The sequence below is a fragment of the Phyllobates terribilis genome, unplaced genomic scaffold, assembly GCF_046119375.1.
Source record: "Phyllobates terribilis strain yellow unplaced genomic scaffold, ASM4611937v1 Scaffold_5__5_contigs__length_657084704, whole genome shotgun sequence".
NCBI lineage: Eukaryota > Metazoa > Chordata > Amphibia > Anura > Dendrobatidae > Phyllobates > Phyllobates terribilis.
Genome location: NW_027362765.1, coordinates 320,413,877 through 320,558,055, shown reverse-complemented (window position 1 = coordinate 320,558,055; position 144,179 = coordinate 320,413,877). Strand labels below are relative to the sequence as shown.

Below are 144,179 nucleotides of genomic sequence, written 5' to 3'. Positions count from 1 at the left end.
GTGGCCTCCAGCCTTTGTGTGTTGGAATATGGGCTCCAGCCTTTGTGTGTTGATGTATGGCCTCCAGCCCCTATGTGTTGGTGTGTGGCCCACCAGTACCAGCGTGTTGGTGTGTGGCCTCCAGCCCAGCCTCTGTGTGTTCCTGTGTGGCCTCCAGACCAGCACCTATTTGTTGGCATATGCCTTCACCCAAGCAGCTGTGTGATGGTGTGTTCTATAGTATAACCCCTGTTTGTTGGTGTTTGGCCTCAAATCCCTCTATGTTGCCTCCAGCATTTGTGTGTTGCTGTGTGGCCTCCAGCCACTGTGTGTTGGTGTGTGGCTTCCAGCCCCTATGTGTTGGTGTATGGCCTCCTGTCCAGCCCCTTGTATGTTTATGTGTGGCATCCACCCCTGTGTGTTGGTGTGAGGTCTACAGTACATTTGTGGCCTCCAGCATCTGTGTGTTGGTGTGCGTCCGCCAGCCCAGCCCCAGCCCCAGTGTATTAGTGTGGGGCCTCCAGCCCCTGTGTATTGGTGTGTGGCCTCTTGCCCCTGTGTAATGGTGTGTGACCAAGAGCCTTGTATATTGGTTTGTGGTCTACACCTCAGCCTCTGTGAGTTTGTGTGTGGCCGCCTCCAGCCCTTGTGTTTTAGGCCACACACCAACACACAGGGGCTGGAGGACACACAGCAACACGGAAGGGGATGGAGGCCACACACCAACACACATGAATTGGAGGACAAACACCAACACACAGGGACTGGAGGCCATACATCAACATACAGAGGCTGGAGGCCACACACAAACACAAAGGGGCTGGAGGCCACACACAAACACAAAGGGGCTGGAGGCCACACACAAACACAAAGGGGCTGGAGGCCACACACAAACACTAAGGGGCTGCAGGCCACACACAAACACAAAGGGGCTGGAGGCCACACACAAACAAAAGGGGCTGGAGGCCGCACACAAACACAAAGGGGCTGGAGGCCACACACACACAAAGGGGCTGGGCTGGAGGCCACACACAAACATACAGGGGCTGGCCTGGAGGGGTGGATGTCACACACCAACATACAAACTGGATGACACACACCAAAGCACAGGTGCTTGGCTCGAGGCCACACAGCAACACACAGAGGTTGGGCTGGATGGCATACATCAATGCACAGAGGCTGGTGGCCACACACCAACGCACAGGGGCTGGTGGCCACACACCAACGCACAGGGGCTGGTGGCCACACACCAACGCACAGGGGCTGGTGGCCACACACCAACGCACAGGTGCTGGTGGCCACACACCAACGCACAGGGGCTGGTGGCCACACACCAAAGCACAGGGGCTGGTGGCCACACACCATAGCACAGGGGCTGGTGGCCACACACCAACGCACAAGGGCTGGAGGCCACATACCATTACACTGGGGCTGGAGGCCACACAACAAAACACAGGAGCTGAACAGGAGGGCACACAACAAAACATAGGAGCTGGGCAGGAGGCCACTAACAAATATACAGGGGCTGGACTTAAAGCCAAACATTGACATACAGAGGCTGCAGGCCACACACTAACACACAGAGGCTGGACAGGAGGCTACACACCAAAACACGTCGGCTGGAGACCACACAGCAACATACAAGCACTGGATGCCACACACCAACATAAAGACTGGAAGACACCACAGGGGCTGGGCTGGAGGCCACACACCAACACACAGGGGCTGGAGGCCACACCAACACACAGGGGCTGGAGGCCACACACAAACACACAGGGGCTCAGATGGCCACATACCAACACTCAGAGGCTTGGAGGCCACACACCAACACACAAGTACTGGGGGGTCACACAACAACACACAGGGGTGGAGACAACACAAGTTTACAGAGAAAAAACCTTAAACTTAACTTTTAATAAATTCCGATAAAATCAGGATCTATACAACAACACTTTTAATGCTGGACACAAATAAACAAGCTAAAGTGCTGTAGTGATAATAGACCATAAGAGGTTGCTATTGTGTAGTATTGCACATTTATCAAGCGGCCCAGACAAAATATAATTTTATCTATAATCAAAGAGTATAGTTATGGCCGTATAACCCCGCCCACAGCCCATCACTCACCGTGGAGTGCAGCACTGAGTCACACCGGCTGCAGATGGGGGTCACGTGATGACTGTGAGCGGCCAGTGATAGCGCCGCTCACAGGCAAGAAGGACAGCACAAGGTATTGACAAAAAATACATAGGCATCAATAGTAGCGGACAACTTCTTTAAGGTTTTTTTCCTGTAAACTTGTTTGTTACCCCCAAAATAAGACATAGTTGTCCATGTGATCTGTGGAGGCAACACACCAACACCCAGGGGCTGGAAACCACGCACCAACACACAGTGGTTGGATTGGAGGCCACACACCAACAGGGGATGAACTGGAGGCCACATACAAACAGGGGATGAACTGGAGGCCACATACCAACATGGGATGAACTGGAGGCCACATACCAACAGGGGATGGACTGGAGGCCACACACCAAGATGGGATGGACTTGAGGCCACACACCAACAGGGGATGGACTGGAGGCCACACACCAACAGGGGAAGGACTGGAGGCCACACACCAACAGGGGATGGGCTGGAGGCCCCACATGAACATACAGGAGTTGGACTAGAGGCCACACACCAAAGGGGCTGGGCTAGAGGAAACACACCACCACACAGGGGCTGGAGGCCAAACACCAACACACGGGTTGGGCTAGAGGCCACACACCAACACACAGAGGCTAGGGTCCACACATCAACACACAGGGGCAGGTGGCAACACACCAACACAAAAGGTCTGGAGGCCACATGTCAGCACACAGGGGCTGGAGGTTATAAACCAACATACTGGAGGCCACACAGCAACACACAAGGGATGGGCTGGAGGCCACACACCAACACACAGAGGCTAGCGTCCACACACCAACACACAGGGGCTAGAGGCCACACACAAACACAAAAGGTCTGGAGTCCACATGGGGCTGGAGGTTATAAACCAACATACTGGAGGCCACACAGCAACACACAAGGGATGGGCTGGAGGCCACACAAAACAGACAGGGGCTGGAGGCCACATACCAAGAGTCAGTGCCTGGAGGCCACACACCAACACACAGGAACTGGGGGGCCACACACATTGCAACATACAGGTATGTCACACACCAACATTTAGTGGCTGAAGGCCACACACAAACACACTGGGACCGGAGGCCACACACCAACACAGAAGGGTTGGGCTAGATGCCACACACCAACATATTGCTGGAATGGAGGCCACATACTAACAACCCAGGGGCTGGAAAACACACAAACACACACAGGCTGGAGGCCACACACCAACATACGGGGGCTGGCTGGAGGCCACACAAGAACACACAGGGGAAGGGAAAGAGGCCACACACCAACCCACAGTGGATAGAGGTCACACAGCAACAGATAGAAGCTGGGAAAAAGGCCATACACCAAATATAGGGTGCCTGGAGGTCACACACAAACACTCAGGGGCTGGAGGCCACACACCAACACACAGGGTTTGGAGTACATAAACAAACAGATACAGGCTGCAGGCCACACACCTGCATACAGGGACTAGACGCCACACACCAACACACAGGGGCTGGGCTGGACACCACACACCAACACACAAGTGGTGGGCTGGACACCATACATTAACAATCAGGGGATGGGCTGGAGGCCACAAACCAACAGGGGAAGGGCTGGAGGCCACAAACCAATACACAGATGCTGAAGGCCACACACCAACCAACACATAAGGACGGGAGGCCAAACACCAACACACAGGGACTGGACTGGAAGACATACACCAACACACAGGGGCTGGACTTGAGGCCACACACGTCAACATACACGGGTTGGACTAGGGGTCACACACCACCACACAGGCCTGGTTTGGGCTGGAGGCAACACACCAACACACAGGGGCTAGAGACCACACACCAACACACAGGGGTTGGGATGGAGGCCACATACTAACAACACAGGGGCTGGAAAACACAGAAACACACAGAGGCTGGAGACCACATGCCAGCACACAGGGGCTAGGCTGGAGGCCAAACAAGAACACACAGTGGCTTGGCTGGAGGCCACACACCAACACACAGGGGATAGGCTGGAGGCCAAACACCAACCCATAGTGGATGGTGGCCACCCAGCAACAGACATGGGTGGGAGAATAGGCCATAGACCAAGCATAGGACCTGGGCTGGAGGACACACACCAACACACAGGGGTTAAGCAGGAAGCCACACACCAACACACAGGGACTGGACTGGAGAACAGATATCAACACACAGGGACTGGACTGGAGGACATATATCAACACACAGGGGCTAGACTGGAGGCAACACAAAAACACAGAGGTGCTGAGCTGGAGGCCACACACAAACTTACAGGAGTTGAGCTGGAGGTCACACACCACCACACGGGTTTGGCTGGAGGTCACACACCACCACACAGGTTTGGCCGGAGGCCACATCCAACACACAAGGGCTGGGCAAGAGGCCCCACACCAACACACAGGGGCTGGAATACACATAAACACACAGAGGCTGGAGGCCACATACCAGCACACAGGGACTGGGGGCCACACACCAACACCCAGGGGGGCTAGAGGCCACACACAGCCAATCAAACACTTAGAGGCTGGAGACCACACACCAAAACTCGAGCTGGGCTAGAGGCCACATAACAAGAAACGGGCTCAGATGGAGACCACATACTAATAACACAGAGGCTGGGTCCACACACCAAAACACAAGGGCAGGAGGCACACACCTACTCACAGGGTCTGGGGTCCACACACCAGGGCAGGAGGCAACACACCAACACGCAGGGGCAGGAGGCAACACACCAGCACACAGGGGCAGGAGGCAACACACCAGCACACAGGGGCAGGAGGCAACACACAAACACACAGGGGCAGGAGGCAACACACCAACACACAGGGGCAGGAGGAAACACACCAACACACAGGGGCTGGGGTCCACACACAAAGACTCAGTGGCTGGAGGCCACACACCAGGATACTGGGTTTGGAGGCCATAAACCAACATACAGTCAGGAGGTCACACACCAACACACAGGCACACCAACACACAAGGACTTTGGGGCCACACACCAACACTTAGTGGCTGGAGGCCACACACAAACACAGTGGCAGGAGGCCACACACCAACACACAGGGGCTGCAGCGGATGGAGGCCGCATACTAACAACCCAGGGGCTGGAAAACACACAAACACACACAGAGGCTGGAGGCCACATAACTGCACACAGGATCTGGAGGCCACACACCAACATACGGGGGCTCGCTGAAGACCACACAAGAACACACAGGGGATGGAGGAGGCCACACAGCAACACACAGGGGCTTCAGTTGAAGGTGATACACCAACCCACGGAGGCCACACAGCAACAGACAGAAGATGGAAAAAGGCCCTACACCAAATACAAGGTCTGGGTTGGAGGCCACACACAACACACAGGGACAGGACGGGAGACCACACACCAACACACAGGGGGATGAGGCAACACACCAACTTACAGGGGTTGGCCTGGAAGTGACATACAAACACACAGGGGCCGGGCTAGAGGCCACACACCAACACACAAGGGCTGGAGTCCACACACCAATACACAGGAGCTGGGATGGAGGCCAGATATACTAATAACACAGGCTGGAGGTCACGGAAACACACAGAGGCTGGAGACCACATTCCAGCACACAGGGTCTAGGCTGGACGCCACAAAAGAACACACAGGGGCTGGGAAGGAGGCCACACACCAACACAGAAGGGATAGGCAGGAGGCCAAACACAAACCCAAGTGAATGGTGGCCACCCAGCAACAGACATAGGCTGAAAAAGAAGCCATAGACCAAAAATAGGGCTGGAGGACACACACCAACACACAGGGGCTGGGCAGGAAGCCACACCAACACACAGGGACTAGACTGGAGGCAACACAGCAACACACAGGTGCTGTGCTGGAGGCTACACACCAACTTACCAATTGGAGGCCACACACAAACACACAGGGACTGGGCTAGAGGCAACACACATGGGTAACCAACACTTGGGTTTAACGGCTGGAGGCTACACACCAACATATAGGGGCTAGAGGCCACACCCCAACACAGGAGCTGAGGTCCAGGCACACACAAACACGCTGGGGTCCACACACATGAACACACAGGGACAGGAGGCAACACGCCAACACACAGGGTAGAGGCCACACACACATCAACACACAGGAGCTGGCCAGGCTGGAGGTCACACACCCAACAGAAAGGAGCTGCAGCGGCTGGAGTCCACAAATCACACAGGGGCTGGAGGTCACACACCCAACAGAAAGGGGCTGCAGCGGCTGGAGGCCACACATCACACAGGGGCTGGAGGTCACACACCCAACAGAAAGGGGCTGCAGCGGCTGGAGGCCACACATCACACAGGGGCTAGAGGCCACACACCAAGACTCAGTGGCCGAAGGCCACACTCCAAAGGGTTTGGATGTCATAAACCAACATACAGTCTGGAGGCCACATACCAACACACAGGGACTGAGGGGGAAACACACACAGGGACTGGGTGGAAAACACACACAGGGGCATATGCCACACACCAGTAGTGGCTGGAGGCCACACACAAACACAGTGAGTGGCAGGAGGCCACAGACACAAACACATAGGGACACCAACACAGAGGACTGGGCGCCACATACGAACACACAGGAGCGATGGAGGCCACATACATTACAACCCACGGGCTCTAAAACACACAAACACACCTAGAGACTGGAGGCCACATAAGCACATAAGGGCTGGAGGCCTCACACAACTTAAAGGGGTTGTGCTGGAAGCGACACACAAACACACAGGGGCTGGGCAAGAGGCAACTACCAAGCAACACACTCGGGATCAGCTAGGAGGCTGCACCAAGTAACACACAGGATCAGGTAGGAGGCTGCACCAAGTAACACATGGGATCAGGTAGGAAGCTGCACCAAGTAACACACAGGATCAGCTAGGAGGCTGCACCAAATAACACAGGGGATCAGCTTCCTAGGAGGCTGCACCAAGTAACACAGGGGATCAGCTAGCCATAGACTAAACATAGGGCTGGAAGACACACACCAACACACAGGGGCTGGGCAGGAAGCCACACACCAACACACAGGGACTGGACTGGAGGGCACATATTAATACACCAATACACAAGTGCTGTGCTGGAGGCCACACACCAACTTACAGGGGATGAGCTGGACGCCACACACAAACACACAGGGACTGGGCTAGAGGCCACACACCAACAGCAGGGGTTGGGCTTGGAGGCCACAGATCACACAGGGGCTGGAGGCCACACACCACCAAATGGGTTTGGCTGGAGACCACACATCAACACACAAGGGCTGGAGGTCACACACCAAAACTCGGGCTGGGCTAGACTAGGACACACACCAACAAACAGGGCTTGGATGGAGGCCATATACTAAATAACACAGAGGCTGGAGGCCACACACTAACATACAGGGGCTGGACACACACCAACACACGGGCAGGAGGCATCACGCAGGGTCTTGAATGCTAGAAACCAACGTGGAGGCCACACACCAACACACAAGGGCTGGGCTGGAGGCCACACACCAACGGCAGGGGTTGGGCTGGAGGCCACACATCACACAGGGGCTGGAGGCCACACACCAATACTCAGTGAATGGAGGCCACACACCAACATATAGGGTTTGGAGGCTATAAACCAACATACAGGGGTGTATGGCACCCACAGGGGTTGGGCTGGAGGCAACACGCGCAGGCCATAGGGGCTGGGATGGAGGGATATATTAATAACACATGGGCTGGAGCTGGAAACCAAACAACAACACACAGGGCTAGGATCCACGCACCAACACAGGGGCTGGAGCTTGCACCAACACAGGGGCTGGAGCTTACACCAACGTTGACACAGAGGCTGGGCTAGAGGCCACACCACAGGGGCTTGGCAACTCAAAGGGGCACAGATGGAGGATGACACCAACACACAAGGGCTGGCCACACACCAACACAAAAAGGCTGGAGGCCACACACAGGGCCTGGACTGGAGGCCACACACCAATGCACAGCGCAGGCAAAACTGGTACCACTACACTGTGGTTGGGCTGGAGGCCACACACCAACATACTGGGAATGGGCTGGAGGCCACATACCAACACACAGGTCCTGAAGGCAACACACCACATTGGGCTGGAGGCCACACACCAACACCCATGGGCTGGGCTTTAGACCATACACCAACACCTGGGCTGGGTTAGAGGCCACATGCCAACACCGATGAGATGGAGGCCATATACTAACCAACACAGGGGCTGGAGGCCACACAGAAACACACATGGGCTGGAGGCCACACACCAACATCCAGGGGTTGGACCGGAGGCTGAGCTGGAGGCATTATAAAAACACACAGGAGTTGGGAAGGAGGTCAAACGCTAACACCCAGGGTTAGAGGCCACACAGAAACTACACATGGGCTGGATGCCACACACACCAACACACAGGGTCTGGACTAGAGGCCACACACCAACACACAGGGTCTGGACTAGAGGCCACACACCAACACACAGAGACTGGGCTGAAGGAAACACACAGGCTGTAGGCCACACACAAACACCAGGGGCTGGGCTAGAGGCCACACAGCAAAACACAGGGGCCTCCAGTCTATCCTCTTTTTGTTGGTGTGTGTCCTCCAGTCCATCATCTGTGTGTTGGTGTGTGGTTTCTCGCCCAGGCCCTGTGTATTGGTGTGTGAATTCTCACCCAGGCCCCCCGTGTGTTGACGTTGGTGTGTGGCCTCCCACCGAGGCCCTGTGTGTTGGTGTTTGGCTTCCCGCCCAGGCCCTATGTGTTGGTGTGTGGCCTCCAGCCTTGTGTGGGACCTCCAACCCTTGTGTGTTGGTGTGTGTGCTGGTGGTCTCTAACCCAGCCCCTGTGTATGGCCTCCATCTGTGCCTCTTTGAGTTGCCCTGCCCAGCCCCTATGTGTTGGTGTGTGGCCTCCAGCCCCTGTGTTATTAGTATATGTGGGATTTAGGTCATATGTTACGGATCCGGGTGGTGGAACCTCTGTGCTGCGGTGCAAGGAGGGACCAGAGGGGCGTAAATAGGTATCAACTCCGACTGACCAAGGTCGTACGGCGGCTCAATCGACTCCGTGATCAGGGAAGGACCGAGCAGAGGGACCAGGTGCTACTCTGGGACCGACCTTGTGTGAGAGCAGGTGACTCCCACGGGTCAGAAGGCAGGGACTGACTGGTACAGCAGATGAGCACGGCAGGCAGGCTGATGGGTGATCCGGGAAGACGGACTGGCAGACACGGCAGGTAACAAGCAGGAGCCTCCAGGTAGGCTGGCTGGTAGGAACGGCAGGTAACAAGCAGGAGCCTCCGGGTAGGCTGACAGGTAGGCACGGCAGGTAACAAGCAGGAGCCTCCAGGTAGGCTGGCTGGTAGGCATGGCAGGTAACAGGCAGGTGCTTCCGGGTAAGCAGGCGGACTGGACTGTAGACAGACTGTGGAGCTGGAGAGTAGACCAGCTGGCGGACAGGACTGGTAGTCAGGCTGGCAGACTGAACTGGTAGTCAGGCTGGCAGACTGAACTGGTAGTCAGGCTGGCGGACTGAACTGATAGTCAGGCTGGCGGACTGGACTGGTAGTCAGGCTGGCGGACTGGACCTGAGGGCTGAAGCAGAGTTTTACACACAAAGCTACAACCTTGCATGGGCACCTCCATTTTGGAGGAGGTGCCTTTTATATGAGAGGTCCTCCGGCCATTGGCCGGGGACTGCTTAGGACGGCGCGCGCGGCCCCTTTAAGAGGGAGGGAGTGCGCGCGCGCGCCCTAAGCACAGTGCCCGGGAAGCTGCGCGCGCCAGCAGAAGCAGGAGCACCGGAGGACGCCGAGCGGGGAGCGCGCCGGTAAGAGGGACGGCGTCTCTGCCTGTCACTACACCATATACCAACCAACACACAGGGGCTGGGCTAGAGGCAACACACCACTACACAGGGGTTGAGCTGAAGGCAACACACCAACACCCAGGGGCTGGGCTGGAGGCCATACATCAACGCAGGGGATGGACTGGAGGCCACACACCAACATACTGGGATTGGGCTGGAGGCCACATACCAACACACAGGGACTGGGCTAGAGACAACACACCACTACACAGCGGTTGGGCTGAGTTAGAAGCCACACATTGACACAGGGGATGGGATGGATGCCACATACTACCAACACAGGGGCTGGATGCCACACACCAACACCCAGGGGATGGGCTGGAGGCATTACAAAAACACACAGGAGTTGGGAAGAAGGCCACACACCAATACAAAGGCCAAACACCATAGCAACAGACAGAGGCTGGACTAGAGATCACACGTTGACATAGGGGCTGTAGGCCACACAAAAACACACATGGTCTGGGCTAGAGGCAACACACCACCACACAGGGGTTGGGCTGGAGGCCACACACCAACACACAGGGGCTAGGGTCTACACACCAAAACACAGGGCCAGTGGCTGGGCCTCCAGCCCTTTTGGTGTGTGGCCTCCAGCCCCTGTGTTGTGTGGCCTCCAGTTCCTGTGTGATGGTGTTTGGCCTCCAGTTCCTGTGTGTTGGTGTTTGGCCTCCAGTTCCAGCGTGTTGGTGTTTTGACTCCAGTTCCTGTGTGTCTGGTTTGGCATCCAGCCCCTCAGTGTTGGTGTGTGGATTCCGGCCCAGCCCCAGTGTGTTGGTGTGTGGCCTCCATCCCCTGTGTGTTGGTTTGTGGCCTCCAGCTCTTGTATGTTGGTGTGTGGCCTCTAGCCAACATGCGTTTTGTTGTGTGGCCTCAAGCCCAGCTCCTGTGTGTTTGTGTATAGCCTCCAGCCCAGCCCATGTGTGCTGCTGTGTGGCCTCCAGACCCTGGGTGTTGGTACTGTGGCCTTTAGCAGGGCCCTATGTGTAGGTCTGTGGCCTGCAGCCCAGACCCTGTTTATTGGTGTGTGGCCTCCAGCAAAGTCCCTGTGTGTTTTTGTGTGGACTCCAGTCCACTGGTCCCTGTGTTTTGGTGTGTGGCCTCCAGCCCCTGTGAGTTGGTGCGTGTACTCCAGCCCCTGTGTCAAGTGTGTGGCCTCCAGCCCCTATGAGTTTGTGTGTGGGCTCCAGCCCCTGTGTGTTGTGGAGATGTCAGCGTGGGACCCTCGGGTCTCCTGGCCTTGTACCTCGATGGACAACATGTCAACTTCCTATGCTTGTGCTGCCTTCTCTCTGTGGGTGTCCACCCAAAGCGGGGTGCCACTGGTTGAGTCCCCCCCAACACACAGGGACTGAGCTGGAGGCCACTTGCCAACACACAGGTGCTGAAGGCCACACACCAACACACACAGGGGGCTTTGCTGGAGGCCACACTCAAAGTTGACACAGGAGCAGGAGGCCACTGAATAACACAGATGGAGGCCACAAAGCTGTAACAACACACAGGGATGCCACACACCAACATACAGACTGGATGCCACACACCAAAACACAGTGGCTGGGCTCTGGAGACCACACGTGTATCAACAAACAGTGGCTGGAGGACACAAAAGTACTCGGCCACACACAAATACACAGGGATTGGAGGCCACACACCAACACACAGGCTGGAGACAACATACCAACAAACAGGGGCTGGAGTCCACACACCAACACACAGGAGCTTGGCTGGAGGCCAGAAATCAACACACAAAGGCTGGAGGGTAATCACACACATGGGCTGGAGTCCACTCTATAACACACAGATGATGATGGAGGCCACACAAAAAAAAACAGGGGATGGAGGTCAAACACCAACACACAGGGGCTGAGCTGGAGGCCACACACCAACACACAGGGGTTGGGCTAGAGGACACACACCAACACTCAGGACTGGGCTGGTGGCCACACACCAAAACACAGTGGCTGGAGGACACAAAAGTACTGGAGGCCACACTCAAACACACAGGGGTTGGAGGCCACACACCAACGTACACAGGCTAGAGACCACACACCAACAAACAGCTGGAGGACACAGGATCTTGGCTGGAGGTCAGAAATCAACAAACAGGGGCTTGGCTGGAGGCCGGCCATACACCAACACACACACACAGAGGCAGGAGGCCACACATCAACACTATGCCACATTCCAACATACAGACTGGATGCCACACACCAAAACATAGTGACTGGGCTGGAAACCACACACAAACAGTGCATAAAAGTATTGGAGGCCACACAAACACACAGGGGTTGGAGGCCACACACCAACGCACAGGAGCTTGGCTGGAGGCCAGAAATCAACACACACTTGGCTGGATGGAAGTCACACACCAATTTGACACATGGGCTGGAGGCCACTCTATAACACACAGATGATGGAGTCCACACAAAAAACAGGGGCTGGAGGTCAAACGCCATCACACAGGGGCCGGAGGCCACACAACACACAGGGACTGCACTGGAGGCCACACACCAACACACAGGGGCTGCACTGGAGGCCACACGCAAACACACAAGGGCTGGTCTAGAAGACACACACCAACACACCAACCAACTTACAGTGGCTGGAGGACACAAAAGTAATGGAGGCTACACACAAACACACAGGGGTTGGAGGCCACACAACTGTGTCGTTGACACAGGATCTTGGCTGGAGGTCAGATATCAACTTGACACAGGGGCTTGGCTGGAGGTCACACACCAATACACATGGGCTGGAGGCCTCACACAAGAAAACATGGGCTGGAGGAACACCATTACACAGGGGCCGGAGGCCACACACCAACATGCAGGGGCTAGACTGAAGGTCACAGGGCTGGGCTGAAGGCCACACACGTGACACAGGAGTTTCGTTGGAGGCCACACACCAACACACAGGGGCTGGGCTGGAGGCCACACACCAACACATAGGGGCTGGAGGAAACACACCAACACACACACACCAACACACAGGCTGATGGACCCACACACCAACACACGGGTTGGAGGCCACACACCAACACGGGGACTTGGCTGTAGGCCAGAAATCAACACACAGAGGCTTGGCTGGAGGTCATTATATAACACACAGATGATGGAGGCCACACACAAAAAAACCCAGGGGCTGGAGGTCAAACACAATACCACAGTTGGAGATACTAGGCCATTGCCTATGGTACTGACAATTGACACAAGTATTTTGCAGAATGATTTTTATAGTATTAGGTTATTAAAGACTGACATATTGTAACTGTCATGGGTTTACCACGACAGAGAGGGGCCTGAAGACCGCAGCATCTGCTTTCACGACTCCTGCACTGATCAGAAGCACTTCTCCATCATATCGTGTAGGTTTCTGTTAGCATTACAGGGAGGGGTTCCAATCTGTTCAGCGAAGAGTCTTTGGAACCTTGGATGATCTCAGCTGTTCAGTATCGAGTCCTCTCCTATATATCATCGCCTCTGGCAATCTGGATTGCCAGTGTTAAGTCTTGTCAGTACTGCCTGGTGAGGAGTGAACGGTAGATGCGTTTTGGAGTGTTTATCTTTGACTGCTGCTAGGTGTTTTGGCTGTGTGCAATTCCTTGTCCTCTCCTATTTCGTTTCCCTTCCTTTCCTCCCCAGTATTTATGTTGTATTTATACTGTTATAGATCTTCTGTGGGGTAATCATGTGTTTTGTCATTACTGATATATAATATTGATTGAGGATTGACCGAGATGTTGGGGTCTTGTATAGTGCATTATTTTCGTGCTTTTAATTGTTTTTAAATGTTTGTTTTTGGCTTGTTTATTAATAAACTATTTTGATATTGCATTGTAGATTCCTGTTTATACATACTGCTTCTTTCTTATGTATTATCAACAGTCCCACTGATAAGACTGCTCTCATCCACGACAGCCGCCTCACTGACACAGGAGCGATTATGTGTAGTGCTGAGCTGCCGTGAGAAAGGTCACCGGAGTTCATCAGCTGATGAACCCCAGTGACCTCACTTGCGGCAAAGCTCGCTGCAGCAGGTATTTTGGCCCACTCCTCCAGATCTTTCAGGTTTTGGGGCTGTCGTTGGGCAACATTGAGTTTCAGCTCCCTCCAAAGATTTTCTATTGGGTTCAGGTCTGGAGACTGGCTAGGCCACTCTAGGAATTTGAAATTATATTTTGGTCTAAGTTCTATTTTGGTCTCATCTGAGCACATGACCTTCTCCCATGCTTCCTCTGGATCATCCAGATAGTCATTGGCGAACTTAAAACGGGCCTGGACATGTGCTGGCGTGAGCAGGGGGACCTTGATTGCACTGCAGGATTTTAATCCATGACGGCATAGTGTGTGGTCCCAGCTCTCTTCAGGTCATTGACCAGGTCCTCCCTTGTAATTCTGGGCTGATTCCTGACCTTTCTCAGAATCATCCTTACCCCACGAGGAAAGATCTTGTATGGTGCCCCAGGCTGAGGAAGATTGACAATCATCTCCTGCTTCTTCCATTTAAAACACTTTTATATAGTGCAGTGCACATTACAGTTATTTAGCAAAGTTTGCTAAAAGGCGCACTAAGTTAGTGTGGGCCCCTAGAGTCAATTCCCCAGCCCCCTAGACACCCCAGTCCGACCCTGGCTGTAAGCATGTCCTGGCACTTGAAACAGATTTTTAATCTACTAACAGGTCCTTTCTAGCTCCTTGAAGTACAGATGATTTTTTTGGGCTGGCTTTTGATTTTTCCTCCCCTTCTTCCAAAAGCTATAACTTTTTTTTTCTATCAATATAGCCGTATGAGGGCTTGTTTTTTGCGGAATAAATTTTAGTTTTGAATGACACCATTCATTTTAACATTCAATCTCCTGGAAAGTGGAAAAAATCCAAGTGTGGTGAAACTGTAAAAAAGAAATCCAACTCCACCATGGTTTTAGTGTTTTGTTTTTAAGGCATTCATGCTGTGAATCTTTTTCTGATTTATGTGGAGAATAAAAATTCAGAGATTTGTGAAAAACAAATAAATTGGGACTTATGTTGCCATTTTCTGAGACGCTTAAATTTTTTATTTTTCTGTCAAATTAGCTGCTTCGCCTTTTTTTTGGGGGGGGGGGGCGATTTAAATTTTTATTTTTCAGTAACCTTTGCAGACTTGAACTTATGATAGTCAAATTGCTTATATTATATATTACAATGCCACAGTATATACAGGGAAGGAAATAATTATTTGATCTCTTGCTGTTTTTGTAAGTTTGCCCACTGACAAAGACATGAACAGTCTACAGTTTTAAGGGTAGGTTAATTTTAACATTGATAGAATATCCCCCCAAAAAATAAAAAAAATCACATTGTATAAATTAGATAAATGTATTTGCATTTTGCAGTGAGAAATAAGTATTTGATCCACTGTTGTGATTATTTATGTATATTCCATCGATTCCATGGTGCTGTACATAAGGGGTTACATACAAAATACAGATATCACTTACAGTAAATTAACTAACAATGATAGACTGGTACAGGGTAAAGAGAACCCTGCCGTTGCAGGCTTACATGCTATAGGATGGGGAAGGAGACAGTAGGTAGGGGGTTGCAGCAGCTCTGGTGGTGGTGGTGTGCCAGTGTGGTCATTGCAGGTTGTAAGCTTCTTGAAGAGATGGGTTTTCAGGTTCTGTCTGAAGGATCCGAATGTGGCAGATAGTCTGACGTGTTGACGCACAGAATTCCAGAGGATGGGGGATATTCGGGAGAAGTCTTGGAGGCGGTTTGGTGAGGAACGAATAAGTGTGGAGGAGAGAAGGAGGTCTTGGGAGGATCGGAGATTAAGTGAGGGAATATATGGGGAGATTAGTTCAGAGATGTACAGAGGATAAAGGTTATGGGTGGCTTTGTACAAACCATTATGAGTTCTGGCTCCTACACACCAGTTAGATGCTCCTAATCTGAACTGAAATAAATTAACTTTTTGATGATATTCTAATTTTGTGAGAAGAACCTCTATAATACAGCCAGCATCTACCGGGTGAAGGAAGAGTGCTCCTGAGCCCTCTCCCATCACTGTTCAAAATAATAGCAGTGTGTTCAAATACATGAGTTAAGCACAAAATCTTTATACTATTTTTTATTCCCAAGTATTGGGAACATTGCACACTGTTTTCTAATTCAAAACATGAAGAGAAATGTACAGTTGTGCTCAAAAGTTTACATAACCCGGCAGAATATTTGCTTTCTTGGCCTTGTTTCAGAGAATATGAATGATAACAAAAAAACTTTTTCTCCACTCATGGTTATTGGTTGGGTGAAGCCATTTATTGTCAAAATACTGTGTTTTCTCTTTTTAAATCTTAATGACAACCAAAAAAATCCAAATGACCATGATCAAAAGTTCACATACCCCAGGTCTAATACAGTGTATTGCCCCCTCTAACATCAATAACAGCTTTAAGTCTTATGTGGTAGTTGTGGATGAGGTTCTTTATTTTCTCAGATGGTAAAGCTGCCCATTCTTCTTGGCAAAAAGCCTCCAGTTCCTTTAAATTCCTGGGCTGTCTAGCATGAACTGCGCGCTTGAGATCTCCCCAGAGTGGCTCAATGATATTGAGGTCAGGAGACTGAGATGGCCACTCCAAAACCTTCACTTTGTTCTGCTGTAGCCAATAACAGGTCAACTTGGCCTTGTGTTTTGGATCGTTGTCATGTTGGAACGTCCAAGTACATCCCATATGCAGCTTCCGGGCTGATGAGTGCAAATTTGCCTCCAGTATTTGCTGATAATGTGCTGCATTCATCTTTCCTCCAACTTTTACCAAGTTTCCTGTGCCTTTGTAGCTCACACATCCCCAAAACATCAGCGATCCACCTCCAAGTTTTTCTGTAGGAATGGTGTTCCTTTCATCATAGGCCTTGTTGTCCTCTCTCCAAATGTAATGTTAATGGTTGCGGCCAAAAAGTTAAATTTTGGTCTTATCACTCCAAATTACCTTGTTCCAGAAGTTTTGAGGCTTGTCTCTGTGCTGTTTGGCGTATTGTAGACGAGATAATTTGTGGCATTTGAAAAGTAATGGCTTTCTTCTGGCGACTCGAACATGCAGCCCATTTTTCTTCAAGTGCCTCCTTATTGTACATCTTGAAACAGCCACACTGCTAGTTTTCAGAGAGTCCTGAATTTCAGCTAATGTTATTTGTGGGTTTTTCTTTGCATCCAGAACAATTTTCCTGGCAGTTGTGGCCGAAATTTCTGTTGGTCTACCTGACTGTGGTTTGGTTTTTACACAGCCCCAAATTTTCCATTTATTAATCACAGTTTGAACACTGCTGACTAGCATTATCAATTCCTTGGATATCTTTTTGCATCCCTTTCCTGTGTTATAAAGTTCAACTACCTTTTCCCGTAGATCCGTTGACAATTATTTTGCTTTCCCCATGACTCACAATCCAGAAACATCAGTGAATGGATGAAAGATGCAAGAGTCTGTCTGGATCCCAGAAACTCACTCAGCTTTTATGCACACACACTGATTACAAGCAAACAGGTCACAGGGTAGGATTTTGCCTTTAGTAGCCATTCAAACCCATTTTTGTCAAATTCTGTGCACGTTAGCAGGCCAAAATGACCAGGGAATGTGAACTTTTGATAAGGGTCATTTAGATGTTTTTGGTTGTCATTAAAATTTAAAAAGAGAAAACACAGTAGTTTGACAATAAATGGCTTCACCCAACCAATAACCATGAGTGGAGAAAAAGTTTTTTTGTTATCATTCATATTCTCTGAAACAAGGCCAATAAAGCAAAAATTCTGCCGGGGTATGTAAACTTTTGAGCACAACTGTATATAATTTTTAACTACTTTACTGAAAATAACAAAAAATGAACATTGGGCTGTTCTAAAAAATAGTGTCTGCATTTGACTTTACAAACTCACAATATACTGTACTCTTTTTGAGGATGTAGCATTCCTGTGAATCACTAACCTAATATTTATGTATACTCACAGTTTATTTAGAACTGCTTCACATCTATGTTGTATAGAGCCAACTAACTTCTGGTAACTGTCAACTGTTATTTCAGCCCAGGATGCTTTGACTAAATCCCATAATTTTTTGACATTTGATGGCTTTGCCTCAGAAATGGCATATTTCATGTCACCCCACAAGTGTTCTATCGGATTAAGGTCTATGGATTGGGCTGGCCACTCCATAACCTAAATTTTGTTGGACTGGAACCAAGATTTTGCTCGTTTACTCGTGTGTTTAGGGTTGTTGTCTTGTTGAAACACCCATTTCAAGGGCATATCCTCTTCAGCGTAAGGCAACATACATGACCTCTTCAAGTATTTTAATATATGCAAACTGGTTCATGATCCCTGGTGTTCGGTAAATAGGTCCGGCACCATAGTAAGAGAAACATGCCCATGTCACTGTCTTCACAGTGTACTATGGCTTGAGTTTGCGGGTCGCCTGACGAACTGTCTGAAGCCGTTAGTTTCAAAAAGAACAATTTTACTTTCATCAGTCCACAAAATGTTTCTCCATTTTTCTTTAGGCCAGGTGATGTGGGAAATTGTATCAGTACGTCTTTTTTTTTGGGGGACTTAGCAAGAAGTGGGACTTCTTGCTAAGAGATTAGCTTCATACAGGAGTCTAACTGTCACAGTACTCACAGGTAACTTGAGACTGTCTTTGATCATCCTGGAGCTGATCATTGGCTGTGCCTTTGCCATTCTGGCTATTCTTCGATCCATTTGAATGGTAGTCTTCCGTTTTCTTCCACGTCTCTCTGGTTTTGCTTTCCATTTTAAAGCATTGAAGATCATTTTAGCTGAACAGCCTATTATTACCTGCACTTCTTTATAGGTTTTACCCTCGCCAATCAACTTTTTATCAAAGTACGCTTTTCTTTTGAACAATGTCTCGAAATTCCCATATTTTGTCAGGCTTTCAAGGAGAAATGCATGTACAACATGTGCTGGCTTCACCCTTAAATAAGAGCCATCTGATTCACACTTATTTCTTCACAGAATGTTTGACCTCACTAATTGACCTCCACACTGCTATTATTTTGAACACACCTCCTTTCAATTACCTATTCAAATTCACAGACTCAAAACATGCAGATCGTGAATGCTGAGTCTGTTGGTTTTCTTAGAATCTACTGCACCAACTGGCAAATTGTTTGACATGTGGTAATATAATTCATACCAAAAACATTGATTAATCTGGTTAGTCATATTGGATTGCTATTATTTTGAACACTACTGTACATGTTGGAAATTTTGCATTACAGGCATAAAAATTAAAAGTTTTAATTGTTAATTTTGTAAATTTTAAAATCATATAAACCTAAATTTAACACAAAATACCATTCGTTACAAAAAAAGTTTGAGAATCATTGGGAAATGGGATTCTTTCCAAAGTTCTTACCATACAAAGTGAAATCTGGCTGGTCAGTAATACCATAACTGTCTGCGGAGGGCTAAAGGGGTTTTCGGAGATGCTACAGCCAGAGGAAAGGAATTATATGAAATAGCAAAAGAATCCATACTCACCAGTAGTTCATATGCACCTCCCTATCTATATGTCTTTGTTTGCTTAACTGCATAACAATGACTTCTTGTATTATACCCACATAACGGCTGCTTGATGTTCCGTCACGGACAGCTTTAGGTGTGTTGTGGTATTACACACCTGGAATCTTCCTCTAACAGCAGCAATCAGAGCTAGTTGTCATAGCTGATGTTAATTCCTTAAAGGGAATTTGTCACTAAGATCAACCTCCCCAAACTCCATATATGAGTAGGCAGGTCTTTGAATTGTAAATCCAGCGACACCTTTATGCAAGTGATGTGTTAAGTGCTCTGAGTCTGGGCTTTCCGTCCCAGTGCAATCCAAGAAAACATCGGATCACACTCGAACCAACGTTATTCTGTGCACATGTCTGATTTTTACCTCGGAAGGAGTCTGTTCGAGGAAAAAAATCTAGCATGCATGATTTGCATCCGTGAATTGGATCGCATTCGGTCATGAAAGTCAATGGGTCCGTCAAAAAAAAAAGAAAAAAAACGGACAGAACTCAGATAACTTCCAATTTTTATTACAGACTGACAGAATGGAGATTGGAGACATTATTTTCTTCATCTTTCAAACATTGAGAAATTTGGAACACACTATGATCAAACTCTGATCAGAGGGTGATTAGCACAATCGGCCTGATTCTCTCGGGTGAGAGAAAATACGGCCATGTGACACTAGCCTGTAACAGAGCACTTAAGGAGCCACTGCCCCCAGTAGTAGTTTCCCTGCCCAGCGCCAGCCTTTTTAGCTTGATTGACAGCTCACTGTCTAAAGTCAGGCACTAGGCAAGAAAATAAGATACTTAACTTTTTCATTCATATGGAAATAAAGGCGTTAATTACTCAAAAATGCAGCAACATATAGAACATAATGTGTTAATGGAGTTATATCAATATATCAAAGACCTGCATGCCCCCATATATGCAGTTTGGAGAGGGGGGGATGATGATCTTACTGACAGATTCCTTGTCAGAAGCACAGTCCTGTATTGGTGTTCAACACCTTCCCTTACCGCAACACAATCGCATGGTATAGATCAGGGGTCTCAAACACGCGGGCCGCATGCGGCCCCTCTAGCTGCTTCTTGCGGCCCGCAGGCACAGACCCCGTAACTATCGCGGCTCTCTCCAGCAGCTGCCGACATCAGCGATGTAAGGCTGTGTGCCCATGATGCGTTTTTTAACGCTGCAGAAACACTTAAAAAACGCATGGTGGAAGGTCTGCCATGTTCCCCAATGATGATCCGCGTGTGCTGTGCACATGCTGTGGAAATTTCCGCTGCGGATTATCATTGCGGAAAAAAACGCAGCACTACCAATTATTTTGCGCTGCGTTTTCGCCGCCATTGACTTGCATGAGAACGCATGTATTCCGCTTCACTAGATAAGCACATGCGGAATACATGCGTTCAATGTGCGGATGGTACCCAGGTCTAGAGGAGAGGAGACTTTCCTCCGGACCCGGGTACCTTAGAAAACTGTAAAAAAAAAAAGAATAAAATAAAAAATAAATATATACTTACCTTCTGGCAGCCCCCGGTGTCCTTGTCTCTGCTTGCCGGCAGATCGCGATGGACTGGTGTACCTGCGCTGACGTCATAGTCATGTGACGGGTAACGCGATGCTGACGTCGGCAGGTCCTTCAGTGTACCGCGATCTGCTGGCAGCCAGGACAGTGAAGCAAGACTGCGGGGGCCATCAGAAGGCAAGTATAGATTTATTTTTTTTATTTTATACCATTCTTTACAGTCACAGTATATAAATCCATGCCTTTTGCATGGATTTATATAGTGTGACCAAGTTGACAAGCACTTTCCAAGTGATGCTAAAATCGCTTGGAAAGCGCTTGTCAACCCGCATGCGGAAATGCATGTGAAGAACGCTTCACATCCGCATGTCCCTGGCAGGAAAAACGCATGTACAATCCGCATGGTTTTTTTCTGCCAGGGAGATGCAGAAACGCTCAGGAAAAAATCCGGAGCATTTCTGCATCGTGGGCACATAGCCTTAGACAGTGCATTGCCGCGCAGAGACCGGCTCTCTGCACAGCAATACCAGTGTCAGCCGCCGGCCTATCAGAGGCCAGCAGCTGACATCTGCGTCCCAGCGCAGCGGCGTATGATGTCACTGCCATGCGCAGATGTCAGCTGCTGGCCTCTGATAGGCCGGCGGCTGGCACTGGTATTGCTGTGCAGAGACCCGGTCTCTGCGTGGCAATACACTGCGCTACAGAGCTGATGTCGGCGGCTGCTGGAGAGAGCCGCGATCGTTTCGGGGTCTGTGCCTGCGGGCCACAGGTGCAGAAAGGACGCAGAGGGAACGGAGGACAGGTGAGAATTTATTTTTTTTTTCTCTGTCATGTGAAATACAGCACAGGGGACCGGTGCTCAGTATGGGGGGGGGGGGCACTGTGCGCAGTATGGGGGGGACAGGGACCCTGAGCGCTGTATGGGGGGACGGGGACCCTGTGCGCAGTATGGGGGGATGGGGTCCTTGTGCGCAGTATGGGGGGACGGGGACCCTGTGCGAAGTATGGGGGGACGGGGACCCTGCGCGCAGTATGGCGGGGGCGGCCCTGTGAGCAGTATGGGGGGGGCGGCCCTGTGCGCACTATGGGGGTGGACCTGGATGGGGGACATGCCTGCAACATGGGGACCTGGATGGGGGACATGTCGGCAACATGGGGACCTCGATGGGGGACATGTCTGCAACATGGGGACCTGGATGGGGGACATGTCTGCAGTATGGGGGACCTGGATGGGAGACCATGTCGGCAACATGGGGACCTCGATGGGGGACATGTCTGCAACATGGGGACCTGGATGGGGGACATGTCTGCAGTATGGGGGACCTGGATGGGAGACCATGTCTGCAATATGGGGGACCTGGATGGGAGACCATGTCTGCAATATGGGAGACCTGGATGGGAGACCATGTCTGCAATATGGGGGACCTGGATGGGAGACCATGTCTGCAATATGGGGGACCTGGACGGGAGACCATGTCTGCAATATGGGGGACCTGGATGGGAGACCATGTCTGCAATATGGGGGACCTGGATGGGAGACCATGTCTGCAATATGGGGGACCTGGATGGGAGACCATGTCTGCAATATGGGGGACCTGGATGGGAGACCATGTCTGCAATATGGGGGACCTGGATGGGAGACCATGTCTGCAATATGGGGGACCTGGAGGGGAGACCATGTCTGCAATATGGCAGAACTGGATGGGAGACCATGTCTGAAATATGGGGGACCTGGATGGGAGACCATGTCTGCAATATGGGAGACCTGGATGGGAGACCATGTCTGCAATATGGGAGACCTGGATGGTGGACCATGTCTGCAATATGGGGGACCTGGATGGGAGACCATGTCTGCAATATGGGGGACCTGGATGGGAGACCATGTCTGCAATATGGGGGACCTGGATGGGAGACCATGTCTGCAATATGGGGGACCTGGAGGGGAGACCATGTCTGCAATATGGGGGACCTGGAGGGGAGACCATGTCTGCAATATGGGGGACCTGGATGGGAGACCATGTCTGCAATATGGGGGACCTGGATGGGAGACCATGTCTGCAATATGGGGGACCTGGATGGGAGACCATGTCTGCAATATGGGGGACCTGGAGGGGAGACCATGTCTGCAATATGGGGGACCTGGAGGGGAGACCATGTCTGCAATATGGGGGACCTGGATGGGAGACCATGTCTGCAATATGGGGGACCTGGATGGGAGACCATGTCTGCAATATGGGGGACCTGGATGGGAGACCATGTCTGCAATATGTGGGACCTGGATGGGAGACCATGTCTGCAATATGGGGGACCTGGAGGGGAGACCATGTCTGCAATATGGGGGAACTGGATGGGAGACCATGTCTGAAATATGGGGGACCTGGAGGGGAGACCATGTCTGCAAGATGAGGACCAGTTCAAAAGGTGTATAGAAAATAAAATGGTATCACTAAAAATGTCACTTTGTCATGCAAATAATGCGGCCCCCCAAATTAAATGTTTTTCCGTGTGCGGCCCATATGCCCAGCTGAGTTTGAGACCCCTGGTATAGATGGTCTGCCATGGCAGATTTGGGCATGCTGAAGGGCATTGATGATGCCATGTTTGTATTTCTCTTAAGCCTGTGGCTGGACTTAAAAAAAAAAAAACTATAATTAGGAAGCATTGAAGTATTACATATCACTACTTCAAAATAAACGACTGCAGGTTCAAGTTTTCTGTGACTTAAAAAATAAAAAAACAGTGAAAAGTAACAAAAAAAGTTTTTAAAATAACCCAATATCCCAGTTTCTAAAAGTCTGATCAATCAAAATATCAAGGTGATTAACCCCTTGAGGACCGGGCGATTTTTAGGTTTTGCACTTTTATATTTTCCTCCTTATTTAATTTCAAGAGCTATACCTTTTTCTGTTGATAAAGCCGTGTGAAGGATTGTTTTTTTTTGCAGGACAAGTGTACTTTTGAATGGAACCATTCCAAGTGTGGTGAAAAAGCAAAAATAGGTGCAATTCCGTAATTGTTTTTTTTATTTTTTATTTACAGCATTCATTTTACTGTAAAAATGAACTGGCAATATAATTCTCCAATCAGTATGATAGCAAACATTTATAGTTTTTGATTCATTTAGGTGGTGAAAAAAGATTATGAAATTTGCAAAAAGAAAAAAAAATTTTTGCTAGTGTCGCCACTTTCTCAGATAGAGATAATAGCCGCACTCAACTTCTTGGTTGCAAAGAGTGATCATTTTATTATATTACAACACCACACCGTAGAAAAAAGGTGCTTAGCAGCGATACATGACGTTTCGACCTGGATAGGCCTTTTTTCAAAAACATTGCTATATATTGCATCCAAAGGGGATAAAGCTTAGTGGATAAATGGAAATACTGGCTGGGCAAAGGCCTTGTTAGTGGTGTGGTAGGAATGCAAGTTGAATTTTTTTTAAATTATGGCATTTTGATTGTTTATTTTCTCGTTAGGCTGTTTACTGATTGGATTAATTTACTTTATATTTTGATAGATCGGACTTTTACAAATGCAGCGATACCAAATATGCGTATTCTTAAAAACATTTTTTATTTCTTCATTTTTAATGTGGTAAAAGAGGGGTGATTTGAACTTTTACATTTTTTTTCAAACTTTTTTTTTTAACTTTTCAATGTATTTGTTAGTCCCCTTGAGGGATCTGAAGCTGCAATCATATGATTGCTTGTGTTATACATAGTACTATGTATAGCTAAAATGACGGTCTCCTATGAACACCAGAAATAGGCTGGTTTTCACAGGAGTACCGTAATGACAGACACAAGGGTCTACAGGAGACCCATGACTGTCATGGCAACCCATCAGTGTCCTGCGATCGTGTCGCAGGCACGCCAATGAGCAGTTAAAAAGCGCGCTCCCCTGCCAGTGTGTGTTAAGTGCCGCTGTCACAGATTCATAGAGACATCTAACAAGTTAACAGCCGCAGGCGAAGCTCTGCTCCACTCGCGGCTGTTAGAAGCACATGATGGCTGATTAAGATGCGGGCTTGGCTTGTGAGCCTGCATCAAAGGCAGGGAGACGACTTATGATGGACATAGGACTTCACAAGTCGTTAAGGGTTTAATCCGTATGGTAAACATTGTACAGGAATAATAAAAATTACATATGCAAATTTGCCATTTTTTATTCACCGCATCTACACGAAGAAAAACAAAAAGTGATCAAAACATCATATGTGCCACAAAATAGTATCAAAAACTACAGCTCAGCACACAAAAAACAAGCTCTTACTCGATCAACAGCTAACAGGTCTCAGAAAATAGAGACAAACTTCAGATTTTTTTTATGCTAAAATAGTTTACAAGTTTGATATCGTCGTAAGCATACTGTAATCATGCTCTCGTTTAGAATCATGCGGCATAGTCATTTTTACTGCACAATGAATGACGTAAAACCGACAGCCAAAAAAAACCATGGTGGAATTGCGTGTTTTTTTCATCATCTTTTGTACACTATATAGTAAGGTGAATGATTTCTTTTAGAACTACAACTTATTCCAAAAAAACAAGGATAGGAAACGTACCCACTATAATACATGGAGCTGTTCACATGTCAGTGTGTCTGAATAAAAAACAAAGCAGAAATATGTCCATTTTTGATCCAATTCACGGATCACAATTAGCTATACAAATCGATAGGTCCAAGAAAAATCACTGTAATTTATGTGCAATTCGAGTGCTATCATTGATTGCTCTCAGTGGGAGAAAGAAAATAACATTTTCAACCAGCTAACATGGTGCCAAAACCTATTTTTAACATTGCAATGGGTAGAAGAAGTTTTGCAATTGTTTTTTTCTCATGTGAGAATATCACTGATGAAACACTGATGGTAAAAACTGAAAATCAAACCATTTTTTGCATACAAGAAAAATCACTGACATCTGAAAGAGGCCTCAGTTTATTTAGTAAGGTACAGTATCATAAGGGGGGGAAAGAGGACCGTAAAATCTTTTTCTCAGAGCCTTCATTTGGGTGTGGGACACAGGAAGCCATGGGTGTATGCTACAGTCACTAGGCAAAAAAGTTCACTCCTCAGCAGAATACATTCGTCAACTGGAACCAAGCAAATCATTTAGTGAGATAGCAGTAGGAAAAGCAACAAAAATAACTATAGATTGGCCCAGTAGAGGCAGAAACCAGGGCAGGTGCTGCGTCCTCTCAATGAAAGCTCCGAGAGATTTTACGGCAAGTACCCAAAATCCTCTTTTCTCTATTGCTTCATTGGGGGACACAGGTTACCCTGGGACATCCTACAGAAGTCCCAAGGGAAGGGTGGGGAGAAGAAAGGGAAAAAACAGACGCCCATATCTCAGGTTGGAACCTGGGTCACTGCCAAGGACGGCTCAACAGAAGATCCTGCCAATGGAGGAGAGAGTGATGGATAGCTCTGAGTTCCAGAAAGTTGATGGGAAATGATGCTTCCTAAGCTTTCCAGCAGCCCTGAACCATGAGATTCTGGAATACTGCTCACCACCCGAGGAGACTGTCGTCTGTTGTCACCATTTCCCAACAAATCAGTAGGAAGGATTTCCCATAGTGATTGAGGGAACATAGTAACATAGTCTTCCTTCAACCTTAAAAACTAAGTCCATCTAGTTCAACCCATAGCCTAACATGTTGATCCAGAGGAAGGCAAAAAAAACCCATGCAGCAAACACTAAGCTCCACATTGGGGAAAAAAAAAATCCTTCCTGACTCCACATACGGCAATCAGACTAGTTCCCTGGATCAACGCCCTATGAACGAATCTAGTATATATAACCTGTAATATTATACTTTTCAAGAAAGGCATCCATGCCCTTCTTAAATTTTAGTAGTGAATCACTCATTACATCATCATGAGGCAGAGAGTTCCATAGTCTCACTGCTCTTACAGTAAAGAATCCGCGTCTGTGATTATGATTAAACCTTCTTTCCTCCAGACGTAGAAGATGCCCCCTTGTTCCCGTCTCAGAGTAAAAGAGATCAGTAGAAAGGTCTTTGTACTGTCCCCTCATATACTTGTACATAGTAATAAGATCACCCCTAAGCCTTTGTTTTTCCACAGTAAATAACCCCAAGTGTAATAACCGTCTTGGTATTGCAGACCCCCCAGTCCTCTAATAACCTTGGTCGCTCTTCTCTGCACCCCCTCTAGTTAAGCTATGTCTTTCTTATACACCGTAGACCACAACTGTACACAGTATTCTAAGTGTGGTCGCACTAGTGACTTGTATAGAGGTAAAATTATGTTCTCCTCATTAGCATCTATGCCTCTTTTAATGCATCCCATTATTTTATTTGCCTTTGCAGCAGCTGCCTGACACTGGCCACCAAACGTGAGCTTGTCGGCCACAAATACACCCAGGTCTTTTTCAGTGACAGTTTTACCCAGTGTTTTACAATTAAGCATATAAATTACACATTTTATTTCCTCTGCCCAAGTGCATTACCTTACATTTATCCCCATTAAAGCTCATTTGCGATTTATCAGCCCAAGCTTCTAGTTTACATAAATCCTCCTGTAATATAAAATTGTCCTCCTCTGTATTGATTACCCTGCACAGTTTAGTGTCATCTGCAAATATTGAAATACTACTCTTTATCCCCCCTACAAGGTCATTAATAAATATGTTAAAAAGAAGCGGGCCCAATACTGACCCCTGTGGTACCCCACTGTTAACTGAGACCCAGTCTGAGTGTGTTCCATTAATAACCACCCTTTGTTTCCTATCACTGAGCTAGTTTTTAACCCACTTACATATATTTTCCCCTATATATTTTCCCCTATCACCATCCGCCCCCCCTTTGGAGGAACGCCTGCACCAGGCAAGGTACAGCTTGACTTGGGGAGAGAGGAGTATCGGTCCAGGGAAGAGACAGTCTTGGAACTGCACAAAGTGTGGAACTGCTCAAAGGGCATTGCTTCCATTGCAGCTACCGTCTTGCCCATTACGCTCATGCAGAGACAAAGTGAACATGAAGAAAAATGTCCATGAGAACGCATCCCGAGATGAAGAGCAGAGAGCTTTTCTTCGGGGAGAAAAAAATCTTGCACGTGCAGTACAGAATAGCATTCCCATGGGGTAAGACTAGACGTTGGGCCGGGATCAGAGATGACTTCGATCTGCTGATGATCTATCCAAAATGAGAAAGTGTGACCAGTGTGAATTGGAGATTTTCGCAGCATGCTGGGTAGGATGGGGCTTTGATCAGAATGTTGTCCAGGTAAGGGATAACCAGGATCCACGTGGCTCGAAGGATGGCCATGACTGTTGCCATGATCATCGCAAAGACTCTTGGCCAATGGCTAAACCGAAGGGAAGAACCGTGAACTGGAAATGGGACTCGTAGACTGAAGCGAAAAAATATCTGGTGTGACAAATGTATGTGGCTAGGCATCATTAATGTCCACAGAACAGAGGATTTTCTGGGGTTCCATGGGAGCTATCACTGAACACTGAAGTTCCATCCTGAAGTGGCGTAGATGGGCACGCTTGATCAAGACTTTGAGATCCAGGATGTGACGGACGGTACCGTCCTTCAGGACCACAAAGAGGTTGGAATAAAAACCTGTGTAGCACTTGTGGGGGAACTAGAATGATAATGCGTAATTGCTGAAGAGAATTGATGGCCTAGAAAAAAATGGAAGCTGAGGAGGGGTCCTTGAGGGTCTTGAACTAAGAACCGATACTGAGGGAGGGAGGAAAAAACAATCTCTCTGACCCAGGCATAGTTGACCACAGAGAGCCACTCATCTCAAAAAAGGAGAAGACAGCCGCCCATACTGAGAGGATTCCCAGGAGGGAGAGCCACGTCATGCAGAAAAGAATGTTAGATCTAGTTCTGGATGATGTTTTGCTGCCTGCATGGTTGCTAAGATGGAGCCAGCCTAAAGGAAGGTCTCTTCTTGTCTTGCCTGTGTCAGGGAGGCACCTTGTCGATTGGAAGACCCGTTAGATGAAAATTGTCGAAGGGAACAAAACTGAAAAGTTCGTCTTCTGGGAGGTGGGGAGCAAGGTGCATCTGAAATTATCTGATCCAATTTAGTTCTGAAGAGATGTGAATCTTGAAAGGGAAGACTGGTGAGAGATTTCTTAGATGCAGAATCCGCATTCCATGCTTTCAGCCATAGAACCCTATGAATGACCAAGATATTGCTCGAAGCCAGGGCCGAGCCTCTAGCAGCAGTCAGGGAGGGATGCAGACAGAAGGTATTTTCCTGCGTGGGCAATCTGGTCTGCTAGGTGCACAAACTCAGTGGGAGAAGCGCCAGAGAGAATACCCTGATGTAGGAGTTTTACACACGTAGAAGCAAAAGATGGATAGAGAGCCATGCTTAGAAGGCAGACTTGGCCAGGGATTCAGTGCCCCTGTCGGTAGGATCCTTGAGATATACTCCAATAGGGAGTGGAAGGATAGTGTTAGTGGACAGCCGGGACACTGGGCTCAGCACGAGGGAAAGGGGTACAAGATGTCCATTCTTTATCTCTGGAAACATTTGTCCGGGTGCTCACAACTCCTTAGCAAATACCTTGTCAGATTCCTTGTGATTTGAAAAAAAACTGTGGAGATCTCTTCACCTTTTTAAAGAATACTGATTAACAGCTGTCAATCATGTCACGAAGTTTGAATGATGGTTCAAATGTCCAACTCGGAACGGAGGTCTGATTCCTGAACTGCCTGAGTCTGCTTCGCTATGGGAGATAAACGGAGTACCAGGGGTGGCTGAGTGATTAGGCAGAAGCTCTATGACCAAAACCAGGATCTGGGATACCCTGTTGAGGTCAGCGACAAATTGAGACACACTTGCGACCCACTCGGGCGTGCTCTCATTACGGGCAGCTCTTGTGAGGCCTGCATAGTGGTAGGGTTGCAATTGGAACCGTGGATCGTAGACTGACCCGAGGGTAATTTTTTCTTGCAGAAATGAGCAAAATGCAAAACTAGGGGAGGGAAGGGACAAGAGTGATTCTCCCTGAGATTAAGCATAGAGAAAAGGTTGAGAAGAGAGAAGCTTCCAATGATGGGAGCCACTGAGGAGGGCCACTGTTTGAAGCGAGAGAGATAGAGCCTACCCGATTCTAAAGACTGCACGGTCCCTGGAGCGGAGCCAGAGAACTATGGGTCTGGTAGTGCAGCAGCTGAACGAGGTTACAGGATGTGCCGAGCAATAGGATCTGAAGGAGATACTACCAAGATGGTGAGGGGTGGAGCTAAGAAAGCGTGCAAAGGTTCCCACGTGGCTATGATTGGCCGGTGAAGAAGGGGAGAGCTTGATAGGTCAAGGGCTGGTGAGCGGGCTGAAAAAATTGAGAAATCCCAGGTGCGTTTGATTGGCTGGAAGAAAGGCAAGGGGCGTGGCCCAATAGAGGGACTAGGCCTTGGAAAAGCCGGGGCCTAGATTTTTAACTGAATTCGCCAGGAGTGTAAGGGTGCCACCGATCGCACCGGACAGGACAATCAGAGAAAATACCTTTAGGGCACTTGGACCGGAAAGCACCCCATTGTATGGGTACCTGGATAAATGAAGAGTCTAGAGTACCTGTTCCTGAAGAAGGATCCTGACTGCTTCTTGGCAGAATAGAAGATGGTTATCAAGAGCCCCGGGAAGGGGAGACACTGGAATAAAGTCCGTCTTCCCTCCCTGCACACGTCTCACTACGGTGGACAAGCTGACCGGAGATAGGTGGCATCGCAAGGACTGTCCACCTGGATGCCCCAAACACTCAGAACAGACCCGTGTCTGCCTCTTACCTAAACTAATCTAAAACTGAATAGCTTTGTTCCAGTTGTGGGTGAACTCTGCTAAGGAGGAGTGTTAGAATAATGTTTATTATTGTATATATTGCAACAACTACTATTCACTACTGTAAAATAGTGCATAAGTTTCTGTCTCCAGCAATAGTGTTGTAACGCCAGTACAGCACTCAAAAAAAAAATCAGGAAGTTCCTGCTCACTGTGTGTGTGTAACAAACCTGGCGGCGTCCTTGCATGGTGGTCCATCTCCCACTGTGCAAGAGCGCGCACTTGATCTCCAGTCCAGAATGTCTCTCTGGCTTCCCTCCATGCTGTCTGTTTGTGTCTGTTTCTGCTGCTTAAGGGCGGCGCCCGATCACTTCCTGCTTTTTGTACCTGCTGTGGGCACACCCCTTGTGCGTCCTCAGCCTATTGCTGTCTGTCACCTGGTATATAGCTCAGCTGCTCCAATCAATCCCTGCCTGAGCATAGTGTTTCATTCAGTGTGTGCTTGCACTCTGAAGGTGCCAGGTCCCGTTCTGTGTTCTCTTGTCTGCCTATCCTGGAGGCTGTATTTCCAGGCCTGTCTGAACACGCTCCTAGCCTGTTCCTCCCGCCTTCTAGGGGCCGATTACCTAGACCCGCTCCTGTATCTTGTCTGTCTTGTCTGAACACGCTCCTAGCCTGTTCCTCCCGCCTTCTAGGGGCCGATTACCTAGACCCGCTCCTGTATCTTGTCTGTCCTGTCTGAACACGCTCCTTGCCTGTTCGTCCCGCCTCTCTGGGGGCAGTATTCCCAGACCCGCTCCTGTATCCCGCTGCAGTGTCGGTCTCCTCCGTACACTCAGTTCCAGTCTGAACTCTCTCCTATCCTTTACCTGTTTTGCCTCTATGTCCGTTCCCTTCCTTTTTCTGCAGAGTCTGAACTCGTACCTAACTCCTGCTTGTTGTCTCTGTACTCCCATTTGTGAGTTTGTGGTCCACTCGCTACTTCACTGCAAGTACCCTGTGGGTATCTGGCTCTGCCTTTCTCTTCCTGTCTGTTCCGTGTGAACTGAGCCCTGTCCCCCCTGCTCCGACTCCTTTGCTCACCGCTCCGGCGGTTCTAGCCTGCTCCGACTCCTTTGCTCACCGCTCCGGCGGTTCTAGCCTGCTCCGGCTCCTTTGCTCACCGCTCCGGCGGTTCTAGCCTGCTCTGACTCCTTTGCTCACCGCTCCGGCGGTTCTAGCCTGCTCTGACTCCTATGCTCACCGCTCCGGCGGTTCTAGCCTGCTCTGACTCCTTTGCTCACCGCTCCGGCGGTTCTAGCCTGCTCTGGCTCCTTTGCTCGCTGCTCTGGCAGCCTTGCTCCACTCTGACCCTTTTGCTCGCTGCTCCGTCAGCCTTGCTCCGCTCTGACCCTTTTGCTCGCTGCTCCGGCAGCCTTGCTCCGCTCTGACCCTTTTGCTCGCTGCTCCGGCAGCCTTGCTCCGCTCTGACCCTTTTGCTCACTGCTCCGGCAGTCTCGCTCCGCTCTTATCCTTTTGCTCACTGCTCCGGCAGTCTTGCTCCACTCTTGCTCACCGCTCCAGGCGGCCTCATCCTGCTTTACTCTTGCTCACTGCTCCGGCAGTCTCGCTCAGCTCTGACCCTTTGCTCACTGCTCCTGGCGGCCTTGTCCTGCTCTACTCTTGCTCACCGCTCCAGGCGGCCTCGTCCTGCCCTGCTCTCGCTCACCTCTCTGGGCGGCCTCACTCTGCTGTGTTTGTCCGCCACATCTGTGGTTCTGTTCCTGAGTCCCAATGTGTACTGGGTCCTATCCCGCCAGTGTCCCTACCTGCTAGTGCCTCCCTGTCTGCACTCTAGCTGTGCTTGCCTGTACCCCTCTGCCTGTATTGTTCCTGAGTCCCAGTGTGTACTGGGTCCTATCCCGCCTGTGTTCCTACCTGCTAGTGCCTCCCTGTCTGCACTCTAGCTGTGCTTGCCTGTACCCCCCTGCCTGCATACCCGCCTGCCTGCATCCCAGTCGAGCCAGCCCATACCCACCAGTCTGTGTGCCAGCCTACCAGTCTGTTCCTGTATTCCCCTGTGTGGGTCAACAGCCGTGTCCGGGGTCTGTCCTGGAGTAGCACCTGGTCCCTCTGCTCGGTTCCTATTTGGTGCACTGGCGTCGTATGCCGTCGTGCGACCCTGGTCTGATCGGGTGAATACCTAGTTACGCCCCTCCAGGCATTCACTCTCCAGCACGGTCCAGTGGAATCACTACAATCACACGCACACGCCGCTCACCCCGGGCGTGTGCATTACAGCATGCTCAGGCCATGGTTCCCGTTGAGCCCCACGGCCTTTGCTCTCTGAGAAGTTTTCCAGCGAATACATGCATTAAAATAAATAATTTTTTTTTTCTCTAGCTGAGTTCCAGGCGAATTACGCACCCGTCCAGATGGATCTATCTGCTCTCGTTCCTGCGGATCCGCTACGTTACTATGGGGATCCAAGACAAAGTCGTGCATTTGTGGAGCAATGCATGCTACACTTCAAGTTCTACCCTCTATGTTTTCCCACCGATCGGGTTAAGGTGGCATTCATTATGTCTTACCTAGCGGGTGATGCCTTGGAATGGATCAACCCCCTATTTGAAACACAGGATCCGATCCTCCTGGACCTAATGGCCTTCCTGGTGGCCTTTCTAATGGTCTTCGATGATCCTAACCCGGAGGCTCCTGCTGAAGCTTCACTTCCCAATATCCCGGAGCAGCCCCGATGGGTAATGTGTGTGGGTAGCGCAATAGTCCTCCAGCCCAATGAGACTACTGCCCACCCAGAATCCTCACAGGGTGACTACGCTTTCCGGAATACTTCTCCCAACCTCAAGAGGCAGTCCAGACGTGCTAGACGTAGAGGCAAGCCGTCACGCCAGGGTCTGTCCTCCCTGAGACCTCCTGACCCCAACCTTGAAGTCCCTACTGAAGCTTCATCTCCCTGTATCCTGGAGAAGCCCCAACGGGTAATGTGCGTTGGTAGTGCACCAGTTCTCCTGCCCGAAGAGACTTCTGCCCATCCAGACTCCACACAGGAGAACTTCCTGCACCCGGCATCAGATGCTTCACCCACTTTAACCGGTGTGCATGTCCAAGGATGCTCCAAAGCTGTGGTTACCTCAGAGTCTGTGCACCTCTACTACCTGGCGGAGGACCCCCTGTTGCCTCCTGAATCCTCCGGGATACCACTCGCTGACAAATGGAGAGAGACTTCTCTACACCCTGTACTCGATACTTTGTCCGCTTCGTCCTGTGAGCCTGACAATGGGTACCCCAAAGTGGTAGTTACCACCGAGTCTCTACACCCCTCCAACCAGGCGGAGGACCTCCAGTTGTCTCCAGAACCCTTCGGGGTGCTGCCTGGTAGCGAAAGGACAGAGACTCTCCTATACTCTGTACCTGATACCTCGCTCGCTTCGTCCAGTGAGTCCAACCTAGTGTACTCCGAAGCAGAGGTTACTCCCGAGTCTCTACACCCCTCCGACCAGGCGGAGGACCTCCAGTTGTCTCCAGAACCCTTCGGGGTGCTACCTGGTAGCGAAAGGACAGAGACTCTCCTATACTCTGTACCTGATACCTCGCTCGCTTCGTCCACTGAGTCCAACCTAGTGTACTCCGAAGCAGAGGTTACTCCCGAGTCTCTACACCCCTCCGACCAGGCGGAGGACCTCCAGTTGTCTCCAGAACCCTTTGGGGTGCCACCTGGTGGTGAATGGACAGAGACTTTCCTATATCCTGGATCTGATACCTCGCTTGCTTCGTCCAGTGAGTCCGACCTAGTGTACTCTGAAGCAGAGGTTACCCATGAGTCTCTACACCCCTCTGACCAGGCGGAGGACCTCCAGTTGTCTCCAGAACCCTTCGGGGTGCCACCTGGTGGTGAATGGACAGAGACTTTCCTATACTCGGTACCCGATACCTCGCCTGCTTCGTCCAGTGAGTCCGACCTAGTGTACTCTGAAGCAGATGTTTTCTCTGAGCCTCTGCACTCTTCTGACCCGGCGGAGGACCTCCAGTTATTTCCTGAATCCTCCGGGGTACCACCAGATAACAAAGAGACAGTGACTTTTCCTCATTATGTACCTGATAACCCGTCTATTTCTTCCTGTGAGCTTGACAAGATGTACCTCGAAGCAGAGATTACCCCCAAGTCTCTGTCCCCCTCCAACCCGGTGAAGGACTTCCAGTTGTCTCCTGTACCCTCTGGGGTGCCACCTGAAAATATGTGGAGACTTCCCTGTGTGCTGTTCCTGGCACTCCACCCGTTTCGTCTGTTGCTGAGGATGGCTGGATAGGAGGTAGCATCCTAGCTAACCAGATGGGATCAGTTTTTCCTGTGGACAGTGGAGGTGATCTCCTTGAAGTGAACGACTGGTCCTCAAATTCCCTGCGGAAGATTCTGGCAGGCCTGAAGAAGAGGGGGCGTAAGGGGGGGGGTACTGTAACATACCTGGCGGCGTCCTTGCATGGTGGTCCATCTCCCACTGTGCAAGAGCGCGCACTTGATCTCCAGTCCAGAATGTCTCTCTGGCTTCCCTCCATGCTGTCTGTTTGTGTCTGTTTCTGCTGCTTAAGGGCGGCGCCCGATCACTTCCTGCTTTTTGTACCTGCTGTGGGCACACCCCTTGTGCGTCCTCAGCCTATTGCTGTCTGTCACCTGGTATATAGCTCAGCTGCTCCAATCAATCCCTGCCTGAGCATAGTGTTTCATTCAGTGTGTGCTTGCACTCTGAAGGTGCCAGGTCCCGTTCTGTGTTCTCTTGTCTGCCTATCCTGGAGGCTGTATTTCCAGGCCTGTCTGAACACGCTCCTAGCCTGTTCCTCCCGCCTTCTAGGGGCCGATTACCTAGACCCGCTCCTGTATCTTGTCTGTCCTGTCTGAACACGCTCCTAGCCTGTTCCTCCCGCCTTCTAGGGGCCGATTACCTAGACCCGCTCCTGTATCTTGTCTGTCCTGTCTGAACACGCTCCTTGCCTGTTCGTCCCGCCTCTCTGGGGGCAGTATTCCCAGACCCGCTCCTGTATCCCGCTGCAGTGTCGGTCTCCTCCGTACACTCAGTTCTAGTCTGAACTCTCTCCTATCCTTTACCTGTTTTGCCTCTATGTCCGTTCCCTTCCTTTTTCTGCAGAGTCTGAACTCGTACCTAACTCCTGCTTGTTGTCTCTGTACTCCCGTTTGTGAGTTTGTGGTCCACTCGCTACTTCACTGCAAGTACCCTGTGGGTATCTGGCTCTGCCTTTCTCTTCCTGTCTGTTCCGTGTGAACTGAGCCCTGTCCCCCCTGCTCCGACTCCTTTGCTCACCGCTCCGGCGGTTCTAGCCTGCTCCGACTCCTTTGCTCACCGCTCCGGCGGTTCTAGCCTGCTCCGGCTCCTTTGCTCACCGCTCCGGCGGTTCTAGCCTGCTCTGACTCCTTTGCTCACCGCTCCGGCGGTTCTAGCCTGCTCTGACTCCTATGCTCACCGCTCCGGCGGTTCTAGCCTGCTCTGACTCCTTTGCTCACCGCTCCGGCGGTTCTAGCCTGCTCTGGCTCCTTTGCTCGCTGCTCCGGCAGCCTTGCTCCGCTCTGACCCTTTTGCTCACTGCTCCGGCAGCCTTGCTCCGCTCTGACCCTTTTGCTCGCTGCTCCGGCAGCCTTGCTCCGCTCTGACCCTTTTGCTCACTGCTCCGGCAGTCTCGCTCCGCTCTTATCCTTTTGCTCACTGCTCCAGCAGTCTTGCTCCACTCTTGCTCACCGCTCCAGGCGGCCTCGTCCTGCTTTACTCTTGCTCACTGCTCCGGCAGTCTCGCTCAGCTCTGACCCTTTGCTCACTGCTCCTGGCGGCCTTGTCCTGCTCTACTCTTGCTCACCGCTCCAGGCGGCCTCGTCCTGCCCTGCTCTCGCTCACCTCTCTGGGCGGCCTCACTCTGCTGTGTTTGTCCGCCACATCTGTGGTTCTGTTCCTGAGTCCCAATGTGTACTGGGTCCTATCCCGCCAGTGTCCCTACCTGCTAGTGCCTCCCTGTCTGCACTCTAGCTGTGCTTGCCTGTACCCCTCTGCCTGTATTGTTCCTGAGTCCCAGTGTGTACTGGGTCCTATCCCGCCTGTGTTCCTACCTGCTAGTGCCTCCCTGTCTGCACTCTAGCTGTGCTTGCCTGTACCCCCCTGCCTGCATACCCGCCTGCCTGCATCCCAGTCGAGCCAGCCTATACACACCAGTCTGTGTGCCAGCCTACCAGTCTGTTCCTGTATTCCCCTGTGTGGGTCAACAGCCGTGTCCGGGGTCTGTCCTGGAGTAGCACCTGGTCCCTCTGCTCGGTTCCTCCTTGGTGCACTGGCGTCGTATGCCGTCGTGCGACCCTGGTCGGATCGGGTGAATACCTAGTTACGCCCCTCCAGGCATTCACTCTCCGGCACGGTCCAGTGGAATCACTACAATCACACGCACACGCCGCTCAGCCCGGGCGTGTGCATTACAGTGTGTAGATGGAGCACATTTACATTCACTTTGCAAGCTGTCAGACAAGATGCTAAGATCATATGCTATAAGAAATACCAGTTGTAAGCTGTGCAATCTTTCTTCCTGAATAAATATATATTCACTGTTGAACTGCTGGACAGTGCAGAGATTAATCCGCTGCCAACAAGGAGCTAACTTTTTTGCCTAGTAGCAGCAGCATACACCCATGGTTTCCTGTGTCCCCCAATGAAGCAATACAGAAAAACAGACAGTAACCGTTTCTTTTCCAACCAATCTACAATATTATCACCATTAAAAGGAAATTTATTGATATTTAGACAATGCACACACAGAACGCGTATTAAATTAATACAAACAGTAAAATGTAAATGGACCAACTAGAAAAAAAAATAGAGTTATGTTAGAGAAATACACAAATTCTAGAAAAAATACTGAATATAAAGTTCATTTGTAATTAACTACAAACATAATAGCTTTTTAACATATGTTAAAGAAACTGTGTTCAACAGAAAACTTAGCATTGGGTGATGCTGCAATCAATAGAAACCAAAGAGAAGAAAAAAAAACCTCCAAAAATAAAAAACATATATATATATATATATATATATATATATAGCATTGGGTGATGCTGCAATCAATGGAAACCAAAGAGAAGGAAAAAAAACCTCCAAAAATAACATACATACATTATATATATAGTGTTATGGTAGATCGGCTCACTCAGCTGCACATGGAGGTAGACACAGGAACACTATCTCTTTAAGTCCTTCACTGGTTTATTATATACTTTGCCAGTGACTTTGTCACAGTGTGTATAGCAGTGGCTGTGACCAGGACCAAAAGAGTACCAACAATCGCTAATGAGCCCTATAAGACTGTTTACTTACCTAGAGGTTGGCACCCTAAAAAAATTATCCACACCTACACTAGACATTGTCATGCACAAATGGTAGATGCATCACAAAACCCAGAAATATCAAATCCAATATCCACTATGTGGTGGAAACACAAAAGCTGTGTGTTTGACCAAGTAACAAATTCTAGGACAATCCCAAGGAGAATCATTATATCACAGAAAAAAGACATATACAGTACAGACCAAAAGTTTGGACACACCTTCTCATTTAAAGATTTTTCTGTATTTTCATGACTATGAAAATTGTACATTCACACAGAAGGCATCAAAACTATGAATTAACACATGTGGAATTATATACTTAACAAAAAAAGTGTGAAACAACTGAAAATATGTCTTATATTCTAGGTTCTTCAAAGTAGCCACCTTTTGCTTTGATGACTGCTTTGCACACTCTTGGCATTCTCTTGATGAGCTTCAAGAGGTAGTCGCCAGAAATGGTCTTCCAACAATCTTGAAGGAGTTCCCAGAGATGCTTAGCACTTGTTGGCCCTTTTGCCTTCACTCTGCGGTCCAGCTCACCCCAAACCATCTCGATTGGGTTCAGGTCTGGTGACTGTGGAGGCCAGGTCATCTGGCGCAGCACCCCATCACTCTCGTTCTTGGTCAAATAGCCCTTACACAGCCTGGAGGTGTGTTTGGGGTCATTGTCCTGTTGAAAAACAAGTGATGGTGCAACTAAACGCAAACCGGATGGAATAGCATGCTTCTGCAAGATGCTGTGGTAGCCATGCTGGTTCAGTATGCCTTCAATTTTGAATAAATCCCCAACAGTGTCACCAGCAAAGCACCCCCACACCATTACACCTCCTCCATGCTTCACGGTGGGAAGCAGGCATGTAGAGTCCATCCGTTCACTTTTTCTGCGTCGCACAAAGACACGGTGGTTGGAACCAAAGATCTCAAATTTGTACTCTTCAGACCAAAGCACAGATTTCCACTGGTCTAATGTCCATTACTTGTGTTCTTTAGCCCAAACAAGTCTCTTCTGCTTGTTGCCTGTCCTTAGCAGTAGTTTCCTAGCAGCTATTTTACCATGAAGGCCTGCTGCACAAAGTCTCCTCTTAACAGTTGATGTAGAGATGTGTGTGCTGCTAGAACTCTGTGTGGCATTGACCTGGTCTCTAATCTGAGCTGCTGTTAACCTGCGATTTCTGAGGCTGGTGACTCGGATAAACTTATCCTCAGAAGCAGAGGTGACTCTTGGTCTTCCTTTCCTCATGTGAGCCAGTTTCTTTGTAGCGCTTGATGGTTTTTGCAACTGCATTTGGGGACACTTTCAAAGTTTGCCCAATTTTTCGGACTGACTGACCTTCATTTCTTAAAGTAATGATGGCTACTCGTTTTTCTTTACTTAGAATTTGTATTATGGCAAGAAAAAAGCAGCTAACAGTCTGTTCAGTAGGACTATCAGCTGTGTATCCACCTGACTTCTGCACAACACAACTGATGGTCCCAACCTCATTTATAAGGCAAGAAATCCCACTTATTAAACCTGACAGGGCACACCTATGAAGTGAAAACCATTTCCGGTGACTACCTCTTGAAGCTCATCAAGAGAATGCCAAGAGTGTGCAAAGCAGTCATCAAAGCAAAAGGTGGCTACTTTGAAGAACCTAGAATATAAGACATATTTTCAGTTTTTTCACACTTTTTTGTTAAGTATTTAATTCCACATGTGTTAATTCATAGTTTTGATGCCTTCAGTGTGAATGTACTATTTTCAAAGTCATGAAAATACAGAAAAATCTTTAAATGAAAAGGTGTGTCCAAACTTTTGGTCTGTACTGTACATGTGTCAATCAATATACAACCATCTACATAGAGAAACCCAGAAATATTATTTTAAAAATACTTATACTTAATCCCATAGTGGATATTGGATTTGATCTTCTTGGGTTTTGTGGTGCATCTACCATTTGTGCGTGACAATGTCTAGTGTATAGTGCTGCTTACCATTATTGGAACCCGTTCATTTTTTTCCTAGACTGTACAATATCTTCAGAAATAAATGGAAATGTATCAAAGTTATATCCTCAGGATTTTTTAATTAGTGGTCCAAAGTAATACAACAATAAAACATTGTTTTTCAACTTCCATGTTGCAATTTCAAAGAAAAAACAGAATAAACAGCACGTGCAGCAATAAAGGCACCCCTAATTAATACTTGGTTGCACATCCTTTGGCATTGCTGACAGCATTCAAATGTTTCTTGTAGCCATCTATAAGCTTCTAGCACTTGTCATCTGGATTTTTTCCCACTCTTCCTTTGCAGTTTGTTCAAGCTCTTAAATGTTTGCAGGTTTCTTTTTCCCAATGGCAGATTTCAGCTCACCCCAAAGATTTTCAATGGGATTGAGGTCAGGACTCACTGCTGTCCATTTTAAAACAGTCCATTTTTAGTTTTCAACCATTCCTGTGTACTTTTGGATGTGTGATTTGGGTCATTGTCTTGCTGCAGGACCCATGATCTTTGACTCAAACCAAGTTTTCTTACAGTGGGCAGGACATTTCGCTCTAAAATCTCTTGATAATTCTCTGATTTCATGATTACTGTGATACGGCCAAGGCCTCCAGTACCAGATGCAGCAAAGCAACCCCACAGCATTATGGATCCTCCACCATGCTCAACTGTTGGTAAGGTGTTCTTTTCCTTATAAGCTTCATTGAGCTCTCTATAAAAAACAGGTTTTTTTTGCATTGCCAAAAAGCTCTATTTTTGTTTCATCTGTCCACAGAACATTTTCCCAGAAGGATTGTGGTTTGTCAAGATACTCTTTGGCAAAGATCTGTCGTTCCTTTTAATGTCTCTTCTTCAGCAATGGTTTCTTCCTTGGCCTTTGCCCATAAAGCTCTGCTTGGTTTAGTGTGCGGCGTATAGTACTTGTTGAAACCATGACCCCAAACTGTTCCAGGTTGGCATTCAGGTCTTTGGATGTCTGAAGTGGTGTTTTTTTCCACCATTCGCACCAACCTTCAAAGACACCTCTTGTCAATTTTCCGCTTTCCCCCATGTCCAGGGAGGTTCTTGACGGTTCTATGCTTGGCAAACATCTTAATAACACTGTGCACTGTTCAAACTGGGATACCAAGGTCTCTGGCGATGGCCTTATACCCTTTGGAAGTCTTGTGTTTGCTAAGAATAGCAGTTCTGATGTCCTCAGATAACTCCATTGTCTTCACCATTGTTCATTAGATAATTCATGTCAGATGGACACAGGCAATCATAGTTGAATCTCTTTTGTGATTTAAGACAGGCGATTCAAAATGTGTTTACATACTAAATGCCAACACCAGTGACACGGACACAGCAAGCTTTAGGGTTTTCTATTTTTCCTTCCCCATTGTTTTAAATTATTATTTATCATTTGCTCTTTTGTATTTAACACGAGTGCTCTATACAAGAAAACTGTTTCACTTAATTTTTTCAGGAGATATTCCACATTATGTACTTAAACTTCATGGGTGCCAATAACAATGAGCATATTAGTGTGTCCAGGGATACTCATCGTTGATCGGGGGTGCCATGTCGCTTTTTTAGGGTGCCAGCCTCCGCAGCTAGGTAGATAAACTGTCTTGTAGGGCTCATTAGGAATTGTTAGTCCTCTTTTGGTCCTGGTCACACCCAATACTATACACACCTTTTTAGCATTATATATTTTGAGATTAGTTCTAATATTGACATGCTTTTTGATAAAAAAGTTATTTTTTTATGGGTTTGTTCCTTCTCTTTGGTTTCTATAGAATTGGACCCCACACGATTAATATACTTAGTTTTGTTGGTGTTTGTGATGCAATCAACGGACAATCCACACCAGAAATAGCTTATTGTAGGCTTACTTCTAAGACTAAGGAACCCTGTGTGGATAGTGTGGCCTCTCATTTATGATTAATATAGAATGGGGAATGGGATGCTAGTGGTGTCACTAATTCAGCAGGCTTAATGCTATCCTAGTCTCCGCTGATCTGAGTTACTATAGACCACTATACAGTGGTGGCCAAAAGTATTGGCACCCCTGCAATTCTGTCAGATAATACTCAGTTTCTTCCTGAAAATGATTGCAATCACAAATTCTTTGGTATTATTATCTTCATTTAATTTGCTTGCAAGGAAAAAACACAAAAGAGAATGAAGCAAAAATCAAATCATTGATCATTTCACACAAAACTCCAAAAATGGGCCAGACAAAAGTATTGACACCCTCAGCCTAATACTTGGTTGCGCAACCTTTAGCCAAAATAACTGCGAACAACCGCTTCCGGTAACCATCAATGAGTTTCTTACAATGCTCTTCTGGAATTGTAGACCATTCTTCTTTGGCAAACTGCTCCAGGTCCCTGATATTTGAAGGGTGCCTTCTCCAAACTGCCATTTTGAGATCTCTCCACAGGTGTTCTATGGGATTCAGGTCTGGACTCATTGCTGGCCACCTTAGAAGTCTCCAGTGCTTTCTCTCAAACCATTTTATAGTGCTTTAGGAAGTGTGTTTTGGGTCATTGTCCTGCTGGAAGACCCATGACCTCTGAGGGAGACCCAGCTTTCTCACACTGGGCCCTACATTATGCTGCAAAATTTGTTGGTAGTCTTCAGACTTCATAATGCCATGCACACGGGCAAGCAGTCCAGTGCCAGAGGCAGCAAAGCAACCCCAAAACATCAGGGAACCTCCGCCATGTTTGACTGTAGGGACCGTGTTCTTTTCTTTGAATGCCTCTTTTTTTTTCCTGTACACTCTATGTTGATGCCTTTTCCCAAAAAGCTCTACTTTTGTCTCATCTGACCAGAGAACATTCTTCCAAAACGTTTTAGGCTTTCTCACGTAAGTTTTGGCAAACTCCAGCCTGGCTTTTTTATGTCTCAGGGTAAGAAGTGGGGTCTTCCTGGGTATCCTACCATACAGTCCCTTTTCATTCAGACGCCGACGGATAGTACGGGTTGACACTGTTGTACCCTCGGACTGCAGGGCAGCTTGAACTTGTTTGGATGTTAGTCGAGGTTCTTTATCCACCATCCGCACAATCTTGCGTTGAAATCTCTCGTCAATTTTTCTTTTCCGTCCACATCTATGGAGGTTAGCCACAGTGCCATGAGCTTTAAACTTCTTGATGACACTGAGCACGGAAGACACAGGAACATTCAGGTCTTTGGAGATGGACTTGTAGCCTTGAGATTGCTCATGCTTCCTCACAATTTGGTTTCTCAAGTCCTCAGACAGTTCTTTGATCTTCTTTCTTTTCTCCATGCTCAATGTGGTACACACAAGGACACAGGACAGAGGTTGAGTCAACTTTAATCCATGTTAACTGGCTGCAAGTGTCATTTAGTTATTGCCAACACCTGTTAGGTGCCACAGGTAAGTTACAGGTGCTGTTAATTACACGAATTAGAGAAGCATTACATGATTTTTCAAACAGTGCCAATACTTTTGTCCACCCCCTTTTTTAGGTTTGGTGTGGAATTATATCCAATTTGGCTTTAGGACAATTCTTTTTGTGTTTTTCATTGAAGACAAATTAAATGAAGATAATAATACCAAAGAATTTGTGATTGCAATCATTTTCAGGAAGAAACTGAGTATTATCTGACAGAATTGCAGGGGTGCCAATACTTTTGGCCACCACTGTACCTATTAAAAAAAGTAAATGATATAAGATGAACATTTTTTCACGGTTCCTAAAAACACACAAAGGCCTGGATTCATCAAGCAGTGTTCTGAAAGACGTACCACATTTTACATGGAGGTGCACGTCTTTTAATGAATTTGGCGCATCTTACTCCAAGTCCATTCCATCAAAAATAGTGCGCAAAACACCACTTTTGACTAATTGGGATCAACTGTCTTCACAGGTTTCATCCTTAGGTAAATCATTTTCTACACACTGCATATTTAATAAAGATTCTCCCTTAATGGAATTTTCTGCAGGCAAAATATTGATTTCTGGATAAAACATTTCACTTTCTAAATATGAAAATGAACGAGGCCCTGTATGAGTCATCTGATGTTTAACAAGAGAAGATTTCTGGGTAAAACATTTCCCACATTCTGAGCATGAGAACGGCTTCTCCCCTGTGTGAATTTTCTGATGTTCAGCAAGGGATGATTTCTGAGTAAAGCATTTCCCACATGCTGCACATGAATATGGCTTCTCCCCTGTGTGAACTCTGTGATGAACAACAAGATCTGACTTCTGGGCAAAACATTTTCCACAATTCAAACATGGGTAAGGCCGCTCCCCAGTGTGTGTTTTCTGATGGTCCAACAGAACCGATTTTCGGGTAAAACATTTTCCACACTCTAAACATGAAAATGGCTTCTCCCCTGTGTGACATTTCTGATGTCCAACAAGAGATGATTTCTGGGTAAAACATTTCCCACATACTAAACATGAGAATGGCCTCTCCCCAGTGTGAGTTCGTTGATGTTTAATAAGATCGGATTTCTGAGTAAAATATTTCCCACATTCCATACACGGATTTTCCCCTGTGTGAAGTCGCTGATGTTGAACGAGACCTGATTTACGACTGAAACATTTCCCACAATCAAAACATGAAAATGGCTTTTCTCCTGTGTGAGTTTTCTGATGGTCAACCAGATTTGATTTCTGCGTGAAACATTTCCCACACTGCTCACATGTGTATGGTTTCTTTCCAGTATGTGTTTTCTGATGTTCAAAAAGAACAGATTTCCAAGTAAAACATTTTCCACATTCTGAACATGAAAATGGTTTTTCTCCTGAGTGACCTCTCTGATGTTCAACAAGAACTGATTTCTGTGTAAAACTTTTCCCACATTTAGAACATGGAAATGGCCTCTCATCTGTATGAATTCTCTCATGTTTAATAAGACCTGATTTCTGGGTAAAACCTTTCCCACATTGCAAACATGAATATGGTTTCTTATCTAAATGAAGGAGCTGATGTTTAAGCAGACTTGCCTTGCTTTTAAAATATTTTCCACACTGAGGACATGGGAACAATTTGTCCCCTTTTTGACCTGCACTTTGTTTAGTGATGAGTGACTGATCTGATGAAGTAGAAGGATCAGATAACTGCTGCTTGCTGTGAAGAACTAAGGGTCGATTTGGGTTGATGAAGTTTTCTTTTGAAGTGTTTGATGTGATATTTTTGCAATCTAATTTACAATCTGGGGATGAAGTCAGATGTCCTTCCGAGTTTTCATTGAATCCATCTGCTGGGAATAAAAACAAATTTGAATATCCCTGTTTTTAAAATACAAACAAACAATAAATTAGAGCAGGACATCTTGTGTGACTCCTGTTGACACTACTGAATGATGCATAGGACTTAAAAAAGTTGTCCAATACCCTAACACAGTTAATGGCTTTGCCATAAATGCTTAAGGATAATATCCCTAAAGATCCCCTTTACTGCTCAGTTTCATGCTGCTTTCTGCCTTTCTACCTCACTTCCTGTACTCTGGTACCAGCTCAGCTGTCATAGTGATCACTTCTTCAGAATCCTCTGCTCTTACTACATTTTCTTTCAATCCTTGTGCAGGGTGCAAGCCAGCAGTGAGTACACCCCCTGTAACTCTGCCAAAACCCTTCCCACTCCTCCTCCCCCAGTGTCACACACAGCATTAGCATGATCTCCTGTACAGGACACTGTTACAGGGAATATACAGTAACTAATGCACAAAGCACCCTTACACCAGACTTGGCATCAAAGATTATCCCCCACTACCCCTCACTGACACAGATGGATGGATGTGGAGAAATATGAATGTATTTATATTATAAAGGGAATACAGCAGGGTGTATATACACTGCTCAAAAAAATAAAGGGAACACTTAAACAACAGAATATAACTCAAAGTAAATCAAACTTCTGTGAAATCAAACTGTCCACTTAGGAAGCAACACTGATTGACAATCAATTTCACATGCTGTTGTGCAAATGGAATAGACAATAGATGGAAATTATTGGCAATTATCAAGACACCCTCAATAAAGGAGTGGTTCTGCAGGTGGGGACCACAGACCACATCTCAGTACCAATGCTTTCTGGCTGATGTTTTGGTCACTTTTGAATGTTGGTTGTGCTTTCACACTCGTGGTAGCATGAAACGGACTCTACAACCCACAGAAGTTGCTCAGGTTGTGCAGCTCATCCAGGATGGCACATCAATGCGAGCTGTGGCAAGAAGGTTTGCGGTGTCTGTCAGCGTAGTGTCCAGAGGCTGGAGGTGCTACCAGGAGACAGGCCAGCACACCAGAAGATATGGAGGGGGCCGTAGGAGGGCAACAAACCAGCAGCAGGACCGCTACCTCCGCCTTTGTGCAAGGAGGAACAAGAGGAGCACTGCCAGAGCGCTGCAAAATGACCTCCAGCAGGCCACAAATGTGCATGTGTCTGCACAAACGGTTAGAAACCGACTCCATGAGGGTGGTATGAGGGCCCGACGTCCACAGATGGGGGTTGTGCTCACAGCCCAACACAGTGCAGGACACTTGGCATTTGCCACAGAACACCAGGATTGGCAAAGTCGCCACTGGGCGCCCTGTGCTCTTCACAGATGAAAGCAGGTTCACACTGGGCACATGTGACAGACGTGACAGAGTCTGGAGACGCCGTGGAGAGTGATCTGCTGCCTGCAACATCCTTCAGAATGACCGGATGGCAGTGGGTCAGTAATGGTGTGGGGTGGCATTTCTTTGGAGGAAAGCACAGCCCTCCATGTGCTCGCCAGAGGTAGCCTGACAGCCATTAGGTACTGAGATGAGATCCTCAGACCCCTTGTGAGACCATATGCTGGTGCAGTTGGCCGTGGGTTCCTCCTAATGCAGGACAATGCCAGACCTCATGTGGCTGGAGTGTGTCAGCAGTTCCTGCAAGATGGCAATGAAGCTATGGACTGGCCCGCCCGTTCCCCAGACCTAAATCTGATTAAGCACATCTAGGACATCATGTCTCGCTCCAACGTCACTTTGCACCAGACTGTCCAGGAGTTGTCGGATGCTTTAGTCCAGGTCTGGGAGCAGATCCCACAGGAGACCATCCGCAACCTCATCAGGAGCATGCCCAGGCGTTGTAGGGAGGTCATACAGGCACGTGGAGGCCACACACAATACTGAGCCTCATTTTGACTTGTTTTAAGGACATTACATCAAAGTTGGATCAGCCTGTAGTGTGTTTTTCCACTTTAATTTTGGGGGTGACTCCAAATCTAGGCCTCCATTGGTTAATAAATTTGATTTCCATTGATGATTTTTGTGTGATTTTGTTGTCAGCACATTCAACTTTGTACAGAACAAAGTATTCAATGAGAATATTTCATTCATTCAGATCTAGGATGTGTTATTTGAGTGTTCCCTTTATTTTTTTGAGCAGTGTACATTACATGGTATAAAGCAGTTTGTGCACACGTACATACACCCTGCTGTATATATACAGATACAAGGGAGAGGTGTGTATGCAGCAGCAGCATTCAGAAAGACAGAGTGAGCTCTGCTAAATACAGCCCCACCTACTTGTCAGTTTCAAGATTCCGGAACTGAAGGAGACATTGACACTAATGTGATATCAAAGGAAGTCAGGAGATTCTCAGCCAGAGATTATGTTATCTTAGGTTACAGCAGGATTTGGCAAAGCTAAGTATTTAGTGAAGTACATATCCATGGCTATCCTCACCAAAAATCTTACAATCTCCTGCACCACTCTGCTCTAAAGTGTTCTTATTGGAAATCCTTGAGGGGTAGACCTGGTCTCACTACCCTTGCCCTCTTCTCAGAAAAACTTTGTTTTTGACCCTGCTCCCTGCATTTCCAGACCCCATACAGGTATTAACCTTCATGTCTGTATTTCTTTTGGCATACTACTAGCAATTAGTATATGCGTCACTGAGGTTCCCAACAGCCCTCCCACCCCTTATCATTTATTTATATGCACTATAACATTATAGCACTTTGCTACTAATGCTATATACTGTGTTGCAATACAAATTATCCCCCCCTTTTTGTCTGGGCTGTTTAGCATCATCACTGCTTCATATATAATCATTCTTGATTTATTTGGTGTCATTATTTATATATCTACCTCATTATAGTACAAAGTGAAATTATTCATTTGACCACTTGGTGTTCTGTCATTATTAACAGAATTCACCGTTGCCTCATATATGTTCTGTAGTATACTCAGTGGCTGAAGATTTGCTCTACTCTCCCCCCTGTATTTCCATTTGCAACCACAGTATGCACTTTACTATTACAGGTCATATTTTGATGCATTTAATGTTTCATCCATTCCATGGCTGAGGATAATATATACCACATTGTAATATTCATCGTTCTTGTATGCAGGGGATTTCTCATGCCTTTTCCTCCCCTTTTATTACAATTTTATTGCTTTTAAATATTTTCAATAAAGATGACTTATTTTAGCATTTGGGTTTTGTTAACTTCCCTTTTTTTTGGTTATTTACCTTGTTATGCAGTATAATCTTCAATAAATTGAGTTTAAAAAAGAAGTAAAACAGAGGTTTACTACCCTTTCAGCACCATGCGGATTAAGCGCAGGCCGCTCTATGCCAGCTACAGAACAGTTGTCTGCTCTGCTTGGAAGTCATAGGATTGGTGCAGCGGTCAGGAAAATAGAGCGAGTGTCAGAGAAAGATCTGATAATACTAATCCTAATCATCTGGCTGCTAAAACCAGCAGCGGTGCTGTGCCTTTTGGAACGGAGCAGACAGCTTCGAGAGCACAACTCCAAAGCAGCCTGCACTGGATGCACAGTGACGCAGGAAGGAAAATATGTCTCTGTTTATTACTTTAAAACAATCCATACATAAAAAAATATTACACTGCAGGACAACCCCTTCAGTGCCACCAATATCAAATCAGTGTGGGCAGCAAAAGTCAAACCCTCCCGTCAAACAGATATTCATAGCCTATCCTAACATGGACCATCAATATAGTGATCTGAGAAAAGCCATGTCTATGATATAAAAAGAAGGACAGAGTGCACCAGAGGGAAAAAAATATATCTTTTTAGGGCAAAGGATTACACCAAAATTTTTTGTTTTCCGATTAAACCTTAGGCAACTATATCTGTTAGTGACACTCAATCCATCTTTGGGAAGAAAGGGGTGAGCGTTAACTATTTTATCAATCAATTTGACGGGCAGGCGTGACCACATCCCCGTCCCACCCATATTGGTGTAGCTGGTCAGGACTGGCTTGTAAACTCCAAAAGTCACAATGCTGAGTAGCGCAAAAATACTGCGAATTAAGGTGTTTACGCCAGATGTTTGGCATAATCAACTAAATGAATTGCCCCCATTAAGTACTCAGTGTATGTTTTCGCTCTTCACTGAAATTTAACGATGAGTGCCATTTACCAGTCCAAAGGAGGCCACTTTAAACGGAATCTGTCAACCAGTTTTTGCCATCTAATCTGAGAGCAGCCAGTTTTACTGGGCTCTGTCACTTACTGTTTTATCAGCAGGAGATCCTCATTAAAAGACTAGTAAACCTGCTGCCAGGTAGTCCAACCTCCCCCGCCCACCACCACTGATTGGCAGCTTTCAGCCTATGCACAGTGTTCACAGAAAGCTGCCAATCAGTGATGTGGGTGGGGCTATAGAGCTCGGTATTCAGAGAATTGGCAGATCTGACAAAACAGTTTTTAATCAAAACTGCAGCCCCCAGTAAAGTAAGTGATATAACACTGGATTCAGGGTCTCTGCCCTGCATCATGCTGGTTTCAGATGGAGTAGCAAAAACCTGGTGACAGATTACTTTTACATTCCAGAAAATGTTACTACTTGTATTAGTTTTACTATGTAAAAGATGACAAAATATTATAAATAATAATGTAAATATCCTGTTATTGGTGGTTCTCAAGTATTAAATAGAATGTTACCTCTCACATTCGCTAATGATATGAAGTCAATATACTGCCCCATAGACATCCTCAGAGGGTGTGTAATAGTTTATAGATGACAGTACTACCTCTGGTAAATAACTGCAGCATCCAGGCAAGGAAGAAATGAAGAGGAGGCCGCTCATGGTGCAGGTTCTATCACTTATAATGCCATAAATGTATTTAACAGGAAGATCCCTTTATAAAGTGGAGCCACAAAACTTCATAATTGAACGCCGTCAGGTTGCTAGCTTGTTAACAGGTAATGTAGAATACTTTAGGCTTACTCTAATCCGAAACCAGGTGAGAATGGTCCTGATCTTGTCCTGTGAGATCAGGAATAATGGCAACGGATCCGATCACATTTATGACATCTCACTTCTCATGCTTAATAAAAATCACCCCACATGTATTAAGACTGCAAAGCTAAGCAGAAGGGGCGGTGGGGGTGAGCTGCATCAAATAAACAAATGCAGCACATTTTCAATAGTCTGAGAGTGAGAACATCTCTCCAATAGTAAAGGTGGCCTTCGTCACATCTTCGTTGACGATTGTGCCTATTTTTGTCATCATTTAGTACATTTGACATGTACCAAAAATCCCATATTTTACTGTGCAAGAGTAACTGTTGTAATATTGATTTATAAAATAAAAATTAAAACAAGTGAAAATGAGTCAATTTTGTAATATATTTTATTAGAGAAATCTGTTTCTTTCCGGTTGTTGATCTTTCACTTCAGGCTATGTGCCCACGATGCAGAAATGCTGCTGATTTTTTCTGCATCTCCCTGGCAGGATAAACACGTGCGGATTGTACATGCGGATTGTACATGCGGATTGTACACGTGGATTGTACATGCATGTAGCGCCGGTGTCCCTGCCCTCTGCTAGGCAGGGACGCTGTTCCCCTCACCTCTCTGCTCCGTGCCCGGCGTCCTCCTCCCGCTCTGCTGGCAGCGCGCGCTCCTTCCCGGCCACTGTGCTTAGGGCGCGCGCGCGCTCTCCCTCCTTCTTAAAGGGGCCGCGCGCGCCGTCCTAAGGAGTCCCCGGCCAATGGCCGGAGGACTTCACCATATATAAGGCACCTCCTCCTAAATGGAGGTGCCCGAGCAATGTTGTTGCACTGTTCACTACTCTGCTTCAGCCCTCAGGTCCCGTTGCCAGTTACCTGCCAGATACCTGCCAGATTCCTGCCAGCTTGCTGTCTTATTCCTGCCTGATATTCTGCTACCTGCCTGCTAGCCTGAGGTCCGACGGTCTGCCTTACAACTCCTGTCAGTCTGTCTAAGGACCAGCTTGCCCGCTCACCTGGGAACACACATCAGCTACCTGCCTGCTTGCCTGAGGTCCGACGGTCTGCCTTCCAACTCCTGTCAGTCTGTCTATGGACCAGCTTGCCCGCTCACCTGGGAGCGCACATCTGCTACCTGCCTGCTAGCCTACCTGGAGGCTCCGCCGTCACGTGCTGTGACCACCTGCCGGTCCAGTGACTCCTGCCCGCTCACCTGGGAGCGCTCATCTGCTGCCTGTCTGCTAGCCTACCTGGAGGCTCTGCCGTCACGTGCTGTGACCACCCGACTGTCCAGAGACTTCTGCCCGCTCACCTGGGAGCGCTCATCTGCCGCCTGTCTGTTGGTCTTCCTGGAGGCTCCGTCGTCACATGCTGTGACCACCCGTTTATCCAGAGACTCTCGCCTGCTCACCTGGGAGCTCACGTCTACCATCAGCCGCCACAGGTCGTACCAACCCTTTACCCAGAGACTGCCCCGGTCACTTGCCGTGACCATCTGCCCGTTCATCCAGAGACTGCCCCGGTCACTTGCCGTGACCTCCTGCCCGTTCTTCCAGAGACTGTCCCGGTCACCTGCTGTGACTGCCTGCCTGGTCGCCACCCGCTCCCTTACAAGGACCGCCCCCTTGTATAGTAGCTCAGAGGTTCCGCCTCCCAGACCCGTTACAATGCAGATTGTACATGCGGATTGTACATGCGGATTGTACATGCAGATTGTACATGCGGATTGTACATGCGGATTGTACATGCGGATTGTACATGCGGATTGTACATGCAGATTGTACATGCGGATTGTACATGTGGATTGTACATGCGGATTGTACATGCGGATTGTACATGCGTTTTTCCTGCCAGGGACAAGCGGATGTGAAGTGTTCTTCACTTGCATTTCCACATGTGGGTTGACAAGCGCTTTCCAAGCAATTTTAGCATCACTTGGAAAGTGCTTGACAACTTGGTCACACTATATACCGTAAATCCATGCAACCGGTGAGTATAATGTTTATTTTAAATTCTTTTTTTTACAGGTTCTATGGTACCTGGTCCGGAGGAGAGTCTCCTCTTCTCCAGGCCCGGGTACCATCCGCACATTGAACCACTTAATATCCGCTTGTGCACATGTAGTCATGTGGATATTAAGCGATTCAATGCAAGTCAATGGTGGCGAAAACGCCGCGTGTCCACAAAATTAATGGACATGGTGCAGATTTTTCCGTAATGATAATCCGCAGCGGAAATTTCCGCAGCATGTGTACAGCACATGCGGATTATCATTGGGGACCATGGGACACGTATTACCAAGCGTTTTCGCTGTAGAAATTCCATGGCAAAAACGCTTGAAAAACGCATAGTGGGCACGCAGCCTCACAGGTAAAATCTGTAGTCAATGAAGACATTACTGAGATAAATGACACTTGGTGCTTTGGATATTCTATGGAGGGGGGGGGCGCTAGAGACAAATTCAGAACATTCAACTTCAAGTTCCATAGAACTTTATGAGCGGCAACTATCATCTCAATAATTGGAAAATCTGGATTAACTGAATTTTGAAAAAATCAATCAGGAGGAAAAAAGAAAAGCAGATTTCTCTGATATACGATATATTACAAATTTCTTATTTTCATGTGTATTATTCATTCAAAAAATATTAATTAAAACAATGGTTACTCTTAAAAATCTGTTCTTTTTTAAAATGTCAAATCCTGACAAACAGTAAAATAATTGAATAATTGACTTACTGGCAATGTAAATTTGGGATGGAAGGGTAAATTAAGGACTACAGATTTTAGCTTTGGTTGCTCTGCTTTTCAAACCTCTATCTGATGTAATAAAGAATTTTTCTGTCTCTGTATCCCATTTACTGTGGCAGGAGGTAAGAAGCAAGATTCCTAGACAGTTTGTTCTGAAAAAAAGAATATGTGACTCTTCATTACTCAGAATAATTACTTACGAGTGCTGATTTCTACAGGTATTTCCTCTTCCTTACACTGCACATCACTGATCACATATGTCTCTTCGTCATCATCCATTACTTCAACTTTAATATCAATAAGATTTTCAGCCTGATTGAACAATAAGATAATATTCTAATCAGACAAATGACTTCTAAAGCAAATGCTTAATAAAAGAAATAAAATGAACAATCAGCTCCTTTCACAAAAACAAAAAAAAAATCAAAAAAAAAAAAATCGCTGAGACGCATTAAAACGGCGTCCGTTAAGGGGCATTATACCTGATCGCCATTTTAAAACTCGCCAAGCAAAAAATAAGCCCTGACTGACAAAAAATAAGCCCTGTTCGCAAGTTACAACCCTCAGACTATGGCGAAGACATATAATATTTTTTTTTTTTATAAAAAAGCATTTTTACTGTGGAATATTAGCAAAACATTAAAAAAAACCATAAAAATCTGGTGTTGCTGTAATTGCATTGAACTGAAGAATAAAGTAGTCTTATCACTTAGATCGCATGGAGAACAATAAAAAAATAAAAATAAGAACTATTCTTGTACTGCTGTCTATTTGTTCATTCTGCCTCCCAAAAAAATCGGCATAAGGCTTGGCTCACATTTATCCTGTGCTCTCCGCTGAGCGCTTACGTTGGGGTCCCGGGGAAATCCCAAAAAACATGATTCAGAAAAAAACCCTGAGTCACTTTGGACTTCGTCTGGTCTCTGTTCCAGCGGTGTCCCATCAGTTTAGGTATCTTTTTAGCACAGAAGTGTGGTCAACTACAGTTCTGTACAAGCCTTAATGGATACCACTGGAATAGGGCAGCAAACTGAGTAAACAGTGTCTCCATCTGCTTTATTATAGTAAATGGTTGGGTCAGGAGTTTCGTCTAAATCGCATTTTTGTGGGAATCACATGGAAACCCCAACGCAAGTGCTCAGCGTAGAACACAGGAATGTGATCCCAGCCTTATAATGAAAGCGATAAAAAAAAAATGAAGTATTCCAAGATGTTACCAACAAAAACCTTAACTTATACAACACAAAACCAGCCCCCACTCAGGTCCATCATCTGTTACTGGAAAAATAAGAGGTTCCCATGGTACTGGTAGAACAAAGACTCTCCCCTTTTACCCCCCCACTCCCAAATAAAATCCAGTGAAATCTGCGCTCCCAAATCCAAATGCCCTCTCCCTCTGTGCCCCACTGTGCCTAAACCACAGTAAGTGGCCACATGTTTGGCATTATTGTAGTAGGGACAGCGCACGTAACAATTTTCCGAGTGCGTGTCTCCAGAAGCGCAAGCTGGGCACAAAGTATGGGGACACTACACTGTATGGCAGCACAATGCATGGGGGTGTTAGAATATATGTGGGCTCTACACTGTATGGGGGCACAATGTATGGGTAGATTTGCAATTCCATAGGAAAAAAAGCACAGCAGCCATAGAGGAGTTTATTGAGATGTGTAATTTCTACAATGGGGTTACTTTTGGTGTTTTTCCGCTACTCTGGCACCTTAGGGGCTCCACAAATGTCACCCACAAACTATTCTAAGGTTCCAAAAGCCAAATTGCGCTCCCTCCTTCTCAGCCCTGATATATGGCCTAACAGTAATTTCTGACGATATGTAGAGAGGGCATCACCACATTCAAGAGAAATTGTGCAATAAATTGTGGGGCACAGGTTCACCTATTAACCTTTGTGTAAGTGACATTTTCAACAAATAAAAAAAAATTTAAGTTTTTATCACTAAAATGTTATATTTCCATGTCCCAATGTTATAAAATTCTGTGAGGCACCTGTGCGTTCAAAATACTCACCACACACCTAGATGAATTCCTTAAGCAGTGAAGTTTCCAATATGAGGTCACTTGTGGGGGTTTCTGTAGAGTAGAGCCCACAATCTATTCAAATGTAATCTGCGTCCTAAAAGTCAAGTAGCGCTTCTTCCTATCCGATCCCTGCCGTGTGCTCAAGCAGCAGTGTACAACCACATATGGGGTACTGCTACATTTGGCAAAAATTGCATAACAAATTATGGGCTCTATCTTCTCCTATTACCCCTGTGGAAATTGTAAATTTGGTTCAAAAACAGTATTTTAGTGTGAAAACTAATTTTTTGTTTTCACATCTAAATGTTGCAAAGTTTCATGAATCACCTGAAGGTTAACCACTTCGCACCAGAGCCTGTTTTTGTCTTCGTGACCGGGCCAATTTTTTCAATTCTGACCACTGTCACTTTATGAAGTAATTACTTTGGAACGCTTCAACGTATTCCCCTGATTCTGAGATTTTTTTTTCATGACATATTGTACTTCATGATAGTGGTAAAATTTCTTCGATATAACTTGTGTTTATTTGTGAAAAAATCGGAAATTTGGCGAAAACTTTGAAAATTTTGCAATTTTCAAATTTTGAATTTTCATGCCCTTAAATCAGAGAGATATGTCACACAAAATAGTTAATAAATAACATTTCCCACATGTCTACTTAACATCAGCACAATTTTGTAACCAAAATTTTTTTTTGTTAGGGAGCTATAAGGGTTAAAAGTTGACCAGCGATTTCTCATTTTTCCAACAAAATTTACAAAAACATTTTTTTAGGGACCACATCATATTTGAAGTCACTTTGAGGGGTCTTTATGACAGAAAATACCCAAAAGTGACACCATTCTAAAAACTGCACCCCTCAAGGTGCTCAAAACCACATTCAAGAACTTTATTAACCCTTCAGGTGCTTCACATGAATTTTTGGAATGTGGAAGAAAAAAATTAACATTTAACTTTTTTCACAAAAATGTTACTTTAGACCCAATTTTTTTTATTTTCACAGGGGTAACAGGAAAAAATGGACCCCAAATTTTTTTGTGCAATTTCTCTTGAGCGTGCGGGATATGTGAGGGAAAACCACTGTTTGGGCGCACTGCAGGGTTCGGAAGGGAAGGAGCGCCATTAGACTTTTTGAATGTAAAATTTGTCTGAATAATTAGCAGACGCCATGTTGCGTTTGGAGAGCTCCTGATGTGCCTAAACAGTGGAACCCCCCCACAAGTGACACCATTTTGAAACTAGACCCCTTAGGGAACTTATCTAGATGTGTGGTGAGCACCTTGAACCCCAAGGTGCTTCACAGAAGTTTATAATATTGAGCTGTAAAAATAAAATTTTCACATTTTTCCCACAAAAACGTTATTCATCCCTTAATTTTGCATTATCATAAGGGTAATAGGAAAAATTGCACCATGAAATTTGTTGTGCAATTTCTCCTGAACACGCTGATACCCCATATGTGGAGGCAAACCACTGTTTGGGCGCACTGCAGGGTTCGGAAGGGAAGGAGCGCCATTAGACTTTTTGAATGTAAAATTTGTCTGAATAATTAGCAGACGCCATGTTGCGTTTGGAGAGCTCCTGATGTGCCTAAACAGTGGAACCCCCCCACAAGTGACACCATTTTGGAAACTAGACCCCTTAGGGAACTTATCTAGATGTGTGGTGAGCACCTTGAACCCCAAGGTGCTTCACAGAAGTTTATAATATTGAGCTGTAAAAATAAAATTTTCAATTTTTCCCACAAAAACGTTTTTCATCCCTTAATTTTGCATTATCATAAGGGTAATAGGAAAAATTGCACCATTAAATTTGTTGTGCAATTTCTCCTGAACACGCTGATACCCCATATGTGGAGGCAAACCACTGTTTGGGCGCACGGCAGGGTTTGAAAGGGAAGGAGCGCCATTTGACTTTTTGAATGTAAAATTTGTTTGAATAATTAGCGGACGCCATGTTGCATTTGGGGAGCCCCTGATGTGCCTAAACAGTGGAAACCCCCCACAAGTGACACCATTTTGGAAACTAGACCCCTTAGGGAACTTATCTAGATGTGTGGTGAGCACCTTGAACCCCAAGGTGCTTCACAGAAGTTTATAATATTGAGCTGTAAAAATACAATTTTCACATTTTTCCCACAAAAACGTTTTTCATCCCTTAATTTTGCATTATCATAAGGGTAATAGGAAAAATTGCACCATGAAATGTGTTGTGCAATTTCTCCTGAACACGCTGATACCCCATATGTGGAGGCAAACCACTGTTTGGGCGCACAGCAGCTTTTGAAAGGGAAAGAGCGCCATTTGACTTTTTGAATGTAAAATTTGTTTGAATAATTAGCGGACGCCATGTTGCATTTGGGGAGCCCCTGATGTGCCTAAACAGTGGAAACCCCCCACAAGTGACACCATTTTGGAAACTAGACCCCTTAGGGAAATAATCTAGATGTGTGGTGAGCACCTTGAACCCCCAGCTGCTTCACAGAAGTTTATAATATTGAGCCGTAAAAATAAAATTTTCACATTTTTCCCACAAAAAATGTTTTTCATTCCCTAATTTTGCTTTATCATAAGCATAACAGGATAAATTGCACCATGAAATTTGTTGTGCAATTTCTCCTGAGTACGCCGATACCCCATATGTGGGGGAAAACCACTGCTTTGGTGTACGGCAGGGTTCGGAAGAGAAAGGAGCGCTATGTTGACTGGGATAGGTGGCAGACACCATGTCACATTTGAAGAGTCGCTGACATGCCGAAACAGCAGAAACCCCCACAAGTGACCCCATTTTGTAAACTACACCTCTCAAGGAATTCATCTAGGGAAGTAGTGAGTATTTTTTAATTTTTAAATGTATACCATTGGGCAGTGAAAAAAGCATAATTATATTTTTACCACAAAAAAATGTTTTACCCTCAGATTTTACATTTTCACACAGGGCAATGGGTAAAAATGGTGCCGAAATGTGTCACACAATTTCTTCTAAAAGTGGCAATACCCCATATGTGGCTGTATCGTACCGCTCAGCCATACGGCGAGATCTGGGGGGAACGGAGTGCTATTTGACAATTGGAGAACAAATTATTGTAGAATAGGCATTTGGATTTGGGAGCACAAAATTTTCTGAATTTCTTTTGGGGTGCAAGGGCCATTTCGCTTTTCCAGAGCCTTTCTGCTACCAGTAACTTGGAAGTCCCTTATATTTTTAACAGATGACGGACCTGAGTGGGGACTAGCTTTTTTTGAGGACTGAGTTGAAGCTTTTATTGGGAACATTTTACGTAACATTTATCCGGCGCTCTAGGCTGAGCACTTACATCGGGGTTTCCATCTAAATTTCCAAGTGATGTAATTCAGATGAAACCCCTGCGGGATCCATTCACTGTAATGGGGCAGCAGAGTTACTCTGGACTCAGTCTGGCCTCTGTTTAGCGGTGTCCTTTTTTTCAGAAGTGCACAAAACTGTGGCCAACCGCACTTTTATGCACGCCTAAAACAAATGACACCGTGGCATCCCAGACTAGACTCGGTCCACAGTGGCCTATATCTGCCTCATTACAGGGAATCTTCCATCGGGGGTTCCGTCTGAATCACGTATTTCAGAGATTTACACGGAAACTCTGGTGTAATTGCTCAGCGCAGAGCAGGATAAATGTGAGCAGAGCCTTACTGCGATCTGTGGGAGACATAATAAACAAATCAGTAGCAGGTGAAGAATTGGTTTTATTTATTTTTTACGCCGTTCCTAGTGTGATATAACTGATTAGATTACTTTATTCTTCGGGTCGGTGCGATTGCAGAGATACCAGATTTATATCGGGTTTTTATGACTGACACCTGTCACACACTAAAAGACGCTTTTTTTTGCAAAATCTAGTTTTTGCATCACCATATTTTGAGAGCTATAATTTTTCCATATTTCGGCCGACAGAGTCATGTGATGGCTTGTTTTTTGCGGGACGAGTTGACATTTTTATTGGTACCATTTTTGGGTACGTGACATTTTTTGATCGCTTTCTATTCCGTTTTTTGGGAGGTAAAATTAACAAAAACCAACAATTCAGGAATTCTTTTTGTTTTTTTTTTATGCCGTTCTGCGTGTGGTAAAAGTGATCAGGCAGCGTTATTCTTCGGGTCAGTACGTTTACAGCGATACTACACTTACTGTATTTTTTTTTATGTTTTGGCGCTTTTACACAATAAAACAATTTTATAGAAAAAAATATTTCTTTTGAATTGCTTTATTCTGAGCGCTATAACTTTTTTATTTTTCGGCTGATGGAGCTGCATGGCGGCTTTTTTTTTGCGGAACAAGATTACGTTTTCAGCGGTACCATTTTTATTTCTATTTTGGTTTTTGATGCCATTTTTTTCCACTTTTTGTTTGTCGATATGATGAAAAAGCATATTTTTTTGCTCCGTTTTTTATTTATTTTTATTACGGTGTGCACAGAAGGAGTTAATTAGTTTGACAGTTTTATAGATCGGGTTGTTTCGGACGCGGCGATACCAAATATGTGTACTTTTTTTGGTTTTGTAAAAATATACGGATTTATTGGTTTAATATTTTATTTATTTATTTTTATTTATTTTGTGATTTTTTTTGTAACAGTTTAAAAACATTTTTTTTTCTTTTTTTTACATTTTTACTTAGTCCCTGTATGGGACATTAATTTTTATTTTTCTGATCACTGATCTCATGTAATGTAATAGACATGTATTACATTACATGAGATCTTCGCTGACTGTTTCACAGTCAGAGTCTCCTGCCTGGCTTCAGCTGCAGGCTGAGCCAGGCAGGACACCATAAATGGCAGATCTGGAGGCGGTCATGTGACCTCCAGCTGCCAGAGCAACCCCAGGTCCTGGAAGGTATCAGGGGTCGTCGGAGAGGTAAGTAAGACGACCCCCTCTCCTCTGTCTATCTTCTATATGCCGCGATCACTATAGATCGCGGCATATAGAACATAGCAAAGGGTTAACATCACTGGGACCTGATCCAATCAGGTCCCGATGATGTCCCCTGTCAGAGCTAACGCTCTGCACCGAAATCGCAGCGCTTGCAGGACCCTGGGGGTCCTGAGCGCTGCGAGACCACCCACCGTTTTTAAACGTCGGCGCTGCACAGAGCCCAGCAAGCGCCGACGTTTATCTACAGTGGGCGGTCGGGAACCGGTTAAAAATGCTCAGCACGCCCCTAGATGATTTCCTTGTGGGGTCTAGTTTCCAAAATGGGGTCACTTGTGGGGGGCTGGGGTTCTATTGTTTTGGCATGTCGGGAGCTCTGTAAATGCGACATGGCATTCACAATCTATTCCAGACAAATTTACGCTCCAAAAATCAAATAGCGCTCTTTCCTTTCAGAGCCCCGCCATATGCACAAACAGCAGTTTCTGACCACATATGGGGTAACTTCCAGTTAGAAAAAAGTTGCACAACAAATTATGGGGTCCGTTTCATCCTATTATCCATTATGAAAATTACGCATTTGGGGCTAAAACAACATTTAGCGGAAAAAAAAATAATTTTTGTTTTCTGGAATACACTGCGGATGCCAGGTCGCACTTTAGTTTCTGTGGTGCCAAAACACTGCACAAATTATACAATTTGGGAAACTATACTGCGCAAAACTACACCTCCTATTTAATTAATCTAGAAGTGTAGGGAGCATATTGACAACAGAGGTGTTTCACATAATTTTATACTATTGGGCAGTGAAGAAAAAAGAATTTTTACCATTAAAATGTTGTTTTAGCCCCAGATTTTCCATTTTCAAAACGTGAAATAGGTGAAAATGGCCCCATAATTTGTTACACACTTTTCGGGCTAAAACATCATTTTAGCAGGAAAAACTTATTTTGTTTTCACATCCAATTTTAAAAAGTTCTGTGAAGCACCTATGGGGTCAACAAGCTAAACACCCCCCTAGATGAATTCCTTGATGGTTTTGGTTTTTAAAATGGGGTCACTTGTGGGGGGGTTCTGATGTTTTGGTACCTCATGGGCTCTGCAAACTATTCCAGCCAAATTTACATTCGATTACCAAATGTTGCTTCTTTTCTTCCGAACCCTGCCACGTGTCCAAACAGAACTTTTTGACTACATGTGGGGTATCTCCACGATCAAAAGAAAGTGAGTAACAAACGTTGCAGTCCACTATTTCATGTTACCTCTTGCAAATGCAACATGGCCCCCGCAATCTATTTCAGCCAAATTTGTCTTCCACAATTCAAATGTTACTCCTTCTGAGCCCTGCCGTTTGTCTGAACAGAGGTTTCTGTCCACTTGTGGGGTATCAGCTCGCTCAAAACAAACTAGGTAACATATAGTGGGGTCCATTTCCTTGTGCAGCTCTTGTAAAAGTAAAAAAATTGGGGCTAAAGCAACATTTTAGAGTAAAAAATTACAAATTATTTTCTTTTTCGTTCGACTTTGTATTAATTCCTGTTTAGCACCTTCAACTATACACAAGAGTGTAACCCAAAATCACGACAGAACGTTGTGAACACAGACAGAGGGTGAGACACAGGGTTAAGGATGTGCTGACACAGTCATACATGAAAGACGGAAGAAAAAGAAAGGAATACAAAAAGACCTTCGGTATACCTGAAAACCCCCATACCTTGAAACAAAATGTAACAAAATGGGAAAAGTGCTGAGAATAAGAACACTCAAATAAACCTCAGCAAGATAATCCTTTACTGGGAAGCGCCAAACATCCGTCTAACTTGGAATATAGCAGCAAAGACTGCATGTGCCAGGAGAGTATAAATATCCCCTCCCAAGATATGATAGGACAAACCAAAACGAGGAAGTGAAAACACCTGCATAGAAGCAACACAGCAAAGCAAAGACAAGAGCATAATCAACAGCTGGACAGAGAAAGAACAGACTGTGGTCCAAAAGAGAGGGAAACCGACTCACAGTCAGAGATCACCGGATCAAGCCCCAGAGTCAAGCCATGACAATAGGTCCCTAAAGAAATATGTTATGTAAATTTTTTGAGAAAATGAGAAATTGCTACTAAACTGTTAACCCTTCTAACATCGTAACAGAATAAAAAGACTTTCATAAAAAAAGATGCAGATGTAAAGTAGACATATGTGAAATGTTATTTACTAATTATATTGTAAAGCATGACTAACTGGTTTAAATAAGTTGTCCGGTACTTTTTTTAAATTGCCCAATGCATTCAGCATGTGGGAATAAGTATATTTGTAAATACCTTGTGTTGCAGATACCGCCTGTGACCCCGGCACTGACGTCACGACAAGTCCAGGCTGCAGCCGAGGGTCCCTCTTCCGCGTTCCACCGGTGGCCTTGAAACACAAGGTATTTACAGAGATACTTATGCCCACATGCTGAATACATTGGGCAACTTAAAAAAAGTACCGGACAACCCCTTTAAGGATATAAAGATTGAAAATTGCAAATTTTTCAAAATGTTCACAAAAATTCAGATATTTTCACAAATAAACGCAAAACATATTGACCTAAATTTATCACTAACAAAAAGTACAATGTGTCAAGTAAACACAATCTCAGAATCACTGAGATATGTTGAAGCGTTCCAGAGTTATTACCACATGAAGTGACCCTGTTCAGTGTAAAAAATGTGCCAGTCAGGAAGGTTAAAATTGGCTCAGTCACTAAGGGGTTAAAGAATGACCTGTTGTTATTTTTTTATTAGCGTTAGTAAACCCTTTAAGAACCAGGCAATCTTTCATTTTTGCACTTTTTCGTTTTTGCCTTGCCTTCTTTCAAGATTCAAAACGGTTATTTTTGTCTACATAGACATGTGAGGGCACACATTCCATTTAAATGCCGCTGTTAGAGATTGACATTTAAATGGTTAACAGCTGCGGCTGAAACTTGACGCCAGTCGCAGCTGTTAGAGACAAAGTCCAGCTATATAATCTAACCTGTATCTCCTGTGTGTGGAGGGTGCTCAGCTCTAAACATGAGGACCACTTTCCAGGGCGTGAATGCAATGTTGTTTTGCAGAAAGGGGTTGAATAGCATGTAAAAATCTCTGAGCTCCTGATGTTGATGCTTTTTGTCCATTTTGCGCTGCATCGCTCCACTGCAGAGATATTCAAAATTATTGCTTTTGGAGCGCAGAATGGGAAATCTCTGATTGTAGTGCAACTTTGTGTCTCTTGAGAGTCTTCCTGAGGGTGTACACTTTCACCCCTCCCTCCCAGATGCTGCCAATCACAGATCACAGCGTCTGAGAAAGAGGGATGAAAGTGCACGCCCTCAGAGAAAACTCTGAAGAAAAGCTAAGTTGCACTACAAGCAGAGATCTCACATACTGCTCTCCAAAAGCAATAATTGTGAATAACTCTGCAGTGGAGCGATGCAGCGCAAAATTTTTAGCAAGTAACAGGTCCTCCTTAACCCCTTTGCGCCAATGGCAATTTTCACCTTCTTGACCAGGCCAAATTTTTCAATTCTAAACAGGGTCTTTTCATGTGGTAATAACTCTAGAATGCTTCTACATATCCCAGTGCTTCTGAGAATATTTTTTCATGACACATTATACTTTATATTAGTGGTAAATTTAGGTCGATATGTTTTGCGTTTATGATAATAACTGGAATTTGATGAAAATTCTGAAACATTCAAAATTTTTGATGTTTAAATTTTTATGCCCTAAACCCCTTTACGACCTTGGGATTTTCCGTTTTTTGCTTTTTCGTTTTTTGCTCCCCTTGTTCCCAGAGCCATAGCGGTTGTATTTTTTGGGCAATATGGCCATGTGAGGGCTTATTTTTTGCGGGACGAGTTGTACTTTTAAACGCCATTACTAGTTTTACCATATCGTGTACTGGAAAACGGGAAAAAAAATCCAAGTGCGGTGAAATTGCAAAAAAAAAATGCAATTCCACGGTTGTTTTTTGTTTTTGTTTTCTTTCCACGTTCACTGGATGCTAAAACTGACCTGCCATTATTATTCTCCAGGTCATTACGAGTTCGTAGACACAAACATGTATAGGTTCTTTTTCATTTAAGTGGTGCAAAAAAAAATTCAAAGTTTGCTAAAAAAATAAAAATAAAAATGTGTCTCCCCAGTAGGGGGCTGCAGGGGAAAGAACTTGCTGCCAGGTGCCACTGCAGATTAGAGCTGATTGGTGGAGGAGTTTGTAGTGGGACAACTGATGTAAAACTTAGTTTGGGATGAGTTATAAAAAAAAAGTGGACAACCTTTTCAATGAACAAGAGGCCCAGAAAGCTCATTTCCAGATCATATACCTACCTGGTGATCCTCTGGACTATCCTGGGAATAAAACAAAGTGGAACATCTCTCTGGAGTACTTGTATTACTGGATCCATCTGAAAAACACACACACAATAACTGAATGCATGGTTCACATGTGGTGATCAGTAAATGGATATATATATATATTCACATGAACATTGCCTTTACAATTAACAAAATTAGCCACTTACCCGGTGAAGCAATAGGCTGTTGGTCCTCATTCTTGACATCTTTGTATAGATCGCTATGTCCTTCTACATACTTCCACTTCTCCGGGGAGAAATATTCTGCGAAATCCTGGCACACAATGATACAGTCATCATCCAGACACCTTTCTTGGTGTTACTGTATAATGTGCAAGCATCCCAGCAGCGCTCACCTCTCCAGACAGCAGCTCAATGATCTTGTTGGTGAGTACTAGGATCTTCGTCCTATTTTTTCTAATTTGAAATATTGAGTGAATTTGAAGCCATGTGATGGGGCTCTGGATCTTGCGCCATTCTCTTGAAGGATGGGGATGGTTGGTAGGAATGTGGCTCTCACCAGGTCTCTTCTTCACTACTGTGCATTCCTGTGTGTGGCAAGAAGAATTATCACAAAACAATAGGGCAGAACAAAACCTCTGAACACTTGTAAGGCCAAGGTCACTCATCCTTGACTCTAATTTTTTTAAGGGAATCTGTAACCAGATTTTTGACACCTAATCTGACACCAGCAAGATGTAGGGATAGAGACGCTCATTCCAAAGATGTATCACTTACTGGGCTGCTTACTATAGTTTTGATAAAAAATACTGTTTTATCAGCAGGCGGTTATCACTAAATGACTAGTAAATCTGTAGTCCCCTAAATTCATGAGTTCTGTACAACTCCACCCACACCACTGCTGAGCAGCTTCCTACCTATGTAGTGTACACAGAAAGATGCTAATCAGTGGTGTGCGGGGTTATACAGAGCTCCATATTCAGAGGACTGGAGATCTGCAGCAGAAAAACTGTGATTTTATCAAAATGACAACAAGCGTCCCATTAAGGGTATGGGCAGACGGGTTTGACGCTGCGTGTTATGCAACGTCAAATCCGCAGCGGCCAGATGTTACAGCATAGTGGATGGGATTTCTACAAATCCCATGTCCACTATGAATCTGTGGATCACCCGCGGAAACTGACATGCGGTGAGTCCTTCCAGACTGCAGCATGTCAATTTCTCTTGCGGGTCCGCATGCATGCTTTCCCTATAGACCTAACCTCTATGAGGAAAGTCCGCAGGTGAAAAAAAAGATATGGCGCCGCTCATTTGCATAATGAGCGGAAGTCGCTGGCGGCTCCTCCGCAGCCGGCTTCGGACAGTGAACACATACCCTAAGTGATACATTGATGGAATCAGGTTTTCTGAAGCTATATCATGCTGCCCTCAGATGGGGTAGCAAAAACCTGGTGACAGGTTCCCTTAAGGCAGTGTGCCCACAAAGAGCCTTTGGTGAGTTTTTGATGCTGCATATTTTCACTGCGTTGGAAACACAGCATCTTACAGTTCCAGCAGAGTGGATGGGATTTATAGAGATCTCCTGCCCACTGTGCTTCTCTTGCACTCCGTGTAAACTGACCCACTGTGCTTGTTTCAAATCCACAACATGTCAATTTCTATTGCTGGTACGCTGAGTTTTATGTGCAGATTTTTCCTATAGACTTGCATTAGATGTGGAAAATCCGCAGGTAAAAAATGCACATACGTTTTTTTTTTGTTTTTTTTTAATCAGATCATTTTTATTAAGAAAATTACACAATAACGTTTTTACAAAGAAAGATCAGTAGAACAAAGAGATATTCAATGCCACATGGTATCATTATACGTATATTATTGTTATACATAACATACAATAAAGTTGTCATCATCTTCCAAGGATTGGATTTTTTACATTAAAAGTAATACAACCCTCCCCACCCCGATAACACTCCAAAGAAATCTATATTCATTCTATTTTATTTTTTATATGATGAATATATATATTATATATATATTCGAATATCTGCCATTCAGTTATAATAATTAGTTTGCATGTGTACTGACCATATTTATAACATTTAACCTGGAATGATCATCCCACCAGTGTTCCTGAAGCCTAAAGTTGCCATATGCTATCTCTCAGGAGAACTTCACATGGCAGGCCTGGAACATTCAACCAGGGTCCCCAGATGTTGTCAAATTTCTTAATTGCTTTTCTGTTTCTATACACCCCTTTTTCCAACCAAATAATATTTGTTTAGCTTATTTATTAACTCATTAACTGTCGGTGATTGAGCATCTAGCCAATGTTGTGCAATAAGTTTGCGTGCTTGATACAATGTTTGCGAAAGACCTATAGCCATTGGAGATTCAAAATCGACCAAATGCCCCAATAAGCATATTTTGGGGTCTGCTTGGATTTGCACACCAAATACCCTTTTTATTAAAGATAGTGTGTTTTTCCAGTAGGAGCCCAATCTCCTGCACTCCCAGAACATGTGTAACAAATGTGCATCTCCTGTTCCACATCTTGGACAATCTGCATTTGGACGTACCCCAATTCTGAAAAGAAAGCTTGGTGTTCTATATACTCTATGAATAAGGTATATCTGCGAAAGCCTCTGAGATTCACATGGGGACATTCTAGGAGTTCTTCCATAATCGTCCCTACATCTGCTTTCCATTTTAATTTAGCTGTCAGGGGAAGGTCTCCCATGCGAGACTGTAAGAGTTGCTGATAGATTTTGGAAATTAAACCAGTTGTGTATTTTGCCGCCGCTATTGAGTCTAGTAAATAATTTTTCCGTATATCCGATGCCGCAGCATGCCTAAGTTGTAAGTATTGAAAGAAGAGGTCGTGCGGCAATCCAAACTCTTGTATTAGTTTGTTAAAGCTTTTAAGTGTTCCATTTTCTTTCAACTGATCTAAAGTTTGGATTCCCCTTGATTCCCAACCTCCAAAACCAGTCAATTTGTCAAACTCCATCAGATTTTGTCATAATGGGGTAAAATTTGAATATTCCCTTATCCCCAACACTCTCTTCCCTGTTCCATACCTTCGTGATCATTGCTAAGGTCGGTCGCTCTCTATCTGTGTGCTTCGTGCTCACCTCCAGCAGGTATATGGGTGACACCCATTTTTTGTCTTAAAGAACAAGACTACCATTCTTGCCTACACTCTCTCTGTTTCCCCACCCATGAAAATGTTGCATCTGCAAAGCTATAAAATATATCCATGGATCTGGAATCGCCAAACCTCCCTCAGTTTTGTCCTTTTGAAGTGATGCCAGTTTTATCCGTGCATTTCACTTGCACCATATCAGTTCTATGAACAATGATTACACCTTTCGGAATATGGGAGGAGGGATCCACCATGGGGAATTGTCAAGCAAATACAACAATTGTGGCATCAAAATCATTTTAATGAGATTCCCCCAGCTATTACCGACAGAGGTAATTTACACCAAGCATTTATTTTGGATCTAAATCTACCTAGTAAGGGATTTATGTTTAACTCTATATAGTCTTTAATATTTGAACCGACTACAACACCGAGATACTTAACCATTCTACCACTTGTATCTGAGCTAGTGCAATAGTTTCCATATGTGGGAGAGGGTCCAGTGGTAATATAGATGACTTAACCCAATTGATTTTTAGGCCTGATCTCTGACCAAACTCCTTTATATCTGTCATTATTAGACCAAAAGATGACTCTATATCGACCACATACAGTAGCATGTCATCAGCATACAGATTCACCTTTTGTATTAAGTTTTTACACTTAAAACCAATGAAGTCCTTTGAATCTCTCAGTTTACATACCAGCGGCTCAATTGCTAATGCAAATAGGAGAGGTGAGAGCGGGCACCCCTGTCGTGTACCCCTGCCCAACTCAAACGGCCTTGACAATTCACCATTTACTCTCAATCTATCGGACGGTGACCCATAGAGAATTTTGACCCAATTAAAAAACTTATGACCAAATCCCATTTTGCTTAATACTTTCCATAAATTCCACTCTACGCCGTTTCCAGCTTCCTTATTACTCATTTGTATATTAAGATATAACTGTCTAATGTTGATAGCCGTAGATTTGCTAGGCATAAATCCTGTTTGGTCTTCATGGATCATTTCCGTTATCATTTTATTTAACCTATTGGCAAGTACTTTGGCTAATACTTTAATATCTACAGGGAGTAGGGATATTGGGCGATAGAAGTTTGGGTACTCAATGTTGTTTCCTGGTTTCAAGATTAGGACAAAAATTGCTTCATTCACAGTTGGGGGCAATCTTCCTACTGATACGGCCTCCTCGAAAACTCCCAATAATTTTGGTAACATTATCTCCCCATATTCTTTATAGAAGTCTCCTGGGATACCATCAGACCCCAGGGCTTTTTCATTTGGAGTTTACTCACTGCCTCCTCTACTGTTAATGGCCTGTCCAAGAGCATACTAGAATCTACGGACAGTTTAGGGAGCTGTATAGTGTATGTATAGGGATATATCATCTTCTTGCGCTATGGAGTTAGACGTGTATATTCCTCTATAGTGCATACTTAATGTGGACAAGATATCTGAAGTGTCTGTAATTATTTCCCCTTCTGCAGATACCTGTTTAATTATATGTGAAGGCCCTTCTTACGCCTTTACTATTGTTGCCAGCAAATGTCCTGCACTTTCTCCCTCAATAAAATATTTTTGTTTGGTGAACATAAGCCTTTGGGACGACAACCCCATTAGATGATCCGTCATGTCGCTCTGAGATGACTCCCACTGCTGCCTATTTGTTTGAGATTGATTTTCTATTTAGTTTGCTTCTCGCATCATGGCCTCTTGCTGTAGGTCCTGTGATTTCTCCAGTGTTTTGGATTTTATTTTGCTGATTTCTCTTATGCAAATACCCTGTATGAAAGCCTTCATTTCATCCCACACTACATTCTCCCCGGATGTTCTCTCATTGTCATGGAACTATTCCAAAATACTAGATGGGAGGGACCCCCTAACCCCTTCACCCCCGAGGGTGGTTTGCACGTTAATGACCAGGCCAATTTTTACAATTCTGACCACTGTCACTTTATGAGGTAAGAACTCTGGAACGCTTCAACGGATCCCAGTGATTCTGATATTGTTTTTTCATGACATATTGTACTTCATGACAGTGGTAAAATTTCTTCGATATGACTTGCGTTTCTTTGTGAAAAAATCGGAAATTTGGAGAAAATTTCGCAATTATCAAACTTTGAATTTTCATGCCCTTAAATCAGAGAGATATGTCACACAAAATAGTTAATAAATAACATTTCCCACATGTCTACTTTACATCAGCACAATTTTAGAACCAAAATTTTTTGGGGTTAGGAAGTTATAAGGTTTAAAAGTTGACCAACGATTTTTCATTTTTCCAACAAAATTTAGAAAACCATTTTTTTAGGGACCACATCACATTTGAAGTCACTTTGAGGGGTCTTTATGACAGAAAATACCCAAAAGTGACACCATTCTAAAAACTGCACCCCTCAAGGTACTCAAAACCCCATTCAATAAGTTTATTAACCCTTCAGTTGCTTCACAGGAATTTTTGGAATATGGAAGAAAAAAATTAACATTTAACTTTTTTCACAAAAATGTTACTTTAGACCCAATTTTATTTTATTTTCGTAAGGGTAACAGGAAAAAATGGCCCCCAAAATTTGTTGTGTAATTTCCCCTGCAGATATACTATACATGGGGAACAACCACTGTTTGGGAGCACGGCAGGGTTCAGAAGAGAAGGAGCGCCATTTGACTTTTTGATTGTAAAATTTGCTTGAATAATTAGTGGACGCCATGTTACTTTGGAGAGCCCCTGATGTGCCTAAACAGTGGAAACCCCCCACAAGTGACACTATTTTGGAAACTAGACCCCTCAGGGAACTTATCTAGATGTGTGGTGAGCACCTTGAACCCCCAGATGCTTCACAGAAGTTTAGAACATTGAGCCGTAAAAATAAAATTTTCACATTTTTGCAACAAAAATGTTTTTCAGCCTTCAATTTTGCATTTTCATGAGGGTAACAGAAGAAATTGCACTATGCAATTTGTCGTGCAATTCCTCCTGAGCACGCCGATACACCATATGTGGGAGAAAACCACTGTTTGGGCTTACAATAGGGCTCGGAAGAGAAGGAGCGCCATTTGACTTTTTGAATGTAAAATTTGCTTGAATAATTAGAGGATGCCATGTTGCGTTTCGAGAGCCCCTGATGTGCCTAAACAGTGGAAACCCCCCACAACTGAAACAATTTTGGAAACTAAACCCCTCAGGGAACTTATCTAGATGTGTGGTGAGCACCTTGAACCCCCAGGTGCTTCACAGAAGTTTAGAACATTGAGCCGTAAAAGTAAAATTTTCACATTTTTCCCACAAAAATGTTTTTCAGCCACCAATTTTGCATTTTCATAAGGGTAACAGGAGAAATTGCACCATGCAGTTTGTTTTGGAATTTCTCCTGAGTAAGCAGATACCCCATATGTGGGGGAAAAACCACTGTTTGGGCGCACAGCAGGGTTCGGAAGGGAAGGAGCGCCATTTGACTTTTTGAATGTAAAATTTGCTTGGATACTTAGCGGATGTGCCCCTGATGTGCCTAAACATTGGGAACCCCCCACAATTGACACCATTTTGGAAACTAGACCCTCAGGGAACTTATCTAGAAGTGTGGTGAGCACCCTGAACACCCAAGTGCTTTACAGAAGTTTATAACATGGAGCCTTGAAAATTAAAAAATCTAACTTTTTCCACTAAAATTATGTTTTAGCCCCAATTTTTTTATTTTCACAAGGGTAAGAGGAGAAAATGAACCCCAAAATCGGTTGTGCAATTTCTCCTGAGTACGCCAATACCACATATGTGGGGAAAATACAGTGTTTGGACTCACGGCAGAGTTCAGAAGGGAAGGAGCACAGTGTGACTTTTTGAACACAAAATTGGCTGGAATTGAGAGCGGACGCCATGTCGCGTTTGGACAGCCTCTGATGGGCCTAAATAGTGGAAAACCCCCATAAGTGATCCCATTTTGGAAACTACACCCCTCAAGGATTTTATCAAGGGGTATAGTGAACATTTTGAACCTAGAGGTACGACACAGAATTTGATAACATTAGGTCATCATATTGAATAAGTTGTCATTAGTCTTGAGTGCAAGTGCTCGCTACTTGAGTTTGCATCGGGTACTCGGGTATGCACCATGTATCACGCGTGCTTCAGTGACATGCTCGAGTCCCCGCTCGCATGTTTCATGGTTATTAGACACCCAAAAAAAACATGCGGGGATCGCTCGTGCATGGCAAGCATTCCCCGCGAGTTTTTTTTGGCCACGAAGCATATGGGGCGGACTCAACACCTCGCAAACTCAAGTAGCGAGCACTTGCGCTCAACACCATTCGCCATATCGTCATCTTTTTTTTTACTTTTGAAAAAAATCCCAACCCTAATACAACCCCAACCCTAACCCCAACCCCAAACCCAACCCTAACCCCAACCCTAGCCCTAACCCCAACCCTAGCCCTAACCCCAACCCTAGCCCAACCCTAACCCTAGCCCAACCCCAACCCTACCCTAATCCTAGCCCAACCTTAACCCTAACCCCAACCCTAACCCTACCACAACCCTAGAGTTTATTTTTAATGCCGTTCCTCGTGCGGTATAAGTGATTAGACGACTTTATTCTTCAGGTCGGTGCGATTACAGTGATACCAGAATCATATCGGGTTTTTATGATTGACAGCTGTCACACACTAAAAGACGCATTTTTTTGTAAAATCTAGTTTTTGCATCGCCATATTTTGAGAACTATAATTTTTGCATATTTTGCCAGACAGAGTCATATGATGGCTTGTTTTTTGAGGGATGAGTTGACGTTTTTATTGGTGCCATTTTCAGGCACGTGACATTTTTTGATCGCTTTCTATTCCGATTTTTAGGAGGCAGTATAAACAAAAACCAGGAATTCCGGAATTGTTTTTATAAGGGTTTTTTATTCTGTTCCGCGTGTGGTAAAATTGATAAGGTAGTTTTATTTTTCGGGTCAGTACGTTTACAGCGGTACGACATTTATATAGTTTTTCTATGTTTTGGTGCTTTGACACAATAAAAGCTATTTTATAGAAAAAAATATTTTTTTGCATCACTTTATTCTGAGAGCTATAACTTATTCACTTTTCGGCTGATGGAGCTGTATGGTGGCTTGTTTTTTGCAGGACAAGATGATGTTTTCAGCAGTACCATTTTTATTTATATTCGTCTTTTTGATTGCGTGTTATTCCATTTTTTGTTTGGCGGTATGATGATAAAGCATTGTTTTTTGCTTTGTTTTTTTTAATTTTGTTACCGTGTTCACTAAAGGGGTTAACTAGTGGGACAGTTTCATAGGTCAGGTCGTTCCGGACGCAGCGATATCAAATATGGGGTACGGGGTACTGTTCCAGCAGTGCAGAAAATCAGGGTAGGTACTTATCACATGGAGAGATTTTCTTTACATGTTTATTAACTTTTACAGCCCTGGTTTAATGAGAGATTTGGACGCTTATACTATGTCTAATGAAGCTTGTTTGCTTCATGTACAAATAACCCCTTTTTTCCATGAGTTAAACTTACATATAACATGCATAAATGTGATTTACGACTCATGGTAAGGGATTTAGTGTTCTGTGACCAGTGGTACTTTCTGGTCTTATTCCCTCTTCTCGTATGTACAAACATGTGAGCTGCACTGCAATGTCTTTTTTGAAGCCTATATCTGGACCTCGTCTTAACTGTATGAGGCATTGTCCTCTTGTTCTGGTGTTCATTTGAACCCAGCTCTTTTATTGTATTTGTATGAATTTTGTCTAATAAAACTGTGTCTATTTTTTCCAAATGATTGACTTTTTAGATCTTTCTATGACTCTTATTTGGTGCGTTGTAGATTAGTTATATATTATGAGTCTTGATCCACAATGAATATTGTTGCCCTGACCCTTTTTCGGTGCGATACCAAATATGTGTACTTTTTTTTTTTTCCATAATAATATTTATTGATGGGCACATTATATTTTTATTTTTGGTGGATTATTTTTATTTATTTTTTTTAATAATTTTTTTTTTATTTATTTTTTCATTTTTTAACACTTTTTGGACTTTTATTCTGTGTCCCACTATGAGACTTTCACTTTTCTTATTCTGATCGTCTGTATAGCACAGGAATGCAGCACCATACCTGTGCTATACAGGCTGTCAGTGATGCAGATGCATAAGTTACTTTGGCCATGCACTGCGCATGACCAAAATATCTTCCTGCTGTCTGGTGACCCGGATGTTGTCATGACGACATCGGGTCGTCATGGCAACATCCGGGGAGCCGTGGCAGACAACGCTGGAGGCCGGGAGAGGAGGTGAGTATTGCGATCACCTCCCCTTGTGGGACCGCTCCCAGCACATAGCACCGGGTGTCAGCTGTGACTATCAGCTGACACCCGGCGGCAATCGCCCTCCACCGCTTGTGTGCGGGCGCGATCGCCATATGACCTAATAATACGTCATTGGTCCAATCGGCCCAGGTCACCATGACGTACTATTAGGTCACATGTCAGAAAGGGGTTAAAAGTAAAACACCCCTGTAGTTTGTGTACTAAATAGGAATAATTAAAAAAAATTCTTATTCCTATCGGGATTTGAACCATGACACTGTAGTTTCAGACGTTGATGCCTTACCATTGCGCTATCCAGTCAAGTAATACTAATTGACAGCTTTTCTTGTCTTATAAGATCAACCATGAAAATACTCAGGGTGACTAAAAGTCATTGTGATTCTGATGTTTGAAGAAAGTCACACATCAGACTCACACATCAAAATCAAACATCATTTGAATTTGGCTTGCTTTCAGTCTGTGCATAAGTCCCAATGAGTTTTAGACAAGTTTGCACTGAAAATCATATAACCAAATAGAACTCCTAGGTTTTTTCAACTGAGTTTATAGCTCAGTGGTTAGTGCACTGGCTTTGGGACACAGAATTTTGGGTTCAAGTTGTTATGATCTGCAACATAGGCTAAGGAAAGATGGGGAGAGCTGTCCCTACAGTAAGACTAAGCTGAGTCCCTACGTTGTAGCGGGCTACCTGTTTCTTGTGAACAGACCCGCCTTCGTCCTCGGCTAGTCTGAACGGAGACCTATAGAGAAAGGGAGGGGTCCCTAAAGGAACTAAGGACTGGGACAAAAATTGGACACCACCTAACAGAAGTTGTTGCAGAGCAAAATATAAACTGACAAAAAGTACTAGAGGTCCCAGAGGACCAAGCAAACTAGAGAGAGATAGGCACAAAAGCACCAGGCTAGAGAGACAGTCAAAACAACACTGAAGTTCAGCAAAGCCAGAAGGACGGAGCTGGAATATATAGGCAGCTGGTCACGTGACCGCAAAACACAAGATAGCAAAAACTAACAGGAGGGTTCTAACACAAGTCCCATCAGCAAACAGTTACTTTTTTTATTGTTGTTATTACACTTGTAAAAGTCACTTGTCAAAATCACTTGTCGGAATCACTTGTCAGACAGGGTATTTAGGCTCACACTGACATCATTCTGATGTTTGATACATCTGCTGCTGAGGGAGCTACGCTGTTACGCTCCTCTGTCTCCTCACTACTCCCTCATCCACCATCCTTTCCAGTACCTGCCCAGTCATGTGTTTCACAGGATGTTTGGGGGAGTCCTTCACTGCTCTTGGCAAATACATTTTTAGTGCGTTTCTGCAACAGACACTCATAAAAAATGCATATAATTTGCACATGACTGTATCAATAAAGTTTTGTCAAAGCCAAAAGTAGAAGTACCAGAAGTATTAAAAACAAAGCAGCTTTATTTAAAACATGATATAACAAGAGACAAAAAAAACGCAATGTCAAAAAATAATGTAAAAAATGTATGCAAAAACACAATTAACCTGATTTACTTAATAGGTGCAGAAAATCTGTAACATCAAAAACTTACCAAAAGCTCACTGTGGGAAAGTAGCCTTATAGATGCATCAATTACTTTTCAACCTGTATGTGTGGACTCAACTCTGAAGTGTCATTTCTGGATTAATGATCTTTTAAAGGGAAGGATCAATCCTCCTAAGCCATCTATATGGGCATGTATGTAAAAGGAAACAGAATAAAATGATACCTTGATATCTGCAATCCGATGTCTTATTCAAGAGAATTTTAAATGAGCTGTTCAGGACTATGGGCCGGACACAGAATCTGTATTCCTAAGCTTATTATAAATGAAAGGGGGCGTTATCATAGTGAGACATGTAATGACTGACAGTCTGCTCTTGTAAATCACAGCGCCGCAGTGAGATCAGAACTAACACTAATTTAAATATAAGAAAAACATGGATTTCTCTGGAATAAAACATCGGAACCCAGATATCAAGGTATTTATTCAGCTTCCTATGACCTACATGACTATATAGACGACTTAAGAGGGGCGATCCAACTGACAGATTTCCTTTAAAGTTGACTCTTTCTAGCATCCTGCTATATTTATCAAGAACCTACAAGAGTTTAAACCTTGGCTATAGAATTTCAGGATTTCTCAGCTGTGCATACCACCAGCAAAAAATTGTCTGATGAAGGAGTTAATAGTCACGCAACTAGTATTACCATGGAACTCCAAAAATTCCTTACCTCTCCAGTCAGTAGGTAAACGATCTCCAAGGTGAGGTTTAATAACGTCTCACTCATCTTTTCTCTCTCCTTGTCCATCCTTGGTGGGTCAGCCTGGACCAGGAGCAATGTCTGACAGACTACAGTATCGGAAGAATTCAGTGCATAAGATCCTAAACTGCAGAAATAAGTGGAAAAAGCTCACTCGTGATATAAGAAAGATAATCAGAAATTCCAACATGATTAACCCCTTTCCAACAATCATGCACTGGTATGTCTAACGTCAGGTCTCTGTATGTGTGGTCAAGAGCTGAGCTTGCATCATTTTTGGCAGATGCTGGCTGCTCCGCTCACTGATAACAACCTCTTATTTACGCCACTATCAAAATCTCACGACATTTTAAGCGCAAGGTCTAGGGATGTGCCGTTCCAAGCGACAATTGCCTGCCCGAGACGAGACCATTGGGTGCTTATGTGTTGTCATGGCAGTTGTGGGTCTGCAATGACGGCGCCCCTGTGGCTGGCACTTATAGAACACCTTGATTTTCTCTAAATACTACAATAGTGTAGCATTGCAGAATATAGAACAAGTAAGTGATAAGATGATTGTTCAAGTCCACCAAAAATGTCAGAATCATGGGTTTTTTTAGTCGCAGAAACTAAGCCGAAAAATACATTCAAAGAGCAATAATAACAGTGCATGTACCCCGAAAAGGTATCACTAAAAACATCAGATCGCCACCCAAGAAACAAGCTTTCACACAACTCCACTGATGCAAAAATGTCAAAGGTCTCAGAAAAGAGCAGCACAAAGCAAATTTTTTTAACAAACTTTAGATTTTTTTTCCACTAAAAACCAAAAGGCGGACATGCTCTTATTTTGCAATTTCAATGCACTTGGATTCCCCCCGCTTTCCAGTATATTGTATTTTAACCCTAGAACGCATGACCATAAAAATCTACTTTTTCACATACCTGGGGCCTTTTAGGCTCGTGTGCAAATAACATGGAATAACTCAAACAAAAATGACAAACAACTATATACCTGAGGAATACCTAGAGTTTCAAAATTCTAACTAAAGTAATCTTGCAGAAAATAGAAAACAATTAACAGGGCGGCCTGCGAGGCCCCAGGTATGCGTTCTAGGGTTAATATGTATGGTGTCATGCAAAAGTACCTGTTGTCCTGCAAAAAAACAAGTCATCATCCTGCAAAAACACAAACCCTCAAACGACTATGTCAACGGAAAAGCTGAAAAAGTTATAGCTCTTGGTATCATGGGAGGAAAAAACAAAAGTGCAAAAATGGAAAAATCAGCCAGCGAGGAAGGACTTAAAAGTGTGTGCTCATCTTCTGGGTCAAGGAGAGCACTTCTCTTCTGAATCATTATTGCTGTTTCTCCAGTTTTCTGGAGTAATTTGCTCCTTTTTAGTGGCGCCTTTTCTTCTATATCTTTTGCCCCCTTTTTAAGTAGTTTTTCTTATTCATAGACAATTTTACTTATCCAGATGGTTTAGACAGATTTGTGAAATGTGACTTTTTTCTAAATGTCGCATTTTTGTGCTGCATATCACTCCAAATGCCCACACCTTCACCCCTTCCAGGAATACGATTTCGGGAGGATTTTTTTTAATTTGGGGCATATTTTTTAATAAAGAATTTGTGACTTTTGTTGCTGAATGCATTCAATAACTGTTTCCAGAAAAAGATCTAATTCATAAACAGTGTGTGCCATTTTGAAGAATATGGCACAAAAAATGTCAGCGAAAATCACAAAACAAAACGCAACAGGAAATAATAGAATCTGATGCACATTTTTTTACTTTTACTTTACTGAACTTTTAGCACACTATGTGAACATGGCCGAATATTGCACTATTTAAAAATGGCAAAAAACTTTATTAGCTACTTACTCTGAAGCCAGAAAAGAAATTCTGTAACTACTTGAAGTACTTTTCTTCATAAAGGGATTGTCCAGGACTTACATATTAATGTACTATCCATAAGATAGGTCATTACTATGAGACTGGTGGGAGAACACATCAGGCACCCACAACCATCAGCTGTTATTAGCTCCAACATTACATGTAAGCAAAGTATGGAGTCAAACAAAGCAGCTCCGAACACTGTATAGTGGCTGCTGCACAGTACAGTAGATGTAAGCAATGTATGGAGACAAACACCGCAGCTCCGTACACTGTACAGTGGCTGCTGCTGAGTACAGTAGATGTAAGCAAAGTATGGAGTCAAACAACGCAGCTCCGAACACTATATAGTGGCTGCTGCCGAGTACAGTAGATGTAAGCAATGTATGGAGACAAACACCGCAGCTCTGTACACTGTATAGTGGCTGCGGCTGAGTACAGTAGATGTAAGCAATGTATGGAGCCAAACACCGCAGCTCCGTACACTGTATAGTGGCTGCTGCAGAGTACAGTAGATGTAAGCAATGTATGGAGACAAACACCGCAGCTCCATACACTGTATAGTGGCTGCTGCACAGTACAGTAGATGTAAGCAATGTATGTAGACAAACACCGCAGCTCTGTACACTGTATAGTGCCTGCTGCTGAGTACAGTAGATGTAAGCAATGTATGGAGACAAACACCGCAGCTCTGTACACTGTATAGTGGCTGCGGCTGAGTACAGTAGATGTAAGCAATGTATGGAGCCAAACACCGCAGCTCCGTACACTGTATAGTGGCTGCTGCAGAGTACAGTAGATGTAAGCAATGTATGGAGACAAACACCGCAGCTCCGTACACTGTATAGTGGCTGCTGCACAGTACAGTAGATGTAAGCAATGTATGGAGACAAACACCGCAGCTCCGTACACTGTATAGTGGCTGCTGCACAGTACAGTAGATGTAAGCAATGTATGGAGACAAACACCGCAGCTCCGTACACTGTATAGTGGCTGCTGCACAGTACAGTAGATGTAAGCAATGTATGGAGACAAACACCGCAGCTCCGTACACTGTATAGTGGCTGCTGCACAGTACAGTAGATGTAAGCAATGTATGGAGACAAACACCGCAGCTCCGTACACTGTACAGTGGCTGCTGCTGAGTACAGTAGATGTAAGCAAAGTATGGAGTCAAACAACGCAGCTCCGAACACTGTATAGTGGCTGCTGCAGAGTACAGTAGATGTAAGCAATGTATGGAGCCAAACACCGCAGCTCCATACACTGTATAGTGGCTGCTGCACAGTACAGTAGATGTAAGCAATGTATGGAGCCAAACACCGCAGCCCCGTACACTGTATAGTGGCTGCAGCTGAGTACAGTAGATGTAAGCAATGTATGGAGCCAAGCACCGCAGCTCCGTACACTGTATAGTGGCTGCTGCACAGTACAGTAGATGTAAGCAATGTATGGAGACAAACACCGCAGCTCCGTACACTGTACAGTGGCTGCTGCTGAGTACAGTAGATGTAAGCAAAGTATGGAGTCAAACAACGCAGCTCCGAACACTGTATAGTGGCTGCTGCAGAGTACAGTAGATGTAAGCAATGTATGGAGCCAAACACCGCAGCTCCATACACTGTATAGTGGCTGCTGCACAGTACAGTAGATGTAAGCAATGTATGGAGCCAAACACCGCAGCCCCGTACACTGTATAGTGGCTGCAGCTGAGTACAGTAGATGTAAGCAATGTATGGAGCCAAACACCGCAGCTCCGTACACTGTATAGTGGCTGCTGCACAGTACAGTAGATGTAAGCAATGTATTTAGAAAAACACCGCAGCTCCGTACACTGTATAGTGGCTGCGGCTGAGTACAGTAGATGTAAGCATTGTATGGAGCCAAACACCACAGCTCCGTACACTGTATAGTGGCTGCTGCAGAGTACAGTAGATGTAAGCAATGTATGGAGCCAAACACCGCAGCTCCGTACACTGTATAGTGGCTGCTGCACAGTACAGTAGATGTAAGCAATGTATGGAGACAAACAACGCAGCTCCGTACACTGTATAGTGGCTGCTGCACAGTACAGTAGATGTAAGCAATGTATGGAGCCAAACACCGCAGCTCTGTACACTGTATAGTGGCTGCTGCTGAGTACAGTAGATGGAAGCAATGTATGGAGCGAAACACCGCAGCTCCGTACACTGTATAGTGGCTGCTGCTGAGTACAGTAGATGTAAGCAATGTATGGAGCCAAACACCGCAGCTCCGTACACTGTATAGTGGCTGCTGCACAGTACAGTAGATGTAAGCAATGTATGGAGCCAAACACCGCAGCTCTGTACACTGTATAGTGGCTGCTGCTGAGTACAGTAGATGGAAGCAATGTATGGAGCGAAACACCGCAGCTCCGTACACTGTATAGTGGCTGCTGCTGAGTACAGTAGATGTAAGCAATGAATGGAGACAAACACAGCAGCTCCGTACACTGTATAGTGGCTGCGGCTGAGTACAGTAGATGTAAGCAATGTATGGAGACAAACAACGCAGCTCCGTACACTGTATAGTGGCTGCTGCTGAGTACAGTAGATGTAAGCAATGTATGGAGACAAACACCGCAGCCCCGTACACTGTATAGTGGCTGCTGCACAGTACAGTAGATGTAAGCAATGTATGGAGACAAACAACGCAGCTCCGAACACTGTATAGTGGCTGCTGCACAGTACAGTAGATGTAAGCAATGTATGGAGTCAAACACCGCAGCTCCGTACACTGTATAGTGGCTGCTGCACAGTACAGTAGATGTAAGCAATGTATGGAGACAAACACCGCAGCTCCGTACACTGTATAGTGGCTGCAGCTGAGTACAGTAGATGTAAGCAATGTATGGAGACAAACAACGCAGCTCCGAACACTGTATAGTGGCTGCTGCTGAGTACAGTAGATGTAAGAAATGTATGGAGCCAAACACCGCAGCTCCATACACTGTATAGTGGCTGCGGCTGAGTACAGTAGATGTAAGCAATGTATGGAGCCAAACACCGCAGCTCCATACACTGTATAATGGCTGCTGCACAGTACAGTAGATGTAAGTAATGTATGGAGCCAAACACCGCAGCTCCGTACACTGTATAATGGCTGCTGCACAGTACAGTAGATGTAAGCAATGTATGGAGCCAAACACCGCAGCTCCGTACACTGTATAGTGGCTGCGGCTGAGTACAGTAGATGTAAGCAATGTATGGAGCCAAACACCGCAGCTCCATATACTGTATAGTGGCTGCTGCACAGTACAGTAGATGTAAGCAATGTATGGAGCCAAACACTGCAGCCCCGTACACTGTATAGTGGCTGCAGCTGAGTACAGTAGATGTAAGCAATGTATGGAGCCAAACACCGCAGCTCCGTACACTGTATAGTGGCTGCTGCACAGTACAGTAGATGGAAGCAATGTATGGAGACAAACACCGCAGCTCCGTACACTGTATAGTGGCTGCTGCTGAGTACAGTAGATGTAAGCAATGTATGGAGTCAAACAACGCAGCTCCGAACACTGTATAGTGGCTGCTGCACAGTACAGTAGATGTAAGCAATGTATGGAGACAAACACCGCAGCTCCGTACACTGCATAGTGGCTGCTGCTGAGTACAGTAGATGTAAGCAATGTATGGAGTCAAACAACGCAGCTCCGAACACTGTATAGCGGCTGCTGCACAGTACAGTAGATGTAAGCAATGTATGGAGACAAACACCGCAGCTCCATACACTGTATAGTGGCTGCTGCACAGTACAGTAGATGGAAGCAATGTATGGAGACAAACACCGCAGCTCCGTACACTGTATAGTGGCTGCTGCTGAGTACAGTAGTTGTAAGCAATGTATGGAGACAAACAACGCAGCTCCGTACACTGTATAGTGGCTGCGGCTGAGTACAGTAGATGTAAGCAAAGTATGGAGTCAAACAACGCAGCTCCGAACACAGTATAGTGGCTGCTGCACAGCACAGTAGATGGAAGCAATGTATGGAGACAAACACCGCAGCTCCGTACACTGTATAGTGGCTGCTGCACAGTACAGTAGATGGAAGCAATGTATGGAGTCAAACAACGCAGCTCCGAACACTGTATAGTGGCTGCTGCACAGTACAGTAGATGTAAGCAATGTATGGAGAAAAACACCACAGCTCCGTACACTGTATAGTGGCTGCTGCACAGTACAGTAGATGTAAGCAATGTATGGAGCCAAACACCGCAGCTCTGTACACTGTATAGTGGCTGCTGCTGAGTACAGTAGATGGAAGCAATGTATGGAGCGAAACACCGCAGCTCCATACACTGTATAGTGGCTGCTGCTGAGTACAGTAGATGTAAGCAATGAATGGAGACAAACACAGCAGCTCCGTACACTGTATAGTGGCTGCGGCTGAGTACAGTAGATGTAAGCAATGTATGGAGACAAACAACGCAGCTCCGTACACTGTATAGTGGCTGCTGCTGAGTACAGTAGATGTAAGCAATGTATGGAGTCAAACAACGCAGCTCCGAACACTGTATAGTGGCTGCTGCACAGTACAGTAGATGTAAGCAATGTATGGAGTCAAACACCGCAGTTCCGTACACTGTATAGTGGCTGCTGCACAGTACAGTAGATGTAAGCAATGTATGGAGACAAACACCGCAGCTCCGTACACTGTATAGTGGCTGCTGCCGAGTACAGTAGATGTAAGCAATGTATGGAGACAAACACCGCAGCTCTGTACACTGTATAGTGGCTGCTGCTGAGTACAGTAGATGTAAGCAATGTATGGAGCCAAACACCGCAGCTCCATACACTGTATAGTGGCTGCTGCACAGTACAGTAGATGTAAGAAATGTATGGAGACAAACACCGCAGCTCCGTACACTGTATAGTGGCTGCTGCACAGTACAGTAGATGTAAGCAATGTATGGAGACAAACAACGCAGCTCCGTACACTGTATAGTGGCTGCTGCTGAGTACAGTAGATGTAAGAAATGTATGGAGACAAACACCGCAGCTCCGTACACTGTATAGTGGCTGCTGCTAAGTACAGTAGATGTAAGCAATGTATGGAGCCAAACACCGCAGCTCCATACACTGTATAGTGGCTGCTGCTGAGTACAGTAGATGTAAGCAATGTATGGAGACAAACACCGCAGCCCCGTACACTGTATAGTGGCTGCTGCACAGTACAGTAGATGTAAGCAATGTATGGAGCCAAACACAGCAGCCCCGTACACTGTATAGCGGCTGCAGCTGAGTACAGTAGATGTAAGCAATGTATGGAGACAAACACCGCAGCTCCGTACACTGTATAGTGGCTGCTGCTGAGTACAGTAGATGTAAGCAATGTATGGAGTCAAACAACGCAGCTCCGAACACTGTATAGTGGCTGCTGCACAGTACAGTAGATGTAAGCAATGTATGGAGACAAACACCGCAGCTCCGTACACTGTATAGTGGCTGCTGCTGAGTACAGTAGATGTAAGCAATGTATGGAGACAAACACCGCAGCTCCGTACACTGTATAGTGGCTGCGGCTGAGTACAGTAGATGTAAGCAATGTATGGAGCCAAACACCGCAGCTCCATACACTGTATAGTGGCTGCTGCTCAGTACAGTAGATGTAAGCAATGTATGAAGACAAACACCGCAGCTCCATACACTGTATAGTGGCTGCTGCTCAGTACAGTAGATGTAAGCAATGTATGGAGCCAAACACCGCAGCCCCGTACACTGTATAGTGGCTGCAGCTCAGTACAGTAGATGTAAACAATGTATGGAGCCAAACACCGCAGCTCCGTACACTGTATAGTGGCTGCTGCTGAGTACAGTAGATGGAAGCAATGTATGGAGTCAGACACCGCAGCCCCGTACACTGTATAGTGGCGGCTGCTGAGTACAGTAGATGGAAGCAATGTATGGAGACAAACACCGCAGCTCCGTACACTGTATAGTGGCTGCTGTTGAGTACAGTAGATGTAAGCAATGTATGGAGACAAACACCGCAGCTCCATACACTGTATAGTGGCTGCTGCACAGTACAGTAGATGGAAGCAATGTATGGAGAGAAACACCGCAGCCCCGTACACTGTATAGTGGCTGCTGCAGAGTACAGTAGATGTAAGCAATGTATGGAGCCAAACATCGCAGCTCAGTACACTGTATAGTGGCTGCAGCTGAGTACAGTAGATGTAAGCAATGTATGGAGACAAACACCGCAGCTCCGTACACTGTATAGTGCCTGCTGCTGAGTACAGTAGATGTAAGCAATGTATGGAGACAAACACCGCAGCTCCGTACACTGTATAGTGCCTGCTGCTGAGTACAGTAGATGTAAGCAATGTATGGAGCCAAATATCGCAGCTCCGTACACTGTATAGTGACTGCTGCACAGTACAGTAGATGTAAGCAATGTATGGAGACAAACACCGCAGCTCCGTACACTGTATAGTGGCTGCTGCACAGTACAGTAGATGTAAGCAATGTATGGAGACAAACAACGCAGCTCCGTACACTGTATAGTGGCTGCTGCACAGTACAGTAGATGTAAGCAATGTATGGACCCAAACACCGCAGCTCCATACACTGTATAGTGGCTGCTGCACAGTACAGTAGATGGAAGCAATGTATGGAGAGAAACACCGCAGCCCCGTACACTGTATAGTGGCTGCTGCAGAGTACAGTAGATGTAAGCAATGTATGGAGCCAAACATCGCAGCTCAGTACACTGTATAGTGGCTGCAGCTGAGTACAGTAGATGTAAGCAATGTATGGAGACAAACACCGCAGCTCCATACACTGTATAGTGCCTGCTGCTGAGTACAGTAGATGTAAGCAATGTATGGAGACAAACACCGCAGCTCCGTACACTGTATAGTGCCTGCTGCTGAGTACAGTAGATGTAAGCAATGTATGGAGCCAAATATCGCAGCTCCGTACACTGTATAGTGGCTGCTGCACAGTACAGTAGATGTAAGCAATGTATGGAGACAAACAACGCAGCTCCGTACACTGTATAGTGGCTGCTGCTGAGTACAGTAGATGTAAGAAATGTATGGAGACAAACACCGCAGCTCCGTACACTGTATAGTGGCTGCTGCTAAGTACAGTAGATGTAAGCAATGTATGGAGCCAAACACCGCAGCTCCATACACTGTATAGTGGCTGCTGCTGAGTACAGTAGATGTAAGCAATGTATGGAGACAAACACCGCAGCCCCGTACACTGTATAGTGGCTGCTGCACAGTACAGTAGATGTAAGCAATGTATGGAGCCAAACACAGCAGCCCCGTACACTGTATAGCGGCTGCAGCTGAGTACAGTAGATGTAAGCAATGTATGGAGACAAACACCGCAGCTCCGTACACTGTATAGTGGCTGCTGCTGAGTACAGTAGATGTAAGCAATGTATGGAGTCAAACAACGCAGCTCCGAACACTGTATAGTGGCTGCTGCACAGTACAGTAGATGTAAGCAATGTATGGAGACAAACACCGCAACTCCGTACACTGTATAGTGGCTGCTGCTGAGTACAGTAGATGTAAGCAATGTATGGAGACAAACACCGCAGCTCCGTACACTGTATAGTGGCTGCGGCTGAGTACAGTAGATGTAAGCAATGTATGGAGCCAAACACCGCAGCTCCATACACTGTATAGTGGCTGCTGCTCAGTACAGTAGATGTAAGCAATGTATGAAGACAAACACCGCAGCTCCATACACTGTATAGTGGCTGCTGCTCAGTACAGTAGATGTAAGCAATGTATGGAGCCAAACACCGCAGCCCCGTACACTGTATAGTGGCTGCAGCTCAGTACAGTAGATGTAAACAATGTATGGAGCCAAACACCGCAGCTCCGTACACTGTATAGTGGCTGCTGCTGAGTACAGTAGATGGAAGCAATGTATGGAGTCAGACACCGCAGCCCCGTACACTGTATAGTGGCGGCTGCTGAGTACAGTAGATGGAAGCAATGTATGGAGACAAACACCGCAGCTCCGTACACTGTATAGTGGCTGCTGTTGAGTACAGTAGATGTAAGCAATGTATGGAGACAAACACCGCAGCTCCATACACTGTATAGTGGCTGCTGCACAGTACAGTAGATGGAAGCAATGTATGGAGAGAAACACCGCAGCCCCGTACACTGTATAGTGGCTGCTGCAGAGTACAGTAGATGTAAGCAATGTATGGAGCCAAACATCGCAGCTCAGTACACTGTATAGTGGCTGCAGCTGAGTACAGTAGATGTAAGCAATGTATGGAGACAAACACCGCAGCTCCGTACACTGTATAGTGCCTGCTGCTGAGTACAGTAGATGTAAGCAATGTATGGAGACAAACACCGCAGCTCCGTACACTGTATAGTGCCTGCTGCTGAGTACAGTAGATGTAAGCAATGTATGGAGCCAAATATCGCAGCTCCGTACACTGTATAGTGACTGCTGCACAGTACAGTAGATGTAAGCAATGTATGGAGACAAACACCGCAGCTCCGTACACTGTATAGTGGCTGCTGCACAGTACAGTAGATGTAAGCAATGTATGGAGACAAACAACGCAGCTCCGTACACTGTATAGTGGCTGCTGCACAGTACAGTAGATGTAAGCAATGTATGGACCCAAACACCGCAGCTCCATACACTGTATAGTGGCTGCTGCACAGTACAGTAGATGGAAGCAATGTATGGAGAGAAACACCGCAGCCCCGTACACTGTATAGTGGCTGCTGCAGAGTACAGTAGATGTAAGCAATGTATGGAGCCAAACATCGCAGCTCAGTACACTGTATAGTGGCTGCAGCTGAGTACAGTAGATGTAAGCAATGTATGGAGACAAACACCGCAGCTCCATACACTGTATAGTGCCTGCTGCTGAGTACAGTAGATGTAAGCAATGTATGGAGACAAACACCGCAGCTCCGTACACTGTATAGTGCCTGCTGCTGAGTACAGTAGATGTAAGCAATGTATGGAGCCAAATATCGCAGCTCCGTACACTGTATAGTGGCTGCTGCACAGTACAGTAGATGTAAGCAATGTATGGAGACAAACAACGCAGCTCCGTACACTGTATAGTGGCTGCTGCACAGTACAGTAGATGTAAGCAATGTATGGAGACAAACACCGCAGCTCCGTACACTGTATAGTGCCTGCTGCTGAGTAAAGTAGATGTAAGCAATGTATGGAGACAAACACCGCAGCTCCGTACACTGTATAGTGACTGCTGCACAGTACAGTAGATGTAAGCAATGTATGGAGACAAACACCGCAGCTCCGTACACTGTATAGTTGCTGCTGCACAGTACAGTAGATGTAAGCAATGTATGGAGACAAACAACGCAGCTCCGTACACTGTATAGTGGCTGCTGCACAGTACAGTAGATGTAAGCAATGTATGGAGAGAAACACCGCAGCTCCGTACACTGTATAGTGGCTGCAGCTGAGTACAGTAGATGTAAGCAATGTATGGAGCCAAACACCGCAGCTCCGTACACTGTATAGTGGCTGCTGCAGAGTACAGTAGATGGAAGCAATGTATGGAGCCAAACACCGCAGCTCTGTACACTGTATAGTGGCTGCTGCTGAGTACAGTAGATGGAAGCAATGTATGGAGCGAAACACCGCAGCTCCATACACTGTATAGTGGCTGCTGCTGAGTACAGTAGATGGAAGCAATGTATGGAGCGAAACACCGCAGCTCCATACACTGTATAGTGGCTGCTGCACAGTACAGTAGATGTAAGCAATGTATGGACACAAACAACGCAGCTCCGAACACTGTATAGTGGCTGCTGCACAGTACAGTAGATGTAAGCAATGTATGGAGACAAACACCGCAGCTCCGTACAGTGTATAGTGGCTGCGGCTGAGTACAGTAGATGTAAGCAATGTATGGAGCCAAACACCGCAGCTCCATACACTGTATAGTGGCTGCTGCACAGTACAGTAGATGTAAGCAATGTATGGAGCCAAACACAGCAGCCCCGTACACTGTATAGCGGCTGCAGCTGAGTACAGTAGATGTAAGCAATGTATGGAGCCAAACACCGCAGCTCCGTACACTGTATAGTGGCTGCTGCTGAGTACAGTAGATGTAAGCAATGTATGGAGTCAAACAACGCAGCTCCGAACACTGTATAGTGGCTGCTGCACAGTACAGTAGATGTAAGCAATGTATGGAGACAAACACCGCAGCTCCGTACACTGTATAGTGGCTGCTGCTGAGTACAGTAGATGTAAGCAATGTATGGAGACAAACACCGCAGCTCCGTACACTGTATAGTGGCTGCGGCTGAGTACAGTAGATGTAAGCAATGTATGGAGCCAAACACCGCAGCTCCATACACTGTATAGTGGCTGCTGCTGAGTACAGTAGATGTAAGCAATGTATGAAGACAAACACCGCAGCTCCATACACTGTATAGTGGCTGCTGCACAGTACAGTAGATGTAAGCAATGTATGGAGCCAAACACCGCAGCCCCGTACACTGTATAGTGGCTGCAGCTGAGTACAGTAGATGTAAACAATGTATGGAGCCAAACACCGCAGCTCCGTACACTGTATAGTGGCTGCTGCAGAGTACAGTAGATGGAAGCAATGTATGGAGCCAGACACCGCAGCCCCGTACACTGTATAGTGGTGGCTGCTGAGTACAGTAGATGGAAGCAATGTATGGAGACAAACACCGCAGCTCCGTACACTGTATAGTGGCTGCTGTTGAGTACAGTAGATGTAAGCAATGTATGGAGACAAACACCGCAGCTCCATACACTGTATAGTGGCTGCTGCACAGTACAGTAGATGGAAGCAATGTATGGAGAGAAACACCGCAGCCCCGTACACTGTATAGTGGCTGCAGCTGAGTACAGTAGATGTAAGCAATGTATGGAGACAAACACCGCAGCTCCATACACTGTATAGTGCCTGCTGCTGAGTACAGTAGATGTAAGCAATGTATGGAGACAAACACCGCAGCTCCGTACACTGTATAGTGGCTGCTGCACAGTACAGTAGATGTAAGCAATGTATGGAGCCAAACACCGCAGCTCCATACACTGTATAGTGGCTGCTGCTGAGTACAGTAGATGTAAGCAATGTATGGAGACAAACACCGCAGCTCCGTACACTGTATAGTGCCTGCTGCTGAGTACAGTAGATGTAAGCAATGTATGGAGCCAAACATCGCAGCTCCGTACACTGTATAGTGACTGCTGCACAGTACAGTAGATGTAAGCAATGTATGGAGACAAACACCGCAGCTCCGTACACTGTATAGTGGCTGCTGCACAGTACAGTAGATGTAAGCAATGTATGGAGCCAAACACCGCAGCTCTGTACACTGTATAGTGGCTGCTGCTGAGTACAGTAGTTGTAAGCAATGTATGGAGACAAACACCGCAGCTCCGTACACTGTATAGTGGCTGCGGCTGAGTACAGTAGATGTAAGGAAAGTATGGAGTCAAACAACGCAGCTCCGAACACTGTATAGTGGCTGCTGCACAGTACAGTAGATGTAAGAAATGTATGCAGAAAAACACCACAGCTCCGTACACTGTATAGTGGCTGCGGCAGAGTACAGTAGATGTAAGCAATGTATGGAGCCAAACACCGCAGCTCCGTACACTGTATAGTGGCTGCTGCAGAGTACAGTAGATGTAAGCAATGTATGGAGCCAAACACCGCAGCTCCGTACACTGTATAGTGGCTGCTGCACAGTACAGTAGATGTAAGCAATGTATGGAGACAAACGCCGCTGCTCCGTACACTGTATAGTGGCTGCTGCCGAGTACAGTAGATGTAAGTAATGTATGGAGCCAAACACCGCAGCTCCGTACACTGTATAGTGGCTGCTGCACAGTACAGTAGATGTAAGCAATGTATGGAGACAAACACCGCAGCTCCGTACACTGTATAGTGGCTGCTGCCGAGTACAGTAGATGTAAGCAATGTATGGAGACAAACACCGCAGCTCCGTACACTGTATAGTGGCTGCTGCTGAGTACAGTAGATGTAAGCAATGTATGGAGCCAAACACCGCAGCTCCATACACTGTATAGTGGCTGCTGCTGAGTACAGTAGATGTAAGAAATGTATGGAGACAAACACCGCAGCTCCGTACACTGTATAGTGGCTGCTGCACAGTACAGTAGATGTAAGCAATGTATGGAGACAAACACCGCAGCTCCGTACACTGTATAGTGGCTGCTGCTAAGTACAGTAGATGTAAGCAATGTATGGAGCCAAACACCGCAGCTCCATACACTGTATAGTGGCTGCTGCTGAGTACAGTAGATGTAAGCAATGTATGGAGACAAACACCGCAGCTCCGTACAGTGTATAGTGGCTGCGGCTGAGTACAGTAGATGTAAGCAATGTATGGAGCCAAACACCGCAGCTCCATACACTGTATAGTGGCTGCTGCACAGTACAGTAGATGTAAGCAATGTATGGAGCCAAACACAGCAGCCCCGTACACTGTATAGCGGCTGCAGCTGAGTACAGTAGATGTAAGCAATGTATGGAGCCAAACACCGCAGCTCCGTACACTGTATAGTGGCTGCTGCTGAGTACAGTAGATGTAAGCAATGTATGGAGTCAAACAACGCAGCTCCGAACACTGTATAGTGGCTGCTGCACAGTACAGTAGATGTAAGCAATGTATGGAGACAAACACCGCAGCTCCGTACACTGTATAGTGGCTGCTGCTGAGTACAGTAGATGTAAGCAATGTATGGAGACAAACACCGCAGCTCCGTACACTGTATAGTGGCTGCGGCTGAGTACAGTAGATGTAAGCAATGTATGGAGCCAAACACCGCAGCTCCATACACTGTATAGTGGCTGCTGCTGAGTACAGTAGATGTAAGCAACGTATGAAGACAAACACCGCAGCTTAATACACTGTATAGTGGCTGCTGCACAGTACAGTAGATGTAAGCAATGTATGGAGCCAAACACCGCAGCCCCGTACACTGTATAGTGGCTGCTGCAGAGTACAGTAGATGGAAGCAATGTATGGAGCCAGACACCGCAGCCCCGTACACTGTATAGTGGCGGCTGCTGAGTACAGTAGATGGAAGCAATGTATGGAGACAAACACCGCAGCTCCGTACACTGTATAGTGGCTGCTGCAGAGTACAGTAGATGGAAGCAATGTATGGAGCCAGACACCGCAGCCCCGTACACTGTATAGTGGCGGCTGCTGAGTACAGTAGATGGAAGCAATGTATGGAGACAAACACCGCAGCTCCGTACACTGTATAGTGGCTGCTGTTGAGTACAGTAGATGTAAGCAATGTATGGAGACAAACACCGCAGCTCCATACACTGTATAGTGGCTGCTGCACAGTACAGTAGATGGAAGCAATGTATGGAGAGTAACACCGCAGCCCCGTACACTGTATAGTGGCTGCTGCAGAGTACAGTAGATGTAAGCAATGTATGGAGCCAAACATCGCAGCTCAGTACACTGTATAGTGGCTGCAGCTGAGTACAGTAGATGTAAGCAATGTATGGAGACAAACACCGCAGCTCCATACACTGTATAGTGCCTGCTGCTGAGTACAGTAGATGTAAGCAATGTATGGAGACAAACACCGCAGCTCCGTACACTGTATAGTGCCTGCTGCTGAGTACAGTAGATGTAAGCAATGTATGGAGCCAAATATCGCAGCTCCGTACACTGTATAGTGGCTGCGGCTGAGTACAGTAGATGTAAGGAAAGTATGGAGTCAAACAACGCAGCTCCGAACACTGTATAGTGGCTGCTGCACAGTACAGTAGATGTAAGAAATGTATGCAGAAAAACACCACAGCTCCGTACACTGTATAGTGGCTGCGGCAGAGTACAGTAGATGTAAGCAATGTATGGAGCCAAACACCGCAGCTCCGTACACTGTATAGTGGCTGCTGCAGAGTACAGTAGATGTAAGCAATGTATGGAGCCAAACACCGCAGCTCCGTACACTGTATAGTGGCTGCTGCACAGTACAGTAGATGTAAGCAATGTATGGAGACAAACGCCGCTGCTCCGTACACTGTATAGTGGCTGCTGCCGAGTACAGTAGATGTAAGTAATGTATGGAGCCAAACACCGCAGCTCCGTACACTGTATAGTGGCTGCTGCTAAGTACAGTAGATGTAAGCAATGTATGGAGCCAAACACCGCAGCTCCATACACTGTATAGTGGCTGCTGCTGAGTACAGTAGATGTAAGCAATGTATGGAGACAAACACCGCAGCTCCGTACAGTGTATAGTGGCTGCGGCTGAGTACAGTAGATGTAAGCAATGTATGGAGCCAAACACCGCAGCTCTGTACACTGTATAGTGGCTGCTGCTGAGTACAGTAGATGGAAGCAATGTATGGAGCCAGAAACCGCAGCTCCGTACACTGTATAGTGGCTGCTGCACAGTACAGTAGATGTAAGCAATGTATGGAGCCAAACACAGCAGCCCCGTACACTGTATAGCGGCTGCAGCTGAGTACAGTAGATGTAAGCAATGTATGGAGCCAAACACCGCAGCTCCGTACACTGTATAGTGGCTGCTGCTGAGTACAGTAGATGTAAGCAATGTATGGAGTCAAACAACGCAGCTCCGAACACTGTATAGTGGCTGCTGCACAGTACAGTAGATGTAAGCAATGTATGGAGACAAACACCGCAGCTCCGTACACTGTATAGTGGCTGCTGCTGAGTACAGTAGATGTAAGCAATGTATGGAGACAAACACCGCAGCTCCGTACACTGTATAGTGGCTGCGGCTGAGTACAGTAGATGTAAGCAATGTATGGAGCCAAACACCACAGCTCCATACACTGTATAGTGGCTGCTGCTGAGTACAGTAGATGTAAGCAATGTATGAAGACAAACACCGCAGCTCCATACACTGTATAGTGGCTGCTGCACAGTACAGTAGATGTAAGCAATGTATGGAGCCAAACACCGCAGCCCCGTACACTGTATAGTGGCTGCAGCTGAGTACAGTAGATGTAAACAATGTATGGAGCCAAACACCGCAGCTCCGTACACTGTATAGTGGCTGCTGCAGAGTACAGTAGATGGAAGCAATGTATGGAGCCAGACACCGCAGCCCCGTACACTGTATAGTGGCGGCTGCTGAGTACAGTAGATGGAAGTAATGTATGGAGACAAACACCGCAGCTCCGTACACTGTATAGTGGCTGCTGTTGAGTACAGTAGATGTAAGCAATGTATGGAGACAAACACCGCAGCTCCATACACTGTATAGTGGCTGCTGCACAGTACAGTAGATGGAAGCAATGTATGGAGAGAAACACCGCAGCCCCGTACACTGTATAGTGGCTGCTGCAGAGTACAGTAGATGTAAGCAATGTATGGAGCCAAACATCGCAGCTCAGTACACTGTATAGTGGCTGCAGCTGAGTACAGTAGATGTAAGCAATGTATGGAGACAAACACCGCAGCTCCATACACTGTATAGTGCCTGCTGCTGAGTACAGTAGATGTAAGCAATGTATGGAGACAAACACCGCAGCTCCGTACACTGTATAGTGCCTGCTGCTGAGTACAGTAGATGTAAGCAATGTATGGAGCCAAATATCGCAGCTCCGTACACTGTATAGTGGCTGCTGCACAGTACAGTAGATGTAAGCAATGTATGGAGACAAACAACGCAGCTCCGTACACTGTATAGTGGCTGCTGCACAGTACAGTAGATGTAAGCAATGTATGGAGACAAACACCGCAGCTCCGTACACTGTATAGTGCCTGCTGCTGAGTACAGTAGATGTAAGCAATGTATGGAGACAAACACCGCAGCTCCGTACACTGTATAGTGACTGCTGCACAGTACAGTAGATGTAAGCAATGTATGGAGACAAACACCGCAGCTCCGTACACTGTATAGTTGCTGCTGCACAGTACAGTAGATGTAAGCAATGTATGGAGACAAACAACGCAGCTCCGTACACTGTATAGTGGCTGCTGCACAGTACAGTAGATGTAAGCAATGTATGGAGCCAAACACCGCAGCTCTGTACACTGTATAGTGGCTGCTGCTGAGTACAGTAGATGGAAGCAATGTATGGAGCGAAACACCGCAGCTCCATACACTGTATAGTGGCTGCTGCACAGTACAGTAGATGTAAGCAATGTATGGACACAAACAACGCAGCTCCGAACACTGTATAGTGGCTGCTGCACAGTACAGTAGATGTAAGCAATGTATGGAGCCAAACACCGCAGCTCCGTACACTGTATAGTGGCTGCTGCTGAGTACAGTAGATGTAAGCAATGTATGGAGCCAAACACCGCAGCTCCATACACTGTATAGTGGCTGCTGCTGAGTACAGTAGATGTAAGCAATGTATGGAGCCAAACATCGCAGCTCCGTACACTGTATAGTGACTGCTGCACAGTACAGTAGATGTAAGCAATGTATGGAGACAAACACCGCAGCTCCGTACACTGTACAGTGGCTGCTGCACAGTACAGTAGATGTAAGCAATGTATGGAGCCAAACACCGCAGCTCCATACACTGTATAGTGGCTGCTGCTGAGTACAGTAGATGTAAGCAATGTATGGAGACAAACACCGCAGCTCCGTACACTGTATAGTGCCTGCTGCTGAGTACAGTAGATGTAAGCAATGTATGGAGCCAAACATCGCAGCTCCGTACACTGTATAGTGACTGCTGCACAGTACAGTAGATGTAAGCAATGTATGGAGACAAACACCGCAGCTCCGTACACTGTATAGTGGCTGCTGCACAGTACAGTAGATGTAAGCAATGCATGGAGCCAAACACCGCAGCTCTGTACACTGTATAGTGGCTGCTGCTGAGTACAGTAGATGGAAGCAATGTATGGAGCGAAACACCGCAGCTCCATACACTGTATAGTGGCTGCTGCACAGTACAGTAGATGTAAGCAATGTATGGAGACAAACAACGCAGCTCCGTACACTGTATAGTGGCTGCTGCACAGTACAGTAGATGTAAGCAATGTATGGAGCCAAACACCGCAGCTCTGTACACTGTATAGTGGCTGCTGCTGAGTACAGTAGATGGAAGCAATGTATGGAGCGAAACACCGCAGCTCCATACACTGTATAGTGGCTGCTGCACAGTACAGTAGATGTAAGCAATGTATGGACACAAACAACGCAGCTCCGAACACTGTATAGTGGCTGCTGCACAGTACAGTAGATGTAAGCAATGTATGGAGCCAAACACCGCAGCCCCGTACACTGTTTAGTGGCTGCAGCTGAGTACAGTAGATGTAAGCAATGTATGGAGCCAAACACCGCAGCTCCGTACACTGTATAGTGGCTGCTGCTGAGTACAGTAGATGGAAGCAATGTATGGAGCCAGACACCGCAGCCCCGTACACTGTATAGTGGCGGCTGCTGAGTACAGTAGATGGAAGCAATGTATGGAGCCAAACACCGCAGCTCCGTACACTGTATAGTGGCTGCTGTTGAGTACAGTAGATGTAAGCAATGTATGGAGACAAACACCGCAGCTCCATACACTGTATAGTGGCTGCTGCACAGTACAGTAGATGGAAGCAATGTATGGAGAGAAACACCGCAGCTCTGTACACTGTATAGTGGCTGCTGCACAGTACAGTAGATGTAAGCAATGTATGGAGACAAACACCGCAGCTCCGTACACTGTATAGTGCCTGCTGCTGAGTACAGTAGATGTAAGCAATGTATGGAGCCAAACATCGCAGCTCCATACACTGTATAGTGGCTGCTGCTGAGTACAGTAGATGTAAGCAATGTATGGAGACAAACACTGCAGCTCCGTACACTGTATAGTGGCTGCTGCTGAGTACAGTAGATGTAAGCAATGTATGGAGACAAACACTGCAGCTCCGTACACTGTATAGTGGCGGCTGCTGAGTACAGTAGATGGAAGCAATGTATGGAGACAAACACCGCAGCTCCGTACACTGTATAGTGGCTGCTGTTGAGTACAGTAGATGTAAGCAATGTATGGAGACAAACACCGCAGCTCCATACACTGTATAGTGGCTGCTGCACAGTACAGTAGATGGAAGCAATGTATGGAGAGAAACACCGCAGCCCCGTACACTGTATAGTGGCTGCTGCAGAGTACAGTAGATGTAAGCAATGTATGGAGCCAAACATCGCAGCTCAGTACACTGTATAGTGGCTGCAGCTGAGTACAGTAGATGTAAGCAATGTATGGAGACAAACACCGCAGCTCCGTACACTGTATAGTGCCTGCTGCTGAGTACAGTAGATGTAAGCAATGTATGGAGACAAACACCGCAGCTCCGTACACTGTATAGTGCCTGCTGCTGAGTACAGTAGATGTAAGCAATGTATGGAGCCAAATATCGCAGCTCCGTACACTGTATAGTGACTGCTGCACAGTACAGTAGATGTAAGCAATGTATGGAGACAAACACCGCAGCTCCGTACACTGTATAGTGGCTGCTGCACAGTACAGTAGATGTAAGCAATGTATGGAGACAAACAACGCAGCTCCGTACACTGTATAGTGGCTGCTGCACAGTACAGTAGATGTAAGCAATGTATGGACCCAAACACCGCAGCTCCATACACTGTATAGTGGCTGCTGCACAGTACAGTAGATGGAAGCAATGTATGGAGAGAAACACCGCAGCCCCGTACACTGTATAGTGGCTGCTGCAGAGTACAGTAGATGTAAGCAATGTATGGAGCCAAACATCGCAGCTCAGTACACTGTATAGTGGCTGCAGCTGAGTACAGTAGATGTAAGCAATGTATGGAGACAAACACCGCAGCTCCATACACTGTATAGTGCCTGCTGCTGAGTACAGTAGATGTAAGCAATGTATGGAGACAAACACCGCAGCTCCGTACACTGTATAGTGCCTGCTGCTGAGTACAGTAGATGTAAGCAATGTATGGAGCCAAATATCGCAGCTCCGTACACTGTATAGTGGCTGCTGCACAGTACAGTAGATGTAAGCAATGTATGGAGACAAACAACGCAGCTCCGTACACTGTATAGTGGCTGCTGCACAGTACAGTAGATGTAAGCAATGTATGGAGACAAACACCGCAGCTCCGTACACTGTATAGTGCCTGCTGCTGAGTAAAGTAGATGTAAGCAATGTATGGAGACAAACACCGCAGCTCCGTACACTGTATAGTGACTGCTGCACAGTACAGTAGATGTAAGCAATGTATGGAGACAAACACCGCAGCTCCGTACACTGTATAGTTGCTGCTGCACAGTACAGTAGATGTAAGCAATGTATGGAGACAAACAACGCAGCTCCGTACACTGTATAGTGGCTGCTGCACAGTACAGTAGATGTAAGCAATGTATGGAGAGAAACACCGCAGCTCCGTACACTGTATAGTGGCTGCAGCTGAGTACAGTAGATGTAAGCAATGTATGGAGCCAAACACCGCAGCTCCGTACACTGTATAGTGGCTGCTGCAGAGTACAGTAGATGGAAGCAATGTATGGAGCCAAACACCGCAGCTCTGTACACTGTATAGTGGCTGCTGCTGAGTACAGTAGATGGAAGCAATGTATGGAGCGAAACACCGCAGCTCCATACACTGTATAGTGGCTGCTGCTGAGTACAGTAGATGGAAGCAATGTATGGAGCGAAACACCGCAGCTCCATACACTGTATAGTGGCTGCTGCACAGTACAGTAGATGTAAGCAATGTATGGACACAAACAACGCAGCTCCGAACACTGTATAGTGGCTGCTGCACAGTACAGTAGATGTAAGCAATGTATGGAGACAAACACCGCAGCTCCGTACAGTGTATAGTGGCTGCGGCTGAGTACAGTAGATGTAAGCAATGTATGGAGCCAAACACCGCAGCTCCATACACTGTATAGTGGCTGCTGCACAGTACAGTAGATGTAAGCAATGTATGGAGCCAAACACAGCAGCCCCGTACACTGTATAGCGGCTGCAGCTGAGTACAGTAGATGTAAGCAATGTATGGAGCCAAACACCGCAGCTCCGTACACTGTATAGTGGCTGCTGCTGAGTACAGTAGATGTAAGCAATGTATGGAGTCAAACAACGCAGCTCCGAACACTGTATAGTGGCTGCTGCACAGTACAGTAGATGTAAGCAATGTATGGAGACAAACACCGCAGCTCCGTACACTGTATAGTGGCTGCTGCTGAGTACAGTAGATGTAAGCAATGTATGGAGACAAACACCGCAGCTCCGTACACTGTATAGTGGCTGCGGCTGAGTACAGTAGATGTAAGCAATGTATGGAGCCAAACACCGCAGCTCCATACACTGTATAGTGGCTGCTGCTGAGTACAGTAGATGTAAGCAATGTATGAAGACAAACACCGCAGCTCCATACACTGTATAGTGGCTGCTGCACAGTACAGTAGATGTAAGCAATGTATGGAGCCAAACACCGCAGCCCCGTACACTGTATAGTGGCTGCAGCTGAGTACAGTAGATGTAAACAATGTATGGAGCCAAACACCGCAGCTCCGTACACTGTATAGTGGCTGCTGCAGAGTACAGTAGATGGAAGCAATGTATGGAGCCAGACACCGCAGCCCCGTACACTGTATAGTGGCGGCTGCTGAGTACAGTAGATGGAAGCAATGTATGGAGACAAACACCGCAGCTCCGTACACTGTATAGTGGCTGCTGTTGAGTACAGTAGATGTAAGCAATGTATGGAGACAAACACCGCAGCTCCATACACTGTATAGTGGCTGCTGCACAGTACAGTAGATGGAAGCAATGTATGGAGAGAAACACCGCAGCCCCGTACACTGTATAGTGGCTGCAGCTGAGTACAGTAGATGTAAGCAATGTATGGAGACAAACACCGCAGCTCCATACACTGTATAGTGCCTGCTGCTGAGTACAGTAGATGTAAGCAATGTATGGAGACAAACACCGCAGCTCCGTACACTGTATAGTGGCTGCTGCACAGTACAGTAGATGTAAGCAATGTATGGAGCCAAACACCGCAGCTCCATACACTGTATAGTGGCTGCTGCTGAGTACAGTAGATGTAAGCAATGTATGGAGACAAACACCGCAGCTCCGTACACTGTATAGTGCCTGCTGCTGAGTACAGTAGATGTAAGCAATGTATGGAGCCAAACATCGCAGCTCCGTACACTGTATAGTGACTGCTGCACAGTACAGTAGATGTAAGCAATGTATGGAGACAAACACCGCAGCTCCGTACACTGTATAGTGGCTGCTGCACAGTACAGTAGATGTAAGCAATGTATGGAGCCAAACACCGCAGCTCTGTACACTGTATAGTGGCTGCTGCTGAGTACAGTAGTTGTAAGCAATGTATGGAGACAAACACCGCAGCTCCGTACACTGTATAGTGGCTGCGGCTGAGTACAGTAGATGTAAGGAAAGTATGGAGTCAAACAACGCAGCTCCGAACACTGTATAGTGGCTGCTGCACAGTACAGTAGATGTAAGAAATGTATGCAGAAAAACACCACAGCTCCGTACACTGTATAGTGGCTGCGGCAGAGTACAGTAGATGTAAGCAATGTATGGAGCCAAACACCGCAGCTCCGTACACTGTATAGTGGCTGCTGCAGAGTACAGTAGATGTAAGCAATGTATGGAGCCAAACACCGCAGCTCCGTACACTGTATAGTGGCTGCTGCACAGTACAGTAGATGTAAGCAATGTATGGAGACAAACGCCGCTGCTCCGTACACTGTATAGTGGCTGCTGCCGAGTACAGTAGATGTAAGTAATGTATGGAGCCAAACACCGCAGCTCCGTACACTGTATAGTGGCTGCTGCACAGTACAGTAGATGTAAGCAATGTATGGAGACAAACACCGCAGCTCCGTACACTGTATAGTGGCTGCTGCCGAGTACAGTAGATGTAAGCAATGTATGGAGACAAACACCGCAGCTCCGTACACTGTATAGTGGCTGCTGCTGAGTACAGTAGATGTAAGCAATGTATGGAGCCAAACACCGCAGCTCCATACACTGTATAGTGGCTGCTGCTGAGTACAGTAGATGTAAGAAATGTATGGAGACAAACACCGCAGCTCCGTACACTGTATAGTGGCTGCTGCACAGTACAGTAGATGTAAGCAATGTATGGAGACAAACACCGCAGCTCCGTACACTGTATAGTGGCTGCTGCTAAGTACAGTAGATGTAAGCAATGTATGGAGCCAAACACCGCAGCTCCATACACTGTATAGTGGCTGCTGCTGAGTACAGTAGATGTAAGCAATGTATGGAGACAAACACCGCAGCTCCGTACAGTGTATAGTGGCTGCGGCTGAGTACAGTAGATGTAAGCAAAGTATGGAGCCAAACACCGCAGCTCCATACACTGTATAGTGGCTGCTGCACAGTACAGTAGATGTAAGCAATGTATGGAGCCAAACACAGCAGCCCCGTACACTGTATAGCGGCTGCAGCTGAGTACAGTAGATGTAAGCAATGTATGGAGCCAAACACCGCAGCTCCGTACACTGTATAGTGGCTGCTGCTGAGTACAGTAGATGTAAGCAATGTATGGAGTCAAACAACGCAGCTCCGAACACTGTATAGTGGCTGCTGCACAGTACAGTAGATGTAAGCAATGTATGGAGACAAACACCGCAGCTCCGTACACTGTATAGTGGCTGCTGCTGAGTACAGTAGATGTAAGCAATGTATGGAGACAAACACCGCAGCTCCGTACACTGTATAGTGGCTGCGGCTGAGTACAGTAGATGTAAGCAATGTATGGAGCCAAACACCGCAGCTCCATACACTGTATAGTGGCTGCTGCTGAGTACAGTAGATGTAAGCAACGTATGAAGACAAACACCGCAGCTTAATACACTGTATAGTGGCTGCTGCACAGTACAGTAGATGTAAGCAATGTATGGAGCCAAACACCGCAGCCCCGTACACTGTATAGTGGCTGCTGCAGAGTACAGTAGATGGAAGCAATGTATGGAGCCAGACACCGCAGCCCCGTACACTGTATAGTGGCGGCTGCTGAGTACAGTAGATGGAAGCAATGTATGGAGACAAACACCGCAGCTCCGTACACTGTATAGTGGCTGCTGCAGAGTACAGTAGATGGAAGCAATGTATGGAGCCAGACACCGCAGCCCCGTACACTGTATAGTGGCGGCTGCTGAGTACAGTAGATGGAAGCAATGTATGGAGACAAACACCGCAGCTCCGTACACTGTATAGTGGCTGCTGTTGAGTACAGTAGATGTAAGCAATGTATGGAGACAAACACCGCAGCTCCATACACTGTATAGTGGCTGCTGCACAGTACAGTAGATGGAAGCAATGTATGGAGAGTAACACCGCAGCCCCGTACACTGTATAGTGGCTGCTGCAGAGTACAGTAGATGTAAGCAATGTATGGAGCCAAACATCGCAGCTCAGTACACTGTATAGTGGCTGCAGCTGAGTACAGTAGATGTAAGCAATGTATGGAGACAAACACCGCAGCTCCATACACTGTATAGTGCCTGCTGCTGAGTACAGTAGATGTAAGCAATGTATGGAGACAAACACCGCAGCTCCGTACACTGTATAGTGCCTGCTGCTGAGTACAGTAGATGTAAGCAATGTATGGAGCCAAATATCGCAGCTCCGTACACTGTATAGTGGCTGCGGCTGAGTACAGTAGATGTAAGGAAAGTATGGAGTCAAACAACGCAGCTCCGAACACTGTATAGTGGCTGCTGCACAGTACAGTAGATGTAAGAAATGTATGCAGAAAAACACCACAGCTCCGTACACTGTATAGTGGCTGCGGCAGAGTACAGTAGATGTAAGCAATGTATGGAGCCAAACACCGCAGCTCCGTACACTGTATAGTGGCTGCTGCAGAGTACAGTAGATGTAAGCAATGTATGGAGCCAAACACCGCAGCTCCGTACACTGTATAGTGGCTGCTGCACAGTACAGTAGATGTAAGCAATGTATGGAGACAAACGCCGCTGCTCCGTACACTGTATAGTGGCTGCTGCCGAGTACAGTAGATGTAAGTAATGTATGGAGCCAAACACCGCAGCTCCGTACACTGTATAGTGGCTGCTGCTAAGTACAGTAGATGTAAGCAATGTATGGAGCCAAACACCGCAGCTCCATACACTGTATAGTGGCTGCTGCTGAGTACAGTAGATGTAAGCAATGTATGGAGACAAACACCGCAGCTCCGTACAGTGTATAGTGGCTGCGGCTGAGTACAGTAGATGTAAGCAATGTATGGAGCCAAACACCGCAGCTCTGTACACTGTATAGTGGCTGCTGCTGAGTACAGTAGATGGAAGCAATGTATGGAGCCAGAAACCGCAGCTCCGTACACTGTATAGTGGCTGCTGCACAGTACAGTAGATGTAAGCAATGTATGGAGCCAAACACAGCAGCCCCGTACACTGTATAGCGGCTGCAGCTGAGTACAGTAGATGTAAGCAATGTATGGAGCCAAACACCGCAGCTCCGTACACTGTATAGTGGCTGCTGCTGAGTACAGTAGATGTAAGCAATGTATGGAGTCAAACAACGCAGCTCCGAACACTGTATAGTGGCTGCTGCACAGTACAGTAGATGTAAGCAATGTATGGAGACAAACACCGCAGCTCCGTACACTGTATAGTGGCTGCTGCTGAGTACAGTAGATGTAAGCAATGTATGGAGACAAACACCGCAGCTCCGTACACTGTATAGTGGCTGCGGCTGAGTACAGTAGATGTAAGCAATGTATGGAGCCAAACACCACAGCTCCATACACTGTATAGTGGCTGCTGCTGAGTACAGTAGATGTAAGCAATGTATGAAGACAAACACCGCAGCTCCATACACTGTATAGTGGCTGCTGCACAGTACAGTAGATGTAAGCAATGTATGGAGCCAAACACCGCAGCCCCGTACACTGTATAGTGGCTGCAGCTGAGTACAGTAGATGTAAACAATGTATGGAGCCAAACACCGCAGCTCCGTACACTGTATAGTGGCTGCTGCAGAGTACAGTAGATGGAAGCAATGTATGGAGCCAGACACCGCAGCCCCGTACACTGTATAGTGGCGGCTGCTGAGTACAGTAGATGGAAGCAATGTATGGAGACAAACACCGCAGCTCCGTACACTGTATAGTGGCTGCTGTTGAGTACAGTAGATGTAAGCAATGTATGGAGACAAACACCGCAGCTCCATACACTGTATAGTGGCTGCTGCACAGTACAGTAGATGGAAGCAATGTATGGAGAGAAACACCGCAGCCCCGTACACTGTATAGTGGCTGCTGCAGAGTACAGTAGATGTAAGCAATGTATGGAGCCAAACATCGCAGCTCAGTACACTGTATAGTGGCTGCAGCTGAGTACAGTAGATGTAAGCAATGTATGGAGACAAACACCGCAGCTCCATACACTGTATAGTGCCTGCTGCTGAGTACAGTAGATGTAAGCAATGTATGGAGACAAACACCGCAGCTCCGTACACTGTATAGTGCCTGCTGCTGAGTACAGTAGATGTAAGCAATGTATGGAGCCAAATATCGCAGCTCCGTACACTGTATAGTGGCTGCTGCACAGTACAGTAGATGTAAGCAATGTATGGAGACAAACAACGCAGCTCCGTACACTGTATAGTGGCTGCTGCACAGTACAGTAGATGTAAGCAATGTATGGAGACAAACACCGCAGCTCCGTACACTGTATAGTGCCTGCTGCTGAGTACAGTAGATGTAAGCAATGTATGGAGACAAACACCGCAGCTCCGTACACTGTATAGTGACTGCTGCACAGTACAGTAGATGTAAGCAATGTATGGAGACAAACACCGCAGCTCCGTACACTGTATAGTTGCTGCTGCACAGTACAGTAGATGTAAGCAATGTATGGAGACAAACAACGCAGCTCCGTACACTGTATAGTGGCTGCTGCACAGTACAGTAGATGTAAGCAATGTATGGAGCCAAACACCGCAGCTCTGTACACTGTATAGTGGCTGCTGCTGAGTACAGTAGATGGAAGCAATGTATGGAGCGAAACACCGCAGCTCCATACACTGTATAGTGGCTGCTGCACAGTACAGTAGATGTAAGCAATGTATGGACACAAACAACGCAGCTCCGAACACTGTATAGTGGCTGCTGCACAGTACAGTAGATGTAAGCAATGTATGGAGCCAAACACCGCAGCTCCGTACACTGTATAGTGGCTGCTGCTGAGTACAGTAGATGTAAGCAATGTATGGAGCCAAACACCGCAGCTCCATACACTGTATAGTGGCTGCTGCTGAGTACAGTAGATGTAAGCAATGTATGGAGCCAAACATCGCAGCTCCGTACACTGTATAGTGACTGCTGCACAGTACAGTAGATGTAAGCAATGTATGGAGACAAACACCGCAGCTCCGTACACTGTACAGTGGCTGCTGCACAGTACAGTAGATGTAAGCAATGTATGGAGCCAAACACCGCAGCTCCATACACTGTATAGTGGCTGCTGCTGAGTACAGTAGATGTAAGCAATGTATGGAGACAAACACCGCAGCTCCGTACACTGTATAGTGCCTGCTGCTGAGTACAGTAGATGTAAGCAATGTATGGAGCCAAACATCGCAGCTCCGTACACTGTATAGTGACTGCTGCACAGTACAGTAGATGTAAGCAATGTATGGAGACAAACACCGCAGCTCCGTACACTGTATAGTGGCTGCTGCACAGTACAGTAGATGTAAGCAATGCATGGAGCCAAACACCGCAGCTCTGTACACTGTATAGTGGCTGCTGCTGAGTACAGTAGATGGAAGCAATGTATGGAGCGAAACACCGCAGCTCTGTACACTGTATAGTGGCTGCTGCTGAGTACAGTAGATGGAAGCAATGTATGGAGCGAAACACCGCAGCTCCATACACTGTATAGTGGCTGCTGCACAGTACAGTAGATGTAAGCAATGTATGGACACAAACAACGCAGCTCCGAACACTGTATAGTGGCTGCTGCACAGTACAGTAGATGTAAGCAATGTATGGAGCCAAACACCGCAGCCCCGTACACTGTTTAGTGGCTGCAGCTGAGTACAGTAGATGTAAGCAATGTATGGAGCCAAACACCGCAGCTCCGTACACTGTATAGTGGCTGCTGCTGAGTACAGTAGATGGAAGCAATGTATGGAGCCAGACACCGCAGCCCCGTACACTGTATAGTGGCGGCTGCTGAGTACAGTAGATGGAAGCAATGTATGGAGCCAAACACCGCAGCTCCGTACACTGTATAGTGGCTGCTGTTGAGTACAGTAGATGTAAGCAATGTATGGAGACAAACACCGCAGCTCCATACACTGTATAGTGGCTGCTGCACAGTACAGTAGATGGAAGCAATGTATGGAGAGAAACACCGCAGCTCTGTACACTGTATAGTGGCTGCTGCACAGTACAGTAGATGTAAGCAATGTATGGAGACAAACACCGCAGCTCCGTACACTGTATAGTGCCTGCTGCTGAGTACAGTAGATGTAAGCAATGTATGGAGCCAAACATCGCAGCTCCATACACTGTATAGTGGCTGCTGCTGAGTACAGTAGATGTAAGCAATGTATGGAGACAAACACTGCAGCTCCGTACACTGTATAGTGGCTGCTGCTGAGTACAGTAGATGTAAGCAATGTATGGAGCCAAACATCGCAGCTACGTACACTGTATAGTGGCTGCTGCTGAGTACAGTAGATGTAAGCAATGTATGGAGCCAAACATCGCAGCTCCGTACACTGTATAGTGGCTGCTGGTGAGTACAGTAGATGTAAGCAATGTATGGAGTCAAACAACGCAGCTCCGAACACTGTATAGTGGCTGCTGCACAGTACAGTAGATGTAAGCAATGTATGGAGCCAAACACCGCAGCTGCGTACACTGTATAGTGGCTGCTGCTGAGTACAGTAGATGTAAGCATTGTATGGAGCCAAACACCGCAGCTCCATACACTGTATAGTGGCTGCGGATGAGTACAGTAGATGTAAGCAATGTATGGAGCCAAACACCGCAGCTCCATACACTGTATAGTGGCTGCTGCACAGTACAGTAGATGTAAGCAATGTATGGAGCCAAACACCGCAGCCCCGTACACTGTATAGTGGCTGCAGCTGAGTACAGTAGATGTAAGCAATGTATGGAGCCAAATACCGCAGCTCCGTACACTGTATAGTGGCTGCTGCTGAGTACAGTAGATGGAAGCAATGTATGGAGCCAGACACCGCAGCCCCGTACACTGTATAGTGGCGGCTGCTGAGTACAGTAGATGGAAGCAATGTATGGAGCCAAACACCGCAGCTCCGTACACTGTATAGTGGCTGCTGTTGAGTACAGTAGATGTAAGCAATGTATGGAGACAAACACCGCAGCTCCATACACTGTATAGTGGCTGCTGCACAGTACAGTAGATGGAAGCAATGTATGGAGAGAAACACCGCAGCTCTGTACACTGTATAGTGGCTGCTGCACAGTACAGTAGATGTAAGCAATGTATGGAGACAAACACCGCAGCTCCGTACACTGTATAGTGGCTGCTGCTGAGTACAGTAGATGTAAGCAATGTATGGAGCCAAACATCGCAGCTCCGTACACTGTATAGTGCCTGCTGCTGAGAACAGTAGATGAAAGCAATGTATGGAGCCAAACACCGCAGCTCCGTACACTGTATAGTGGCTGCTGTTGAGTACAGTAGATGTAAGCAATGTATGGAGCCAGACACCACAGCTCCGTACACTGTATAGTGGCTGCTGTTGAGTACAGTAGATGTAAGCAATGTATGGAGACAAACACCGCAGCTCCGTACACTGTATAGTGGCTGCTGCAGAGTACAGTAGATGTAAGCAATGTATGGAGCCAAACATCGCAGCTCAGTACACTGTATAGTGGCTGCTGCTGAGTACAGTAGATGTAAGCAATGTATGGAGACAAACACCGCAGCTCCGTACACTGTATAGTGCCTGCTGCTGAGTACAGTAGATGTAAGCAATGTATGGAGACAAACACCGCAGCTCCGTACACTGTATAGTGGCTGCTGCTGAGTACAGTAGATGTAAGCAATGTATGGAGCCAAACATCGCAGCTCCGTACACTGTATAGTGGCTGCTGCACAGTACAGTAGATGTAAGCAATGTATGGAGACAAACACCGCAGCTCCGTACACTGTATAGTGGCTGCTGCACAGTACAGTACATGTAAGCAATGTATGGAGACAAACAACGCAGCTCCGTACACTGTATAGTGGCTGCTGCACAGTACAGTAGATGGAAGCAATGTATGGAGAGAAACACCGCAGCTCTGTACACTGTATAGTGGCTGCTGCTGAGTACAGTAGATGGAAGCAATGTATGGAGCGAAACACAGCAGCTCCATACACTGTATAGTGGCTGCTGCACAGTACAGTAGATGGAAGCAATGTATGGAGACAAACAACGCAGCTCCGAACACTGTATAGTGGCTGCTGCTGAGTACAGTAGATGTAAGCAATGTATGGAGACAAACACGGCAGCTCCGTACACTGTATAGTGGCTGCTGCTGAGTACAGTAGATGTAAGCAATGTATGGAGCCAAACATCGCAGCTACGTACACTGTATAGTGGCTGCTGCTGAGTACAGTAGATGTAAGCAATGTATGGAGCCAAACATCGCAGCTACGTACACTGTATAGTGGCTGCTGCTGAGTACAGTAGATGTAAGCAATGTATGGAGACAAACACCGCAGCTCCGTACACTGTATAGTGCCTGCTGCTGAGAACAGTAGATGTAAGCAATGTATGGAGCCAAACACCGCAGCTCCGTACACTGTATAGTGGCCGCTGTTGAGTACAGTAGATGTAAGCAATGTATGGAGACAAACACCGCAGCTCCGTAAACTGTATAGTGGCTGCTGCAGAGTACAGTAGATGTAAGCAATGTATGGAGCCAAACATCGCAGCTCAGTACACTGTATAGTGGCTGCTGCTGAGTACAGTAGATGTAAGCAATGTATGGAGACAAACACCGCAGCTCCGTACACTGTATAGTGCCTGCTGCTGAGTACAGTAGATGTAAGCAATGTATGGAGCCAAACATCGCAGCTACGTACACTGTATAGTGGCTGCTGCACAGTACAGTAGATGTAAGCAATGTATGGAGACAAACACCGCAGCTCCGTACACTGTATAGTGGCTGCTGCACAGTAGAGTAGATGTAAGCAATGTATGGAGACAAACAACGCAGCTCCGTACACTGTATAGTGGCTGCTGCACAGTACAGTAGATGTAAGCAATGTATGGAGCCAAACACCGCAGCTCTGTACACTGTATAGTGGCTGCTGCTGAGTACAGTAGATGGAAGCAATGTATGGAGCGAAACACCGCAGCTCCATACACTGTATAGTGGCTGCTGCTGAGTACAGTAGATGTAAGCAATGTATGGAGACAAACACCGCAGCTCCGTACACTGTATAGTGGCTGCTGCTGAGTACAGTAGATGTAAGCAATGTATGGAGACAAACACCGCTGCTCCGTACACTGTATAGTGGCTGCTGCACAGTACAGTAGATGTAAGCAATGTATGGAGACAAACACCGCAGCTCCGTACACTGTATAGTGGCTGCTGCAGAGTACAGTAGATGTAAGCAATGTATGGAGACAAACACAGCAGCTCCGTACACTGTATAGTGACTGCTGCACAGTACAGTAGATGTAAGCAATGTATGGAGACAAACACCACAGCTCTGTACACTGTATAGTGGCAGCTGCTGAGTACAGTAGATGTAAGCAATGTATGGAGACAAACACCGCAGCTCCGTACACTGTATAGTGGCAGCTGCTGAGTACAGTAGATGTAAGCAATGTATGGAGACAAACACCGCAGCTCCATACACTGTATAGTGACTGCTGCACAGTGCAGTAGATGTAAGCAATGTATGGAGACAAACACCGCAGCTCTGTACACTGTATAGTGGCAGCTGCTGAGTACAGTAGATGTAAGCAATGTATGGAGACAAACACCGCAGATCCATACACTGTATAGTGACTGCTGCACAGTACAGTAGATGTAAGCAATGTATGGAGACAAACACCGCAGCTCCGTACACTGTATAGTGTCTGCTGCTGAGTACAGTAGATGTAAGCAATGTATGGAGCCAAACACCGCAGCTCCGTACACTGTATAGTGGCTGCTGCAGAGTACAGTAGATGTAAGCAATGTATGGAGACAAACACAGCAGCTCCGTACACTGTATAGTGGCTGCTGCTGAGTACAGTAGATGTAAGCAATGTATGGAGCCAAACATCGCAGCTCCGTACACTGTATAGTGGCTGCTGCTGAGTACAGTAGATGTAAGCAATGTATGTAGACAAACACCGCAGCTCTGTACACTGTATATTGCCTGCTGCTGAGTACAGTAGATGTAAGCAATGTATGGAGCCAAACACCGCAGCTCCGTACACTGTATAGTGACTGCTGTTGAGTATAGTAGATGTAAGCAATGTATGGAGACAAACACCGCAGCTCCATACACTGTATAGTGGCTGCTGCACAGTACAGTAGATGTAAGCAATGTATGGAGACAAACACCGCAGCTCCGTACACTGTATAGTGGCTGCTGCTGAGTACAGTAGATGGAAGCAATGTATGGAGCCAGAAACCGCAGCTCCGTACACTGTACAGTGGCTGCTGCTGAGTACAGTAGATGTAAGCAATGTATGGAGACAAACACCGCAGCTCCGTACACTGTATAGTGGCTGCTACTGAGTACAGTAGATAGAAGCAATGTATGGAGACAAACACCGCAGCTCCGTACACTGTATAGTGGCTGCTGCACAGTACAGTAGATGTAAGCAATGTATGTAGACAAACACCGCAGCTCCGTACACTGTATAGTGGCTGTTGCTGAGTACAGTAGATGGAAGCAATGTATGGAGACAAACACCGCAGATCCGTACACTGTATAGTGGCTGCTGCTGAGTACAGTAGATGGAAGCAATGTATGGAGACAAACACCGCAGCTCCATACACTGTATAGTGGCTCCTGCCAAGTACTGCAGATATCTCCCATACATTTATGGCATAACTACAAGCGATCCCAAGAATGGAGCCCCATTCACATGGCTGTGAAAAGAGGCATGCGTATCTTCTCTCAATTCATTCCAAAATAGGAGATACTGCTGTTTTGGGGGACTTACATTATAATGATGGATAAGCATTGGTAATGTTTTTTTTTTATTTTGAGTAAGGAAAGCTAATAAAAAAATACTCCACCCAACACAAGAAAATAGCAATTTTGCCATTTTTAAATTTAGCTGTGTGCTACAAGTCATTCTGACTGTGGATAAAATACACTGCTCAAAAAATAAAGGGAACACTTAAACAACAGAATATAACTCCAAGTAAATCAAACTTCTGTGAAATCAAACTGTCCACTTAGGAAGCAACACTGATTGACAATCAATTTCAACAGACCACATCTCAGTACCAATGCTTTCTGGCTGATGTTTTGGTCACTTTTGAATGTTGGTTGTGCTTTCACACTCGTGGTAGCATGAGACGGACTCTACAACCCACAGAAGTTGCTCAGGTTGTGCAGCTCATCCAGGATGGCACATCAATGCGAGCTGTGGCAAGAAGGTTTGTTGTGTCTGTTAGCGTAGTGTCCAGAGGTTGGAGGTGCTACCAGGAGACAGGCCAGTACACCAAGAGACGTGGAGGGGGTTGTAAGAGGGCAACAACCCAGCAGCAGGACCGCTACCTCAGCCTTTGTGCAAGGAGGAACAGGAGGAGCACTGCCAGAGCCCTGCAAAATTACCTCCAGCAGGCCACAAATGTGCATGTGTCTGCACAAACGATTAGAAATCGACTCCATAAGGGTGGTATAAGGGCCTGACGTCCACAGATGGGGGTTGTGCTCACAGCCCAACACCGTGCAGGACGCTTGGTATTTGCCACAGAACAGCAGGATTGGCAAAGTCGCCACTGGCGCCCTGTGCTCTTCACAGATGAAAGCAGGTTCACACTGAGCACATGTGACAGACGTGACAGAGTCTGGAGACACCGTGGAGAGCATTCTGCTGCCTACAACATCCTTCAGCATGGCCGATTTGGCAGTGGGTCAGTAATGGTGTGGGGTGGCATTTCTTTGGAGGGCCGCACAGCGCTCCATGTGCTCGCCAGAGGTAGCCTGACTGCCATTAGGTACCGGGATGAGATCCTCAGACCCCTTGTGAGACCATATGCTGGTGCGGTTGGCCCTGGGTTTCTCCTAATGCAGGACAATGCCAGACCTCATGTGGCTGGAGTGTGTCAGCAGTTCCTGGAAGATGAAGGCATTGAAGCTATGGACTGGCCCGCCCGTTCCCCAGACCTGAATCCGATTGAGCACATCTGGGACATAATGTCTAGCTCCATCCACCAACGTCACATTGCACCAGACTGTCCAGGAGTTGACGGATGCTTTAGTCCAGGTCTGGGAGGAGATCCCACAGGAGACCATCCGCAACCTCATCAGGAGCATGCCCAGGAGTTGTAGGGAGGTCATACAGGCACGTGGAGGCCACACACAATACTGAGCCTCATTTCGACTTGTTTAAATGAAAGTTGGATCAGCCTGTAGTGTGTTTTTTGACTTTGATTTTGGGGGTGACTCCAAATCCAGGCCTCCATTGGTTAATAAATTTGATTTCCATTGATGATTTTTGTGTGATTTTGTTGGCATTAAACACCTTAGATGCTGCGATCACTATTGATCCATAACTAAAGGGGTTACATAGCCATGCGCGACTATTCTGAAAACAATCTCCAGTCCACATCTCCAGGGATTTAATAGCTGTAGTGTTGAGTGAGCCGAGCTCGCCGTGATACTCGGGTGCTCGACCCGAGCAACGAGACCAATGTTAGTCTATGGGAGACCCGAGCATTTTTGCGGTGGCACCCCCGGCAGTCTTTCAAAAGCCTAACAAGAGTCCAAAACGATAGTGACAGTGCTCAAATGACATGGGGACAGCATGGGGATCACCACAGGAAGCATTTCTGACCCCCAGGTCACTGTTGTCAACAATGTGGTCAGAGGTATTAAGCCACTTTATAGGCTCATAATAAAACGTTCAAAAACGAAAGTGAAACTTTTTTCCTGTGAAATATGTTAAGGAAATTCTTTTCCAGGGTAAAGACTTGTGTATAAGGTAAAATAAATAACCAAAAACAAAAATACTCCTCCACACCTTGGGCTATGTTCACAAGTAGCAATTTTTATGCGTTTTTGCACTTTTGTATTGCTTTCAACTGTGACAAATGCATTCACCGGGAAATGTCATTTTAACATTTACAACCTTATCTGGCCATGTGCTGTGTGACACATGCATACAGTGCTGAAAAGACATGGGGACAGCATGGGGAAGACCCCTGGAAGCATCTCTGACTCCCAGGTCACTGCCTAAAAGTGTGCCCATCAGAAGTGATCCTTGCCGCATCAGAAGATGCAGACTTGCAACTATCCCCGTGCAAGTCCTTGTCCCAGGGCAGTGTTCAATTGTACCTCCCCCATTCCTTGCAATGCAAGCGCAAATATGCAGCCAACCACCCACCCACCCGCAGGCTGCAATACCATACTACTAGCTTGCACTTGAAATGGGGCCTTTTAGTTTTGAGGAGGCCAAAGCTGGCCACTACCTCATGGCTGCTTCGGCAGCGAGGTATCCATACTCAGTCCCCAGCCGCCCGGCGGCCGGGAGTCCACGCTCGGTCCCCAGCCCCCAGGGGGCGGCCAGGTGTCCACACTCGGTCCCCAGCCGCCCCGCAGCTGGGTGTCCACACTCGGTCCCCAGCCGCCCCGCGGCCGGGTGTCCACACACGGTCCCCAGCTGCCTACGGGGGGCCGGGTGTCCATAAACGGTCCCCAGCCGCCCCGATTTCTCCGCGAAACATCCCCACAGACTTTTCTTAGCCCGGCCTACTTTAGGGCAGCATTGGACGAGCCCACCAGAGAACCAGACTCCTCCGGTGGGCCCTGGCTTCTCCATCAGGGCAGTTGAGAGAGCCAAGGTGAGGAGCATGATGATGATGATAGAAGTTAGCATCTGCTTTGTTTTGTTGGAATGCAAGCGTAAGTGTGCAACCTGCCACCCACCCACCCCCAGGCTGCAATACCATACTGCTAGCTTGCTTGCACTTGAAATTGGGCCTTTTAGGCATGTGGAGGAAGACGCCGGCCACCATGTCATGGCTGCGTTGGCGGCCCTTTTATCCATACTCAATCCCCAGCCGTCCGGCGGTCGGGTGTCCACACACGGTCCCCAGCCCCCTGGGGCGGCCGGGTGTCCATAAACGGTCCCCAGCCGCCCCGATTTCTCCTGTTACCGACCCACACACTTTTCTTAGACTGGCCTGCTTTAGGGAAGCACTGGACGAGCCCACCAGAGAACCAGACTCCTCCGGTGGGCCCTGGCTTCTCCATCAGGGGAGTTGAGAGTGCCAAGGTGAGGAGCATGATGATGATAGAAGTTAGCATCTGCTTTGTCTTCTTGGAATGCAAGCACATGTATATAGTAGCGGCTAGGCCTTAGGTGGTCAGCGTTTTGGCGCATATCCTACCTCCTACGAGGATTGCTGGATGTTTTCCTGCTACTATCCCAGTTCTATGACTCCTGTTAAAACAAAGCTTCAGGTGATAAATGATGGCAGGTGATAAATGATGGATGAGGTGGTGGCAAAGAAGAAAGAGCAGGAGGAACAGTGACCATTCACATCAATATCAGGCCAGTCAACCACACATGTCTTGTAGGATATGTTTCTGTAACAAAAGGAGCGGTTCTGCTACACAGTTATAGGGCATGCAGTGAGTGCAATGCCTACCAAACATTTCGAGGCACTCCAATGCCCCTTGGAAGTGACATGGAGGTCAGAGGGCCTTAACTAAACCGTTTTTTCCATTTATAGCAACTGGGTCTCCTGTACACTGTTGGCCTAAGCAGTGAATGGAAGGCTTTCCAAAAATTATGAGGAACTGCAATGCCCCTTGAAACAGACGTGGATTACAGCGTACTAAAAACCTTCTACCCATTATTGGGGAGTGGGTCTCCGTTAGTTTTCGCCTTTGCATTGAAAAGCAAAAGCTGACTAAAATTAGGAGGAAATGCAATGCCCGTTGGAAGAGTCGTGGAGGTTAGAGGTAATTAAAAACAACATTTCAATGCCCCTCGGAAGAGACGTGGAGGTCACAGTAGCTTAACAAGACGCTTTTAATGCCCCTCAGAAGAGACGTGGAGTTCAGAGTGGTATAACAACACGCTTTTAATGCCCCTCAGAAGAGAGGTGGAGGTCAGAGTGGTATAACAAGAAGGTTTTAATGCCCCTCAGAAGAGACGTGGAGGTCAGAGCGGTATAACAAGACGGTTTTAATGCCCCTCAGAAGAGACGTGGAGGTCAGAGTGGTATAACAACACGCTTTTGATGCCCCTCAGAAGAGACGTGGAGGTCAGAGTGGTATAATAAGACGGTTTTAATGCCCCTCAGGAGAGACGTGGTCACAGTAGCTTAACAAGACGCTTTTATGAAGAGACGTGGAGGTCAGAGTGGTATAACAAGACGGTTTTAATGCCCATCAGAAGAGACGTGGAGGTCAGAGTGGTATAGCAAGACGCTTTTAATGCCCCTCAGAAGAGACGTGGAGGTCACAGGAGCTTAACAAGACGCTTTTAATGCCCCTCAGAAGAGACGTGCAGGTCAGAGTGGTATAACAACACGCTTTTAATGCCCCTTGGAAGAGACGTGGAGGTCAGAGTGGTATTACAACACGCTTTTAATGCCCCTCAGAAGAGACGTGGAAGTCAGAGTGGTATAACAACACGCTTTTAATGCCCCTCAGAAGAGACGTGGAGGTCAGAGTGGTATAACAACACGCTTTTGATGCCCCTCAGAAGAGACGTGGAGGTCAGAGTGGTATAACAAGACGGTTTTAATGCCCCTCAGAAGAGACGTGGAGGTCAGAGTGGTATAAAAAGACACTTTTAATGCCCCTTGAAAAAGTGGTGGAGGTCACAGTAGCTTAACAAGACGCTTTTAATGCCCCTTGGAAGAGACATGGAGGTTGCAGTAGTAACAAGACGGTGTTAATGCCCCTCGGAAGAGACGTGGAGGTCGCAGTAGCATAACAAGACGCTTTTAACGCCCCTTAGAAAGGTGGTGGAGGTCGCAGTAGCTTAACAAGACGGTTATAATGCCCTCAGAAGAGACGTGGAGGTCACAGTAGCTTAACAAGACGCTTTTAATGCCCCTCAGAAGAGACGTGGAGGTCAGAGTGGTATAACAAGACGCTTTTAATGCCCCTCAGATGAGACGTGGAGGTCAGAGTGGTATAACAACACGGTTTTAATGCCCCTCGGAAGAGACGTGGAGGTCGCAGTAGCATAACAAGACGCTTTTAATGCCCCTTAGAAAGGTGGTGGAGGTCGCAGTAGCTTAACAAGACAGTTATAATGCCCTCAGAAGAGACGTGGAGGTCACAGTAGCTTAACAAGACGCTTTTAATGCCCTTCAGAAGAGACGTGGAGGTCAGAGTGGTATAACAAGACGCTTTTAATGCCCCTCAGATGAGACGTGGAGGTCAGAGTGGTATAACAACACGCTTTTAATGCCCCTCAGAAGAGACGTGGAGGTCAGAGTGGTATAACAACACGCTTTTAATGCCCCTCAGAAGAGATGTGGACGTCAGAGTGGTATAACAACATGCTTTTAATGCCCCTCAGAAGAGACGTGGAGGTCACAGTAGCTTAACAAGACGCTTTTAATGCCCCTCAGAAGAGACGTGGAGGTCAGAGTGGTATAACAAGACGCTTTTAATGCCCCTCAGAAGAGACGTGGAGGTCAGAGTGGTATAACAACACGCTTTTAATGCCCCTCAGAAGAGACGTGGAGGTCAGAGTGGTATAAAAACACGCTTTTAATGCCCCTCAGAAGAGACGTGGAAGTCAGAGTGGTATAACAACACGCTTTTAATGCCCCTTGGAAGAGAAGTGGAGGTCAGAGTGGTATAACAAGACGCTTTTAATGCCCCTTGGAAGAGACGTGGAGGTCAGAGTGGTATAACAACATGCTTTTAATGCCCCTCAGAAGAGACGTGGAGGTCCCAGTAGCTTAACAAGACGCTTTTAATGCCCCTCTGAAAAGTGGTGGAGGTCCCAGTAGCTTAACAAGACGCTTTTAATGCCCCTCAGAAGAGAGGTGGAGGTCCCAGTAACTTAACAAGACGCTTTTAATGCCCCATGGAAAGTGGTTGAGGTCGCAGCAGCTTAACAAGACGCTTTTAATGCCCCTTACAAGAGCCATATAGTACAGCATCTTAAAAACATTATTCCCATTATTGGGGTGTGTGTCTCCCATAGTCTTTGCTTATGTCTTCCAAGCAAAAGCTGCCAAAAATTAGGACGGAGGAACTTGCAATGCCCCTTACAAGAGCCATGCAGTACAGCATAATACAAACATTATTCCCATTATTGGGGAGTGGGTCTCCCATAGTATTTGCTTATGCCTTCCAAGCAAAAGCTGCCAAAAATTAGGATGGAGGAACTTGCAATGCCCCTTACAAGAGCCATACAGTAAAGCATCTTAAAAATATTATTCCCATTATTGGGGAGTGGGTCTCCCACAGTCTTTGCTTATGCCTTCCAAGCAAAAGCTGACAAAAATAAGGACGGAGGAACTTTCAATAATGGCAACACGGACCATGGTCACCCTGGTGGTATAGTGGTGGTGGAAGCTGAGGATAAGAACATAAAACAGCCGAAATGAGGAAGCGTATACCCATGTGTGGGTGTGAAGCGGTGCATGTGAATACAACTCTCGAAAAAACACAGTGGATTTGACTTTATGTTATTCTGCTGTCATTTGGTGGTGATGAGAAGTCTGGCCCAATCCAGCCCTTGTTCATTTTGATAAGGGTCAGCTTGTCAGTTGACAGGCGAGTGCGCTTATCAGTTATAATTCCCCCAGCAGTACTAAAAACACGCTCCGATAACATGCTAGCGGCAGGGCAGGCCAGGACCTCCAAGGCGTACAGAGCGAGTTCATTCCAAGTGTCCAGCTTGGATACCCAATAATTAAAAGGCACAGAGGAATCACGGAGGACGCTAGTACGGTCGGCAAGGTACTCCCTCACCATCTTTTGAAACTTTCCACTCCTTGTGAGAGTACCCCGCGCCTCAGGGCCTGTAAGCTGGGCGGGTCTGAGAAAACTGTCCCAGAACGTTGACAGTGTTCCCCTGCCTCTGCTGGATTGGAGTTGCCTCTCTCTCGCTTGTACGCCTTGGTTGGTCAACGAACTGTGACCTCTGCCGCTAGCGTGTTCAGATGGGAACTTTTTTAACAGTTCTGCAGCAAGGGCCTTCTGGTACTGCCCCATTTTTGTAGACCTCTCCACCTCAGGAATAAGAGAGTGCAAATTCTCCTTGTAGCGGGGGTCTAAAAGTGTCACCAACCAGTAATGACTGTCACCCAACATTTTGACAACGCGAGGGTCACGGTTAAGGCAGCGTAACATAAAGTCAGCCATGCGTGCCAGACTGGTAACGGGCAAGACTTCCGTGTCCTCACCAAGATGACGACTGACCATGCTCTCCTCCTCCTCCTCCCCCCTGTCCTCAGGCCACCCACGGTGAACCGACGGTATGACAGTTGTACAGGTACTAACGTCTACAGCGCATGACACAAGCTCCTGTTCTTCCTCCTCCTCCTCCTCTCCCTCATTGTACCCCAATGCACGTTGGGATGAGATGAGGCTGGGCTGTGTGTAATCGACCGCTACGGCTTCTTGATCCATCTCATCATACTCTGGCTGCAATGCCTCCTCTTTAATTCTCTGCAGAGAGCGTTGCAACACACTCCTGAGGTCTTATGTGTGGAGTCTGACCTGAATATCGATGGCCTTGTTGCAGCTGGTACTCCACAACTGCTATCTTCTGCTCACAAATCCTTTGCAACATGTGGAGGGTAGAGTTTCAACGTGTGGGGACAACACACACCAGTCGGTGTGACGGAAGCTGCAAACGCTGCTGCAACACAGCAAGGGCGGCGGAAGCTGTAGCCGACTTGCGAAAATGAGCTGACAGGCGGCGTACTTTGAAGAGCAGATCTGGCAACTCACGGTACGATTTAAGAAACAGGTGAACCACAAGGTTAAGCACATGAGCCAGGCATGGTACGTGTGTGATCTCGCCTCGCCTCAGAGCCGCCACCAGGTTACGGCCATTGTCACACACGACCATGCCTGGATGTAGGTTCAGCGGTCTCAGCCACAGATCTGCCTGCTCTTTCACAGCTGTCCACAACTCACAAGCAGTGTGAGGTTTCTCACCTAAGCTTATGAGTTTCAGCACAGCCTGTTGTCGCTTGGCGGAGGCAGTACTGCAGTGCTTCCAGCTTGTAACTGATGTGTTGATATCTGAGATGGAGGCTGAACATGAGGAGGAGGAGGAGGATGATGCGCAGGAGCTGTACACTGTGGGGGCAACTCTGACTGACATAGGGCCCGCAATCCTCGGTGTGTGGAGGATGTGTTCCGTCCCAAGGTCCGACTGGGTCCCGGCTTCCACTATGTTTACCCAGTGTGCAGTCAGGGAGATGTACCGTCCCTGGCCACAAGCACTTGTCCACGTGTCCGTTGTCAGATGGACTCTCCCAGTAATTGCGTTGTTGAGGGCACGGCAGATGTTTTGGGACACGTGCTTGTGTAGTGCGGGGATGGCACACCGGGCAAAATAGTGTCGGCTGGGGACCGAGTACCGAGGGAGGCCACTGCCATAAGGTTGCGGAAGGATTCGGTCTCCACCAGCCTAAAAGGCAGCATTTCCAACGCAAGCAGTCGTGAAATGTGCGAATTTAGGACTGTGGCCTGTGGGGCGTTAGCTGCGAATTTCCGCTTTTGTTCAAAGGTCTGGGATATGGACAATTGAACGCTGCGGTGGGACGTGGACGTTGATGCTGTTTCTTGAGAAACTGCCATAACAAGTGAAGACTGAGAGGAGGGGGCATCTTTGCATGCAGTATGGACAGGGGATTGCCTTGCACACACAACAGGGGGTTCTATTGCACGCACAACAGCGGAAGAAGCAGTGGTGACACCCGCTGACACTGGTCGTGGACCCTGGGTTTCGCCCCACAAAGTCGGGTGCTTTGCTGCCATGTGCCTGATCATGCTGGTGGTGGTCAGGCTGGTAGTTTTGTCACCCCTGCTGATGCTGGCATGGCAGGTGGTACAAATGGCCTTTTTGGGGTTATCAGCAGAGTCTTTAAAAAAATTCCAGACTCTGGAAGACCTACCGCTTGTACTGGCAACGTCCCTCGTGTTGGTGTTACGGGGAAAGGTTGCCTGCCTTCTGTCTGCGGCCGCCACACTGCTTCTTCCTGCCTGTTGGGGTACTCTGCCTCCCTCCCCCTGTGTGCTGCTGGCCTCACTCTGCGTGTCCTCCTGCCAAGTTGGGTCAGTTACTAGATCATCCACCACCTCCTCCTCTTCCACTTGCACACCAAGATCCTCCTCCTCACTTCCTGGCAATTGTGTCTCGTCATCGTCCACCTCTTGTGACAAATTGCCAGCGTCGACTTCCTGTGGCCGTGGCTGTTCAAATATTTGTGCATCGCTACATGGGATCTCCTCTTCCACCACCTCAAGCTGAGCAGGCGAGGTTAACAAATCTGGAAATGGACCAGTGAACAGCTCTTCAGAGTGTCCAAGTGTGGGATCAGTTACTGTCTGACGACACTCGGCATGGTGGGAGGAAGGAGCATCAGGGTGACGAGGAGTATGCAGTCGAGAATCACGGCTACTAAGAGTCGACCGTGTGGAAGACAGGCCGGAGGTGGTGGTGCCCAGGTAACTGGAAGTATTATCTGTTATCCAATTAATAACCTGTTCACACTGATCAGTTCGCAATACTGGTGTTGTTCTGTGCTTCCCTAGTAATTTGGTCAAGAAGTGGGAGCGAGAAGATGTGGCTGTTGGTTGTGGCACATTTTCACCTTGGCCACGGCTCCGTCCTCTGCACGCACCATCACCAGAACGTCCACTTCCACGTCCCTTGCCACGCGCCTTGCCCATTGTAAAGGAAGTAAAATAGCTTACACTCGCACTATCAATGGAAAAAGGGTAATAAAAAGTAGATTAGAACCGTAGAAGAGGAAAACCACAGTTCTATTTCTCTGGCCTACACCCGACTCTTTTAAACAATCTGAACAATCAGGGAGAAAATATTACTGTTTTTCTTTACGGAAAAAAATACCAAAAGCTGAATAATAGAGATTTTTTACCGTGGAACAGCAAAACCACAGTTATAATTTACTGGTGTATGTATATCAGACTTTTTTAAATATATATATATATTTGCGGCTGAACAGTGAGCGACACACTCAAACTGTTTTTTTTAGATACAAATGGCCCAAAAGTGGATAATACAGAGGTTTGAACCATGGAACTGCAAAACCACTCTTGTATTTCTCGGGCCTACACCAGACTATTTTCAACAGATATATTTGTGTCTGAACAATTAGGAGACACTATTATTTATTTTTTACGGCAAAAAATGCCAAAAGCAGGATAATAGAGATTTTTTTACCGTGAAACAGCAAAACCAGTTATCATTTACTGGTGTATACCAGACTATTTTCAACAGATATATTTGTGTCTGAACAATCAGGAGACACTATTATTTATTTTTTACGGCCAAAAATTGCGAAAAGCAGGATAATACAGAGATTTGACCCGTGGAACAGCAAAACCACACTTGTATTTCTCAGGCCTACACCAGACTATTTTCAACGGATATATTTGTGTCTGAACAATGAGGAGACACTATTATTTTTTTTTTTACGCAAAAAATGCCAAAAGCAGGATAATAGAGATTTTTTACCGTGGAACAGCAAATCTACAGTTATAATTTACTGGTGTATACCAGACTATTTTCAACAGATACATTTGTGTCTGAACAATCAGGAGACACTATTATTTTTATTTTACGGCAAAAAATGCCAAAAGCAGGATAATAGAGATTTTTTTACCGTGGAACAGCAAAACCACAGTTATAATTTACTGGTGTATACCAGACTATTTTCAACAGATATATTTGTGTCTGAACAATCAGGAGACACTATTATTTATTTTTTTATGGCAAAAAATGCCAAAAGTAGGATAATAGAGATTTTTTACCGTGGAACAGCAAAACCACAGTTATAATTTACTGGTGTATACCAGAATTTTTTAAATATATATATATTTGCGGCTGAACAGTGAGCGACACACTCAAACTATTTTTTTTTAGATACAAAAGGCACAAAACTGGATAATACAGAGATTTCACCCGTGGAACTGCAAAACCACACTTCTGCTTCTGTGGCCTATACCAGACTCTTTTCAACAGATACATTTGTGTCTGAAAAATCAGAGACACACTTTTTTTTTGGGGGGGGGGGAGGGGGACACCAATAGGTTAATAAGACGGGTATTTGTACAGTGTGAAGGAGGAAAAAAAAAAAGAGGATTTAGGTGAAAAAAAGGATTTTTCCTGGCCCCCGAGACCTGGAGCTAAGTCCAGCAATTTCAGACACAGGAGCACACAGGACTGTAATGCAGTGTTTGCTGGTATAACCACTGCGTCTCCTATACAGCCTGCCTGCCTGTCTGATATCTGGGATGGATATTAGTCCTGAGAAGGACTGTTTGTTTGATCTGGCAGCCTTTACAGACCCTACACTATTTTGCAGGATAAATCTCTCCCTAGCTCAGCAGCGCTGTCCCTACACTGTCTGATCCGGAGCGACTGTGTCCAAGATGGCGGCGCCCGGTTTTAAATACTCGAGGTGACGCTGTGCGGCCAGCCAATCACTGTAATGCCCACAAACAACATGGCTGCGGCATTACAGTGACTGGCTGGCAATCCCTGCATGTTCATTGGCTCTGTAAAGAGCGCCAAACATGCAGGGCGGAGACCAGAGCTCCCGCCCGAGTAACCCGGAAATGCTCGGTGCTCACCGAACATCCCGAGTAGCGTGATGCTCGGGCGAGTACCGAGCAGTGTCGAGCATGTTCGCTCAACAGTACACAGCTACTGCGGGAGTGAGCGGATCCTGGAAGCATCACAGCCCAGAGTGGCGGGGGCTCGGGAAAAAGTGACAATTACTTATTTTGTAACCTAAACTTTTGTTTCATTTTATACGTTTCTATAAGTGGGCACGGGCAGAGGTTTCTCTAGGAGCCAGGCTCATCTGCAATGGCCGAAGCCAAACCTCATCAGCCAAGAAAAGGGAAGCGGTGGTCATTTTTGGCCAGATTGACAACCCACCTTGGCATCAGTACAGCTAGACATGGCCATAATGGTGCTATAGACTGGTGGAAAGCCAGTGTGTGCTGTGTATAGACCACGCCGTGGTAGCGATACAGAAGGCACCCTATACATGGGCAGAGGAGTGCACCCTGCCCATAGGAACGTCCTGTATGTAACACATACACTGCACGACACGCAGACAGACAGTAAGATGAGAGGATATATGAGGAGACCGCTCTCCCAGCACAACTACTCACAATGAGCACTCACTGAGCCGCTGCCGGAAGGACGACCTTTTATCCTACCGCCACTCCCGGGAATGCCAGGGACTTCCGGTTTGTGCGCACCACGTGACTAGAATTGACGGCTGCTAGAGTCTAGGACCCTCAGTACTGACGCGCGCTCTGTATGCGCCATTTTGTTGGCGCTTGTAGAGAAGGAAAGCGCCGGCCAATCTGATCCATAGTTTATTTGTGGACGGGTTTGACGAGTAAACTGAAGGCTCCCAGTTCTTACTTCACTTCTAAGTCTGCCACATGCTGCCTTCATAGTGTTATGTAGCTATAATAGATGGCAATGCACTGAGGGGGGAGACACTACAGATACATGTGCCTGGCTGCTGAGTTACCTCACAGTCTTCCCCAGACACCTGTCCTATTACCAGTGTGTATAAATTATACAGTGCGCTTGCTGGTTGGTCTGTGAGAAAAGACTCATTACGTTGGCACCACCAGGAGAATAACCTACCTACACAGTGAATGGCCCTCAGCCTCCGGGCTAATGGCAAAGCAGAGGCTAGTGAGGACCACGGCGATCACCAAGGATCCAGCCAAACGTGGGCTTCGAAGCGAATCACCCAATGATGAGTCTGACCACCAGAGTGATAACGTGGCAGGCACAATGAACAGCCAGTGTCCCAGCTCACTTCACTATGCTGAAGTTGGTTTCTTATTCGGCAGATTATTTTTTTCATTTTTTTGCAGGTTTAACGAGAAAAATAAAAAAAATCACAATAATAAAATACAAGGCAGCGAGGTGCCCTGATGTGAATACACTTAAAATTAGCCACAAAAGTTGGCCCAAACGGGTTCTGGGCATGAGAATTGGCATCAAAGAGGGCAAATAGCCACTTTTCACAGATTTGAATAAATAACTGGTGTTTTTTTAGGGGTTAAATGACTTTGGGCCACAGATCTCACACAGCCATTACATACATAGTGATGGCCCGCATCAAATTCATGACACTCTAGCGTGGCCCAAAGTCATTTAACCCCTTAAAAACATCAGTTACTTATTCAAATCTATGAAAATTGGCTATTTGGCAACTTTGATGTCTGTTCTGAAACCCAGGATCCGTTTTGGGCCAGGCTGGAGTGACCTGAATTTGATGCGTGGCATCACTATTGGTGGTGGTGTATGTCAGGTCACATGACTCAATGACGTCATGGCCGGTCCTTCACAACACCGCGACCCATACAGCAGACCAGACGGAGCGGAGAAAACACCGGGAGGACATCGGAAGGTAAGCATCTTTATTTTTTATTTTAAATTCTTTTTTTAACAGGTTCTATGGTACCTGGGTCTGGATGAGAGTCTCCTCTTCTCCAAACCTGGGTACCATCCGCACATAGAAATGCATAATATCCGTGTGTACAAATGTACTGACACGGATATTATGCAGTTCAATGCAAGTCAATGGCGGCAATTACGCTTCATGTCCGCAAAATTAATGGACATGCTGCGTATTTTTCCGCAATGATAATCCGCAGCGGAAATTTCCGCAGCATGTGCAAAGCACATGCGAATTGTCATTTGGGACCATGGGGCACGTATTACCAAGCGTTTTTTTAAGCGTTTTCGCTGCGGAAATTCCGCTGCAAAAACGCTTGAAAAACGCATAGTGGGCACGCAGCCTAATAGTTACAGAAATGGCAAACATGTGGACGCTAAATCATGTTTAGGCATACTGTGGGGATCAGAAGGGAGGGGGCACTTGGATTTGGGAGTGCAGAATTTGCCATTTCGCTCTTCCAGAGCCTTTGTACTACCAATAGCGTGGAAGCCCCCTATATTTCCGCTAACAGATGACGGACCTGAGTGGGGCTTGCTTTTTAGTGGATTGAGTTGAAATTTATGTTGGGAACATTTTACATAACATTTTGGATCACGTTTGTCCTGTGCTCTACGCTGAGCACTGCCATCGGAAACCACGGTGTAAGCGTTCAGCGTAGAGTGCAGGATAAATGTGCCGAGCCATACTGCGATCTTTGGGAGGCAGAATGAACAAATCAACAGCAAGTGAAGAATTGGTTTTATTTATTTTTTACGCCAGTCCTTGTGCGTCATTAGTGATTAGGCAACTTTATTCTTTGGGTCGGTGCAATTACAGCAATACCAAATTTATATCTTTTTTATGTTTGGCTGTTGTCTCACACTAAAAGACGTTTTTTTGGTTGCAAAAGAAGTTTTTGCAATGACATATTTGAGAGCTATACATTATCCATATTTCTGCCGACAAAGTCATGTTAGGGCTTGTTTTTTGCAGGACGAGTTGAAGTTTTTATTGGTACCATTTTCTGTCACATAACGTTTTTTAATCGCTTTCTATTCTGATTTTCAGGAGGCAGAATGAACTGCCAGTTTTTATGCCATTCCGCATGTGGTAAAATTGATGAGGCAGCTTTATTCTTCGGGTCAGTACGATTACAGCGATACCACATTTATAGCATTTTTTTATGTTTTGGCGCTTTTACACAAAAACTATTTTATAGAAAAAATAATTATTTTTGCATCGTTTATTCTAAGAGCTATAACTTTTTTATTTTTCTGCTGATGAAGCTGTATGGTGTCTTGTTTTTCAGCGATGACGTTTTCAGCAATATAATTTTTATTCACATTTGTCTTTTTGATTGTGTTTAATACCACTTTTTGTTCGGCAGTATGATGACAAGGCGTAGGTTTTTTGCCTCATATTTATTAATTTTTACGGTATTCACTGAAGGGGTTAACAAGTGTGAGAGTTTTATAAGTCGGGTCATTCCGGATGCAGTAATAACGAAAATGTACTTTTTGTTTATTTTTTTTTACATAACAATGTGTATTTATGAGTATAATATACAGTTGTGCTCAAAAGTTTACATACCCCGGCAGAATTTTTCCTTTCTTGGCCTTGTTTCAGAGAATATGAATGATAACAAAAAAACTTTTTCTCCACTCATGGTTAATGGTTGGGTGAAGCCATTTATCATCAAACTACTGTGTTTTCTCTTTTGAAATCTTAATGACAACCAAAAACATCCAAATGACCCTGATCAAAAGTTCACACACCCTGGTGATTTTGGCTTGATAAAATGCACAGAATTTGACACAAATGGGTTTGAATGGCTACTAAAGGTAATATCCTCACCTGTGATCTGTTTGCTTCTAATCAGTGTGTGTGCATAAAAGATGAGTGAGTTTCTGGGATCCAGACAGACTCTTGCATCTTTCATCCAGCCACTGACGTTTCTGGATTGTGAGTCATAGGGAAAGCAAAAGAATTGTCAACGGATCTACGGAAAGAGGTAGTTGAACTGTATAACACAGGAAAGGGATACAAAAAGATATCCAAAGAATTGATAATGTTGGAATAGCAAAGTAGTATTAAAATATAGCATTTAATACATATACATTCAAATCAATATTCCTTAATCTCAAAAATAGACAAAACCAAACACCGTCCACACTTTTCACCACCAGGAATAATATGTAGGTATCATGCTCCCAACATGTTTCCTCTCAGTTAGATTCATCAGGGGAGACCTGATCATACCTCCATATTATTCCTGGTGGTGAAACATAGAAGGATGATATTACACCAGGACGAACTAAGCCATGGTACACTGTAGGACTGGGTGAGACTGTTTCATTATGTTTTCTACAGCTATAGCCCTATGAATGTCACAGTGAGGCTTTGACAAATTTCCCCTACGTAGTTACTAGTACCTTTCTGGACTAAGCATTGGTATAGATGATGGTTGGATTATTTGTCCAACTGTCTAGTGCTCAGTTTGAAGGATTTATGAAAAACATGGGCATGTGGGATTTCAATATGCACTGATCTTTTCCTGGTATCTCCTGTGTATGCATTAACGGTGTACGGGTATATGAAATGTATGGTATACACCTCTGGAGATTACCCACAGGAATTATATGCGCTCGGGCGTTGAGTGAAACCACTACGCAGTATATTTTTCCCTTTGACCATAATTATGTTATCCTTTGATGAATTTGAACTCTAAATGCCAATAAGGGTAATATCTAAAATTGTACACACTTGTGTTTTACACAACTGAGGTTGATTATTGAACCCTATATATCTGTGATTTGGCATTTCAGTATATGTGGTATGCATGTATGTACGGCTATTTAGCTGTTGAGGGTTAATTCAGAAGACCCAAAGTTTGTGCACAGCTTTTGGTTTTGTCTATTTTTGAGATTAAGGAATATTGATTTTAATGTATATCTATTAAATGCTTTTTTTAATACTAGTTTGCTATTCCAATTTTGACTATTTATAGTGGTTATCCCCAATAACTCTTTACCAAGGAATTGATAATGCTAGGCAGCAGAGTTCAAACTGTGATTAACAAATGGAAAATCAGGGGCTCTGTAAAAACCAAACCATGGTCAGGTAAACCAAGAAACATTTCGGCCACAGCTGCCAGGAAAATTGTTCGGGATGCAAAGAAAAACCCACAAATAACATCAGCTGAAATTCAGGACTCTCTGAAAACTAGCGGTGTGGCTGTTTCAAGATGTACAATAAGGAGGCTCTTGAAGAAAAATGGGCTGCATGGTCGAGTCGCCAGAAGAAAGCCATTACTGCGCAAATGCCACAAAGTATCTCACCTACAATACGCCAAACAGCACAGAGACAAGCCTCAAAACTTCTGGAACAAGGTAATTTGGAGTGATGAGACCAAAATTGAACTTTTTGGCCACAACCATAAACATTACATTTTGAGAGAGGTCAACAAGGTGATGAAAGGAACACCATTCTATTGTAAAGCACGGAGGTGGATCGCTGATGTTTTGGGGATGTGTGAGCTACAAAGACACAGAACTCGTACCTCTTAAAGACAAATTCTAAAATATAACTTTTAATATCTGTACAATAAGAGGTGCACAATAAGAGGAGGGGATAGTGCCAGGGTGAGGCACTATCCCCTCCTCTTATTGTGCACTGATGTGGTTTGTTATTTTATGGCTGTCAATATTTAATACAGATATTAAAAGTTATATTTTAGAATTTGTCTTTAAGGCTAAGTGCCCACGATGCAGAAATGCTGCATATTTTTTACGCTTCTCCCTGGCAGGAAAAACGCATGCGGATTTTAAATGCGGTTTTCCCGCCAGGTAGAAGCGTTTGTGAAGCATCTTTGCATGCATTTCTGTATGCGGGTTATCAAGCGCTTTTCCAAGCGATTTTAGCATCACTTGGAAAAGTGCTTGACAACTTGTTCACACTCTATAAATCCATGCAACCGGCATGGATTTATAGTAGTGTGACCAAGTTAGTTAAAAAAAAGAATAAGAATGGTGAAAAATAAAAAAAATAAAGTTTATACTCACCTTCCGATGTCTTCCCGGTGTTTTGTCTGCTCCGTCCGGTGTCTTGCACTGCTTGCGGGGTGTGAAGGACCTGCGGTGACGTCATTGAGCCATGTGATGGGTCACATGACTCAGTGACGTCATGGCAGGTCCTTCACATCAACGCGAACATTGCAAGACACCGGACGGAGCAGACAAAACACCGGGAAGACATCAGAAGGTGAGTATAAACTTTATTTTTTATTTTAAATTATTTTTTTACAGTTTCTGTGGTACCCAGGTCTGGATGAGAGTCTTCTCTCCTCCAGACTTGGGTACCATCCGCACATTGAACCGTGTGATATCCGCATGTGCAGATGCAGTGATGCGGATGTCACGCGGTCCAATGCAAGTCAATGGCGGCGATTACGCTGCGTGTCCGCAAAATTAATGGACATGCTGCGGATTTTTGAGCGCAGCATAAACGCTGCGGAAAAATCCGCAACATGGGCATTGAAAGTGCGGCTTGTCATTGGGGACAATGGAGGGCGGATTACCAACCGCTTGCCAAGCGTTTATGCTGCGGAAATTGCGCAGCATAAACGCTTGTAAAACGCTACGTGGGCACCCAGCCTAAAAGGTACGACCTCTGTGAATTGTTAGATTGGTTGGTACCGTAACTATATAGATCCTTTACTGTGATTCCTACAAAGGCACAGGAAACGTGTTACAAGTTGAAAGAAAGATGAATGGAGCACGTTATCAGCAAATACTGGAGGCAAATTTGCACTCATCAGCCCGGAAGCTGCGCATGGGACATACTTGGACGTTCCAACATGACAATGATCCAAAACACAAGGCCAAGTCGACCTGTCATTGGCTACAGAACAACAAAGTGAAGGTTCTGGAGTGGCCATCTCAGTCTCCTGACATCAATATCATTGACCCACTGTGGGGAGATCTCAAGCGTGCAGTTCATGCTAGACAGCCCAGGAATTTACAGGAACTGGAGGCCCAAGAAGAATGGGCAGCTTTACCATCTGAGAAAATAAAGAACCTCATCCACAACTACCACAAAAGACTTCAAGCTGTCATTGATGTTAGAGGGGGCAATACACGGTATTAAGAACTGGGGTATGTGAACTTTTGATCAGGGTAATTTGGATGTTTTTGGATGTCATTAAGATTTACAAAGAGAAAACACAATATAGCACAAAAAAAGCTCAAGCTAAAAAGGCCCAGCTTTAAAGGAAGATACATAAAATTGTAAGTAAAAAGATAAATTTTATTTCCAATCTTAAAACCAACAGTAAAAACAATTAAAAAACAGAGACCTTTGGGTTCCATACATCAACATGATACATAAGGTAATAGCAAGGAGCACAGCTTGGTCACAGACTATTCATAATAAGGGGACTTCCCTGATGTATGTACTTTGCACTTTTTATGTTTGTGACAAGTAACCGAGTCCAGCATTGCTACTTAGTCCATAATTTTGGGCGTACTTTCCTGGTTACCCTTGGCTGGTATAGGTTGCTTATGGATGATTTGATATTTATGGGGCTATGTTATAAAACTCTTTAGCATCTATTTTGAGAACATCGTTTGGGTCTGTGACCAAGCTGTGCTCCTTGCTATTACATTATGTATCATGTTGATGTATGGAGAAGGTCTCTGTTTTTTAATTGTTTTTACTGTTGGTTTTAAGATTGGAAATAAAATTTATCTTTTTACTTACAATTTTATGTATCTTCCTTTAAAGCTGGGCCTCTTTAGCTTGAGCTTTTTTTGTGCTATATTGTGAATTTAGGAAGTATATATATGTGACCTTTGTGATTTGTACTAATTATTACTGTTTTCGAACAGATGGTCCTTGTACTTGAAATGGATCTGAAAGCCAGGGAGTCAGCCTGGAGATCCAAGGCATCAGACTTGTTTAAACAGAGCCTTCCTGGTATCTCGCAGGAAATAGAAAAAGAGAATAGGGATTTTATGATACAGCATAAAAATGAAATTCAGAGGAAACTGAAAGTTTGGTGGAATAAAACAACCTTGGAAAACTATTATGAGCAACAAATAATTCCTAGAGGTCTACGGGTGCAGGTATATCCGTCATTTGATTTAGAAGAAATTGAATTTACTAATAGATGGAAGAAAGCCGCCACTACCTGTTCCCTGGAGTTCCTCAAAATTATCATTGAGAAAAATACTCTATCTCTCAGTGTAATTGATCATAAAATTGAGGATCTCCATAAGAATCTCCAGAAGGAGATTAGCCCGGAAAGATTAGATATCTACCTTAGGACTATTGAACAGGACATTGATAAATGGGAGGATGACATTATTAAAATGAAACACAAAAAATACGTACGGGACCTACAAGATTACGAAAACAACAGGGTCTTTAAATGGCAACTACCTAAACGTAAAAATGTCAATGCATCAAACATAGCACCATCTACAACTGGGGTATCTACTGATTCAGAGGCCAGCACTTCGTGCAGTGAAACTGAAGAAATCATTGATAAGCATAGTAGGTCGAACACCAGATACCAGAAGAAATATCCCGAGATATTCACAAGAAAACCCAACAATAAACAGAATGATCGTTTGAAGGTAGTGAATTTGTCTAATATTGTACTTTCAGATGCACAGGTTAGGGTCTTGGAAAAGGGCTTAACGTTTTCACTTTCTTCACACTTAGACCAATTCACGGTGGTGAAAGACTTACATCTGTTTTCAAGGAAAATTCTGCTACAAAAACTTGACTTCAAACCTGAATTGGATTCCCTCGTTCCTACTGAAATGGAAAAGAGGGCTCTTAAGGATCTGGAGGAGTTGGAGGCTGAAAACATACCTAGTAGTGGAGGTAGGTTTCCTGTGCATCTATTAAAGAAATCAACCCCCCCCCCCTATCCACTTGCTCAGCAGTTGACATCTTTACTAAGATTGTCACCACTGAGGTTGAAAAACTTCCACATAGCCCTTGGAATAGGTTGAATCTTAACAGAGAAGAAAAAGTGGCCCTTGAGCAGCTGAGAAACTTACCCAATGTTGTCATTAAGCCAGCTGATAAAGGTGGCAATGTGGTCATGTGGCCAATCCACCTTTATGAGAAACAGGCTGTAGCGCTGGCGTCCCTGCCCTCTGCTAGGCAGGGACGCTGCTCCCCTCACCGCTCTGCTCCGTGCCCGGCGTCCTCTCTCCGCTCTGCTGTCAGCGCGCGCTCCTTCCCGGCGTCCTCCTCCCGCTCTGCTCTCAGCGCGCGCTCCTTCCCGGCCCTGTGCTTAGGGCGCGCGCGCGCGCGCTCCCCTCCTCTTAAAGGGGCCGCGCGCGCCGTCCTAAGGAGTCCCCGGCCAATGGCCGGAGGACTTCATCATATATAAGGCACCTCCTCCAAAATGGAGGTGCCCGAGCAATGTTGTTTGCACCTGTGTCTCACCTGTGCTTCAGCCCTCAGGTCCCGTTGCCAGTTACCTGCCAGTTTCCTGCCAGTTTCCTGCTAGTTACCTGCCTGATTCCTGCCTGAATACTTGTTACCTGCCTGCCTGCCTGAGGTCCGACGGTCTGCCTTACAACTCCGGTCAGTCTGTCTAAGGACCAACTTGTCCGCTCACCTGGGAGCGCACATCAGCTACCTGCCTGCTTGCCTGAGGTCCGACGGTCTGCCTTACAACTCCGGTCAGTCTGTCTATGGACCAGCTTGCCCGCTCACCTGGGAGCGCTTCTCCGCTACCTGCCTGCTTGCCAGCCCGGAGGCTCCGTTGTCACGTGCTGTGACCACCAGCTATCTCAGAGACTCTTGCCCGCTCACCTGGGAGCGCATCTCCGTTACCTGCCTGCTTGCCAGCCCGGAGGTCCCGTTGTCACGTGCGGTGACCACCAGCTATTCCAGAGACTCTTGCCCGCTCACCTGGGAGCGCTTCTCCGTTACCTACCTGCCTGCCAGCCCGGAGGTTCCGCCGTCACGTGCCGTGACCACCTGCTATTCCAGAGACTCTCGCTTGCTCACCTGGGAGCACACATCTACCATCTGCCTGCTAGCCTACCCGGAGGCTCCGCCATCACAGGTCGTACCTACCCCTTACCCAGAGACTGCCCTGATCACTTGCCGTAACTCCCTGTCCGTTCACCCAGAGACTGCCACCCGCTCCCTTACAAGGGCCGCCCCCTTGTATAGTAGCTCAGAGGTTCCGCCTCCCGGACCCGTTACAGTTTGCTCGGGCCATGGAACCCGGTGGCACCCAAGCTCCCTCGCTCTCGGACCTCTGTCTTGAACTGTCCCGTCAGAGGTCCCAACAGGAGGCCATCCTGGGTCACCTGCGGAATGTTAATACTCGCCTGAACACTCTGTCTGATCCACCAACAACCTCCGCCAGTGCCATATCTTGCAATCCGGCAGCTCCGCTGCCCACTAATACTATGGTATCCTACCCCGGACCCCGGCTCTCTGCACCTCCTCGCTTCGGAGGCGACCCCGTCCAGGCTCGGGGCTTCATAAATCAGTGCACCCTGCACTTTGAACTTTTGTCCCATCAGTTTAATTCCGACCGGGCCAAAATTGCCTTTATCATGTCCCATCTCACCGGGGAGGCCCTGGCCTGGCTAAATCCTCTATGGGAGAGAGGAGACCCCCTGGTGTCCAACTTGCCTGCTTTTCTCTCGGCTTTCCGGAAAGTCTTCGACGAACCCGGACGGAAGACCTCATCCGCATCCTCTCTGCTACGCCTCCGTCAGGAGGGTCTCACCGTGGGCCAATATGCCATACGGTTCCGCACCCTTGCCTCGGAGCTGGCCTGGGATAACGACGCTCTGGTATCCGTCTTCTGGGAGGGTCTGTCCGGTCGTATTAAAGATGAACTTGCTGGTCGGGACATTCCTACCTCTCTCGATGATCTAATAACCCTTGCCACCCGGATTGACCTACGGTTCCAGGAGCGTGCCAAAGAGGTCACCCGTGAGAGAAGGATTCCACGTTTAGCTCCTACTTTCCAGAAACCCGTCATTCCCTCCATCTCTCCCCAGGTACACTCTCCTGAGCCTATGCAGGTCGACCAGACCAAGATGGTCAAAACCCGTCAGGACTCACGCCGTGCCGAGGGGAGCTGCTTCTACTGTGGCAGTAAGGAGCACCGGATCCGTGCCTGCCCGGAGAGGTCGGGAAACGCCTGTGTCTAGGTTCGCTCAGAGAGGTCCACCTAGACAAGAATAAATCCTCTCCATCCCTGCTGTTGTCAGTTTCGATCATCTACGGGGAGAACCGTTATTTCGAACTAGCCCAACTTGACTCTGGAGCAGCCGGGAACCTTATTTCACAGTCCCTGGTTGAGAAATACCGCATCCCCACCAAACCTCTGGCTGTACCCTTGTCTGTCGCTGCCGTGGATGGGGGCCTCTTACCTCGCCCCATTCAACTCATCACCGAATCCATTACCCTGCAGGTGGGAATGCTGCATTCTGAAAGTATCTCCTTTCATGTTCTGCCTGGACTCTCTCACGCCCTCTTGCTAGGTCTGCCCTGGCTCCAGAGACATGCACCCGTGCTAGACTGGCAAACCGGAGAGGTCCTTCGCTGGGGACAAGACTGTCATAAAACCTGCCTGGTTCCCGTCCATCCCGTCCGTCCCTCTCCTACTCCAGCTAATCTACCTGGACTTCCGATTCCTTATTGGTCTTATGCAGATGTCTTTAATAAAAAGGAGGCAGAGACATTACCACCACATAGACCATACGACTGTCCCATCGATCTGCTACCCGGTACTACTCCTCCCCGTGGGCGTATCTATCCTTTATCCGCTGCTGAGACCCGGTCAATGTCCGAATATATTGAGGAGAATCTGGCCAGAGGATTCATCCGGAAATCTACCTCCCCGGCGGGAGCAGGCTTCTTTTTCGTCAAAAAGAAGGACGGCTCTCTCCGTCCCTGTATAGACTATAGAGGCCTAAACCTGATCACGGTGAAGAATAAGTACCCCCTTCCGCTCATTCCAGAATTATTTGATCGCCTGAGGGGGGCTAGGATCTTCACCAAACTGGACCTTCGTGGGGCGTACAACCTGGTTCGTATTCGTCAGGGGGATGAATGGAAGACGGCATTCAACACCCGGGACGGCCACTATGAATACCTGGTAATGCCCTTTGGTCTCTGTAACGCTCCTGCCGTCTTTCAAGAGTTGGTCAATGACATCTTCCGGGACCTTCTCTACTCCTGCGTAGTGGTGTACCTGGACGACATCTTGGTCTTCTCTCCGGATCTCCAGACTCACCGGAGGGACGTTCGTCAGGTCCTGCTCAGGCTAAGGCAGAACCATCTCTACGCTAAATTTGAGAAGTGCCTCTTTGAGCAGACCTCGCTTCCGTTTCTGGGCTACATTATCTCTCAGACCGGCCTACAAATGGATCCTGAGAAACTGTCTGCCATCGAGAAATGGCCCCGACCGGAGGGGTTGAAGGCCATTCAGCGATTCCTGGGCTTCGCCAACTACTACCGCCTCTTCATACCACACTTCTCTTCCCGGACGGCCCCAATTTCTGCGCTCACCCGTAAAGGTACTAATCCCAAAGAGTGGCCACCCGAAGCAGAGGAGGCCTTTCTTTCCCTTAAACAGGCCTTCTCTTCCGCCCCGGTGCTGCATCGCCCAGATGGCAACAAACAGTTCTTCCTGGAAGTTGACGCCTCCTCCTCTGGAGCCGGAGCGGTACTTACTCAAAAATCATCTTCCGGGAGGATGGTAACTTGTGGCTTCTTCTCTAAACTCTTCTCCTCCTCTGAGCGCAACTATTCCATAGGAGACCGAGAGTTATTGGCCATCAAACTGGCATTGGAGGAGTGGCGTTACCTGCTCGAGGGGGCTCTTCACCCAGTAATAATTTACACTGACCACAAGAACTTGGCTTACCTCCAGCATGCCCAGAGACTTAACCCGCGCCAAGCCCGGTGGTCCTTGTTTTTTGCTCGTTTTGATTTTGTCCTTCATTTTCGCCCGGCTGACAAAAACGTCAAGGCGGACGCCTTGTCTCGGTCCTTTCTGGTGTCTGATCTCGAGGAGGATCCGATACATATCATCGATCCCGCCAGAGTAATGCAGGTGGCTCCCGTGAGTCTAAATCGTCTTCCTCCTGGTAAGACGTTCGTACCAGTACCTGATCGGGAGAAGATCCTACACTGGGGTCATTCGTCTAAACTAGCTGGCCACGCCGGTCAGAAAAAGACCCTCCAGCTTATTACCCGGCACTACTGGTGGCCTAACCTGCACAAGGATGTAATAGACTTTGTTTCTGCCTGTGTGTCCTGCGCCCGCAACAAAGTTCCGAGACACCTGCCGGCCGGCCGCCTCCTACCTCTGCCAGTACCTGCTGCCCCCTGGCAGCATATAGCGATGGACTTCATTACTGATCTACCCGTCTCTGCCGGTTGTACGGTCATTTGGGTGGTCGCTGACCGCTTCTCCAAGATGGCTCACTTCATTCCACTGCCAGGTCTTCCGTCTGCACCCGAGCTGGCTAAAGACTTTATCCGCCACATCTTCCGTCTTCATGGCCTGCCCCGTCACATCGTGTCGGATCGTGGGGTACAGTTCACTTCTCGTTTCTGGAGAGCCACTTGTAAATTGCTGGACGTCACCCTGGACTTCTCCTCCGCTTACCACCCACAGTCTAATGGTCAAGTGGAGCGGATCAATCAGAACCTGACCAGTTACCTTCGGCACTTCGTTAATGCCCACCATTCTGACTGGGTGGATCTCCTGCCATGGGCCGAATTCTCGTACAACAATCACGAGAGCGAGTCTTCCTCCAAATCCCCGTTTTTTGTAGTCTACGGTCAGCATCCTCGGATCCCGTTTCCCGTCTCCACCTCGGCGGACAATCCGGCTGCGGAATCTCTTGTTAACAAATTTTCCTCCATATGGGAGAGTACCCGGTCCGCACTCCTTCTGTCATCCGAGCGTATGAAAAGACACGCTGACAAAAAACGTCTGGACCCTCCTCAATTCCGCCCTGGGGATAAAGTCTGGCTCTCGTCCAAATATGTCCGGCTCAAGATCCCTTCCTATAAGTTAGGGCCTCGGTTCATCGGCCCACTGGAGGTCATCAGTCAGATCAACCCGGTGGCCTATAAATTGAAACTCCCGGCCAACTTACGGATCCCTAACTCCTTCCATGTGTCTCTCCTCAAACCTGTGGTGCTTAACTCTTTTTCCAAGTCTACAGGTACGCCTCCTGCTCCGGTTTCTGCTGAGGACGAGTTTGAGGTAGAGAACATTCTTGCCACCAAAAGGGTAAGAGGAAAGACCTTTTTTCTGGTAGATTGGAAGGGGTTTGGTCCTGAGGAGAGAACGTGGGAGCCCCGGGAGAACATCCATGCCCCTCTCATCCTAGCTAAATTTCTGTCTGGCCTAAAAAAGGGGGGGCCTAAAGGGGGGGGTACTGTAGCGCTGGCGTCCCTGCCCTCTGCTAGGCAGGGACGCTGCTCCCCTCACCGCTCTGCTCCGTGCCCGGCGTCCTCTCTCCGCTCTGCTGTCAGCGCGCGCTCCTTCCCGGCGTCCTCCTCCCGCTCTGCTCTCAGCGCGCGCTCCTTCCCGGCCCCTGTGCTTAGGGCGCGCGCGCGCTCCCCTCCTCTTAAAGGGGCCGCGCGCGCCGTCCTAAGGAGTCCCCGGCCAATGGCCGGAGGACTTCATCATATATAAGGCACCTCCTCCAAAATGGAGGTGCCCGAGCAATGTTGTTTGCACCTGTGTCTCACCTGTGCTTCAGCCCTCAGGTCCCGTTGCCAGTTACCTGCCAGTTTCCTGCCAGTTTCCTGCTAGTTACCTGCCTGATTCCTGCCTGAATACTTGTTACCTGCCTGCCTGCCTGAGGTCCGACGGTCTGCCTTACAACTCCGGTCAGTCTGTCTAAGGACCAACTTGTCCGCTCACCTGGGAGCGCACATCAGCTACCTGCCTGCTTGCCTGAGGTCCGACGGTCTGCCTTACAACTCCGGTCAGTCTGTCTATGGACCAGCTTGCCCGCTCACCTGGGAGCGCTTCTCCGCTACCTGCCTGCTTGCCAGCCCGGAGGCTCCGTTGTCACGTGCTGTGACCACCAGCTATCTCAGAGACTCTTGCCCGCTCACCTGGGAGCGCATCTCCGTTACCTGCCTGCTTGCCAGCCCGGAGGTCCCGTTGTCACGTGCGGTGACCACCAGCTATTCCAGAGACTCTTGCCCGCTCACCTGGGAGCGCTTCTCCGTTACCTACCTGCCTGCCAGCCCGGAGGTTCCGCCGTCACGTGCCGTGACCACCTGCTATTCCAGAGACTCTCGCTTGCTCACCTGGGAGCACACATCTACCATCTGCCTGCTAGCCTACCCGGAGGCTCCGCCATCACAGGTCGTACCTACCCCTTACCCAGAGACTGCCCTGATCACTTGCCGTAACTCCCTGTCCGTTCACCCAGAGACTGCCACCCGCTCCCTTACAAGGGCCGCCCCCTTGTATAGTAGCTCAGAGGTTCCGCCTCCCGGACCCGTTACACAGGCACACAAAATTCTTAACTACCCGGGATGTTATCAAAAATTGAGCTATAACCCGCTGACCCAATTCCAGTCCCAGTTGACTACAATTCTCGAAAGAGCTTTTGAAGCCAACATCATCCCTAAAAAATTGGTTGACCTAGTGAAAAAAATTCAACCTAAATTGGCAGCTCTGTACTTATTACCTAAATTACACAAAGATCAACTTGACCCTCCTGGGAGACCGATAATTTCTGGGAATGGGAACCTCTGTGAGAGCATCTGTACCATCATAGATTTTTATTTGTAGACTTTGGTCCGCAATCTTCCCTCTTTTATTAAAGACACTACTGAAGCTCTGAGGAGAATAAATTCAATACAGATTGAACCTGAATCAGTGATGGTTACATCTGATGTGGAGGCCCTATACTCCTCCATCAGGCATGAGGATGGTCTTAGGGCCATAGCACTCTTTTTGAAGGAGAGCAGCATAGATGAACCCACTACCAATTTGATTATAACACTTTTGAGATTTGTCCTTGAGCATAATGTTTTTATTTTTGACAAGCAAATTTTTCTACAGAAACAGGGGACTGCCATGGGGGCTTCCTGTGCTCCCTCCTATGCAAATTTGTTTTTGGGAGCATGGGAAAGGTGCCTTTTTCAGGGAGACGTCATCGAGGACATCCACCTCGTACAGGGGTGGATGAGGTTCATCGATGGCGTCTGGTTCATCTGGGAGGGCACCCCTGTGCAGCTGGATAGATTCATACAAAGGTTAAATCAGAATGAATTGAACATCAAACTTACATTTCAACAAGGTAGGGAGGTCAACTTTTTGGACTTACATATGTGGACTACCAGTGATGGTCACATTATGACTGATGTCTACAGAAAGGAGACCTCCACTAACTCCTTGCTGCACAGTTCTTCCTCCCATCTTCCTTCTACAATTACGGGCATCCCCACAGGACAATTTCTCAGAATAAGGAGGATATGCTCTGACAATGAGTCCTTTTTCCAACACTCCCAGGATTTCATCAGGCGTTTTAAGGACCGTGGATATAGTCATAGGAACATAAAAACTGGATACCAGAAAGCAGCCAATTCGAATAGGGAACAACTGTTATTTGGGACCAAAAGCAAAAGGGAGAATGACCAGCAAGTAGTCAGATTTATATCTGACTACAATGTCCAATGGCCGGAGCTCATGGACATCCTGAAGAAACATTGGAATATACTCCTGACTGACCCGATTTTGCGGAAAATTCTACCTCCCAAGCCCATTGTAGTGGCTAGCCGATCTAGGAATCTTAAGGATTCCTTGGTACATAGCTACTATGAGAGGGATCAATTTGCCACTGGATCTAGTAGAAAGAGATTTGGTTTTACAAAATGTGATAGATGTAAGGCCTGTAGGAACATGATCAATAGCACGGAATTTTCGAATCATGATAACAGTAGGACTTATGAAATCAGAAAAACCCTTTCTTGTGATTCCAATGGTGTCATTTATTATGCCGAGTGTCCGTGTAAAAAAGTTTATATCGGCCTCACTACCCGTGAGCTAAAGGTAAGGACCCGGGAACATATATTGGACATCGAGAAATCGATTCATATGGATGAGGTATCTGATCTGAGAACTCTCCCCAGACATTTTAAAATATTTCATAATAGTGATCCCAAGGGGCTGAGAATAAAAGGTATTGACCAGACTGACATGGGGAGTAGGGGTGGTGACTTGGGCCAGGCTCTTGCTAGACTTGAAAGTAAATAGATTTTCAGATTGGGTACTGTCTCACCGCAAGGCTTAAATGAACAATTTGGTTTCTCTGCCTTTTTATAGTATATTGACACATGTTTACATCTGTTTTTTTCTACCATTTTTTCACATTACTCTATTTATTATTCTAATATAATAACACATACTGTCCGCATTATCTCCCTTTCCTTTTAGCGAGGTACCATCTTACTGTGTATGTCTTTCCCGTGTTTTTATATGGTTTCAACTTTAGTACTTACATTTTCCTAGTACTTATTGGTGATCCTTGCTGCGGGTATGGTCTTGGAGTGGATCCTTGGTCTTGACGTTTGGAGATGTGTTGCGGTGACTGATGTCTCTTCTTCCCAGTGCCTGGCCTTTCGCAATATGAATATGAAGACAAAGTACAAGAAAGCACAAGAAATTAAGAAATATAATTTATATTCTAGTATACACATTTGGACTTTGTTATTTATCTTTTATTAGGACTATTTCCTACTTCAGTAGGCATTTTGCACATTATTAATTTTTATTATTCTACCTCACTTCTCTATTCCCCATATTTCACTACATCATTTATAATCTTCCTTTTAAATTTTGTATTACCATTGTTAGATGGTTTTCTTGCGCAGCGTTTTGATTATTTCCCTTCACACATTGCTCTTATTTCATCACCTCCTATCACATCTCATTCATTTTACCATGTTCTATCCAATTTCTTTATTGTTCCTTTTTTTTCTTGTCTTTCGCTCAGATACAATAGTTACTGTCGCAACGCTCCGAGATACACGCCTCCCTCTAACCACGCTACCTCAATATGGGGATTCTATGATGGAAAGTGCCGTGCGCACGAACGGACCCGTCTGACTTCCGGCTATGCGCAATAGACACTAATGCGTTCCACCGCATGCGTGCCAAGCGCTATACCCCGGAAGTCACTTTCATCTGAAACGGAAGTCCTAGTAGTAAGCGCACGCGCCGTACTATCCCATTAATGATTCCTCATTTCTAACAGCTGATCACCACTATATTTAAATGGGACATTGTGCACATGCATACACGCCCCCTTGGAAGAAGCACTTGCGAAACGGCGTCGTCGGGGCAGGTTCCATCCCTCCTCATGTAAGTACATATACATATCCTCTAGTCTTTTCACGATCTATCATCTATTTATCCATATCCAGCTATCTCTATTCATAATAAGGGTACTTCCCTGATGTATGTACTTTGCACTTTTTATGCTTGTGACAAGTAACTGAGTCCAGCATTGCTACTTAGTCCATAATTTTGGGCGTACTTTCCTGGTTACCCTTGGCTGGTATAGGTTGCTTATGGATGATTTGATATTTATGGGGCTATGTTATAAAACTCTTTAGCATCTATTTTGAGAACATCGTTTGGGTCTGTGACCAAGCTGTGCTCCTTGCTATTACATTATGTATCATGTTGATGTATGGAACCCGAAGGTCTCTGTTTTTTAATTGTTTTTACTGTTGGTTTTAAGATTGGAAATAAAATTTATCTTTTTACTTACAATTTTATGTATCTTCCTTTAACCGCTTCGTGACGGCCCACTGTAGATAAACGTCGGCGCTTGCTGGGCTCTGTGCAGCGCCAACGTTTAAAAACGGTGGGTGGTCTCGCAGCGCTCAGGACCCCCAGGGTCCTGCAAGCGCTGCTATTCCGGTGCAGAGCGTTAGCTCTGACAGGGGACATCATCGGGACCTGATTGGATCAGGTTCCAATGATGTTAACTCTTTGCTATGTTCTATATGCCGCGATCTATAGTGATCGCGGCATATAGAAGATAGACAGAGGAGAGGGGGTCGTCTTACTTGCCTCTCCGACGGACCCCTGATACCTTCCAGGACCTGGCGTTGCTATGGCAGCTGGAGGTCACATGACCGCCTCCAGATCTGCCATATATGGTGTCCTGCCAGGCTCAGCCTGCAAAAATGGTACCAATAAAAATGTCAACTCGTCCCGCAAAAAAACAAGCCATCACATGACTCTGTCGGCCGAAATATGGAAAAATGATAGCTCTCAAAATATGGTGATGCAAAAACTAGATTTTGCAAAAAAAAGCGTCTCTTAGTGTGTGACAGCTGTCAGTCATAAAAACCCGATATAAATCTGGTATCTCTGTAATCGCACCGACCCGAAGAATAAAGTAATCTAATCAGTTATATCACACGAGGAACGGCGTAAAAAATAAATAAAACCAATTCTTCACCTGCTACTGATTTGTTTATTATGTCTCCCAAACATCGCAGTAAGGCTCTGCCCACATTTATCCTGCGCTCTGCGCTGAGCACTTACACCAGAGTTTCCGTGTAAATCTCTGAAATACGTGATTCAGACGGAACCCATGATGGAAGATTCCCTGTAATGAGGCAGATATAGGCCACTGTGGATGCCGTCTGGCCTGTGATCCCACGGTGTCATTTGTTTTAGGCGTGCATAAAAGTGCGGTTGGCCACAGTTTTGTGCACTTCAGAAAAAAAGGACACCGCTAAACAGAGGCAAGACGGAGTCCAGTGTAACTCTGCTGCCTCATTACAGTGAATGGATCCCGCAGGGGTTTCATCTGAATTACATCACTTGGAAATTTAGATGGAAACCCCGATGTAAGTGCTCAGCCTAGAGCGCCGGATAAATGTTACGTAAAGTGTTCCCAATAAAAGCTTCAACTCAGTCCTCAAAAAAAGCTAGTCCCCACTCAGGTCCGTCATCTGTTAAAAATATAAGGGACTTCCAAGTTACTGGTAGCAGAAAGGCTCTGGAAAAGCGAAATGGCCCTTGCCCCCCAAAAGAAATTCAGAAAATTTTGTGCTCCCAAATCCAAATGTCTATTCTACAATAATTTGTTCTCCAATTGTCAAATAGCGCTCCGTCCCCCCCAGATCTCGCCGTATGGCTGAGTGGTACGATACAGCCACATATGGGATATTGCCACTTTTAGAAGAAATTGTGTGACACATTTCGGCACCATTTTTACCCATTGCCCTGTGTGAAAATGTAAAATCTGAGGGTAAAACATTTTTTTGTGGTAAAAATATAATTATGCTTTTTTCACTGCCCAATTGTATAAAATAAAAAATTTAAAAATACTCACTACTTCCCTAGATGAATTCCTTGAGAGGTGTAGTTTACAAAATGGGTCACTTTTGGGGGTTTCTGCTGTTTCGGCATGTCAGCGACTCTTCAAATGTGACATAGTGTCTGCAACCTGTCCCAGCCAACATAGCGCTCCTTTCTCTTCCGAACCCTGCCGTACACCAAAGCAGTGGCTTTCCCCCACATATGGGGAATCGGCGTACTCAGGAGAAATTGCACAACAAATTTCATGGTGCAATTTATCCTGTTACCCTTATGATATTGCAAAATTAGGGAATGAAAAACATTTTTTTGTGGGAAAAATGTGAAAATTTTATTTTTATGGCTCAATATTATAAACTTCTGTGAAGCAGCTGGGGGTGCAAGGTGCTCACCACACATCTAGATAAGTTCCCTAAGGGGTCTAGTTTCCAAAATGGTGGCACTTGTGGGGGGTTTCCACTGTTTAGGCACATTAGGGGCTCCCCAAATGCGACATGGCATCTGCTAATTATTCAAACAAATTTTACATTCAAAAAGTCAAATGGCGCTCCTTCCCTTTCAAACCCTGCCGTGCGCCCAAACAGTGGTTTGCCTCCACATATGGGGTATCAGCGTGTTCAGGAGAAATTGCACAACAAATTTCATGGTGCAATTTATCCTGTTACCCTTATGATAATGCAAAATTAAGGGATGAAAAAAGTTTTTGTGGGAAAAATGTGAAAATTTTATTTTTACAGCTCAATATTATAAACTTCTGTGAAGCACCTTGGGGTTCAAGGTGCTCACCACACATCTAGATAAGTTCCCTAAGGGGTCTAGTTTCCAAAATGGTGTCACTTGTGGGGGGTTTCCACTGTTTAGGCACATCAGGGGCTCTCCAAACGCAACATGGCGTCTGCTAATTATTCAAACAAATTTTACATTCAAAAAGTCTAATGGCGCTCCTTCCCTTCCGAACCCTGCAGTGCGCCCAAACAGTGGTTTTCCCTCACATATGGGATATAAGCACGCTCAAGAGAAATTGCACAAAAAAATTTGGTGTCCATTTTTCCTGTTACCCCTGTGAAAATAAAAAAAATTGGGTCTAAAGTAACATTTTTGTGAAAAAAGTTAAATGTTAATTTTTTTCTTCCACATTCCAAAAATTCCTGTGAAGCACCTGAAGGGTTAATAAAGTTCTTGAATGTGGTTTTGAGCACCTTGAGGGGTGCAGTTTTTAGAATGGTGTCACTTTTGGGTATTTTCTGTCATAAAGACCCCTCAAAGTGACTTCAAATATGATGTGGTCCCTAAAAAAATGTTTTTGTAAATTTTGTTGGAAAAATGAGAAATCACTGGTCAACTTTTAACCCTTATAGCTCCCTAACAAAAAAAAATGTTGGTTCCAAAATTGTGCTGATGTAAAGTAGACATGTGGGAAATGTTATTTATTAACTATTTTGTGTGACATATCTCTCTGATTTAAGGGCATGAAAATTCAAAGTTTGAAAATTGCAAAATTTTCAAAATTTTCGCCAAATTTCCGATTTTTTCACAAATAAACGCAAGTGATATCGAAGAAATTTTACCACTATCATGAAGTACAATATGTCACGAAAAAAACAGTCTCAGAATCACGGGGATCCGTTGAAGCGTTCCAGAGTAATTACTTCATAAAGTGACAGTGGTCAGAATTGAAAAAATTGGCCCGGTCACGAAGGCAAAAACAGGCTCTGGTGCGAAGTGGTTAAAGCAGGGCCTCTTTAGCTTGAGCTTTTTTTGTGCAATATTGTGAATTTAGGAAGTATATATATGTGACCTTTGGGATTTGTATTAAAGAGAAAACACAGTAGTTTGACAATAAATGGCT

The 144,179-nt window shown here is 46.1% G+C and overlaps 1 protein-coding gene across 3 annotated transcripts; it reads right to left on the bottom strand.

Annotated features, from left to right (window-relative positions):
• Window positions 1–43,841: 43,841 nt before the first annotated feature.
• On the bottom strand, window positions 43,842–122,778 carry LOC141273121 (uncharacterized). 3 transcript variants are annotated; one of them, XM_073684542.1, is made up of 7 exons: window positions 122,663–122,778; window positions 76,207–76,363; window positions 64,885–65,076; window positions 64,697–64,802; window positions 64,503–64,579; window positions 53,411–53,522; window positions 43,842–45,477 (listed from the first exon to the last, which is right to left on the bottom strand). In XM_073684542.1, the coding sequence occupies exons 2-7, from the start codon at window positions 76,282–76,284 to the stop codon at window positions 44,120–44,122; spliced, it is 1,923 nt and encodes a 640-aa protein (XP_073540643.1). In that variant the 5' UTR covers window positions 76,285–76,363; window positions 122,663–122,778; the 3' UTR covers window positions 43,842–44,119. The 3 variants fall into 3 exon arrangements, with proteins under 3 accessions (XP_073540643.1, XP_073540641.1, XP_073540642.1); XM_073684540.1 differs by having other exon boundaries at window positions 43,843–45,480; XM_073684541.1 differs by having other exon boundaries at window positions 43,843–45,480; window positions 122,676–122,762.
• Between the last annotated feature and the right edge of the window lie 21,401 nt (window positions 122,779–144,179).

Excerpts from the sequence above, each read along its gene's own strand:
- LOC141273121 (XM_073684540.1), bottom strand. The coding sequence starts at position 76,284 with ATGGACAAGGAGAGAGAAAAGATGAGTGAGACGTTATTAAACCTCACC. Across the intron at positions 64,803-64,884 it reads TTGAGCTGCTGTCTGGAGAG|GATTTCGCAGAATATTTCTC; the intron begins GTGAGCGCTGCT and ends ATTGTGTGCCAG. Across the intron at positions 53,523-64,502 it reads ATAGTCCAGAGGATCACCAG|GCTGAAAATCTTATTGATAT; the intron begins GTAGGTATATGA and ends TTGTTCAATCAG.